This window comes from Haemaphysalis longicornis, unplaced genomic scaffold (genome assembly GCF_048455015.1).
Source record: "Haemaphysalis longicornis isolate Haplotype H1 unplaced genomic scaffold, Haemaphysalis longicornis Haplotype H1 scaffold_2, whole genome shotgun sequence".
Taxonomy (NCBI): Eukaryota; Metazoa; Arthropoda; class Arachnida; order Ixodida; family Ixodidae; genus Haemaphysalis; species Haemaphysalis longicornis.
In genome coordinates, this window is record NW_027526295.1 from 214786618 (window position 1) to 214918942 (window position 132325).

Here is a 132325-nt window from a genome sequence, read left to right on the forward strand (position 1 = left end):
CGGACGTGGAGGCGACGTATGCACGACGATGAGAGGCATGCCGCGCCCACGACCGTCTGACTCGACGCCGTGCCCTGGGACATTGTGTGGTGTGGCATCGGCGAACGCACACGCTGTACGCCTCCAAACTTCCGTAATTGAGCCCGCTGCCCACCGGCACAAGAGCCTTTGTATTTTATTTGGCGATCTACACGGCGGTTTGTTCACACGACAAAGACCATATCTCAATTATTAATCAAATCAGATTTTTACTTAACGTCCTGAGGGCCGCGAAAAAACAAAAAGAAGTTCAGTACGGGCTTGCTGGGGTCCACGGCTCCAACGCAAGCGAGAAGGGACTGGAATAGCCCTTCAATGTATAAAACCTTCAAGACCAGGCGCGATGGATTCCACAATTCACTTAAACGCGTAAGGGGTAAAATTTATATAAACACTGAAATTTGTTTTCAGACATTTGTATGAGTAGTCTCTAGATTGAAAAATAAATTCGACAAGTTTATGGGCCCAAGCGACATCGAAGATATTTTTAAAAAGGCCCATAAACGACACGGACATTTCGCGTCTGCGCCTTTTTAGGCATAAACATAAAGCAATCCGGCTAGTTTTCTGTTTTGATCGATGCAAGTTATCGAGGATAACGATCAACCCATTTACCCTTTTAAGGATGAAATTTCATAAAATCTAAAAGAAAAATTCGCACACATTTACACCGCAATTTTCTGACGCGAGAACCACTTCCGATAACTTCACCGGCATTCGAGATATATGGGTTATTTATGGAAACATGTTCAATCATTTTGCTCATAAAGTATTGAAAGTTAAAAAAATTGATGAAATTGGGTATTAAGTTCGAAGCGATAGCTTCACGGGCGTTGGAGATATTTGGGAATGGTAAAAACACCTTCCAGTCAAATGCTATTTCTTTAACGTTGTCAGGAGTAATATTTACAGATATTCTGGAATTTACTTTCGGGCATCTATAATCAAAAATCAATACATTATTTTAACGGCGTAGGAGGCACAAACGCGTGTAAGTCAGATTTTATTAATTTTACCCCACTAAGGGCGATATTTCTAAAAACTCTGAAATTTGTTTTTAGATATTTGTATACTTTGATATCTGCATGCACGAACTACACGGCAAACTTGCGCACCTAGAATGTAGTGGCAGGATAGTTTTGACGCACCTTTCCGCCAAGTGTTATGGGTTTAAACTCGGTAAAAGTGAAATGTACAAAAATCTTGAAACTTGTTTTTAGGAATTGGTATCAGTAATTCTAGACAAAAAATATATCTGATTGCTCTACGCAATACGAAGAAATTGCAAATTTGTGAAAACTCTCTCAATCAGTGGTTACTTTTAACTGAGAAATTTTTACGAATTTTGAAATTGTTTCTAGATGTTTGCACGAAATTCCGCTTCGACGCAAAAATTCCGCGATAACTTTAAGAACTAAGAAATATTGCGTGATCAGCAAAAAAAAAAAATAATAATCAAACAATTACTGAACCATAATGCGATTATACAACGCTGGCTTTCCCTCGCAACATCTGCCTCGCCCGTATTCATTCATTCATTCATTCATCCATCCATTCATTCATTCATTCATTCAGTTACCCTCAGGGCCCAAAGAGCGTTACAGATTGGGGGGGGGGGGGGGTTACATGGCTGTGCTACCGAAGAAGAAAAGCAGCAGCACAAATACAAGATGTAAATAACAACAAAAACAGTAACGTTCACAACAATAGGTTGCTTACAGCAGATCGAAAAGCGGTCTCATCTGTTATGACAGCAACAGACGGAGGAAGGCAGTTCCAACTAACGCAAGTACTGGGGATAAACGACTCGCGGAAATGCTTTTTATGCCAGAATAGGACGTTACTGGTGATCAATTCGTGCTGAAATTTAAGAAAACGAAGACAGTAACTGCTGCTTTAGAATAGAATTTTTGTGATATATGCAGTGAAAGAGACACAACCGAAATAATTTCCTCCGGTGCTAGAGCAGGGGTAAAGAAGGCCTAATCTCATGGCTGTAACACTGAATGTGCGGTGATCGTTATAAAGAATGAAGCGCGACGCACTATTTTGGACTGCTTCTATTTCCGAAATGAGTGATTCTTGACCTGGATCCCACACAGAAGCCGTATACTCTAATTTTGAACGAACTATACATTTACAAAGAAGAACTAGGGAACTAGGGAACTAGGGAAAATGGAACTAGGGAAAATGGAACTAGGAGCCATATAAATAGATTGCGACGGAGGCATCCCAACATACGGCTAGCGGTATTAACAACATAATCGATGTGAAGTTTCCATGACAGGTTAGATGTAAAGTGCACGCCAAGGTATTTATAAGAATACGGATGTTGTTAAGTAGTTGGGTGCTGCAGAGTTAGTTGGAGAAACGCGCATGCATTCACATTTATTAGTATTAACATTCATCTTCTACGACTTGCCCCATTCGGTAACTTGACTAATATTGGACTGAAGAGTGTTAATGCCCAATGTACTACTAGTTATTTCCCGATAAATTAGACAACGGCGGTGTACTGATGAGCGAATGTTAGTCGGTTAGTCATAGCTGCAGATAATAAAGTTAGGGCCCCACCACAAAGCCTTGGCGAACACCCAAGCAAAGGAAAGATAGAGCCTCAAATTATACAATTGCCTTAAATTACAGATAATTATAGTTACCCTAAATTATAATACAACCGCCAACGCAGTAATAATTTCAATCGCTCGTAACTATGTTTTGCTAGCTTCACCCCAACGTCAGTGTACTTCCTGTGGAGCCCACTTTAAAGGCGAGCCTCGTGATGGTCTGGAGACCGTACTTAGCGCAATGGAAATCACGAACAGCCGCTATTTTCCCTATAGCAACGAACGCAGTAAAACATGTTTAACCTTCTTAAGTGTTAATTTCCCTTAGGGCTCAAACATCGAAAAAGAAAGAGTTGAGAGCCTCCCCATCCTGGAAGGAAATTTCAACCCAGCGGTTTAGATTGGGTGATGATTCATTCATTCATTCATTCATTCATTCATTCATTCATTCATTCATTCGTTCATTCGTTCGTTCATTCATTCATTCATTCAGTCAGTCAGTCAGTCAGTCAGTCAGTCAGTCAGTCAGTCAGTCAGTCAGTCAGTCAGCAACCCCTGCCCCCCCCCTTCTCCCTCCCAACACACACACGCACTTGTCTGCATTAGTATCACGGAGCAGGAATAAGGCAGGAGGCGAAACTAGGCTTCCTAGCGTGGCCAGATAATGTCACAAGCGCTCGTCATACGTTAAGCTAGCGTCATCTGCCGCGGGTGGAGAAACTGCGCGGCCACCGCAATCGGCATTTCACTGCTCAGCCACGGAATAAGTGCGGCCGCTATCACTTTGTCCATCAGGTGCCGCTACCCTCTCCTTCACCGTCGCAGCTACGAAGCTTTGCAGTCCGCCTTGGTTTTCGTTGTGACATTATCTGGTCGCTTGTCGTAATGGTCCGTTTCGCCTCCTATATATTCTTGCTCCGTGATTAGTATATATAATGTAGATCCCTCAGGTTGCGTACTATCGGCGTCAAATGAAACGCGAACACCACGAAAATATGAACCTGAACACACAAATAGCGCGACTTCTTTCCATGCAAGCCAAAATAAAGCATGGCTTAGTTACAAAAACAAAGTTGGGAAATGTGGATTTACAAATACCCCAAGAGCATGCCGTTATATGAACTCCACGAACAGTATTTTTCAAGTTTGCACGTTCTGGTTTATATTTGCGTGTTCGCGTTTCATTTAACACCGATAGTACCTCGAAAATTCTAGTTTCTTTGAACTATATGCTTAACATACAAGACGATCCCGGTGCAATGCCTCCGCGTCATCCAGCCCCATGGCAGACTACAAGCCGTAGATGGTTTGCGTGTGCCTGTATGCGACTACGGCCTCCGATCAAGTGATTTGACCCCCGCTGCTTCAGCGGCTACCGATAGCCTAACGACAGAAGCGGGCCGCACTATCCAGCATTTTTTATTCTTTGAATAAATCTACCACTTGTTATTCAGATTTCAATCTGTACTGGGTGATATCGCCACCACCCACACACACTTTGTGCGTGCAATAAGTGATCATACACAAATTATGCGGCCACTTGACTCCTTGATTATCAATACCCCACTTTCAGTTGTCGATGAATTCACTCCAGACGTACACAAGCAGCTGGTCAGCCCACTTGATGAAACTGAAATAAATGGTGCAGCCTAATTTAACGTCGGATAAGAACAATGTTTTTTTATGTAAAACTGCTTGCACTGAGAAGTCCCCCGCAAGGCCGTGCTATCTTCCTTTGGAGTAGTGCGATCGCATGGGGGGGGGGGGAGGATTGGAATTCCACCTACTGGGAACACTAAGCTCTCTCTCTCTCTCTCTCTCTCTCTCTCTCTCTCTCTCTCTCTCTCTCTCTCTCTCTCTCTCTCTCTCTCTCTCTCTCTCTCTCTCTCTCTCTCTCTCTCTCTCATTGTTATGTTGTCTCAGACTAATATTATTGTGCATTGGTCTTAGGAGGTATACAGTGTTGCCAGGTCAACCAGCTCTCTGCTTTGTGGCCGTTAAAAATTTTATGATAGTGGTCAAGGTCGCGGGAGCGCTGTCAAGCTGCAACATGCAGATTTTCTTCGTATCCTTCTTCCCTAGGTATTTTATGAAATTTATTGATTGTTTTATATCGGCTCTACACCGATTTGCTAAGATGTAGTGATTCTGCCCCCCCCCCCCCCCCCCTATCTCTCTCTCAATCCCTAAACCTGATCTGCACTATAGTTTGATCTCCAATATCGTGTTCAAACTCAGCAACTCACTAGACGTAGTTATTTGGGAAATTATGGCCTTGCAGCACAACGCTTTCTTCTCACCTCATCGGCATTGGTAAGCCGCGGCGTCTTTGCACGTAACTCCGGAAGGCGGGGGAGTTGAGGGATGGAGACGAGTTCGGTGTGGGCGGTACACAAACCGGCGGCGGCTCCCACTGGGAAGCGGTTACCTCGCTTGCGCAATGCGTGGGGGGCCTTCACGGTGGTGTGCAAGCTTAAGCCAACAAGCCAACAGGCCGCGTTGGATCTGTCCTAAATACGGTATTTATTATGCACCGCCGCTTCATTCACTGCGTGCTGCGAGTTTTCGAATTTGCCACTTTTTTGACCCATACAGCTTCTAAGTGAAAGTTTTGAAGAAACTGCTCTTACGCTGATGTATGTATGGCAAGCCCTGTTTGTATGTAGGTCATGTCTCCGGTAAGCAGAGCGCCCCTCCCCCCACTTTCCGAGCAAGGATGCCTGCAGCGGCACTGTCTCAAATAGGTCAGAGAAAGCGTATAACCGGATGTCTGATTGCGATGCACCTAGGAACGCAGCAGAAACGCGGGATAAAGGACAACAGATTCGACCCCTGTATATACCGAGAGCGGCCCTGGGAAAGCAGCGAAAGCACTTGCGGCTCGCATGCCTTCCTCTTGCACAGGGGCGCATACAAGCTTGACTTAATAACTGGGACGTATGGAAAATGAAGCGTTTTATTTTAATAAAATTAGTTTGTCTTTTATGTACCTTTCTCTGCATTTGTCTCGGCGATGAACAACGCGTTGCCTTGAAACTTATCACGTAAGAGCAAGAAAATGTTCCCACAGGCTCCGCCAATCCGGTTTCCGCAATTTGTTGCATCCAAATTTGACGTCCGATGACCTCGGGTAGCAAGCAAGCACCACGATTTTAATTTAGATGCTTGCCATTTTTATAACAGCCCAAGAAACCCAACAGCCATGCCCCGTGTTGTGACTCCTCTTTCTAATCTCTAACTATATATATATATATATATATATATATATATATATATATATATTATAGACGGTTCGACCATCCGTTGTTGGTACTGCGCAGTCAATGCCATTATTCAAGTTTTTTTCTTTGACGTACCGACAACTTCGTACCCCTCAGCAGTTTTCCCTACAGACCAATCAAAATATTATCAACGCTCTCTAAGTGAATGCGCACCCACGTAGCAATAGTATGTTGCTGCTGGTAGCGCAAGCAGTGTGCAGGGCTAACCAAACAAAATATCATTCTCTGAAGCTCCCAAGCGACATGCAATGACTTTGTCCTTCCCTCGATGCTACTTTATAGGAACAATTAGGTTTCAAGAGTGCTCCACCCCGCAACGGCGAAGGCAGACAACCGAAGTGTGCAAATGTTTTTCATTTCATACTTTGTTTAAAAAGTTCGCCCACCTGGAAAGTGTAAATACTTGAAAAGTCTCATCCACAGCCATCGCTTAGTGGCTAAGCCATTTGCTGCTGACCACAAGGATGTGGGGGTCCGATCGCCGTCCACCGCGACCGCTTTTTTGATGTAGACGGAAAACGAGAACCTCCACGAGTTGAGATTTCAAGGCAAGTTGAACTTCCAGAAGCGGGTTAAATTACTGCCGCTTTACAACATAAGCTGCGCTTCAGAGCAAAGGTGAAGCGTCGGAGCATCAAACGCGGCAATGTTTTTAAAAAGTGTGTTTACACGAAAAGACACCTCATGTTGTTTAAATTTGCACGCGCAAAATGAGCAAAATGGAATAAGCAAAGCACCAAAAAATTGATATTTCTGTATACACATCCTTTCCTTTGTCGGACCTTTCACAACCAAACGTGTCACCGATGCAAAGGAAACGAGTGACGTGGTTCCTGCAGAATAATCGTCAGTTTTTCAGGACGGTAAAGCGGACAAGTTCGCGTTTCTTAACAGATACAAATATTAATAGATATAGCAGGGTACACTGTTAGCGTATGGTGCGCACTTATTCTTTTTTCAAGAAACTGCATCCCTCGACCTTTCAAGCACGTATTTCGTCTTGGTGTACTGCTGAGGACGAGGTCATGGGTTCGATTCCCGGCCGCGACGGCTTCTTTTCTGATGGAGGCAAAAAGCAAAAACGCCCGTGTGTACGAGATTTCGGCGCACATTAAAGATCGATCCCCAGGTGGTCAAAATTAATCCAGAGCCCTCCACTACGGCGCGCCTCATCGCCTGCGTTGCGTCGGCGCGTTAAACCCTACAATCAAACAAATCAATTTCGTCTTGGAAGGAAAAACAGCCCTAAATCAGAAAACACATGCAAGAAAGACAGGCCGATCCCACACTGTCCCATTCGTCCAGCGCTCGTCTTGTGCTTATTCTGCATTTGTTCTGCATCTTAGATTAGTTTTCGGGGAGCAATTTTGCTGACTGCCCAACTCCCTACTCTACTTCTACTGCTACTCGTTCAGGAGGGGTGTACTGCTGTCGACGAACTAAATAGCGTCTCCCCAAAAAAGCTCCATCTCGTGCTTCTCTCGTCAAGCTAGTCTTTCAGTTTGTAATGGCGTAAGTTTTATAATATGCCGCAATTTAGCGGGCGGAACGATTGTCGGGGGTCAGACGGAACGATCATTATATATATATATATATATATATATATATATATATATATATATATATATATATATATATATATATAATATATATATATATATATATATATATATATATATATATATATATATATATATATATATATATATATATATATATATATATATATATATATATATATATATATATATATATATATATATATATAAGACAGAAATAAGAAGTGGCAGTCAAGAAGACCTCGGAAAGCAAAAGGAAGGATCTAGTAGCTCAAGATAAAGAATTTGGAAAATAAGAAAGTGGATCCGAACCCACCACCTCCAGAATACCGGTCTGGTGCGATAACCACTACGCTACCGGCCGTGGGTTCGGTCGTGGGTTCGGATCCCACCTGGCGGGCATTTTTTCTCTACTTTCTTATTTTCCAAATTCTTTATCTTGAGCTACTACATCCTCCCCTTTGCTTTCCGAGGTCTTCTTGACTGCCACCTCATTTCCTATTGTGATTCGCTATATATTTTAACCAGAGTGCCCGCGCGAGTTTAAAACATTCGTAGTGGCAATTGCTCGAATTTAGACGCTTCTTTAGCCAAACAACGGAGACGGATTATGCAGCCGCGCGTTGTATGATCCTGGCACAACGCTGTTGCAGCAGCAACCTCCTTTCCCCCTCCCTACTTCGAACACAAATACTTGCTGCGAATTGGGCTCAAGGAGATATGTTTCACTTTTTCCTGGGAGGGAGGAGGGCTACGACGTACGAGTACTTAATGATACAGGGCTGCAGCCTCTTCCTCTCAACCGGCTGATGCTGTGTAACTTTCATCGACAGCCCACGGCAAGAGGTCATCCGAATCATCACCCAAAGTGGGCTAAAATCGGCGTTGGTTACGGGCGTAACGCAAGCTTGAGCTGCAGGCCGTAAAGACGGGCTGCGGCTAACCCGTTGTCGTTGGTAGGAATCCCAGCGCGTGCGCGCGCGTATGTGCGCCTGTTGGCAGCTTTTAATGGATACGGGACAGGTAACCGTACACGAATTAGGTTAATGGCGATTCCGGATGCGGGACCAATTACGGCCTGTCAGCACCGCGGTCTATTTGCGAACGGCTGGCGTAGGCCTGAAGGCCGATGACCTCGCGTTTTGCCTTTTCCTAATGAAGACGGCGCCTCGCTCTCCCTTTTCTTAAACCCCGGAGCCATAGGTTCGTTCTTGAAGCGATCAACAAGGCAGCACTGCCTGCGGGCGGATTTCATCGAGGAAGTTCTGTCCATGTGTGTGTGGCAATCGCACGCGCGCGATCAGGTTATGACAGATCACCGTCATAAATTTTGTCCGCGCTTTGTTTCCTCTGCATTCTACCGCATTCGAACGGATTCCGAGTGTCGAACCCCGGCTAAGTGCGCGAGCACTGTGATAACACACGTCGAAGACGTTTTTTTCTTGGGAACGCCCGTTCACCTGATTGCATGACAACCTTTACGGCAACTTGATAAGACTTTTCAGCTACAACACGTATATTTTATATTACCTCGGTTTTGTCATAAACCGGGTAACTTGCCACAAAAACTCAAGAGAATTTTTTTCAACTGTGCTTGTAGTTCACCTTTTTTTTATGTTGCTCGCCTTAAAAAACCAGACGTTTACAAGTGACAGTAACAAAGCCGATTACATACAAACGAATTTTTACACTAACACAGCTACATCCATGCGACCAGAGGTCCGTTCTGCAGAATATGTTGTCATTGTACCCCAACTGACATACATTGCCCACGTTGCTCGTACTTGTCAGCTCTATGCCATGCATGCGCGTTAACTCAAAACTTCGAAAAGCACTGCTGCTTTCGTGGGAAATATCTGGCGCGCATACTAGCGAGCGTCCGTGCTTCGGCCGGCGCTCCGTACCGGCGTTGAATGAAGGCACCACCGTGATTTAATTCACCATCCACCCGGCTCGTTCTACGTGATTTGTGATGAAGCATATCCACAGTGGAAACTCAGGCTTTAAATTTTTGATCCGACTCAGTCTTCATGCGCGCACATAGGCGTGATAGTTCTCCGATGGCTGCTAGACACCACTACTGATGCTCCTCGCGTTAACATCATATAGTCACGCTATTGCAGCTTCTTGAAGAACCCGATTTTGTTCGCCCTTGTTGTGCCTTCCACATAACTTTACATGCGCGCTTTGTGAATCGACTTGTGTCATACACGTTACGTCTTGCGGATTTTCAGGGAAAACGGAGAAATCCGTTCGACATCCAATTCGGTAATCAAATTTGGCGCGTAGCTCAAATGACGCTCGACATTCACTTGCGAGCCAGTTGCGTCTCAAACAACTCAACACCCCGCCTTTTTGCCCAGGACAAACCAGCCTTGTTTTCACCCAGCGAATCTACGCGCGGCGGAGAGGGTGTACACCGACTCCAGAATACAATGACGGCATTCAGCATACGCGCTGCGGCCGAGGTGCACGGGGCGGAAAACCGGCTCTTTCATCGCCGCCGCGCGCGCTTATCGTGCGTGAAATGGGGGCAACGAAAATAAATAATATGCAGGCGTGGCGTGCCCGCCGGAACGCGCCATCTCGGCTGGAGTGAATTCAGGAATTCCGGGATATTTGCGAGGCGCGCCGATTGCGGTCTATTGTGGGTGCTCCTGCAGCCGACGACGAGCGCCGAAGGTCCCGAAGAGGGGCGCGACCGATTCGGGGCTGATCGGGATAGCGGCACCGATTAGAGCGCGCATTCGATGAGCGATGAAATGCATATCCTATGGCCGGACTCACTAGCGCGCATCGTAAGTAGCGTGTTTTTTTTGTTTGTTTGTTTGTTTTAAACCCCTCCGTTTTATTGTCGAGATGTTTGAATATTGAAGCATTTCCATGTTAAAATGTCCTCTTTCTTGATTGATTGATTGATTCTAGTGTTTAACGCGCCGACGCAACGCAGGCGATGAGGCGCGCCGTAGTGGAGGGCTCCGGATTAATTTCGACCACCTGGGGATCTTTATCGTGCGCCGAAATCTCGAACACACGGGCGTCCTCTTTCTTGAAACGCACCCTTGGTTAAAGAGGGGGATCGTACCGATGGTAGAGGAAATAAATTATAAATGCATAGATGCAGTCAAGATTACGTTATCTCTACTCATTGGTTAAGCACAGCGCGTCAGACGGGGCGCAATGCGAAGAAAAAAAGAAAACAAGATGGGAGCTGGAAAGGAACACCACCAGATTCCAGACTCGCCGGACTTGGAAGAAAGAAATGTGGAACACGGCAAACAGCCCATTGAGGGAGGAGCAACGAGTTGAAGTAATGTGTCTAGCTGAGCAAGCTGGTATTCCCTTTTTGTTTTGCTCGCGTCTTGCAGAGTAAATAACCACGTTACAGCTGAACGTGTCGCTTATTCAGCTGAATATGACTGACAGCAGGGCTTTCTCACTGCGTAAGAAAGTACTGAGCTACGTTTGAACGAAGCTATAGTCACAAAAATAAATATACAATTTGCTTGGGATGGTAATAAGAGAACAGAATTCAGGGGAAGAGGAAACTCGGCTGATGCAAGATTTGGAGGATTGGAAATCATTGCGAGAGGAATTCGTCCTGCAGCGAACATACGCACGCTTATTATGATTATCGTTATGATGATGATGATGATGACTGTGATGACGATGACAATGGAAATGAGTATGATCGCCATTAACAAAATAACATTAACAACAACAGTGACCATGATGGCGAAGGCGGGAATGATACTCGGGCGGACGGGACGTAGTGCACGAGAAAGCGCACGGCGTATACCGGTGTTTCAGCCCTGCCCAAACGCCGGTTTTAGCGTCCTATGTTAGCCCGCAGAGAGAGGCACGGTTACGGCGCTTCCAGTTCACTGTGGTACGCGTGGACTTATCAGTCTATCTGCTAAATAATTATCCTTATGAGAGGCAAGTGGAGTCTGAAAGATGGCGCAGGACCACGCTGCAGAAATATAGTCAAGTCGCACGAACTTGCAGCTTCTAGGAACCTCACTAGTGCTGCGTGAAGCCCGCGCACTCTGAACTTCAGGGATGCATTATAGAATGAACCATAGAAAAGATTTTTTGAGAACGAACCGTTGGCGACTCCGCTACATCGTGCATACATCACAGCCACCGTTATTGCTCTAGCAAATTATGTACACTAATTCTAGCTATTGGTAGAAAACAAAACGCGAAATGCGTGTTCTACGTGGTGGCGAGCACCGTCACCACCACCTACCTGTGATCCCGAGTGGGTGTCGGAGGCGGCATGCTGCTTCCAGCTGCTGAAGACCGTCTGCTTTCCCTTGACGAACGCCGGCGCCGCGCGGTCCACGCTGGTGCGCTCGGGGCAGCGCTCGAAGAGCAGCACGCGTTCGGCCACCGAGCCCTTGGTGAGGAACGGCCGTACGGGCACGTGCATGTGCGTGCGCTCGGTGGGCGACAGCGAGCGCTCGCGTATGTGCTGCTTCTGCGACGACGTGAGCCGCGGGTGCGGAATGCTGGGCGGCGAGCTCGCCTCCAGGAACAGCGCCTCGGGAGAGTTGAGTCGCCGCGGCGATGTGGAGAGCGGCGAATCCAGGTCCGCGACGCCCAGTTCGTGGCCCGCGCTTCCCGGGATCGCGACCGGCGCGCTGCTCCTGCCTCCGCTGCCGACGACGATGTTGGGCCAGAGCTGTTCCGAGGACGGAGTGGGGGAGGTCAACGACTCCCACCGGCTCTTGGCATCATGCACGACGTGACCGTTCTTGCAGGGCTTCTGCTTGAAGAGTAGTTCCTCGAACTGCTTGGGCTCGGGGAGACCCTGGAAGCGGGACTTGGCGTAGTCCACGGCCGAAGACGTCGTCGTCGTCGAGTACCTGTTGCTGCTCACGGGTTTCACGGCGATCACGGGCCTGGACGTCGTCGAAGCCGACGGGGATGGCTGTGATGACTTCAGGCTTTGCTTGGTCGCCTCATCGCGGTCTGAGAGTGCAGCTGGCTGACTAGAAGCTTTGGTGGGAAGCTCTTTGGCGCTGCTCGTGAAATTGGAGATACGAGCCAGCTCTTTCTCGTTGTCTTTCGCGTTGGGAGCTTTGGGCGACGGCGAATCCTTGAGAGCGACATTATCGACAGGCGACGTGGTGGTGACTTTGGCGGTCGGCGCGGAAGGAACGTAAGTAGTACTGAACGTCGGCGATGGCGCCGAGGGCTTAGGAGTACCCGTGACTAGAGACACCTTGCTGGGCGGAGACACTTTGAACACGTGTCTTTGTCCAGGAGGCGTCGGGGAGCGTGATTTCTCGGCTTTGTCGCTTTCCGTCGATGCATCCGAAGACGGACTGTGTTCGTGGCCATCGACAGTGAGGGCGGACCGCGTTTTAGGCGATGGTTTGACGCTTTTCTTGCTGAGTGCTGCGTCATCTGAGTGCGAGTTGTACGTCGGGGTTGATTTTGGCGTTTTTATACTTGGGGCATCTCTCGCCGCTGACTGCGTTTCCTGGGCTTTTGTTACTGATGGCTTTCCGCTAGCGGTAGCATCTTTCTTAGCAGTCATTTTCGTTTCGGAAGGCCCCGTGACTGTTCCGACCTTCTTCGTCGCTGCTTCCCCACCGCCAGCTCTGTCGCTACCCACCTTGATTTCCGAACAACTGCCTTTCACCCTCTTCTTACTGACGTCGTCCGTGAGGGGAGACGTTTTTGTCTCTTGCTTACTGGCGTACGACTGCACAATGTTCGAAGAACCCGCTCCGCTTGAAGATTGGCTGGAAGCCAGCCTCTTCGTGCCTGAGGACGAAGTCATGGCGGCTGTCTTAGACTTCCTCGCGGCTGATCTCACTTTATCTTGCGCAACAAACGAGTTGACCAAGGCTTCGAGCTTGCCCTCGAGGTCGACGGCCAGGAGCTCCACGGGGTCGAGTCCGTCGATGCTCAAGTCGGACGCAGCCGACGCCGCCGACTGAGGCCTGGGAGGCTGCGGCGCCATAGTGGTGGCGGACGAGGCGGACCTCCCCACCGAGAAAGACGGCAATTTGAGCAGCGGCGAGCAAAAACCGTGATGAACCGCCTTGCAGTCGTGCGCCGATATGAACTGCGGGTCTGGGCAACAGGGCTCGTGTTCCACCGCGTGCACCGAGCGGCTTCGAGACAGGTCTACCAGGGCACTGTGGTACAGGGTCACTCTCGTCACCACGTATTTGCAGCACGCATAATTAAGCATAATCCTCCAACTTGTGAAGATCCGCGTTTATTTGCTGTAGTTTAAACCATCACGGAGCCCCGCAGTGGTGGCCGCGGAGCACGCCGGCGAAGGGCATGAGACATGCGGACAGCCCCGCGTCGAGTCGTGCGTAACAGCTTTCACTTTCGCAGGCGCTGACGCCGCGGGGCGGTGCGACTTCATGGGAGTTTGCCGCGAGCCGGAATAACTGCACTTGACACAGAAGAAACAAACAGCGGGCAAGCAGAGGAGAGAGGAGTCAGTCGCGAAAGCGCACCACTTTAAAAGAAGCAGGAAACACGGCACGACGAGGGTCGTCTGCCGCTTTGACACCGCGCTTCTCTCTTCCTCGCGCTTCTTGAAAGGAAGGAACGAGGGACACGAATAGAGGAGGCCAGCTGAGGCGACGCTGCTGTACACGGTGTTATTCCAGGCCCGTTGTCCGAGGTACACCAATCCACAGGCAGGCCGAAGATTGCACAAAAATAACGATGAAGAAAAAAAAAAGAAACGTGGACACACCGACGGACACGCACAAAACAAAACAAAACAAAAAGAAACTTAGCAGGGACGCGTTGACAGTATGAAGCGTCGGTGCAAGATGACTTGGCGTAAAAAAAATTAACTAAAATTACGAATTAGTCTTCGCGGTCACAGGTGGCCTTTGGGGAGGAGCACACGCCCACAAACCCCGAAGGTGTGTATTCCAGGGGCAATTCTGACGGGGCGCTGCGACGCAGTCGACACTGAGAGGCACGTCGGTTGCACACTTTCCCGACTCACTCACGCACTTCACACGGTTCACGAGTCTCAAAAGAAACTCCGCACGGATGTTCGGCGAGCCCTAGGCGACACCGAGCGAGGGCTGCTCCGGTTCAGTGAAATTCAGCCTCGGCACTGGAGTCACACGAGTCACATCGACGGCACCGCGAGGAGTGGGCAGCGGCCACTCCGCGAGGGAGGCTCAAGATGCGCACACGGCTGGATGGAAGAGGTTCGCACGCTCGCTCGTTGCGGCGACCGGCGCTGCGAGCGAGCAGATGACGACGACGGGATGATGCTGGCGAAACCGTCTTCCTCGCTCCGCCTAAAAAAAGCTCCGGCTGCGCCTGCGGGGTTGTCCTCCCGGGGCGGCGGCGACGGCGAGGAACCGCGGGCGAAGAAGGGACTCCCAGCAGCAGCAGCAGCAGCGCCTCGGGCAGCCGTGCGGCGAAGCGGCGGTACAGCAGCCGCGCAGCTACCGCTGGCTGCGGCCGCGCCGCGTGCTCCTGCTGCCGCCGCTGCTGCTATAAGTGTCGCCGAGTCCTTATAAGGGTCCCCTCGTTTGGCCCAACTGCAGCCTGCCCCTGGGGCTCGGTCGGCGGAACGCCAGCTGACGAGGCCCCGGCTTCTCCGCGAAGGACTCCGACTTCCCCGGGGTGGTGTTGTCTCTCGGGTGGCACCAATCAGCCGCACCGCTCGCTTCGCACCGGCGCCGTTATCGCCGCGAGATTCGTCCTTCCAGGGGAGCAGTACGACGCGGGACGAGGGTGCAGCGCCCAGAGGCGCCCTAGTCGTCGCTGGACGCCGGCGCAGCCGCATGTGGACGACGCCACGCGAGGGTGTGCGCGTGCTGCTGCCGGAGCGTCGGTGGCGTCGGCCTCGGACGCGCTGGTGCCGCGGAAGTGGGAAACGGCCTACTCCTCTTTGACGCCGGCAGCAGCCGAACGAGAGCGGCGGTGGGGGCGGGGCCCGTATATCAAATTGCCAGGGCACGCGCGCTGTGGGGAGGCCCGCGTCTGTCGGTGCGTGCGTGTTCGGCCCGGCGGTGCTTTCTTCCTTTCTCCTTGCTCGGTTCACTCACTGGCGCCGAGGCGTCAGAAAGCCGTTTTGTCGGCCGCTCGCGCGAACGAAGGCGCCGCGGCCAGGTGTCAGACGAGTCTGCGGGAGAAAGGGGGCGGCGGCGCGTTGCGCTTGGCGGCAGCGTTTGCGGCGTTATAGCGCCGGCCGGATTGTTCGAGAGGCGCCGCGGTAACGCCGGATGGTCCGCCCGGAAGGCACGCGACAGGGACACGAACCCCGAAAGCGAGGGCAAAAGCCGTGAGCGGCAATGTTGGCGCCTTGAAGGTTAGCCCGCCTGACGTTGCGCCCCTAGCTCATCGGAATGGGCGTGTGTGGCACCAGAACTCTCAGATAACGGTGCACCGGAATGCGAGGCACGAGCCAGCTTAGTCAGTGTTTGACAAATTTCGTGTAAGCTGTAGCCCGATGGCAACAATGTGGCATACATCGGTTAGCCTTTAGTTGCTGCAGAACTTTGTGCCAGAAGCGGATCCGGTCGTTTGAGTATCCGTGTGCAAAATCGGCTCATCAAAGCTATATCTAATGTCTTCAAGGGAAGTTAGTACCTAGCTTAGTACGAGGAGTGCCTTCAGACATAACTAGTACCGTCAACAAAGGCTTGTTTAGGGGCTGGTTTGTATAGTCTAGAATTCTATATAAGCGTCCGCTGCATACTTGGACGAGGGACAGGGACAGAGGAAAAAGACAAACCATGCGATGATGCGCGAACTAGCAACTGGTTTATTGAAAGTTTGATCGTCATTTATAAGCATGCGATGGTGAGCATGCATTCGTTTTGAAATGGATGCTCACGAAGATATGTTTAATCACTTCTAAGATGAAAGCACGCTCACCATCGCGTGCCCATAAATGGCGATCAAGCTTTCAATAAACCAGCTGCTCGTTCGTGCAGCATCGCATGGTTTGTCTTTTCCCACTGTCCCTCGTCCTAGTACGCGGCACACGCTAATATTGATTTCTAGTGCAGTCAGAATACGTATAAAGAAGGGCCGGTTTGTTGTGAGAGCTTCGCAAGAGGGACGTGAGGAGCGATCGCTTTTGCAGCCCCATCCAAACTGTACTCATCCGAGCTTCACCCATGACCTTTTAAATATGTATGCCACAAATTCCTCACAGCAGTGCACCTTATAGATGGAGTATGTCGCCGCAGCTGTGTTATAGCATCACAGTCGACCGCTCAGATATAAATTTCTCCCGCTTAGCCGGTAAGGCTTGTCAAAAACGTAATTAGACAATTTGTACCAATCAGTTTTAAAATTATTTCTAGTCTGATGGGAAGCTACTTACCTGCCAGTTCTTCGTGTGATCAGCTTAATAAGGCTGTATACAGTCGACTGACGAAACGTAGCGTATTCTTCGCAGGATCAATTCTCAAAGGATTTTTATTTTTTGAATACACAAATGCAGTTGCGAATTTATTTTTAGGCCAGCTTTCGTCGCGCAGGCAGGGGACATCTACAATTTCGCTTCGCGAAGAGATTTCGAAGCAGTCAAGGTACAAACGGCAATGCTTAAGGGGGGCTCACGTGATCACATTCCTGTGGGACCCACAAATTCATGACAAATGGGCTTAAAAGCATCGTGTAGCAATACAATTTTTTTTTTTACGGACACATGATAATGTTCCTAACGGCACTGTTTGCTTCTTTTGGAAATATATCAATTCTTTACTGAAATAAAAAGTAAACAAGAAACACACTTTGGATTATCTAGTTTACACTAGATGGCGCTAGCTGTCTAGCAATATCCACATGAAGGGAATATTGGGCTTCCCGAAGCCCTAGGATATAAGGGTAGCAGAGACGAAGTTAACTTCAAGGCTGTCGAGGGGACGAAAAGAAGATTAGAATGCTGGTGGACGAAAAGCAGAGAGGGGAATATTGCCTAGGACAGTTACCACCTGTAACAGGGAAAAGAAAGTATTTTGTGCCTAATAAGCTTGTTGTGCCTGCCCTAAGCAGCGCTAGTATTAAACCAAGAGTATAAAACATGTGTATATTAGTCCTTTTTGGTAAGATGACATGTCATCACCCCGCTACAAAGGGGGAACCAATAGCGATCATCAATCATCATCAGCGAGAGTTTTTTTTTTTTTTTCAGTAGAGAAGTGACATATTTATAAAATAAGCAAACTAGGCCGCTTGGAGCATCTTCGCGGATCTGCAATATTATTCGCATCGGTGCCCGATGGTTTTTAAGCCCGTGGGTGATGAAGTAGTCCGTCCCATAGGAATGTTAACAGAAGCGTTCCTGTGTTTGCAAATAAATAGAAGTTGCCATTAGATGCAAATATAGTGAATGCATGAATTCCAATCAATTCTTCTACGTCACAGTTCGTGAACGGTAACCTAAGCAATCGACACGCACACGTACATTTCTACGGTTCCAAATGGTATGTCATCGTCTGTTGCGAATAATAAGAAAGGCGCCCGTTTGACTAAAAAGGGCGACTGCCCGCTATATTAGGTGCTGAGTATACCTAGGACCGCACAATGTCCGTCCGCGTCCGTGCGCATAGCATTTACAATCGCAAAAAGTCACACAGGCACCGGCAGGATTCGAGCCCGTGACTGGTAGACAAGACAGAGTTAGTGTCAGATGTCTTACCCATTGGGCTACCACCATGACTTTCTTTTTTTCTTTAATGCATGGACTTAGTACCCGAGAGTCAAACGTCTTACCCCATCGCCTGTAATGGTGCGGAGTACCTTAGGACCTACCAATGTCCGTCCGCGTCCATCCGTGCACACACCACCATCAAGAGAAAATCAAGCGAAATTCGATTTGAGCCGTGAGTTGCAGTTTCATTTAGGGAATAATCAAAGTGCAATTCACGGTTAAAATCGAATGATGGTCGCGGCGCAAATCGGATGTCACTCGGGGCGCAACTTGGACGTCATTTAGAGTCCCCGTACTCCGCACTCTCGCCATCATCCACGGGGTGGAGATGCTGCCATTTTTATACTCTAATGCGTTGGCGTACGCCTTTACTATTGTCTGCTGGAATAATAATCGATTAATAAACGTAAGGTAAGTAAATAAGCTGCTTCAGCGAATATTCATTTTCGGAAAACAGTCTAATTACTTCCCCTGTGCTTCCCGGATAGTTCTAGACTGCTGGCTTGTATGTATGTGTGTGTGTATGTATGTATGTATGTATGTATGTATGTATGTATGTATGTATGTATGTATGTATGTATGTATGTATGTATGTATGTATGTATGTATGTATGTATGTATATGCATGCATGCATGTATGTATGTATGTATGTATGTATGTATGTATGTATGTCGACCACTCTCGACATACCGTAGACCCTCGAGTCACGGCGCGGGGGTTAAAAAGAAGGTCCCCTTCACTTCGAGCAGTCAGAGTGGCGCTGGCTACCACACCCAAGTGCAGGAAACAAAAATAACTTAACACAAATACCCGAGAAAATGGTGGGGAAACAGCCCCGCCGGTAGCGTAGTGGTCATCGCACCAGACGCGTATTCTGGAGGTCGTGGGTTCGGATCCCACCCGGCGGGCATTTTTTCACCACTTTCTTTCTGTCTCAAAAAATTCTTCAACTGTTTCTATAACGTACCACATTCTCCCCTTTGCTTTCCGAGGCTTGCTTGACTGCCAATGTGTATTTCTGTATGTATGTATGTATGTATGTATGTATGTATGTATGTATGTATGTATGTATGTATGTATGTATGTATGTATGTATGTATGTACACCCTTTGTGAAAATTTTCTAGGCCACAGTATGAAAGAAAGGTGTTTTCACAAGCTTTCCGTCGTAAACCGTTTCCTCGCTCGGGACGTTAACTTGTACACTGAAGTTTTTGCGGCCTGTGCACTTTCGGCTTCGCCTGGAAAATTTTGGCAGACTGTGTGTGCGTGTGTGTGTGTGCGTGCGCGCGTGCGCGCGTGCGCGCGTGTGCGTGTGTGTTTGTGTGTGTGAGAGAGAGAGAGAGTGAGAGTGAGCGAGTGAGTGAGGTATTTTAGTTTACTTATAACACAACTTGTGATACAATTCAGGCTAAAGTGTGATGCAGATGCACGTACACTTTTCGCGGCCGCTTGGTGCCTTAGCGGTCTCCAGAAAAATCGGCAACTGTAGCCACAGTAATTAACAAAAAAAAAATGCTATTCAAGAGAAGCTTTTATTGGCTGACTCGTGTCGCTGCCGGTGTTGCTGTTGGCATCGTGCGAAAAAACTTCCTCCTCACCACCTCCGCTCCCTCCTCAACCGCAGCTGGAGGCCGGAAACTCCCCGCTCCCGCAAATGGCAGGCCGGATTACGCCCCACTCCTAGCCAATCAAAGGTGCCCCATCCCTCTGGAGAAGCGAAAGGGAGATTACCTCGCTCCGCGCGCGCCGTTTCTCGCCAGTTCAAAACGCGCTGCGCCATGGGTAGGCCACGCTTGGTACGTTCCGCCGAAGAGCAGGCAGCCCCGAAAGAACAACGGGAGCGGGCGTGTATCCTCCTCCTCGTAAACGTGCGCGTGCTCGGCTAGCTGATCCTGAGTTTCGGCAGTTGGAAAGCCAGGCGAAACGACAACGGTGGGCCGCTGAGAGGGCTTGGCAAGTGTGGATGGTCATTTGGTTTGACACTGATTTCATGCGGTATTGGTTTACGGTCTCACAGGGTTGGGCAGGCTCCGCGTGAATCCCTGTCCCCGGGAGAGGAGGGGTTGTTTTTTCATCTTGTAATTTCAGATTTTAGGCACATGTCCAGATTTGGAAACTGCATCCAGGTAACAAATAATGCTCGCTCGCTTTATATAAATCCAGGGTCTCCCTTGGTGTCGGCGATGCGCGTTCCCCGAGTTCACATTACATAGGCGCTCTGGATGGTATCACGCGCCCAGTTCTTCTCTTTTAGACCCAGTCATGTCTCGTTAGTATGGACGCCTCCATTCCCGCAAAAATCGTTCTTTATATGAGTCGTCCATAATAACGCATCAAGTTCAAAAACACAAACATTAAAGAATAATTGTTGAAGGGCAGTGCTTCTTCATCCGGGTTTTTTGTACGTAGGTTTCGAAGAGCTTCACGAAGGGCCGCGAGTTGAAGGACATCCATTGCCCTCTTTCATAGCAGAGCTTTCACGTATTGAACAGATGCTGAAAGCGTCTCACTTTTGAATTGTCGTATTTCCTTTTTTTGCTGAGGGGAAATATCGGCCTGTTTGTGCTTAACATCAGCCACTACTTCCGCCGAACTAACCACAGAAGCGTGCAGCCATGCCTTTTATGCGCGACGAATATTGGCACGAGCTGTTATCGTCCTGTTTTCTCGTCCGGGGCCTCAGGATGCTGAACCTCAGTGCGCGGCGTGCTCTTTCCGGCGCATGCCGCGCCCGGTAACCTTGTTTGACAGGAAAAGGGCGTCACCCTGTCGTCACTACACTAGAGTGTTGTTCGATGACCACAAATGTTCTCTATCTGATTCGGTGGGGCTGGAAGGAACAGCGTTCCGAGATAAATCCGTGTTTCGGCTTTGTATGCTTCGCCCAACAGTGAATTGCTGGTAAGTGCAGGGAGCTCGGGGGGTCACCAATCATTCTTTCTATTTTTTGCTTTGTGGACCCATGTCCACAATAACGAGAGAAAAATAACTGTATTTACCCGTTTCGTCCCTAAAATGGCCATCCATAGTCCGGACTGCGGGTTTCTATGTTAACGGGACAAAATTGCACGGCGACAGACCGGTCGCCGAAAATATCGTCCGTACTGCGGGGTATAGATATTTACGGGGTCCGTATTAACGATATATGACCTTAAAAGAAGGAACTAAAAATTTGTTGAATGAATTTTTACAAATAACGCTTTTTATTACCATTGCGTTGTCTAGTGGCCGTCAATTAAAGCGACCGTGCAACACTTTTTTCGACATTTCTTTTTATATCCTAAATGCTTCCAGAACGTAGTCAACAAACACACTCAGTACTCCACATAGAATACGGGGTCATGAAGTACCTTGGCCAAAAATTACCATCAGGTAACTTAAAAACTTGCTCAGAAGAATTTTCTCTCTTTCCCTGTCTCAGCGTTCTTCTAGCGCTCGAGTTACGTCATTACAGCGGTGTATCGGCTTCGTTTCAGTTGCAACAATAAATGCATTCGATAGCCACTTCAAAATTCCATTTAAAAAAATGAAACGGAAGGCGCATATGCTGCGACTAGCAAATACGCGACAACTGTAGCTTTCACAGTGCTTCCAGACGCGAAGTAAAAGTGAAAGCGTTTATCGGAAGTGCTGCAGAGGCCCCTTAAGGCACATAAAAGCTCGCAAGAAGTCTGATTCATTCAACTTTCACCCCTTTTACTAAAAATGTGTAGCAACAAAAATTAAACACTATATGAGCTCATCAACGGTTTCCGGTTTCTTCCGTGCAAGGGAATGCTAGCGAAGCTAGGATTTAAAGTGACCGTGCATGTCCTACATGAACCGTGATCCTTAAGTGACGAGGAAAAAAGGTTTTATTTTAAAAAATTACGCGGGTTTAGCGCGCCGAATCAACACCCGGGCTATGAGGCACGCCGTAGTCGAGTGCTCCGGATTAATTTGGGCCGTGATCTTTAACGTGCGCGCAAATCTCGGCACACGGTGTTTTCGCTTTTCGCCTCCATTTGAAAAGAGGGGCTCAGCAGCACAACCGCTCAGGCCACCGCGGCCGGGACTTAAACCACGTTTTGGGGCTCAGCAGCACAACCGCTCAGCTATTGAGCCACCGTGGCCGGTGAAACGAGGTTTTGTTAGCCATTAAGTAACGTACCCAGAAAGCGCTTGCGCAGAGCTTCTGTCAACGGGAGGAAACTGTGTCCGGTTAGCCCTTCAAAGATTTGCGAAACAGCGCAATCCGAGTGCCCAAAGAGAACCGAATGCTCCTCGTTGGCTTGCGCCCAAGCGAACGCGTGTTTTCCGTCATGGCTTTCTCTTTTTATTTCAGCGGCTAAAGGAGGCCATGCAATGGTCCGGCAGCCTTCGAGCATGAGTCTACGAATCGCACCAAAAGTCCCCCTCTCGTACATTCTGAACTTCCCCCGGACTCCCTCATGTATAAGGGCTCACAACAAACTCCGTATGGAAGCCATGTATATACCTTTTACTTAGTACATGTACTGAGATGCTTCTTCCTTTGTTTTCTAGTTTTATGCGCGAATTATATAGTTTGTCCAACACCAGCATGTTTCCATTTTCGCGCCAGCACTTTGGTACCAATTTTTTGCTGTTTCTTTTCTGAAGCCACTTTGAGCATGCGGAGGCCGTGCAGTTTCGAAAAGGAAAAATTAAAAAAAAAAAAACAGCTGGAGCAACAAGTATAGCTCTGAATGGAAGGTTTATACGCACTACCAACACACCAGGGAAAAGGTTCCCACATATCATCATTCGGTTGAAAAATAAGGACAGTAGCGCGATCTCTGCGCCACGGACTGAGAATACACACGATTGGTGGGTAGAGACAACGACATCCTTAGAGCGCCGCACAGCTGGCCGCCGAAGAGCGCACGGCATTGCACAATGTCAGAGCGGAGGGGGAGAGACGCCGCGCGTGGCGAGGAGGGTACACGAATCGAGAAAGAGCAACACTATTCAATTGGTGTTAGAAAGAAGCGGCGTCGTTGGGATGAAGCGTGAAGTGGTGCTGCCGTTACCCCCCTTCCCCCTCTGTAGATGGTCATGCTTCACTGTATAACCGACAATGTGGAGAAGCCAGCTTAGAAATACCAAGCTTGTATCGATCACTTTGAAGTAGGCTTTACCTCTACACACAAATGCCCTGCTTGGAAGACACCTTTTAGGGGCAATATAAGTCGTCTTATGTCCAAATATGCATGCCTAAGGACCTCCTTTTATTTTATCGTGATTTTTTTTTAATACGTTGAAAATTGTTGGTCTACGCTTGGTTTGTCGCCGGAGACGCGTCGCCGTAAAAATTAACGCGTAGCGCGCTGCTGCCACTGCGCGTGGTCCGTTCCAACTAGCCGTTCGTTCTTTTTTTTTTTTTTTTTTTCACGGCGTCCTCGCTGCCTGCGGTGCTTCAGTTACCCAGGGCGCTTTTCCACCTAGTTTCTGGCGATAAGGATCCTTCTTTATTTCGCCTGTCGTCGACACAGAGGCGGGAAGGCCAGCGGCGACAGTCCGGAGAAAACATAGCAAGTGCTCACCATTCCAGGCTTGGGTCAGGGCACGGCATTTTGAGAAGAAAGAGCGGAGCGACTAGCGAACAGCCTTGTGATACCATCTCTGCTCAGCAGCATTTTTAAGGGTGTGTTTGGAAATAAACCCCGCGGTTTTTCGCTCCCTTGTCCCCTTCTTGCCTCGTTTCTGCCCTCGGCGCTGTTTCCTTCTTGATTAGGTATCAACTTGTCTAATAAAACGCCGTCATGATAAACAATGCGGAATTTAGAGAAAAGAAAGTCGTCATGTGTCAGAATGCGCTGACAGCGCGGGAACCATATCCGACGAAAAGAAGGCGGCACATAAGTGTCCGTACGTTGCCTCCCCTGCGCTGCGTCTGAAAAACTAACCTAGCCTCGTAACCTGTTAAGAACCGGGGAGAACGTGTTGAGAACGCGTTGAAATACTTGCCTGGCTTCAAATTAGCCCCTTTTTTATGCGAAAAAACGGAGGAAGACACGTTCTTCTGCCCGCTGAGGCGAAGCCGGAGACACATTGATAGACAATGATAATCGGTACACGCGGAAACGCAATAAAATAAATAAATCAATAACACTAGGAATTCGTCAATCTTCAGGCAAATAAAGCCCCGAAGGTATACAGTACTGACCTCTTTTCGGTTCTTGAGGGCTCACTCGTCCTTTGACTACACTTGTACCTGCAACCGGGCAAACACCAGTCCGCCGCAAATCCGCGTTGTACTGGCACAAATAGAACAGGCAACGTAAGCGTTTGTTTGTTTTTCAGTAACAAGATAAAAATAAACTTCACAAAAACACGATGTACCACTGCAAAAATCGGTGACAAAAATCGGCGATGTGCTGTCTTGGCGCACCGCCAACCAACTGTACGATTGGACGACGCCAGGCCAGTAACTTGGACTCTTGTGTGGGCTGAGAAGAGAACGGTGCCTGTGTACAAAAAAAAAAAAAAAAATCGCCATTACGGCCATGCGAAAGTGGATGACCAGCGAAGCACACGGCATAGAGGTGACACAAAATTAGGCGAAAGGTACCAAGAATTTTATTTCTCTTGGGCGTTTACGGCGTTCATCCCCAAGCCACGTACCCACATGCACACACATTTATACTGACTTTATGATATTGAAAATGGTGCATATTAACGATAACTAATCCACCCCAAATGAACACCTAAGTTAGGAGACGTGTTAACGTGAGGTCCAGTGATGCTTTGAACGGCTTTGGATGTTCTGAACACACTTCGACATTTATTTGCCAACGCCGCGCGCTTGGGCGCCTTATCGGGCGCACGCTCTACGACGCGCACTACGGCGCATACATTCACAAAGACACGTAGCTTCCATGCGAGCGGCGATATGCGTTTGCTTTGGCGATACTTGGTCTTTGTAAGCTCAGACTTTAAAAAAGGTTGTGGCGTTCACTAACGGAAAACTAACAAGGTACTCGTCCCAGTATACTCTAGGTACTTAGTAACTGAAGGTAGTAAATGCAGCACTAGTCGGGGTACAAACTGAAGCAGGCAGTAAGCACCACTACCTTCACTAGTAAATTTCTAGCGATAACACCCTTCTGAGCTATTTGCGCTTGCTAACTGGCCATGCATAACCTAGTCATAAGCCCGACCTTATTCTAGTGTAAACTACTTCCTATACCCAGTTAATTTCCTAACCCTGCAGTTCCTATACGTACCATACCGCGGTTAGTAAGGTTCGTGAAGAGTTAGTAAATACGACCGTTACTACCTTTCACGACCTTTTTTATTAAGAGTGCTGGTTTTCCTACATTGCGCTTTCCCGTGCACGCGCCAGGGCGCTACGGAATCCCGAATCCTAGGCACAGAATTATAAAAATTAAGCAAGAACCACGACTTGTTAGCTGGCATTGCTGGTTCTAGTTCAATGACGATGTAAAAAATGAGGAATTACTGCACAGCACGCGACAATGCGGGCCAAATGTGGGAGAAGACAAAAGGGTAAGCTACCAAACAACGACAATAACAACAGCCGCACCGGGCGGCGAGAGGAGAGCGTGTCGTAGCTCGTCCCGCGTCTCGAAATAGAGACCGGCTGCCACTGCCGTTTCCGGCGGCACCGTTGCGTGGCGCAGACTCTCCGCACGGGACCAGAACCACGGAGTCCTCTTTGGGTACGGTCTCCACGCGCCGAGCTCCCCTACGAGAAGTGGAGAGAGCAAGCGAACGATAGTGGCTTTCAGAAGCAACCTGAGGGCCCGACCTATAGTTGGGAACGACTTCCGTGAAGACGTCGCGGACGCTCCTCTGCGCCTCGGGTTCGTGAACCCCGGGCCCGAGATTCTCAGATTTTCTGATGACGGTAGCCCAGTGCGGCGACACTCCGCTCTTCCGTGTGCCGCACGTGACGCTCCGGAGAGAGTTGAGTGTGAGGAGGGCCCCTACGCGGCACCTGTTCGTCTGAGCAAGACGACGATCACTTTCGCCCCCGACGGCTTGCTGCTCCTACGCACAGTCGTGTGCTGCAGTGAAGTTATAGTGGCGAGAAAGAGATCCGATTCAGCGAGCACCAGATTTGCTCTGCTCAAGCTACTGAGTAACACAAAGAAAATATGAATAGAAATATAGAAATTCCCCACATAATGTACAATCGGTAACATTTAGGAAACAAAGAAAAGCCCACCTACGCCACCCGAACATGCTCACAAACATGAACGTGCATGTACTTAGGACATGAAGACAGAATACATTGTTTAATTTGAAAGAACGAGGCTCTGGTGACTCGCTCAACCCCATTTCAGGCACAAAGGAAGTTTTATTAAAGAGACCCTGCAACACTTTTTTCAACTTTTTTTTTTTATTTTTGAAATCTTAAATGCTTGCAGAACGTAGTCACCCAACACACCCAGTACTTAGATTAGGGGGTCGCAAAGTACCTTAGGCAAAAATTACTGCTCTCTGCCCATCAGATAACTTGGAAACTTGCTCAAAAGATTTTTCTCTCTTTCTCGGTCTTGTCGTTCTTCTACGGCCCGAATAACGTCACTGAGGCCATGTAGCGGCTGTTGGCCGGTTTTCCTTCAATTGCAACAATGAACGCTTTTCGATAGTAAATTCAAAAATAAAGCCACAAAAACGAAGCAGAAACGGAAGGGGTATCTGCTGCGACGAGCAAATCACGCATTTCCGCTCCATGCTGGTGATAACTGTAGCTTTCGCACTGGTTCCCGACGCAAAGGAAAGAATGAAAGCGTTTGTCGAAATTGTTGCAAGGTCCCTTTAACCGCAAAGAACGAAATAAATGTTTACAATTTTTCAAATTGTGCTCTACACGACATCAGCAGTGACGTAATAGCGGGAATACTATAAACAGAGTTACAGGTGTGTTAACTGCAGATAAGCATTCATGTGGTAAGGTCAAACGCCACTAGAGTTGTACAATCAGGTTTGTTAGCGGTGGCTTTGGTTGGCTCCCACCAATCACACAAACGTGTCACGGTGACGCCAAAAGGACACGACGAAAAGGTACCTGGTGAGTCACTACGGATTCATCTGCTTTCCTCAATACCTAACTTAATCCCTGAAAATGTGCGTTAAAATTGGGGTCTTCGTCGTTGCCACAAAGGAGTGCTTTCAATGAACCAAACGTGTTTTTGTCAGCTGGGAGAAAATAAGATTTAACGGACAAAAAATTGGCGGAGCTTGCACTAAGTCACGCAAGGCTTGAACCATAGCGCAGTTGGACTATTTATTTCTATGTAAGCACTGAAGGACACACCACCACGCATGGAATTAGGTTTGAAATTGTTTATTTACATGTTTCGTCATCGCTTTTCCCCGTGTAGTAGTACTCATCGTTATATTCATCTATATCGTCGTCTTCTTCATGCATAGCTGGCGAGCCGCATCGTTTTGTCCGCATGGTTTCACATTTTTTCCAAAGTGAAACGCGTCAGCACCCGCTAGAGCCGGTGCAACCGGCTTCGCGAACTGGGCGTCTGTAGCGCGAGCCGTCTTGTGCTTCCCCCTTGAGGCGCGGGCGCACGTGAACTGTTTTCTTGGAATTTTTTGTTAGCGCCACGTACAAGCTTGGACGACGTCGGGCACTCCTCGTGAAGCGCGTGTACACGGGCGCGGTAAACGGCGGGAGTAACTATGACATTGGGATTTATGATGACGCTGCACACCGCACACATTACCGCCAGCGCCAACAGCTTGGCTGTTAAAAGTCGTAGGTTGCTTTTTCTGCGTATGTGCGTGCCACTTATGCAAACATAACACCGTATATGTAGCGCTGGGTCGTCTTAGCTCCTGACAAGTAGCAAAAATCTCAATTTAATCCTTGATTTCACCACTTAGCGGTAGTGTGAGGCCATACTGTATTTGCAACTCCTGGGCACCCTACTGATCCTATAGGTGCCCCTAATGTGGAAGTAACAGGCAGTACACCCAACTTTTTTTGAAGCAAAGCTTTACTACTTTCGTCCAGCGGTTTCGCCGCGGATGTGCAAATTCACCTTTTGACCTCAGACACACTCCCTGCGACACGCCCCTCGAAGCGAATCGCTTGGTTCGCCGGGCCAGCTTTCGGCGCTGCGCACAAGGCCCCGTTTTAGTCGTTCTGCTCAACTGATCAGCTGAGCGGCGCGCGGTTGCGGGCCCTCAGCTGATCGGCAGCCGACCACCCCCGCAGCCTCTCATGCATGCGTCAATGAATCGTCTCGGGCTACATGACTCATCTTGCGCCCGGCGATGAGGAACAACGCGTTCGCCCCGAGTGAAAGCGAAGCGGACCTCCTTCTTTGAGCGTTGCACGGGACCGAACGGCGTTGAGCTGCGGTCGGCAATACAGCTACATCGAAGGTTAACCAAGCTAAACCAAGACTCAAACAGACTAAGCCAAGCTTTTGCTTTGCATACCCAAAATTAGCTGAGCTAAGCCGCAGCCGTTTTTTCGTATCGCGGCATGTTCAGCCTACTCAACAGGCCGCGACCAGTTCCTTACAACCACAATACACCCAGCCGCTTCTGCGCAAAACTTCCAACATGTCAGGGGTAATCCTTTATCTTTATAAAAAAATCTTTATAAAATAATTTAATTCTCCTTTTTAATGACCCCCTAGAGCACCCCACTCTGGCTTCGGACGGTTCCTAACCTCCAGAGTGTCTTCGACAACTACCAAACGTGTGTCTGGGTGTGTGGTATGCCCCGTAACTAGGCGGCAGGACCAGGTTTACTCAAATTATTTCTCCCTAATCTAGCTCGCCTTCCCCACAACGAGGCATTTCGGCATCCTATCTGGAATAAAGCCGTCCATTCTATTTCGGACCTCGCAATCCTGCGTGTGTGGAGAATATATCCCGTTTGTTACAACTAGAGACCGGATTTTAGGCAAATGCCTATTTTTTTTTTCCTTGCGTTCCTATCGCCCCATTTTGATTTATGAGCACGAATTGGAGGTCAGGGATGGCTTTTATGGTGGTTTTATAGTGCCTATAAATGCCTATTTTGGGTGTTGGTGCCTCAACTCCGATAAATGCCTATAAATGCCTTTTTTCTCAAATTGGCGCCTAAATCAGCACTATGTAGCGTCAAGTTTCGCTTTCGAGTGCAATTTGATACCTTTATTCATTCTACCTGGAAATATTTACTGTTCTGAATTCTATGGGTTTGAACCTGGTCCTCTTTTTAACACCCCCCCCCCCCCCCCCCCCCCACTCCCTTTGCGCCGGTGCAACCGGAGCGGCTGCTTCTGCATGCTTTACGGGTGGCTTTCCCGCCGGACTTGGCGGTGGACGCACAACTCTACTCCCCGGGGGAACTATGATACCGTCAGGGGCAAAGAAAGTGATGGGGAAAAATTACGCCCACCTCCCCTCGCGGGAACCCTGGTGTGATGCAACGCACCTGGGTGGTTCCATTGGTGTTTACGTTGGGTTGATTCTCTAAAGGAACCGTCGCATCAAGCAATCGTCGAGTACTGCGAGACAGTGCAAACGGAGCACGGACGACCGTCGACTGAGACCGCGTTCACTATCGGAGAGAGGAGAGGAAAAGAGTGGAGGAGAGACGCACCTTTGCCGACGCTTGCGCTTTTATAAATCAGTATTACCATATTTCAAGTATTGTTTCTCCTGCCTGTTTCACAATATGCGACGCTTGAGTGACTTTCGCATCTGAACATGTATGTAAGCAATGCGCTTGTGAAATTAAGCCAATTGATCGCCATTAGCCCAGAGGTATTACGGGGCAATTCCACGTCTAAGGTCAATGTATAGAACTTGTTATGAGAGAAAAATAAAGAACTGAATTGAATTGAATTGAACTGTTACTGCCATTGTGGCATCATAGCAATAACATTTTTAGGTTTCCTGTCGTGCTTACAGTTCGCTCACGTCTTCACTTGAAATTATTAGCATTTATCTAAAAATTTATTGCGCCTATTTTATTCTTTTTAGTGCCTAAAACGTTGTTTTTACCGCCTATTTTTGGCGCCTAAAACGTGCTTTTTTAGTGCCTAAAAATCCGGCCTCTAGTTACAACACTGTCCTTGCACAATCTACAAGGACATCACGTTTGCCAATGCCACGCAAAATGTCAATAGATAACAACATACTGGTGTGTATAGCAGTGTTGCTAATAACACAGCTTGACGCCTGCCTTCAAAGAATGATTTGCCGTGCTTTAAACCACGAAGACAAAACAGAGCTTGGTTCATTCAAAACACTGCTATGTCTCCATGCATATCAATCGCGCCAGTTTTGGGTAAGCCTATATAACAAGAACAACCGATTAAAAGAATGACGGCTCACGTGACCCTTTATCACGCAGTTCTTATGACGTCACAGGGACTTGGTTATACGATTGGCGGCCGCCGCCCAAAGCCACCGCCAAGATAAAAGATTGTGTGTTTATAGTAGTGCCTCCATTTGATCACTCCAGCTGAATGATAACATCGATTTAACGCAATGATAACAACGTTTTTATTATTTCCCCTATTACGCCACTGCTGACGTTTGTAGCGCGAAATTTGACAGTTTTTCAACGTTTCTATCTTTTTTGCTGAAAATAATTGCTTCGGAGCCGGAACGGAGGTGAGTGATTGACCAAAGGCTAGTGCTTTCAAATAAAACACGGTTGCATTTTGTATTCACAGTTCATTTAAATTCGTTTGTTTAAGTCTAGTGGCAATTACTTCAAAATATTTCAATTACTTCTCGGGCGTCCGCCGCGACTGTGGGAGGTGGTTGGTTCGAATCCCACCGCCGGACACCCACCGGTAAAATGGGTACAAGCGTCGTCCCGGCCCTGGCGTCCCGGCTCTCTCAGGGATGAGCGCTTGGGGGAGGCTCCGTGATACCCGCTATTCTGAAACGCAGTTTCAGCGAATTTTCGTAAACGAAGCAGTGAAAATTCCTGCTCCCACAGTGGAAGGGGTGCTGAAATGCAGCACTATCCCCCACACTCGCAGCCACCACCTCTTCTGGTTGGGTTGCACGCGGGAAAGAGGGCGCCCTTCCTTCTGTCTACGCCCCTGCGAGATGGAGCAATGCACTTAGCGACCTACGTTGCGAATGACTGACCTAATGCGACCCTACAAGGTGAAGAAGAAATCTGTCTTTCTTTTCGATTCCAAGCGTACATGGGAGAAGGCCCAGTTTAGCCGAGACACATGGCCGAAAAAGCTGCTTACGCTTTTGCCGGGTGAGGCATCCGACGTGATGGCCCGCTTGCCAAAAGAGGAGGCGGAGGTCTACGACAAAGTTATAAGTCGAGCCTCCTGCTTAAGTACAGGCTGTCTGCAGAAACGTTTTGCTAAAAATTTTGTGAAGCCGAGAAAGCTAATGGCGAGTCATACTCGGAGCTCGCATATAAGCTGAGGGCTAACATGGAAGAGTGGCTCAAAGAGGCAAAGGCTTTCGGAGAGCACGACAAGTTAGCTGAGTGCTTCGGTCTTGAGCAGTTTTACCGCCGTATACCAGAAAACCTGAGACTCTGGGTGCAAGATAGGCCAGGGGTAAATACTGTGGATCATGCAGCTCAACCCGCAGACGAGTTCGCCGCACGTCGAGGTGCGCAGGGGCCGAAAGACGGCCAAAAAGAGTTCAGGCTGAGGCCTGATAAGTCAGGCCCGAAAGGCAGAGCTCCCAAGCAGGACGGTGGAGCTCGCAAAGTCGTTTTCTCGGGTGGTGAAACGGGCCGGGAAAACGAGAAGAGCGCACACGCTGAGGAGCAGCGCCGAAAGAAAGCGTTTGAAGCGCGCACACAGGTTGTGTGTTACAACTGCTGCGAAACAGGGCATTTCGCTGCAAGTTACAAAAAGGGTACGCTTGTCTTTCACGTGCTAGATAAGAGTAATGACAGCAGGCAATTTCTGGAGCCGTACGTACTTGAGCTCGTGGTCAACGGTAAACCGTGCCGAGTTCTTCACGACTCCGCGGCGACGGTATACATGGTCCACCCTTTGTACGTTGAACCGGATTACTAACAGGACAAAGTTTTTGGGTGAGACAGGCCGTAGCAGCACGGAACGTACACCTTCCGATTGCTATGGTCAGCATCGGAGGTCCGTTTGGTGAACTTGTCACGCAAGCGGCGGTATCCCCACAACTTCTTCCGCAATAAAGGTACCTATTTTCGAACAGGTCCGATCAGCGCTTACGCGAACAGGGATACAATTCCGAAAAACTGCCGAGGAGAGAATCAGCTGAGCTCGCTGCGAAGGACTCCAGTAAGGATAGTGTCACCACCTCTGGGAAAAACGGGGAGACTGAGAAAGATAGCGAAGATAGTGCATATCCGGATGCTCACGACAGAGGGCAGCGTAAGTCCATTGAGGGTAAGGGTGGCAAGTCCTGTACTGGGAGCGGAGATGTGTCAGCGTCGAGTTCGTTGTGCTCAGGTTCACTGGAGGCCTTGAAAACGGTTGCCGACCCGAACGCGCGCAGCCCACGAACTAACGACGTTACGCAGGAAAGTGTAAACGGTGAGGCTATAGCGAAATGAGGCAACACGAGACCGTAGAAACGAAAAGTGTTTCTCCAGACGGGAGTACAGAACCGAGCAACGCTGTGGCAGAGCCGGGCGTCGAAACACTGAACGATTTTCACGGTGCAGCTCAGCGTAACGACGCCGCATCAACTGAGCGAGTCCTTAGCGTTCCACCTCCAACTCAGATACTCGATGTCCAGTAACGGCCAGCCGAGCTCGTAGCGATTCCGGTGTCGCGTCTGATTAAACCGTCATCTGGGACCGGGCCGCCCGTACCTATAGCCTTGACAGCCGGAAACGAGAACGAAAACACCCTTCCGTCTTCGCTTACTGACGGTGTCGCAGAAATGTGCGGCAAGAGTTCCAGTGCGCGCCTGCCGTATGGCAGCGCCGTACGCATGCTTTGCGCCGGGTCTCAACGGACCTCGGAGCGGCCGAGAACGAAACCGCACGCCTTGCTCGAGCGGTGGAAATTAGGGTAGTTTTCTCCGCGCGCTCGAGATACGTCTCGGAAAAAGGCCGATGTCCTCTCTAGCGGTCGCAGTCGCCTTCAGAGAACGGGCGGAAAGCTCAGACGGAAAGACGGAGAGACGGAAAGACGGAAAGCTCAGACGGAAAAGACGGAAAGCTCAGGGCAATGATGACAGCTCAAACCGCAGCTCTCAGTAGGAGGAATGGCCTGTAGACGCCTGATTTTCTCATTTGAATTGTTGTTCCTGAAGCAGGTTTTGCCCTTTACAGTTACATTTTTTTGTGTGTGGGGGGCATTTCCAATCACGCGAAATGTAACCTTTTCATGTTCGTGTGCTTGGCTAAAGTACTGCTGGGCTAAAATATAACTAGTTTAGTTAGTTATTTGCGTATTATATCGCAACTAAAAGCCTGGTAGACCTTCAGTGTGGGTTTGTCTTCGCACTTGCCGGCAATGCGGTTGTGTCTTGTTGTGTTGTTCTGTTGCTTGCCTGGTCAAAGCCAGAGACATTCTTGGCGGGCCACTACACGTCCAGTGACCGGCCGGTGAAGCTCTAGCACGGTGTCATACAGACAAGGCCTGGAGTCAAGCGTCTGCCGGGCACTTCGCTTCGAAAGCAACCCTCCGGATAACGGTTGAAGACCCTTATCAATCGGGATCTCGGGCCCCGGGCGGAGAAGTTGTTACGAATCAGCGCACCGCTTTGCTGTAAACTTCGTGCAGCCCTCTTGGGCTTTGTGGTGGAGCCTCCACTACGTGCGCCGTTCGAGTGGGCGCCTCTGTGTCTGTGACTCGGGCTTGCAGTGACAGCCAATGGATTCCAAGAGGCCGCAGCATGGCTGGGAAAGGCCGGATCAAAGGCGCCTCGCTGTCTGCGCGATTCAAACTTCGGCGGCGGCAAACGCGACGTACGTGTGGCTACATGCCCGAAGGACGCGGACACATTTGCGGAGCTTTGCGGAGACCTCCTCTCTCCCTTCTCTCGGACTCAGCGTGTGCCACTACTACCGACCCCTCACGAACTCTGGAAAGAGTGTTGTGTGTGTCTGTACCATGTCGCGTCGTGAGTAAAAACCAGAGGGAAGGCTTATTTGACCGTTAGCTCTTTGGGTATAAAATACGGCGAGCTCCAGGCGCAGAATTTCATTCCTGTTGGAGCAGCGAATCAATGCTGTCACTCTGCTCGAGTCCTGTACTGTAACCTCTCCCGGAAGGGCATCGTTCTTGTCTTGCTTCGGCTCATCTCTCGCCATGCAGTAACCCAGTTAAGTTTGCCTTCGGCTTCTGGTCGTCATCTTCAAGGCAGCAACATTTGCTGGCCGCCCGCTTCACCACGCTACCACTCGCTTGACGGAGGCGACGGAGCTCGGCTCGGGGACACCTTTTCGAATGCAACAGCCTCCACAGAAGCTGAAGGCCAACCAAGACTGCGCAGAAAATTTCTGACGTACGCTGTTTTTTTTTTTTTGTTGTTGTTATACTCGTGCTATGCGCCGCAAGCCAATTTTTAATTGCCCGCGCCGTGTGTTTCTTGTTTTAGGGCGCGTCCGTCTCTGGGCTGAGCCGCGTTTCCGTCGTAACCGAGTGAACGATGGCAAGACCGAATAGTGAAAGAAAGCAAAGGATGAGAGTGTCGCAAATTGTGAGGGGGGCGTTCGCCGTGGCGGCACGAGCGCTCTATGAAAATGTGCGGTGGAGGAGGTGGGGGGCAGTATGCTGTAGGGAGGAAAGTGTCGCGAAATTGTGAGGGGAGGGTGGGTCGCCGTGGTGGCGCGAGCCAACACCCTCTAGAAAGGTTCCAGTTGGTGTTGCGCGAGCGCTCTCCGAAAGTGTGCAGTGGCGCATGGGGGGGGGGGGGGGGAGGGCAGAATCTAGTGCCCGCACGCGCGACGTTGGCGAAATTGTAGGGGGCGTGCGCGTGACGATTGTGTGCGTTCCTTGCCTAAGACGCGCGTCGCGGTCCCTTCCTGAGACGCACTTCGCGCCGCCGACGCTGAGGCTCATCACCGCGGCCGTCGAGAGAACCCATGAATGAGTACTGCCTCAGCTGCTGCTGCGCCCAAATATCGCATTAGAGAGTATTGTAATCGCCAGCCTTTTTTTTTTTCTTTTTTCTTTTGATGCACTATATGAAACAGTGCCCGCAAAGAGCTTCTTCCTGTTCATTTTTTCTGATCCATGCTATAGAACAAAACGCGGTAAATGTTTTGGGGGTTTCGTTCTTTCGGATGTACGCGCGCGTTGAACGCCATGGAACGCGTTAGAAAAGGGTTAGCAGCTGTGGACGGTTTGCGGACAATACCGGTGTGGGTGTGCGTTCGGTGCAGGGATTTATACACACCCCCTCCAACACCCCCCTGGAGGACTTCGACACCCCTCCGCCCCCTCCGAAAAAAGATTCCACAACCATGAGCACCCCACCCAGACATTTATACACCCCACTCCCCAATATCCCCCCCTACCCCCCTCAGAAGAATTTTGATACCACCACCCCAAAATCGAAATTCTTGATAAACCCCTGGTTTGGTGGACGCCGGCCAGGTGCGTGCTTTCGCCAGCATAGCCAAGTAACAATTCCGCGCTATAAAAACTCTTATTCGAGTAAACTGTAGATCCCACAGAAGGTTTGTCCTCCCCCAGTGTGACTCGGCAGACTGAGCTCAAAAAGACCGAGAAAAGGACGAAATAACAACGATAGCAGGCCAAACGAACGCGTATAGAAGTGGGGATGAATTGCAGCACCAGCCGGTGGTAGCATCGGAAAGACCAAAAAAATTATGGCTGATTCCTCTGTCATAGAGAGAGAGAGAGAGAGAGAGAGAGAGAGAGAGAGAGAGAGAGAGAGAGAGAGAGAGAGAGAGAGAGAGAGAGAGAGAGAGAGAGAGAGAGATGGTGATTCGGGTGAAAAGGAAAGGAAGTGCACTGGGGATATTATTGAGACCATCTGGGGGCTCGGTGAAACACGAAAGCTAAATGTGCAGTGAAATCTGCAGCTGAGCATGATTTGCGGGTCGGCGGCTGTCTTGTGGGTGTGCTTGTCGAGCGACGTCCTGCTGGCGGGTCATTTGGCAAAGGTGTCATTTCCGTGACGGATATGGCGTCAGTGAAATCTGGGTGTATCTCGGCATAAAACACTTTCGCGTTGAAATATAAAACCCGAAAACGAACAACCCTAAGTATAACCAGAGTCCTTCAATGCTTTGTTGGTCACGAAACTTCGGCGCTCGTTTCATATAGGGAACGCGGGCGCCACTACAGGCGCCACCGCCGCACGAAGGGCATCCAGCCGCCGCGCGTGCGGCATATTGGCCAGCTCTTGGCGTGCGAACGCTCGCTGCTTTTGCTGTCTGCGAGCTGATTAAGTGTGTTTTTTTGTAGTAGTAGTTAGCGATGAATAGTCCAGTCATTGTGTATATCACCTGCCTTCAATGAGATTTTATTTTTCCAAGTAAATTACCGCAGACTTCGGCCGCGAACGGCAACGGCTTCTGCACCCTCTGGAACAAGCGCTGCGCCGTCGTGTTTACGGATTTTTAAGTCTCTATTGCTTCTTTTTTAAAGCAAAAGTTGTAAATACCACACATACGGTAGCTCCGTAGTCACGGACTGATGCGGGTCTGTTGATAATACTATAAAAAAAACTTAAAGAAACCAAGTACACGTCGTTCAGACTACGCCTAATGAATCCGTTGATTGTTCTGGAATGCACAGAACGCTAAAAGAGATAGCCCAATAGTATTGTCGTTTCAATGAGTGGGTACATATTTGACAACATCTAAAAACGCTGCAGAAACGCGAAGGATCAAAACACGAAGGGATATGTGTTGCACCGTGTGTCTTTCCGCTTCCACGCTTTGCAATCCTTGCAAAAAGAGGAAGGAAAAAAGAACAATAAAACTGATTTCATCACACGCAACAAAAAAAAATTCATTATTACGAAGGGAGCCAAAAGAGCGTGGTCCACCATACATTTTTTTTTTTTTTTTTTTTGCGCTGTGATGTGAAACACACGGAGGAAACAGAATATTGCCACGTAGCCAAGAACGACGAAAAGCATTTCTGAACGAAGTTTATTAAAGCGACCTCCTGCACTACGAAAGACTAGAATGAAACACAAACGTCGAAGAACCAGTCCGCAGCGTGACGTGCACAGATGAACGTCGATGAAGTGAGTCGCGCGGCGCTTGCTATGCATGCATTACTCTCGGAACGTTATTAATTTCAGATCCATGAAAATAGGATCGAGAACATTGTCGAAGAAACAAAAAATCAAGTTAGCGACAAGGTGACACCCTTTCTGTATCAAACAATATTGCCCGACGGGACGTACAGCAAAAACAGCAAACAGGCGCTCCGATTGAAACGCCAGATAAGAAAACCGGAAGCGGCCACGCGCGGTTGCAAAACAAACAAAACGAACCCTAAGGGATAATTCGTGAAAATATGAAGAGTAAAAGCACAAGGACGTCCTAAATCTTTTTTACATGAGAACCTGAGTGCAAGGTAACACGGCAGGCGCCTCGTAGGCGTTTTGAAATCCCCCCCTGCCCCGAGACGGCCGCAGCGAGAGCAGTCTGTCTTGATTTTGCCAGAGTCCTTCAATGCTTTACTGGTCACGAAACTGCTCTGTAACTCAATGGGAGAGCTTCATATGCTGCGTTTGGCCGCCACGCGGTGGCGCCACCATCTCACTGAGGTCACTCTTCGGGTGGCGTTGCATGGCTCGAACGGCGGAGACGCGGCGAGTTGTGTCTGTTTTGTGCGTAAAAAAAAAATGTAACGTGCATCTCGCGCTGTTGTGATGCGACTTAAGTAGTGCAACGACGATGTCGAACACGTGTTGCTTCCCGGGATGACGTTCCTTGTACAGCGATACAACAGAAAATGTTTTCTTTTTGTTTTGTTTACCGAGCGACGGGGAGCTGCGTGAGAAATGGAGGCGCGCTATTCCAAGGCAAGAAACCGGAGGTTTCAGCTTCGATTATGAGTGTCTGACAGTGTGTGGGAATGCACTGTGTGTGGGAATGCACTGTGTGTGAGAATGAAAAAGCAATGTACCCTTTTGAGAGCATCCCGGACCTAGAATTGTACAAGGCCAACTTAAAGCCGAATTTTCGTCAGATCAGTGAGGTAGTAGCGGTGGTTCATTACCTGTATGCACACTTGTATTCCTTGCGCTCAGGCTCGCATGTAAAAAAAGCTTTGGGGCGTCCTTGTGCTTTTACTTTTCATATTTCCACGAATTTTCCCTCAGGATCCGTTTTGTTTCTTTTGTAACCGCGCGTGGCCGCTTCCGGTTTTCTTATCTGGCGTTTCAACTGGAGCGCCCGTTTGCTCTTTTTGTCGTACGTCCCGTCGGGCAATATTGTTTGATATGGGAAGGGTGTCACCTTGTCGTTAACTTGATTTTTTGTTTCTTCGACAATGTTCTCGATCCTATTTCCGTGGATCTGAAATCAATTTCGTTCGGAGAGTAATGCTTAGCAAACGCCGTGCAACTCACTGTATCGACGTTCATCTGTTTACGTCACATTGCGGACTGCTTCTTCGACGTTTGTGTTTCATTCTAGTCTTTTGTAGAGCAGGAGGTAGCTTTAATAAACTTTGTTCAGAAAAGGTTTGCGTCGTTCTTGGCTACGTGGCAATATTCTGTTTCCTCCGTGTGCTGCACATCGCAGCGCAAAAAAATAAATTGTTGTACGCTGGACCGCGCTCTTTTGTCTCCCTTCGTAATATTGAAATTTTTTGTTGCGTGTCATAAAATCAGTTTTATTGTTCTTTTTTCGCATCCTTTTTTTTTTTTTTGCAAGGATCGCAAAGCGTGGAAGGGGAAAAACAGACAGTGCAACATATATCTCTTCGTGTTTTAAATCCTTCGCGTTTCTGCCGCGTTTTTAGATATTCTTAAGTATGTACCCACTCATCGAAACGACAATACTATTGGGCGATCTCTTTTAGCGTTCTGTGCATTCAAGAGCAATCAACGGATTCATTAAGCGTAGTCTGAACGACGCGGGTTTCTTTCAGTTTTTTTTATTGTATTATCGATAGGCCCGCAGCAGTCCGTGACAACGGAGCTACCGTGTGTGTGGTATTTACAACTTTTGCTTTAAGAAAAAAAGCAATACAGATTTAAAAATCTGTGAACACGACGGCGCAGCGCTTGTGCCAGATTACGCAGAAGGCGTTGCCGTTCGCGGTCGAAGTTTACGGTAATTTACTTGTAAAAATAAAACCCCATTTAAGGCGGGTGATATACACAATGACTTGACTATTCATCGCTAACTACTACCAGAGTCCTTCAATTCTTTACTGGTCACGAAACTTCGGCGCTCGTTTCATATAGGGTCCGCGGGTGCCACTACAGGCGCCCCCGCCGCACGAAGGGCATCCAGCCGCCGCGCATGCGGCATATTGGCCAGCTCTTGACGTGCAAACGCTCGCTGCTTTTGGTGTCTGCGCGCTGATTAAGTGTGTTTTTTTTCGTAGTAGCAGAGTCCTTCAATGCTTTACTGGTCACGTAACTGCTCCGTAACTCAATGGGAGAGCTTCATATGCTGCGTTTGGCCGCCGCGCGGTGGCGCCACCATCTCACTGAGGTCACTCGTCGGGCGGCATTGCGCTGGCTCGAACGGCGGATACGCGGCGAGTTGTGTTTGTTTTGTGCGGGGAAAAAAATGTAACGTGCATCTTGCGCTGTTCTGATGCGACTTAAGTTGTGCAACGACGATGCCGAACACGAGTTGCGTCCCGGGATGGCGTTTCTTGTACAACGCTACAACAGAAAATGTTTCCTTGTTCTGTTTACCGAGCGACAGGTAGCTGCGTGAGAAATGGAGGCGCGCCATTCCAATGCAAGAAACAGGAGATTTCAGCTTCGATTATAAGTGTGTGACAGTGTGCGGGAGTGCACTGTGTGTGAGAATGAAAAAAGCAATGTACCCTTTTGAGAGCATCCTGGACCTAGAATTGTACAAGGCTAACTTAACGACTGGTTGATGTACTGGTCGCCACAGCTGCCGAAGCCTGTCTGCTCCACCGAGTAAGAACAGACTCAGCCCGTACACCAGCTTGGCTACATAAAATCAACATTGTTTCATCCCCTTTGTGCCCCTCGTGCAGTGTGACTGGTGACATTGATCACTCCATTATGAACTGCTCCAAAACCAACCCTGAGCGGACGAACTTTTTCCGTGATCTCCAGAAGTTAGGAGTGCCCATGCTACATCGGAGGACATTATTTTTCCTAGGGACCACTGGATTGTGCGAAGAGATGTGTCTCATCTCCTACTCGGATTCTTGCAGTCCACAGGACTAAGTGAGGTGTGGTGACATTGCGTGTCTGTTATTTTAGGACTAAGTGAGTTGTTATGACCTTGAGAGATTTGATATGGTATTGGGGACGATTAGGCGGAGCAATTGCCGGCAGCTATGCAACAATACTTACTACTACTGCTAAAAGGCTAACTTAAAGCCGGATTTTTGTCAGATCAGTCAGGTAGTAGCGGTGCTTAATTACCTGTTCGCAAACTTGTATTACCGGCTGCCGCCTCGTAGGCGTTGTGAAATCTCCCCCCCTTATTGGATAATGGCCGCCGCGCGAGCAGTCTGTCTTGATTTCACCTAACCGGCCAAACCGCTTGCGCTCACTGACTAGCCAGAGTCACTGTTAATTATTGATAGTGACGCTGGCTAGTCAGTGAGCGGAAGCGGTTTGGCCAGTTAGGTAAAATCAAGACAGACTGCTCCCGTCCAGTACAGCAATCCTAGCTGGTGTCGTTTCGCAACTGCAAGTGATTAGTCTGTCTTGATTTTACCTAACCGGCCAAACCGCTTCCGCTCACTGACTATCCAGCGTCACTATCAATAATTAACAGTGACTCTGCAGCTAGTCAGTGAGCGGAAGCGGTTTGGCCGGTTAGATAAAATCAGACTCTGGTATAACGTACTCTTTGGTTCTAAAGGTTGCTTCCCCGCATTAAGACCCTGTGTGCAGGGGTGCACCCTTTACAGGCCGCTTGCTTCATTGTACTGGCGTCACTTCCGTGACGGATATGACGGCACTCAAATATTTGTGTATCCCGGAATAGAAAGCCGGTCGTGGCGAAATCTTGATTTTCATGGTTCCGAAACGAACCGCTAAGCCCCTGCCACGCTTGGCCGGTCGACGCTCACGCGATAACCTTCAAATCGTGCTCGACTGTACTTCATAGCTGATTAAAAAATTAGCCGTCCATTTCCTAAAGGAAAATGTAAAACACGCGAGTCTTGATAGAAAACACTCAATGTTGGCCTCCTCTTTCCGCCTGACGAACCTCGGAGTCTGCACGCCGTTCACGAGTAGGCTCACGAGCGTGCGCCTGCATAACCACCTGCTCTTCAGCCGAACGAATCACCCGTGGCCTGCCCATAGACCTGCGAGTGTGATTTTTTTTTACAGAATACTGCAGGCCTATTTAAGGGCCCTAGCAGGAGGGGCAAGAATATAACACTACACACAGCTGTAAATCAGCGAGAACAATAAGAAGATACAAAAAGATACATCATGGGTCATGGTTCAATGCGATCAAGAGATTCAACAGAGCCGGTTAACGAATTCAGGTATGATCATCATCATCTAAGCTCCTTAAGGTGGGTGGGCTTTACTAGTAAGCTAGCGTTTAGCATACGCACATCGCACGTTTAAGTCAGTTATTTCAAGCTTCGTTTGAAAAACAACGCGCAAGAAGACATGCCTTCCTAACTCCCCGCTTACATCTTTTGGTCCAGCGCGGGACACCTCCCCCCCCTTCAAAAAAAAAAAAAAAATCCTGGCTACCCCGCTGCCATTTCGACATGGTCGAAGCGAACGCCAAGCAGCAGGTACCGTGCATCCCAAACCCAAACGTTAGGCCTATAGAGTGCACACCCGAGAGTACTCTATAGCTGTGAGCATTCTAGAAAAGTGGCGCGTACCTCCAGAGCAGCACATACTTGCACTATGGGATTGGCCAACCAAATAATTCATTACGAGGAAGCTTCGTGTTCAACCATCGTCGTCGTTAGACGGAGGGGAGCATTATTTTTTAAATGCAGAGCATTTCTTTAACTCACATGTAGCGTCCGCCGTCCGTCCGCAACAGCTCAGCGCGCAGGTGCGCCCTCTCCCCCACTCCTCCTCTCCCGCTACCCTCCTCACTCTCAACAACAGGTCCGCACCCCTCCCCCTACACTATATAAGAAAATAATACTTACCGGCGCCTGGTTTCGATCCCACGACCCTGCGGGCGGAACGCAAGGTACATGGTGCTCTACCCACTGCGCCACAAAGCCGACACAGAATGAAATGCTACGAACGCGCCTTATATCCTTGACTCATTCAAACTACGTCAAGAAGCTGCTGATACAACGCATTCACTACCTGTGGGCGGAACGCGAGGTACATGGTGCTCTTCCCACTGCGCCACAAAACCGACACAGAATCAAAGGCTACGAACGCGCCTTATATCCTTGACTCATTCAAACTACGTCAAGAAGCTGCTGATACAACGCATTCACTACCACCAACTCCCCAAACACTAAACGTTAAAGGAGCACTGACACCAATTTTCGGCGTTAATATTATTGCACAGTTCGCTTCCTTCACTCAACATAATACCCTGGCTGAAATATGAGCGGCCTGCGACGCGAAGAACGTAGTTCAATTGGATCTCATTTATCGCGCCGACGGAGCAGCGCGCGGAGCGGCACTCAGCAAATGGACATCAGCGTGACGTCAATCCAAGAGCGGAAAAGAAGTGACGCGACAGCGCTCGTCAAAAACTCGTGACGTCCCTTCACGCGCGCGACCCCACGAGTGGCGAGCGGGCGCAACACCCTCTCAAGCGGGCGCCGGTGACGTCCGCACAAAGCGGTGACGTCTGTCCGGGAGTCTGTCATATGCGCCGTTCGGGATGAAAGCGCGGGAATTTGAAACAAACGATTTTCAGGCCCTTCAATGTAATTAACTATCGCGCGCTGAAGTATTTGAAGGGCTGTTTCGGGTTCGCCAGACCATTAAGCATCGATAAAAACAATAAAAGTGGAACATGAAATTTTCGTGTCAGTGCTCCTTTAACGCAATACACCCACCCCCTATGCGACGCGTTTACTCGAGTCCCCCTCGCGGGGAGATGGGCCTTTTTTTCTCTGCGCCTTAGGCGCCACGCGCGTTTTCCCTTTGGCGCCACGCGACAGAGGACGCGCCGGTGCCGTGCCCGGCGCCGTGACTTTATCACGCCGCCGGAGCAAGCCCTGTTGCGCCTCCTCAATAATTCTTGCTCCGTAGCCTACACTTAGTCCCCTTTCTCGCCCCAAGCGAAAAGATAACGACAATAAAAAAAGGAAAACTGCAGAGAAATAATTTAAAACTATAATAACGGCATCGAATTTAGGAAAAACTGTGGCAAAGTAACAGTGGTCAATCGTTTCTCGTTCCCTGCACAAATGACAATGGGACGAGGAATCCCTCCCGGGTAACCATTTACGAATCACCCCGCATTGTTCCAACTTCGTTTTCGTAAGCCCCAGGGAAACGCCCGCCACGAGAAATTGACCGCACTCCGGACATAATCTGTGGTCATTTCTCCCAAGCCTTGACGCGTCAAAAAAACAAAAATGAAAAAAAAGCCACATAAACAGCCGATCAAATTCGCGTACGACACTCTACACGGCATGAATACCATTTTTTTTCTCCAAGCAGAAAGACGGCCGGACACGTACACGTAGCACTGCCACACCAGTCGTGCTCAGTCAAAGACGACGACGAGGAGGAGACAGTATTCGGTTGGCTGCAGCGTGTAATGGACGCTTGTCGGGCTACGTTGCTACTGGCTTGCTGAGAGGGAGGCGAACACCGCTAAAGCCCAGAAAATGCACTCCGTCATTGGCAAGAGAATGTTCCTCCTGGCACTCGTACCTCTGACCAGCCTCGTCTCATCGGTCTCGGGAACCTGGGAGAGGCAACTGGAACCGAAGCTTTTCATCGAGGAGTACCCTCATCAGCTGGTTAGGGTATTCCCGGCCGAAAATGCGAGCGCCGGAAACGGAGAGTACCTAAGGCTGCTACTTTTGGATGGAGATCACGTGCTCGTCGGGGGACGAAACTACCTCTACAACCTCACCGTTCACACACTAGACCAGGTGAGAGACGGGAACCGGTCGAAGTGGCTGCCGCTGAAGCGGTGGCATATCAACCAGAAACCCTTCCGCAATCATTTACCATCAAGGAAACCTTTATCCTTTGTCCATGGTGAAAAGAATTTTAAAAAATGGGGGAGGAGTTGGGGAAACACGCAATTTCGATTACATTAACGGCCTTGGTGAAGTTGGTCCCTCAGAGAGCGAGACAGAGAGAGAGAGACAGAGGGGGGGGACGTTGATTTAGCTTGTTTATGCGTAGGAGTATCTTCTCAGTCCAGAAGTCCAAACGCAGTCTTTGCACGTTCCGCCCTCTCCGTCAGCATGCTAGGTGTGCGCGAGGAGTGCGCTAGACAGCGCAGTCTCCCACTGCTCGAGGTTGGGGTTACGGATAGGGGGTGGAAAGTCCGGGTTCTGACTACATCCCCGGCAATGTGGTGCAGTGACCCTGATTGTCCGCAGAACTTGCATTGCGGTGAGTGATGGTTAGGGTATGCATATGAAGCCGAACCGGATGAGGGAACGTGTTGGTTTTTAATAATCGAAGCGTGGATCCTCGGTGTTTGCTTAATTGGGGGTGTGGCGGTGAATGTATTCTTTGTTCTAGCCTGTAATGCTAGGTAACGACTTGGTAGGACAAAACAGGGGTGAGGTCAGGCCCTCCTCCCTTGGTCTCGTTGGCCAGTGCGCAGGCTGTCGCGTGGGCGAAATCGTTGCCACCGAGGGAGGTGTAATTCGGGGCCCAAACTATCATGAACTTCCGGTATGGGGGGGTTTGCGCTCAGGAGGCAGTGCGCTGCTGGAGTAACCATTCCAGCAATGAATCTTCCGCAGGCGTGCTGTGAGTCAGAGATGATCCTTGGTTTGAGTATAATAGCCAGCGCTATGGCCACTTCGATTCTTGACTCGTAGTTTTGGGAATGGTTGCGCTGGTGAGGCATTAGTCTCTCGTCACCACTTCCACCATTGATCTCTTCTGTGGTTTCCCAGTTCAGTCATCTATGGGACCATCAGTCGGGCTAGGTTCTGGATGCCCGAAGCCGGGCCTCTCCCACACCTCAAAGTCTGCCATTCGGGACATGCGAGCGATTCGGTGTAGCCACGCTGTTGTTGCCGACCAAGGAAAAATGATTGATTGGACTGAGCACCTGCCTCTTTTTAAGCTTTGCTGAAACAGCGCCCATAGAAGAGTATCCTACGCGCGCGAAATGTAGTGCCCGTTCACGGAGAAGCAAGAAGTGTGCATTGTCCCATCAGCGCGCTTGTACCCGTGCACAGTTTAAGCACAAATGCACCCACAAAATTTGTTTATATGCGCTATTTCTACAGTCAGGCCAATTCTGAGCGCACGAAACAGTGACACGAACGCAAGCTATAGCTTTACGAAATACGATGCATACTGCTAGTAAAACATTGCAGAAGCAAGAACTGTATACAGCCATAATATTGTCACGAAGCCAAGGACGACGCAATTGCCTTCAAGGACAACAAGTTTATTGGAGCGAACTTGTGCTCCCCTAACAACTCAAAGAATACACAGGCGGCGAAGCAGCAGCCAACAACGTGACGTGCGCTAGCGAGCGTCGGCGATCCGAATACCGCGGGGTCTGCTCTGCACGCTTTTATCTTTCGGTGCGAGTGTTTCTCGAACCGCCGTCGATTTACATCCAGAACATTGTAGATCAAAGATTATTCTAGGCTTTTGACGTTAGTTGGAAACGCTCTCCCTATCAAGAAAGATAACCCGTGCGGCATACAAATAAGGAATGGAACACGCGCTTCCCATGGCACACAGATAACACAGAACGGCGCAGCAGGGCGGTAAAAGCAAAACATAAATAAACAAACCCAATGCATGGTTCGCGGCAACATACATTGTTAGCATTTAACGGAACAAATGTGGAAATTAAACGCCCCTTCGTCTAACGACAACAATGTTTGAAGAGCTCAGCTTGCTCGTAAGGTATTCGTTCGCTGTCATTGGGGTTGTAGGGGTTCACAGAGTTTTGGTGACAGGACGGTCGTCATCAGAGAGAAAAAGAAAGTTTCACTTTAAATCCGAACTGCTCCGACTTTGTCAGAATGGTGCAATTGGATAGACGTTGGCTTCATAACGCAAGAGACCGAAGTTCGGTTGCGACCACAGGAGGCATTTTTTTTTTCTTGTGGTACTTGATGTGCAGCCATTTTGTGAACGACGTTGCATAAAGTTGGTTTTCCTGCAGTGCATTGTCGTGACGGTATGGTCGCCATCAGTGAGGTATAGACAACTACGCTTCAAAAGGGACATTTGTCGCATTATGCGAGAAACCTGTACAATCGCGATCGTGCTGAAAAATTCTTGCACCGAAACTCAAGCACGAACTTTCTTGCGTTTGCCTTTACTTTATAAGTTGTCAAAACCTTCATTTGTATCGACTGTAAGGTCAACAACCAGTTTACCGTGGAAGATAGATAGGGATTAATAAAAAAAAACTTTTCCCTGCCTCGATCCTGCCTAAGCCTTCCGGCGAGATGATGCATAAAATGGTCCTGAAAGTGCACTCTGGGATAAGAAAACACTCGTGAATCGACAAGACAGGACAGGAAAAGTGAACGAAGGGTTTTATCGCTGCAGGGCGCTCGAAGTTTTCAGAACACAGAAATAACCTGATATATCTTCTGTTGATTCAATACTGCGTCCGTTTGTACCTGCCTGGGAAGCAATTGAGATCAGCTCTGCAATTTCAGAAGGCACAGTAGGGGGAGCCAGGGACAGTGAAGATTGTGCGCACGCAGCTCTCAGTGCAACAATCAGAGCAACATTCAAGTACTAGAGGGAACTGAAAAAGGTAATGTTTTAATGCACTCCTACACCAAACCAAGGCTGTAGGTGAGAGCATGGTATGGAACACGATCTTGACAAGATGACTGCGCGTAACTTGCATCGCCTGCGCCGACACAAGGCTATAAGCTGTACTTACACTGTAGACACGAGCTTTGAAAACCTTATGTTGCTTGAGGCTGCGTCGTGGTACCTTTTGCTACAGCTTGAGTAGTAGCCATACGCGCTCCATCGTTTAGTTAGTCGCTGGAAGGATACAAGGCCATTCGTTTCAAAGAAAAGCTGCTGCCCTTGTGACGGTGTTACGTTCGGATGGCCAGCTGGCGGGACAGGTGACGGGAGGAGAGGATTGTAGTCAGTGAATCTGTGATCCCAGCAAAGCTGTTGCCAGGAGTGGATGATCCAACATCAAGCCCCATTCAGTTTCAGTTCCAAGCAATTAGAACTTGTCACATATTCATTCCGTTTAATTCCACGGAAAGCCAAAGCTTTGCCCATTCTCACTTCTGGAGTGGTTGGGCAGGTCAATACCATTGCGGAAATTCATCTACGTAAAAACTGCTTCTTGTGGCTGTATTGAGTTACCTACGAACGCTACATAAATATGACATTAACACGTCTTGAGACTGGTAGAAAGTAGAGGGACTGTGGCATCTTGCTGTCGTAGCTCATGCAGAACAACAATCTATCTAATTGGCAGGGGGGCACTATTCCCGAACCTATTTCACTATGGTCATGGTCAGCATGTTTTAATGGCTTACTCCTGCACGGTGCCAGCAGCAGCTACGAATCCGTTTCTGTCTGCTCGTTTTGCTTCCTTGGACGGCTTGTCACGCGTTTATCTTGCTGTGCGCTTCGCGTATCATCGCAGTGCTGCCGTACCTCGGGTTCGTGCGATAGCGCTTCCGCTGTTTCTGCCAATTTAGAGTGCATGTAGATGTCCGTAGTTCTGAATGGCGGAGGCGAGCGGCGTAGTGCAACGACCAAACGAATCGAGAGAGAACTTAGGAGTAACTGGAGCGCATTCACGTCCCATTCCTCCAAGTGTTGTCACCATTCCACTTCATTACAGGGTCACGAAAAGGTAGAATGATTCCGGAGTCATTTTAATTCAGGAGTGGCAACTCCGCAACACTGCGGCATGGGTCTGCCACTGGCAGTCGGTGTTTTGCAACATACAATATTTATGCTATAACAAAAACAGATAAAAACGGCGCACATCTCTGCTCAGTTAGCGCGAAACTCACTACTATGAACCTTGCAGGTAGGGAACATCAGCTGGTTGGCGTCTGGATCCAGCGCGCGCGAGTGTACCGACAAGCCAGCGGCTTCAGCGGATGACCCCAACTGCGCTAACTACATCCGCGTGGCCAGACACCTCTCGCCACAGAGCATCCTCGTGTGTGGCACCAACGCCTACTCGCCACGCTGCCGTGAGTACAAGTACGACGGTGCTCAGCGAAACTACTCCTGGAAGACCGACGTGGACGGTGCAGCTGTCTGCCCTCCCGATCGAAACAGCAGCAGCGCGCTGCTGATCGTCAACAACCGGCAGATCGCCGGTCTCTCGGCTCGCAACAGCCACCCCAAAAGGCCCGCAGAGTTGACATCGCGGCCACTGCGAACCAGGCCCGAGGACACTGCCCATCTCGGAGCGGACGCACAGTTTGTGGGCGCGTTCGCCTTCGATGAGCATGGCTACTTCTTTCTGACGGAGACCGCACCCGAAAAGGACCAGTGCGGCCCGAGAACTTCAGCCACGGTGGCTCGGGTGTGCATTAACGACCCCGGCGGTGTGCCGCCGCACGAGTGGATGTGGACCAGCCTCCAGAAGGTCCGGCTGCACTGCTCACTGAACGGCACCAGGCCGTTCGCCTTCACGGACGTGGCCGCCGTAAGCCCCGTCATGACGCGCTGGAACAAAGCGTTCGTGTTCTATGCGCTTTTCCAGGTGCAGGGCAGCCCCCTCAAAGGATCCGCCGTATGTGCGTTCAGCGTAGACGACCTCACGGCGGCCATGAAGGACGGCCGGGCAGAGCGCGAGCAGTGCCCCACACAGCAGCACGCGATTGGCAACGAGACAGAGTTCCTCGAGAAAAGTATTCCGCTGTCACACACTGAAGTGCACAACTACCTGAGTGAGCCTATGCTGGCTCATGTCGGCTTTGACTACCAGTACACCAGCCTCTGGATCGACCCACAGGTGCGAACCGTGAGTGGCAAGCGCTACGACGTCTTCTTCATCGGCACCAGCCATGGGCATGTCATCAAGGCGATCAATGTGGGTGAGAACTCAATCTCAACCGTTGTCATCGAGGACATAATTGTGTTCCCCGGGGAAGACCCTGTCCTGGATCTCCGAATCGTGCGGCGGCCCAACCTAGTCACGCTGCTTGTGACCACGTACCACGAGCTGGTCTCCGTGCCATTGGACAACTGCAACTGGACAGTGCGCACATGCACACAGTGCATTGGTCTCCAAGACCCGTACTGTGCGTGGAACAAGGACACAACCAAGTGCGAGTCCCTGGTGGACAACCCAGAACCCAAGAATGCTGTGCAGGAGGTGGTCACCGGCCATAGCCTGGAATGCCCGGACGAGTTCACAAAGCACATGAGCAACATGAAGTTCCCGCATGGCAACGACCCGTGGGCCCTTGACAACGCGGCAACCACTGGCCGCTCCATGTCACACCTGTACAGTGGCCACACGCTGGGCTTTGCCATTACCTTCTGCATTATGGGCTCCATTGTCATCGGCTTCGGAATTGGCTACTGGTATCGGCACAACCAGCGCAAGGACATGGCCTACTTCAACTACCACTGATGGCTTCCTCATTAAAGAACCAGAGACCAGTCATTTGTATGTGTGTGACTACCACTTTTATTTCTCGCTGTTTTGGAACAAGTCACATCCAATACAATGACAATAAAAACGCCCAAACTCGGGGCTAAACAATCCTCCCCACAGACGGTTACAAATAGGGAAAAAAAAAATTGCTTTTGCGACACCCAAAAGGCAAAGACGATTACAAAAAAAAATCTGGAGTAGAGAAGTGAGCCTTTTTTAAACGTGTGTACTTCGCGAAATCGCCAGGCCCGCCCGGCATGCCTTCGTCGTTTTGTATTTATTTGACCAGACTATCATTCATCAGGCCACAATTGGCAGGGTGTCAATTGGTTCTTTCCCCAATGTAGAAACCATGGAACATATACCACTGGCTTTCTAACTCCTGTTTAAACGTGCATTTCCTTATATCACGCACACGTGAACTCTCCCACTGAGGAATGCCGCATCCCCAATGAAACGAGAAAGCAATGATGGGCAACTTTTTTTTCCCTGTCGTAACGGTAAAAGTGCTGTGTGCTTTGGTCATTCGTTCTCAGGTGGACAGTTTGTTTAGGTGCTGTCATCGCCGAACTGCAGAGACCTCCGGCAAGAAAACAAAATCGTCGGCGTCTTCCTCGGTTAACGCCAAGATTGAGAGGGAGAGTTTGGCAATGGAAACTCCCAAGGCTGACGCATGTTACGTTCCGCAAGAAATGAACAGAACGGTGAGAAAAGCAAAGGAACGAAAAATTCTGAGGGAAGGCAGACGTTGCTAAAGAAAAACGTATCAGAGCCTACAACGCCCTTGTGTTGTTCTTGGCAGTGCTTTCCCTGTTCTAAAAACGCAGAGAAAACCCCACACAATTAAAAAAACCTACCCAACCCCACATTTGACTGCCCCACCCAATCTACTTGCCCACGCCACTCCATGGATTAAACCCCAGCATTGTACTAGTTGCGCATTTGGAAATTCACAAGTTGAACACTTCGCACCTTGCCGACAGAATTCCATGTTGGGGGTCGGGACAAAATCGAGAGCTCCCACTGCGACACTCGCACGCCTAGTTCCAACAGGGACAGGCTGCGTCCCTACCTTTGATTGAATGTACAGCGCCCATAGATGTTTCGAGATGACCAAAAGGAGCAAACCCAGTGTCAATCTATATAGCCTTGCATATGAATCAGCAATGTGACAAACCGCCTGCAATGAGACCGACTCGTGCACTCACCCCCGCTGATGGACCTATGTACAGGTGCCCAGAATTGAAGATGACAACAAAGTAAAACACTGCCGCTCCAACAGCGAAGACAAACCCTTCTTCAAGCACGCATCTGAGTTGTAGATAAGGCACATTCTTGGCATTGACGGGGCAGAAAAGAAAAACAGCTGCAATGCAGCACGACTGCCGGAAGCGTGTGCTCTCACTGGACGCCCAAAGAAACAAAGCAGCCGACGGCAAATCGTTCCACGGCTGAAGAATGCTAATTTGCAATTATAGAGAAAACTTCACCTGCTAGGTTATGTCAGCTGCACAAGAGTTAAATTCGTACAACAGAAAAAAAGAACAGCGGCAAGCCTGATTGTTGCAGAAGCAGATATGGTGCTCACAAGGCCCAGAAAGAGTAGAATTTCTATAAAGCAGGCTAACTAGAAGGGATGAAGACTAGATGGAGAGATTGGCTCAGATCTCCAAACGCCACTCTCCGACATGCAGCCACTACCAAGCCGAAACCGCTTCTACTGGCTGTTTGATACAGCTTCCCTGTCAAGACCTGGAATATCTTCCTCCCTGTGAGTAACAGACCTGAATGGCTTGTTCCTTGCGCAATCACAGATGGGGAGAAAAAAAGAGCGCCCAAAGGGGACCATAGAAATAATTGCTATTCGAGCCATATATACATACATACATACGCATGAAGCAGGCAGCGCAAGGCTACCTGTGCGAGCGAAAGTGCGACAACGTACATACATATATACAAGGAGGGATGGTTTCTTTACTCCATGAGATAGGCAATTAAAAACGGAAATTACGCGATTCCTAAGAACTCGTTTGCCTTGAACACTGGAGTCAAGTCAAACAAGCATGCAGCACATTAACCTAAGCAAGTGCACCAGCCAGGTGACAAAGACTACCTCCTGAAATACAAGAGGGCAAAAAGCTGCCCGCTTTGACTGTCAATCGTCACGCCAACGCTTTTGAAAGAGGCTGCACAGCCAAACAAGGCAACGGCAGCGGACCAACGCCAACCTCGGCCTTTGGCCAGATGCCGACAGCGGGAAGAACGCCAGCCGACGCTCCTGGCCACCAACTTCCCGAGACGAGGCGGAACGTGGGAAAAAACGCCCGCTGACCATCTCCAGTCACCCTACTTTTCCGAAACAGGGCACAGTTGACCAGTGTACCGTCAATGATAGCGGAAAGGCCACCGTCGTCAGCTCCACCTCCCCTCCTTTCCTTTCCCGCCAGGAGGAGAACACACAGAGGGAGAGAGGGGAAGAAACAAAAATTTGAGGAGAGTGGTGTGTACGTCAAGTCGCGCAGCCCCGGGAAAACTTCGCCACTGTCATGGTCCCTAGCCCCCTCTTGGCAGGAGAGAGGACACTGTGTCCTAGCCAGAAAAATGAAAGACGCCGCTCAGTGTAGATATTTTTTTCTACTCGTTTTTCTTGGGCCACGGAAGGTCTCTGCGCCGACGCGCTCGCGCGCATCCACGGACAGATAGACAGTTCTCCCACCCACTTATGCTCGAAAAACATTTTCGCTCGACCACCATGCCTCGCTAAATGAACTCAACCCCACCAACGCTCCTTGCCAGCAGAAGTTTGCCACCAAGCCACATCCTTTCCAAACAAATTAAAAAAAAAAAATCCCGCTTCCAACTTCTTGTAACCCTACCCTCGCCTTTCAACATTCAAACTCCCCACTTTGCGCACACAAAACAAAAGTACCTAATTGCAGCTGCTTCCAAGTTTACGTCACCCATATCATACTTCAAAAGGTTTGTTCTCTTTGCCCATCATTTCTTCTGTCCTTTACTGTACACCTAGCGGAACGAAATGCGAACCGCATCCTTACATAAGCAAACATTTTTGTTTATGCAACCCACCGTTCCAACCCATTTCTTAATGCAAGAAAAAAAATTGCAGCAGCAGATTCCAGGGAACATGCAGCTGCTTACACCTGCAGTTGCGATGACATTTTTTCCTCTCCAACGTACGCAGGCCCTTCCAAGTTTGTATTCCTGGCAGACAGGGCAGGCAAGGCAGGCGTGCCTGGCAGCGCACGGGGGGCACGTATCACGCGACGACACACGCACGCGCACACTTGCTGCAGTCTCTGCCTTTTAGGGCGCACAGGCCATCGCAGGCAGTGGGCTTGCAAGACGGCTCGAAAAACGACTGCACTCTGCAGAGTGCACAAGCGATCTGTTCCACCGCCACAGAGACCCGAACTCACATCGGCTACAGAAAAAGCCCCCAGAGGCGTTGGAACACTCGAGACACCAGCCCCCACAGCTGCAACGCAGCACAAGGAAGGCAATGCCCGTGAGCATCTGTATGCAGAATTTCACCTACATGTATACATACACGCACAAGAAAAGCAAAGAGGTTCGCGAGAACAAATGCCTCAACACTGCAAAGGCAAGCCCACACGCCTGCTAGCTAAACGCGTCTACATAGCATCGAAAATATATGTGCACCATACATCAAATGGGGAACAAGAGCCACTCTGCCCTCTCTGCCCATAGAGACGTAAGTGAAGCCAGCAGTCTGTCTCGTGCTACACCGTCTACAATTTCTTTAGAAAGTGCTCTATACAACACGGAGAAAAAAAAAAAAGCAGCAAAACCAATTTACGCAAAAGCAAGCAAGTACCAAGCACAAGCCTCATAGCCAACTCGGGTAAAGCGCAGCACATTTCACGGCATGCACTAGAGCCACAAGGGGGTTACCCGCGACTGTCTTCCAAGGAACTGTTGCCCCGACGACGCGCTTTCCTGACTAACGTTTTCTTGGCACACCGGGCAAATGGTTTAAAACGGCGCACGCCTTCTTTGTACCTCAACCACAAAAACCACTCAACAGGTCGTCGGCACACCACCCTGTGTCAGCTCTCATCCCTACGAGCGCCGACGTGCTCGATTCGACCTCCACACAACCAGCAAGCAGCCAGCCAGACAGGCACGCTACTTCTCTTTCGACAGCAGGGTTAGGACATTTACATTTGTGCAATCAGCGACGGTCAAAGCGCTGACAGTTCGCTTGGATAATCGGTGAACTGTAGCACAGGACTGTCAACGTCTTGCACCGTGTACGAGGTGACCAAAATGAGGGGAAAAAAAAAAAGGAACCACTAGAAATGGGTGCAGAACCGTACTAGGTTAATTGCACAGGTGCACGGCTACCCAGTGACAGTGAAGAACACAAGGCACACTACCTGTAAGGGACCAGCAATGTTAAAGCCATCGATGTCAAGATTAGCTGGCAACAGGGGGAAATACATTTGCGACACCAAATGCAAGAAGTTCCTCAAGTTTTTGGAAAGAAAAGTAATATAAGACCACCCTAAGAGCGATGGTCCTCTCCCAAAGACGCCAAGTTGAACGAAACAGACAGGTGACAAATGTGAAAGCAGCCAAGGCCTCACAACGAACGGAGTCTGCCATGCACACCTAGAACACACATACAGAATAAATAGACAAGAATGTAACCTTACATTTGAGAAACTTTAAATGAGTTCACAAGCTCACGGCAATAATTTTGAAAAAAAAAAAAAAAAAAAAGAAGGCCAATGATAGACCCAACCCTGAACACAATACTGCAGCTGCTGCCCTCAATTGTTGCAAAAGCTACCAAAACGCTAAAAAATAGTAACTTACAAAATGCATGTACATTTATGACTGAAAGGCGTGAAACTTTGCAAATATCCCGGAAAAAGATTTGGAAGCAACGATTTTATTCACCCCTGCTGTAAATCCAACGTGTCCAATTTTCTCCCAAGTGAAATTACGGGAGAGCTGCTACTTTGCTCTTGAAATTTTAAACGAACTCAGTGGGTTCGCAGCAACACAAGCTAGCAGTCTCTAGATGTAACACAGCAGAACTCGCAGTAACACTTCTGGCATTTGTGCCTGTTCCCACAGCCCCTTCTCCCCCCCTTCAAACAAAGTGGGAACAAGCAATAGGGATAGTGCTATATATATATAAAAAAAAGAACAATAAAAGCTTCCGCCTATCAAACACAAGGAAATAGAAAGGCGTACTAATTAAAAAGCAAACAAGGACACACCAATTAAAAAAAAAAAAAGGAGGGGCAGGAAGTTTTGTCGCAGAGCCTCTGCGGCTCACAGCACTCTGTGCGGGCCGGTAGGTAGGGTTGGGGCTATCTCACAAAAGTAGGAGTGAGCAGACGGTCTATGTATATGCATGCCTAGGTGCCAGCGTAGTGGTAGAAGGCGGTACGACCCAGCAACACTACAGCAGTCAAAGCAAAAGAAAAACACCGCAGCCTCCAGTTGCGCGGCCCAAAAGAGGGCAAAGTTTGTTTCTCCAGTGCCTAGGTAGGACAAACGGCTGCCGTGCGCACACTGCACGGGCAGCCGCAGAGGCCCCAGCTAGAGCGAGAGAGAGAGGAAGAGCCTTCCCAGAAAACGAGCCCGCCTTCTCTTTTCACTCCAACCAGCCCCGGCCCCGCAAAGGGGCGAGGGCCACACTGGCGGCGAACTCTGGCGACAAGAAGACGGCGGTCGCAGGCCAACACGGAGGAGACTTGCGCTGGCGGGGTGAGGAGGAGGAAGCAGCAGTGGGGAGGAAGAGGAGGGAGGGGCCGCTTCAGTTGCCCCACCAGTCGTTGGAGCCGCTGCTGTAGTTGCCCCCGTAGCTGTTGGGTCGGTATCCGCTGCCGCCCATGAACTGGTTGGAGGCCCCGTAGGCACCGTACTGCGGGGCGCCTCCGTATCCGCCGGGTCCTCCGCTGCGGCCACCCATGCCTCCGGAGGGGGCCCCGCCCATGGGGCGGTCCCGCGGCCCGCTGCTGCCTCCGCCGCCATACTGGCGGTAGTCGCGGCTGCCAAAGCCGCCCGCACCATACCGAGTGCTGCAAGGAACGACATGCGTCTCGTCACGCACAACTCTCTCCAACCAAGCCCTCCAGCGCACCACCCACAGTCGTGACACAGTTGAAGCCCTTGCCAACGCAGGATTTGAAATTACTTATCAGACCAGCAGAGCTTACCTCCACAACAGCTTTTTTCCCCCAACTGTTCTCCTTCAATATTTTCATAAAGGAACAAGCAGTAGTTGGCAACTACACCTCACCTACACTTTGTAATCAGACCGAGCCACAGTTGCACTAGCGTGGACTCTTTCTTTGATGGAAATGTGGTTATCAACTTGCAGTCAAGCACAGCCAAACCAAATCGAGAGAACTGCATCGTAGCAATGTTGCTTAAAATCGACATTTCTTAAAAGTAGAGCTATTTTTTTCCCGGCCAGCCAAATATCCAAACCCAGGAGTACATATTCAAGCCGTAATGTCAATTTATATCATCGCCGACTACTACAATCGACCAAGATGCAACGCGAATAGCATTTTTTCGACAGCAGCATTTGCCGCTCGGGTTTTCCATGTGCTACGAGTTGCTTCCACAAGAGATGGAACAGATGTTCCCGGTCGCTTAATTTTGATGGAAATTTTATATATATAGCTCCTTGAGCATAGGGAAAAACATGCTTGTGGAAAAAAAAAAATTCCCTATCTCAAAAAAATTTCCAGAGCTGGCTCAGGGAATTTTTTGTTTTTGTCAGTTTTCTAAACACTGTACTCGGCATAATTAGGCTAATTTTATTTAATCAACTATGTTTAAGGAAATATACAAAGCACCAGCACGCATGACAGGTTTCACGTCACAAATCCGTCACTTATTATCAAAACTAAACTAGAAAGCCCCTTACTGGCCCATAAGGAATTACCTAATTAGCATCAGTATTTTCTTTACACCTCAAGAAATAATTATGCCACTTGAAAACTAATTACATATTTGAAATGAGGAAGACAAGCACACATGCACAGTGATTTTCATTATTAAAGATGGCTTAGTAAAGGAAGTGCATTTTAGGACCAGTGTCTCCACAAAGGAGATGGCTTTGAAAAATACCGTACTTGCGCGATTGCAAGTAGACTCGAATTAAAGTCGACCCTCCCCCCATTGCATCTCTGTCCAAAAAAAAGGGAGAGAGAGAGAGAGAGAGAGAGAGAGAGAGAGAGAGAGAGAGAGAGAGAGAGAGAGAGAGAGAGAGAGAGCACTGAAAGCCCATTTGAACGCTGCTGTGAACGAGTGCCGAGAGAGTTCTTCGGGCCAAGGGCTCAGATCGGTTATGCCAACTTTCAAAGTCAACATCACCTTAAATGACGTGAGAATGCATGCAATCGTAAACGCTCTGCTTCGACCGTAACCATAGACACGAGAGTGTTACACTTTTCCCAGCTCGTTGCACCCCTTATTTCTCATTTCTCTTGCCGTTACAAGTGGCGCAAAGTTCGATTTCGACTCTTAAGTCGACCCCCCAACATTGGATTGTCAAACTTGAAAAAGAGGGTCGACCTACAATCGTGTCAATACGGCAACTATTGCATGGTGGATTGTGATGAAATTTGGTGGGTAAATGACAGGTTGCGACAGTCTGAGATCTTATTTTGAATCGCCACACTTTTTGTACAAAATATCCCAACCTACCACGATCTACAAAAACACTATCACGACACAAAATGCACTCTGAGGAATCCAGTGGAACCAACGGAACAGAAATTGGTTCACGCACTGTTTTGCTATGCTTGTCAAAAGTGAGCCGGTGAGCCAAAATCGCACTCTGAAGAAAATCAACTACAAAGTCTTGTCAACTCTTCATATGGCCTATAATGTGCCAGGGATGTTGTTTGGCTGCCTTGCTAGCAGGTGGCTGCTTTGGTCGTTTGCCCTTTGTTTGGTGCGCTCTGGACGTCTTCCGTGTTCGCAGGAAATCCTGTTCAGCTGCCCTTTGGAGGGCTCTCGCACCGGGCTCGAGTCCCAAGGTTGTGCACATTTCTGCACATGCGTGCAAGTTGCCAGCGTTGTACCTGCACACTGCCTTGTGCACTGCTGCCTTTACAGTGAACAAGGCGCGCTCATCCTTTATGAGCAGTGACCCCATCACTGAGTGCAGGCTTTCCGCGGCATTTTGTGTCTTGCCCCACTGACACTTGGCAAGCAGCTGGTGGTCTGACAGACGCTGACATACTGCCAACAGGGCTCTTGCAACATGCAGTGAGAGCCTGTACTTGAATCTCAGGGTTCGCACAGGCTTCAAAAGCAAAAATTCAAGGGTTTTCAAGGACTTTCAAGGACCAGAAAACACATTTTCAAGTCCCCATCTAATGTTTTATCTGGGATTATTTATACCTTTTTCAACACAATGCAACAGTCTTTTATTGCACAATACCTAAGCACAGATAGCCACTAACAGGTGCATGACTGCTCCTCCAGCTTTATTTTTTATTTCATGGTTGGTATTTAGAGGGGTTTTTTTTCGTGTTGTTTTGCTCAGGCTGTTTGATTTCAAAACTTCGTTAATGTTGCCTGCATCTCCTGCTTTTTCAGCAAGAGTATCAGTTGAAACTGAATCAGCAAAAGTTGCTGTAACGCAGGACGAACTATGTACACGTCCACCATTTGCACGTAAAAGCAAACACAGATGGAGCGTATGAGGCACGGCAAACATGCAATGAGCAAACGTTCACAGACTTGGAAGATGCAAGATAGAGACCAGAAGCTGGCTTTCCCTGGCTTGTATTGTGACATGGACTGGATTGTGAAAAGCCTGCTCCCAATGTTGCCTCGTAATATGGAAATCCACAAAACTTTTTGAAATTTCAAGCAATACACTGCAGCTTGATTGTTACGTTTCTTTAGATTTGTTAACACCTAAAATGCTTTAAATTCCACGACAAATGCTTTAAATTCTTGTGAAAAGGCAGGGCCATTGATTCTCTCTATAAAAATGAAGGATATTTAAGGACCATTAAAAAATACCAGGACTTTCCAGGCCTTGAAATTGACACTTTTGAATTCAAGGGTCTTCAAGGTTTTCAAGGACCTGTGCGAACCCTGTTGATTGATGCCTGCACCAGCTCGGGGAACCAGGGGGAACAGCTTTTGGTGCGGCTCATCATCAGTGGCCATCACTGCCCTCTACATTTCTGCTATAGTCGAACCCCACAGCAACGAATATGCCGGGGAAAGCCAAAAAAAATCACTTTTGCGGGAATTTCGTTGCCACGAGAATGAAACAAACACAAAAATCGCCCGCAAACCCAATATTTCCGAAAGTCGGCTATATTACTTTACAAGCCTTACCTTGCAGTAACTTTACAGCTCAGCTCTCACAATACAAGAAGTTCTTCAGTTCTTCACTAGCTGTGCACGCCTAAGTAAGACTGAATCCTGTCAGATGCAGCAACCAGAACGTCCCACAGGTTAGCCTTCTCTGCACCTTTTCTCACTGGCCCTCGGCACAGAGTATGTCCGAGCATGCAAGCGAAGTCCGTCTTCTCCTGTTGAACTTAGCCAGACAGTGGCACCTTGTTGTTCCAATGGCGTTTACAAAACCAACTGAGCACCGCTTCGCAGACGTTCAGAAAAGCCCCAGCCATCACTGTTTTGTTTGGAGCACGTGCGCCGTTGAAGAGTGGCATCCTTGCTTTTTAAAATGGTAGAGTGAGCTGCAGGCGGTTTTGAACGCGTGGGCTCAATCCCCCTTTCCCACTTGGGCCACTGACATGGGCAATGATGGCTGCCTTATCTTGTAACAATAAAAACTTCCGCTTTTGATTGACAGCAAACGTGCTGATTGCCGCACACACAACAAAAGCACACGTGCTGTTCAGTGGTAGTCGGCTAGCGTAGCCCAAGCCAAAGACGCACCACGAGTTACCATGTGTTGCCTGCTGGTGGTGTCGCTGCGAGGCTGCCTCCACGGCCGCTTGTTGCACTCTTTATGTACAGTATTTACTCGAATCTACTGAACGCCATCTTGCTCGAAGCCACTCAACTTTACTCGAAGCCACTCCACGCCATCTTGCAGTCATAGGCCCAAATTTTAAAACCTTCCTTACCTTACCCCATTTCCTCACCTTACTGAAGGAGCCCTTCATGCTCCCTTACAGTGAGGCGACCTTGCAGCTCCGATTCTCATTTTTAAAGCCTCCCTCAACCTTCCTTACCAAAGAGCGCCCTTACTCCCGTCAAGGAAGACATTCGTGCACATGGGTGCGAGGGTAAGCGCAATTTGTTCTTAAAATGTGCCTTCATTAGCCGTGATAGGCATGTAATTTGTCGTGTTTTACATTTATACGGGCATATATATTTAATGTTTGCTTATTGCGCAGTTCTTGAAACAAGTTGTACCGGTCGGTTACTGCAGTTGCTTGTAAGTCAAATCTAGTCTGGCAACAGTCTCACGTTGATTTTTGTCAACATCGCATTTAGCGTCGAAACGTGCGAGCCAACGTTTCGTGCGAGCGTAGCGCCAGTGTAACCATGCCCGGGAAAGTGTATTACACAGAAGAAAAAAAAAAAAAGAACTTCTCCAAGAACTGGTACGAAAATACAAAAACTTTGTAGAGTGCGACAAGAGCAACGCCATGTCGCTGCACGCGAAACCTAAAGTGTGGAAGCGACTTTGCGACGAATACAACAGCATGCCCAACGTGTGCCCGCGTGATGTAAAACAACTCCGCGTCATAAGCGTTTCCTCTTCGTTGCGTTTGGTAGCCGACGTATTTTGGGAACAGGCGCAAGCACACCGCCTGCGTAACTACCCAGAGCCCATTGCTGACTGTGGGCTGCGAAACGTTGACGAGGTTGCTTCTCAAAATCACGCGATTCCCAAATTGGATGCGCAAACCATACCCTCTAAACAACCGCTCACACACACACACGCGCAAAAAAAAAAAAAAAAAAAAAAAAAAACTCACCCCGCCGGGAATTGAACCCCCAACTTCAGCGCACGGGCGCGACGCGCGAGAGCACTGCGCCACTGCCCAAATAGTGCTTTGTGGCGAAATAACCTGGGTAATAGATGGAGGCCCATCCTTCCGTGTCATACGTCGGTGTTTACTAGCTGGTTTACACAATTCCTGGCTGGTAAACTGAAATTTCTTAAATAGCGCTTGCACAGCAACGTTCCCCGAAGCCCCCACAATAGCTTATCGCCATCAACTCCGCTGCTTCGCGAAAGCGCTCGCAATAATGTGTGTGCACGGCTGCCGGCTGCGACTGCGATTTCCCACTGCGGGGATAGTGCTTGCTGTACTTTGGTTTTACGTTTCACATGAAAAACCTTGGCCGATGTTGATGCCTTATTACCCAAATTACCCTACGTAACTCTTCTTCTGCACGAAACTGACCTTACATTTTCTACAGGCGAGCCGATCGCACACGCATTTGCAGGCTGCAGCTCCGGGGTAGCGGCGTCGCCGAAGAGCACGGCCGAAGCCTCGAACGCCAAAATACGGATTGCATTAGCGCTAGTGTTGAGTTGTATGGGCTTCGTGGACGTTACTGAGTTTATTACACTCCAGAAACTATCAAAATAGAGCCGCATTCATTGCGGCACGAATGTTGTCGGGGAGCAGTTTTCGCTTCTCGGTCGATTCCCGACGACGCGTCCGGCGATCGGTCGGACGACCCGTTTTGTTGGCGTCTTCGGTCGGCGAGTCAGTCACACTACGGCGACTTTCCATCGGCCGACGTGTTTGTGGCGCCGTCGGCGTAGTATGACAGCGCGGTCGGTCAACTCGGCAGTTGGCCGATGGTTTGGCGACTCGTCGGCGTCGGCGTCGCGTCGTCGTTGCCGTCGTGTCGGCCTAGTGGGAACGTGCCTTAACGAGGCGTGTGCCAAGTGCTGCGGAGAAGTGTGCGTCCAGTTGAAAGAGCGGGGTAAGGTCGCATCAAGGTAGCCCGCGAGCGACCTTGCAGTAAGGAGACATCAAGGGAGCGTTTCGTAAGGAAGCCTCAGTAGGGAACGTTCCAAAATTGAACTAAGGCCTCCTTGCGAGTTCTAAGGCGACCTTAGTAAGGTAAGGAAGGTTTTAAAATTTGGGCCATAGGCTTGCAGTTCGCATGTCTGCAGGTGCCATTTTGCTTGCGGAGTGATACTGTACATAAGCTATTGCCATTCTTAGCTTGTTCCTGAACATACCAGCCTGACATACCAGCCTGACAACGCCCCCAATCACCTACAACCAGTTTTTCACCACTTTTCGCAATCTGATTTCCGAGCTAACACTTTTTGCTATCTGGTCCCCTCAACTGCATTCCCAATCCCCAGCCACTTGCAAAAAGCACGTGCGCGACCCACCTGCGGCCTCCGCCGGAGCCGAAGCGGCGGTTGTTGGTGGCGCGCTGCTCCGCCTGCACTTCCTTGGCCAGGGAGGCCAGCCAGTCCGGCAGCTCCTGCTTTGTCTCTGTTATCAGCTCCACCAAGTCCAGGGCCATGTTGCGGTTCTTCTCGTTGAAGAACGACGTCGCCAAGCCTAATAAAAAGGGAAGGAAAGAGTACGGCATCGTTATGGCTCCCTTCAACGGCTCCCTGATAAGCGACGGCACTTGCTTGCTCGCTCACTCACCCAGATTGCCCACACGACCGGTACGGCCGATGCGGTGGACGTACTCCTCAACGTCACTGGGCAGGTCAAAGTTGATCACGTGCTTTACGTTTGGAATGTCCAGGCCTCTGGCAGCAACCTGCACACACACCAGCCACGATGTTCGTGAAGCGTGAAACACTGCTGCAGGTTCTCGAGATTGAAAACGGGGTAGAGAAGAAAGCCCTTAGCCCAATTCCACACAAATTTAGAAAGAGCGTGGTGTACTCACGGCGGTGGCCACCAGGATCGGGGTGCGCCCCGTGCGGAAGGACCAGAGGGCCTCCTCGCGCTCGCGCTGGGTGCGGTCCCCGTGGATGCTGGTCACTGGGTAGCCCTCCTTGAGCAGGAAGTGTTCGAGCGAGTCGGCGCCCTTCTTGGTCTCCACAAAGCTCAGGGTGAGGGAGTCCGAGGACCCGTGCGAACCCCCGCCTCCACGCAGGCCCGCCGCATTGAGCAGGTCCAGCAGGAAGGAGCGCTTGTCGTGCTCCTCCACCCACACCACCTTCTGGGTGATGTTCTCCGAGGTGCTGCCCACACGCCCCACGGCGAGGAAGATGTAGTTGTCGAGGAACTTGCGCGCCAGCTCCTGCACCTTCTTGGGGAAGGTGGCCGAGAACATGAGCGTCTGGCGCTGGCCCACGGGGGGCATGTTGTCCTCGAGCACGATGCGCCGGATCTGCGGCTCAAAACCCATGTCCAGCATGCGGTCCGCCTCGTCCAGAACCAGGTACCGCACCAGCTCCAGGCTCACCTGCGGAGCAGGCAGAGGAACAGTCGCTCGAGACCTCCCACCGCCGCAAACAAGGGAGACGGGCGACACCCACCTTGCCACGCTCCATCATATCGACCAGGCGGCCCGGCGTGGCCACCAGCAGGTGGCAGCCCCGGTCGAGGTCCTTCATCTGCTGCACGGGGTCGGCTCCGCCGTACACCACGCAGGGGCGCACGCGCGACCGGTACGCAAACTTGCAGGCCTCCTCATAGATCTGGCAGGCCAGCTCCCGAGTGGGGCTCAGGATCAGGGCCAGCGGGTATTGCTTGGGGCGGCTGGAGTAGCGGTGCGGCTGCATGCGTGTGCACGACAGGGAAACTTCCATCACTCAACCGCCTCTCCCCGTAAAGGGGCACCAGCAAGGAAGGTCAACACTGGTGTCACTGGCTTTGCACGGCTGCTACTAAACTGTGGTACAAGGTCAAAACGCCTCCGACAAGCACAATAATAAGGAAGTCGAGGCCGTTTTATACTGTACATGCCTGGCGCAGTAAAGGCACATTCCCACTTGCGACTAGGGCACGCGGTGAGGTGACACTCAAGCTTGCGACGAGCGGAGCTGTTACCCAACCTGTACCACTTCCTTGGTGCTTCCACCATTTGCACTCAAAGAAAGATATGTTACACTCGCGCGACACAAAACAGGTAGAAATCACTCTACAACACATTCTACTAGGACAAGTGCCGAAATCATTGCAGGTTGCTAGAGGAGCCGAAAATAACCAACTCAAGCAGACTCTCGTCAACACATTTCAGGAAGAAACACACAGGTTTGCTCAAAAGCACACTTGCATCCCAGCCCGCAAATTTCGCTTCTTTTCAGACGCAGAAGTTCTGCCGCCTCTTACCTCTGCGGTGTTTACTACTGGTTGATAACACGAAAATTGCTTATCCTATTCAAGCACGTTTCTCCACACTGATGAGTGCCACACTGTTCGTTGATTCATACATGCATACGCTGAAGCCACTGACAAAAACTGAAGCACACAGGATCTTGTTTGCCAGCCAGGCAGCAGCTCGCCTCTGTTTGAAATACCGGATGTAAACAAATGCTTCGTTTCCGACTACGTCAGCCTAGCGTCACTAAATAAGCTACGTTTAAGAGTACCGCCACTTCGTGCACCCGGAAGCATCTGGGGGCCATTTTGTTTCTGGCTTGCAGTGATGCTATCTCTCCCAACGAAACCGCCGCCGGTCGTGACGGGCAGCAAAGTTTCATACTAATATATACTAGAGGGAGATCTGTCGCTGCAGTCGCGGGCCGCTGTGGGCGGCGCTATTGCCGCTAGCGACATTCCTCGCCTACTTGGTTTACCTAGCCATATGGCTTTTTTTTTTGTCTCGAAGCCAAAATCAAGAAAAAACGACACCATTTTGTCTTGTTCATCATGCATAGAGCTTCTAAATAATCACTGACAAATTAATCGTTTTGGAGGTTCAATTTTATAATAACAAAGCAATTTTGATGAACTTTCTACAGTAATAGTCTCAGTTTTCGCAGCCAGAGCCACCTTTTCAGCCTGTTCATGAGCCATGCCAAGGACAAGTGGAACGTGCCTGCCCGGTACACGACGGAACGCTTGCTGAAGCGCGGCTCCCCTAGACAGTTCCAGATTTCCCTCTAGTGTATATTACAGTGATGTGATTGGGTCGAGTCATTTTGGAGCAGTGTTTGGAGCAGCAAAATCTGCTTTTAGAGCAGCCAGAACGAGCATTAAGATTTGAGAAATATTGCTAGAAGGGGAGTAAAACAACTGAGAGGAGCCCCAACAGCAGCATCCTGGGCACACAGAAATGTTTAAACAAGTAAAATGCCTTCGGTGCAGACGAGTTTCTGCTGCAAAGATGTCTTTTAGCAGAGACTATAAAATGCCTCAACAAGCACTGAAAGAGTTCGTGCGGGTGTGTGCATGCACTCACTGCATGAGCTAACAGATCATGAAAGAACTTGAAGTTTCATTTAAAAAATGACCATCGGGGTAGCATTCCAATCGGTAGGCTGCAGAAAGTTTCGAAAAACCACAATGAACGGAACACAGTGACACACAACAGAATGTACTGAGTGCATTTTATCTAAAAGCTTCTAGCGCCCAGCCCAAACGTCTGTTTCTCTCCGGGTTCCCAAGAAGAAATCGCATGCTACATGTCCTCTCCAACTTCTACACTCACTTTCCAATTTGCAGGGGACAGGTTTGCAACAACGGCGACTCTCTGGCTTTTTGAGCGGTAAGACTGTCTTCATGAAGCGACCACCCAGCTTGTGAAAGAGGGTCACCTATGATGATCATTGAGTAGGTGGACCAACGGCTAACTTATTTGAAACGAAGACAAAAAAATCAGTGAAAACGTCGACCACATTCTTCCCGAAGAGCAGCTTTGCAAAGAAAGATTTATCATAGAATGTTTTCCTGAAGCGCTCCTGTAGCGTTCCCCCTGAACGACATGTTGAGTCAGACAAGATCACTTTCTTCGAAGCTCAAAACTGTTCAATGAACCGGCTTACAGCCGGTCCCAAATTAGGCTATCTTGAACTTTCGTCCCTTTTCTGCTAGCTACCCTTGCAATGCCCTTTCCATCTCGACCCCTCGGAGTTAGTCACGTGAACTCCCGACAAGCTTTCATCATCATCACCACCACCACCAGCAGCCTATCTACGCCCACTGCAGGGCTAAGGCCTCTCCCATTAATCTCCAATTATCCAGGTCCTGTGCTAACTCGCCAAGCTTTATTGCAAAGCAAACAGTAAAGCGTGAACCGCATGGCGCGTTTTTATTCGCGATTTGTGCGCGTCGGCGTTGCGAGCGCGATATTTTCACACCCATATAGAAGCTTGCAGACTTCCCCCAATGGGGAGGCGCGCGCCTCATGGTGGAAGTTTCAAAGAGCTCGAGACAGCCAGCTGGCTCAGACAGATATGTTTAGGCTTACCACTCCGGCAGATATCGCATGGGCGCTTTCACTAGCGGCGCGGACGATGGTTTATATAGTACCATTTTCGCCCCCATTATAACCTCCTTCACCGCTCAAGCAACTTTGTTTGTGCCATGAGCAGCATTTTAGGGAGCTGTTGGACACAGTCGCTCGAGATCCCCACACCACTTCGCGGCCGAAGCTGCCGCCGGCGCGCCACGCGCAGCGTGGCGTGCGCAGCGCATTTTCGCGAGCAGAAAACACTCCAAGATTCCCTCCTCTTCATCGCTCGTGGCGTAAAAAGCACGCCACATCGAGGAAGCCCGGCGAAACAAAGCTTCGGCGCAAGATTGGCGCAGATTGCTTGAAATCAGTCCTCGTAGCAGGATGTAGCAAGATTGACCACTCGGCACAGTTAGGCGCAATTGGCGCAGCTATCACATCACTGATATTAGTATGAAACTCTATGACGGGCAGAGTGCAACCGGCCGCTCTAGCGCCCGCGCAGGAGAGAGACAGAGAGAAGAGATGCCTAAAAACAAAATGGCTGCTCCCACATGTAAACAAATATCACGTGGTGCCGACCGACCAATGAAAATCCTGGCGGCACATAAAGCGCTATTCACACGACGGAGCTTTTCAGCGGAGAAATCCGAGGGAGATCGTGACCTCTTCGAGAGGGCTTCCGCTTGGCCAGCTCCTTCGCTCGCACAGAGGATGCGACTATCGGACAGATATCAATGTTTGCAGTCGCCCATCTCTAAAGCAGAGCTGCCGTAGCACCGTCGATCCTGCGACAGTGGCAATTCTGCGAAAGCCACTACGTACTGAGCTTGTCAGCCACCAAAAGTTGGCTGTGGACGCGATGCAGGCGCTGTCGCGCTTACAGAATGGTGTGCGACACGCAAGGCAGTCGGTGGGGAGACTCGCACTGGGAGCAGCCGGCGGGTCCGCCCACAGGCCCACATACAGATGTTAGGCTTAACACTGCTGCGAATATTTGATTGCCGTCCTTGCAAGCGGTGCAAATGACCACTTTTAATGCAATTTGCCATCACATCGCAGGTGCAGCTTTGTTTGCACTTTGGGGAACGATAAGCTATCGTTCGGGTTACCTGCGCGGGCCTGCGCCACCTCGCGGCCGCCGTTTGGCCAGCGACCAGGCTGGTGGTATACCCGGCTCCCGCAGTGCACCTGTCGTGTGCACGGCGCATTTTTGTGTCCAGTGTATGAAAAACCAATAAAAATAGAGTGCCTGTAACCGCCATAGAATTTGAGTCAATGAAATCAGACGAAATCCCGCCGCCTCCCCCGCCAAGCGTCGGATCGTTTGTAGCTCGCGAGTAGCTCCGACTTCCGATCAGAGCGGTGCGCCGGAGAGAAAACGCGACGTAGGGGTGATGTGGCACGCAGTCCTAGGAGCCGCACGGCGGAATTTTTCCATTTTGTGAATACCCCTTAACAATGAGAGAAAGGAGTGCAGATACTTTAAAAGCCTTTATTTAGTGATGCTACGTCAGCCCACGCTTGCCATGATTCGCTATCCGGTTTTGCGATGCCATTGCACAACGAGAGAATTCGGTCCGAGGCCGATTGGCCCTGCCGTCTCAAAGCAACAGCCGTCTCATCGTTTTGAGACGTCGCACGACGTGCCAAGTCGTGTGCCTATAGGTGTACAGCCAGGGATGAATATTTGACTACAATCAAAATAAATTTAATTACTGACAACCACCCATTCAAACACTCACCTACTCGCTGTGGGGGGAGCAAGTACGACAGTAGAGACCCGCACTGAGCAACAAAGCACCACTGGCGCAGCTACAAATACAGTGCAAGCCGGATTATGTGTTCACCAGCATTACAACAACCCACTTCTTACAATAAATCACCGCGGTCCAGGCAAACTCACCATAAAACAATGCTAAATAACCCCAATTACACAATGCTGGGGTGCACATGGTCCACTTTATACGACAAATGCTGGTAGGGATAAACCAGTGTTTTTACCACCTTTTACGGCGTTTCACTGCCTCGCCCCGATCTGTACCGTATTTACTCGCGTAATCCTCGCACCCCTAATGTGAGCCAGCAAAACTTGGATTTTTTGGTTCCTCGCATAATCCTCGCACCACCAACTTTGCAGCGGCGAAAGTTGCCTGCTCGCGAAACCCGCATGGTGCATGCGCTCTCCAACACGCGCCCTCCCCCGCCGCCTCTCCGTTCGGCGGAGAGCGCTGTGTATTCAAGGCCATCCAGGCGCCCTAACAACCTGCATGGCTACACCCTAACAGGCGCTCTAACACGCTACTCACACTGTCCTTGAGCCGGTTTCGCGTGCGCGCAACTAGACGGCGTTCGCGCAGCCCGCTGTCGTGTCGTCGTGTCGCCGTCGTGGTCCCGTCGTTGAGCAGCAGCAGTCAGTGAGTCACTCGCATCAGTGGTGGATAGCTCGCTGCCATTATGAGAACTTTTTGATCGCTTTGTTTTATGCTTGGTGCCGATCTGTTTGTTTTGTGCTTGGTGCCGTTTCGCCATGGGGAAGAACGCCAGCTACACTGCCGCTTTAAAGCGATAGAGTATGCGATCAAACACAGCAACCGCGCCGCCGGCAGGCACTTCGGCGTGCCTGGCGGCAATTTCATGATTGCTGATCAACGGGAGACTGTTTACGATAAGATAAAAAGAAATAGCTGCTGTTGGCAACACTGAGCTTACATATACAAAAAACGACCGCTACATTTAGCGGGATTGGCAGAAGGCAAATTGGCAACACTGTGCACCGAATTTTGTTCCCCCCGCATAATTCTCGCACCCCTAACTTCACATTGACTTTTCCGAAAAAAAAAAGTGCGAGGATTATGCGAGTAAATACGGTATTTCTGAATCCCCACTTGACGTTGCTTGATGTGCAAAGGCAAACAGTCTGTGCCAGGCCCAACCACTTGCTGAACAGGCTCAAGCAAGCAGGCGGGCACTAGCAGGCGGGAGCTTAACATTCGATGGCCCCACGTGGCAGCAGAGCGGCAACGCACCAACTGCAAGAACTCCAGGTGGCCGGCGGACCGCCAATTTGAAGCTCCTATTTAACTGACAAACGCGAACACATAGGCGATACCTCAGGGCAATTGTCACTTCGCTCCTTCCTTTCTCACCTTTTCTCCAATCGGCATTTACACTACCGTCTGTTTTGCTTCCCCTTTCGTTGCAACTAGGTACGGCCTTATCAGTTTCACACACTCACTTTTTCCCCTCAATGTGATCAGCCACGTCGGCCTTCCCATCTCATCTCACCTGGCGCGCGTTAGGGGTTCACAAATTACACGAGAACGTGCTAAATATAGCAATTTAAATAAGTTCTAAGCATCCCCCCCCCCCCCCCCCCCCCCCCCCCCCCGTCCACGAGACAGCCTACTGGGGCGGCATTTACCCGTGCCCTGACCATACGGCGCTTTCGCCTGGTCCCTTGAAAATGCTATTATCAGGGTTCCACTGTACTTTCTCATTCTGCTTATTGTGTCTCTATCATCTGGAAAACAAACTACAAACGCAAAGGACACTAGAACAGGAGGGACGAGTCGGCAGCTTACCGCAGGCACATTCTTGGGGGGCCCCTCTTCAAACACCTGGTTTAAAATAGGCACCAGGAAAGCCGCAGTCTTGCCGGAGCCTGCACAAGTAGGAGTGAACACACTTGGCAGCATACCACCATAAAAAACAAAAGCCACATTACAAAAGAAAAAAATAGAAAAACCTACACAACCTACAGCAAAAACTGCCACAAGCAAGAAAGAAATCACATAGCCCCCAACCTCACCAGCTAGTAGGGTTGTCATTTATTCTTTCCTCATCGTTAGCTGAGAGATAAATGCACAGATGTAGACTGGACAAACTCAAATGCTGCTCTACACCGGTCTTCAAGAAAACAGCCAACCGTACCATACAACACTATAAGTACAAGTAACTGACGTGCTAAATGTTGTGTTCTACTTCTGAAAAGTTTAGAAAAAAAAATCCTGGAATTATATCAACAGCTTGTCCAAACCAGATAGCTTTAAAGTGTTCTCCATGGAACTCACAATTACTGGGCAGCAGTGGTGAAACCACTACAATCAGTGAAATTGGGACCGAAATTGACAGCATTTGCCCGACTGCAAGTTAATTTTGACTGCATTCACACAAGACACCAGTGATCATTTTACCATAAAAACTAAAAGCCAACTTGTGCAGCATCGGAGCGCATAACCTAACAGGCAAAGTAAAAGCTTCCGACAAAAGTGATCAGTTTTGTAGTTGTGCCGTATTGTACGTTTTTCTTTGGCTGCACTTCTTTCCGCATTAGTCTCTTTCCGTGCAGGTAAAAAGAAGGCTTGATAAACGCTACAGTATTCGCTATCCAAATAAACGCGACATAACTGCGCAGCGCTACTACGCAGTAAATGGCATGGAACGGGTATTTTGTGGGGACATTTCTTTTTCCTTTCTGGAGTTTTGGGGAAGATTTCTCCACAAATAAATTTTTCATGCCTCTCTCTAATCAATTTTGTTGTTGTTCCCTGAAGATGCCACCACAGCTTGTGTTGTGCTTCGGGTGACCCCGCCATCACAAGGACCCCTTGTTCCCCTCAACCTGGTCCCGAGCCCTGTTATGTGGCTCACCAGTCTGGGCGCAGGCCATGAGGTCACGCTTGGCCAGGATGATGGGGATGGCGTGCTTCTGCACGGGCGTGGGCGAGGTGTAGTGGGCCAGCTCAATGTTCATGCGGATCAACTCGGTCATGGAGCACTCGTCGAAGGAGTTGATGTGCTTGGGTGCGTCCTCGCCCGTCGCCTCCACCGGGATGTCCTCGTACTTCTCAAAGTTGATGCCTGTGTGGCCCTGAGAGAACAGTTCCCGCTCTACCCGTTCGTCCCTAGGTAGCGGTCGGGTCCAGTCTTCGTCGTAGTCGTTGTTGCGCCGCCCCCCATTGCGGCGGTCCCAGTTGCCGCCACCTCCGCCGCCGCCACTGCCACCGCCACGCTCATCACGGCCCCAGCCGCCGCCGCCGCCGCTGCCGCCGCCGCCACCTCCTCCTCCGCCGCCGCCGCCTCCGTCGCGTGCAATCTCTTCCGGGTTGCGCCAGTTCGACCCTCCGCCCCTGCAAGTGGAAAGGAGACAGCGGCGTCAGGCATTGCTCTCGCCAGCCACGCAAGGTTGCAACGAAGTTTTTACGCTGTTTAGTTTGTTTACACATTCAAAGCCACCAAGCATGTGGGACTGAACCACAAAGAAATTTGTATGATGATGATTTTGGGTTTAATGGCACAAGGTCAGCAAAGGCAAAGAGCGCCACGGCAATGGTGAACAAACAAATTTGTAGAATGAACTTGCAGCTTTATAATGAGTGAACAGCAATTTCTCAGTCAGCTGACAACGGAACAATGCCCTGTCTAGCACCAACCTTGTGGTCGGTTGATTCTTAAGAGCTATGCATTTCTGCAGATAGGAGGGCCCTTCAGGTTAGGCAAATGCAACTGATTTGGAAATGTCTTTTCAGCTTTTTCAACCAAATTAGATCCTGTAGGTCCCCGGAGGCAACCAGCAAGCCATTAAGACAGCGTAAAAATGACATCGGCAGCATGCAGTACCAGAATATTCAACAACTGTGAGGGTCTTTGTCTAAAGCAGAGGCCTATCTTCACACTAAAAGGGCAAGTCCAAAACTGAGAAGATACAATGAAGTGAGCAGCAAAGTTGTTTCTTGACGACTAAGCCAAAAGGATAAAAAAAAAAAAGCTTGCAATAAGATCATCACGATGCATTGCAATCACTAACATTGTGCTCACACAACACGTTTATTGTACGCCACCAGCTAAGCCATGGAATTTAAACACAACCCTAAAACATTTTCCCCGGAAAAAGCAGATGCAACAAGCCATGGGCCATGACCTGCTTTGACCTGGCCAGCATCGAGAAATGCCATGCTGCAACGCAAAAAGCAAGCACGCACAATCCTGTTCGGCAACAAGGAGGGAAACGCTAATAAAAAGGGGGACTCACTGGCGTGGAGGGAAAGCATTGTTGCGCATGGGCGGCCCATCGTTCCTCTTGTTGCGGCCACCGAAATTTGAGAAGTCAGCACGGCCACCTCCCCGATCTGTAGCGAAGCAGGACAGAAAACTTAACTACAACCCTTCCCTGCTACTGCTGCCCCACCATCTACACCCACACTCCCCCTTAACCTCCCCCCCGATCCTGCTTCTGCCTCTTCAGCAAAGAAGGTGCAGGGCTTGGTTTCTCCCACAAGCTCTTGTCAGAAGAGTTACGGTTTCCAGATTACTCAGAAGTTTGAACGTGGCCTTGAAACGCCTATTCTGACCTAAAATTAGCTTGCCCCGATAGGGGGCAGCCAACAGGCTACCATATGTGCAACACAACAATGGCGTGGCGGACATGAGAGATCAAGATAAGGCATTGAAATGATGAACAGTGCCGGGGAGCTGTGACAGCAGTTCTGCTATGCTAGCTCAATCATCATTTGTCCCATCCTAGCTTGCCTCTATAAGAGCTACCTCAGGCCCTATTACTTGAGGGAGCTACCTTCATTTCTTAGACGGATGCCTCACTTTTAGCAGAGTATAAATTTGGCTTCAAAAATGGGAACATCACCCAGAGGATGCCTTAAGTGCTCACTGACGCGGGAGGAGTTACCTTTCCCGCAAAACCTATCTGCGCAGTACGAAAGTCTAGAGCTGAAATCTGTAAATCGCAATGACCATTTCTGTGCTTTGCGCTACTCAACAGGTTGCTGCTAAGCCTGGTGGGAAAGTCAAGCAGCAGCAGGCCTGTTCCCAAGATTCAGTCTTTCTCGAATGGCCTTATGACGACTCGCGAGTGTGACGTAGCATCTCAGCTCTTGGAAAAAAGCACTGCCTTGCCACATGCTAAGAGAATGGGGCAGTGCTAACAGAGCCCTCCTGTTCTCTGCAACGCCACGGCAAGACACTAGAGATTAGAGAGGTATGCTTTCTTTCCGGAGGATATAAACCGTACTGTCACACTCTACTGACAAAGGGCTGATGCAGGTCCTATACTGTCGTATTCCAGTACATTGTAGACAACGGCCAACACGAATGATCAATGTTGCATTCACTTAGAACAAAGAAGGGGCATTTTCTTTCTAGAGAAATAAAAAGGAAAAAATCCCACGCATTATAAAGCTCAAAATAAGACAATGGCAGAGCCCCCAAAAGTTATCAGACTCGACAGCTTACTGATGTTATTTTCAAGGACACGTGCTTATATATTGGGGAGTGGGTTTGGCGTGCCTGAGGCCCACCAAGTCCACAATGTACACTTTATTAGAACTCAAGAACAGGCAAAGTTTAGGACAACTTGTTCACGGACTGTTCTGTTATTGAATTTTCCAAAAGCTGTGAACTTTGCCTGCTCCCCCAACTGCCGTGATAACAAATTATGGCGATACTCCGTTAGTATACACAATGCCTTTAAGACAATCATCTTCAAACTTATCAGCATCAGGTGCATGCTCCACAATAACTAACGCTCTAGAGTCAACACTAAAATAGGCTTTGAAAGACCTGTCTCCCAGAAGTGCCAGCTCTCTAAACGTTTCTTGCACGCTCCACAACAACTAACTAATGCTCTAGAGTCAACACTAAAACAGGCTTTGAAAGACCTGTCCTGTCTCCCAGAAGTGCAGCTTTCTAAACGTTTCTGTACCCAAGGTGCTCCGACGGCAACAACTGAAATGCCGCGAAGCAAACCCAGACAAACTTGTGCCCCGACTCACCGCCACCGCGGGAGCCGTCCCGAGAGCCCCAGTCGTCACCGCCCTGCGGCTCAGCGTAAGGCGGCTTCTGGCTCCACTGGGCGTTACCCTGGGCAGGGGGAGGTCCAGGAAGCACCGACCGGTTGTTGCGCAGGTGCGGGGGAACGTAGCGACTCGCACCACCTGTCGGCCAAGGGAGGGAAGGGGCAACCACCCGTCAGTCGTCCGGTCTCGTAACCACATCCTCACCCCTATCTGCCCCCACTCAATAAATGCTTTACAAATTAAGGTGACCACGATAAAGGAAGTACTGACACCAAAATTTTGTTGCTTTTTCATTGATTTCATAATGCTTAACGGCCGTACAAACCCGAAACAGAACTTTAAATATTGAGCGTGCGATGATTACATTAAACAGCCTGAAAATCATCCATTTTGGTTTCACACGCTTCCAGCCAGAAGGGCGCGTGACAATCACGGCCTCAGCTCACTGTATTGTGTGGACGTCAAAACACCGCAAAGGCTGGAGGAGGCGTTGTTTCGACCGCGCCGCCACCAGAGCTGAGCGGATGAGCTACCCGAAGGCGCTAGGCCTAGCACTGCGGCAGAAATTTGATGACAGCTTGCAATAAAAGACCCGACGGCGGCTTCTGCTGCGATTCTGGGCTTTATGATCAGCTCCTTTCCCGCGTGTGGAGCTTTATTTTCGGCAAGAGTGCCTTTCTGGGCAGCAGTTATGCCTGTAGCTCTGGCTACATGCATCGCTTCGTGAACACGCCGGTGCCCAATCGCCACTCGCCGAGCCGTGCGTGTCATATGATGTCCCGAGTTTCTGACGAGTGCTGTCGGCAGACGGTTGCATCACTCCTTTTCCCTCTCACAGAATGATGTCACGCTGACGTTCACTTGCTGCGCAGCGCTCCGCGCGCTGTTCTGTCGGCGCGATGAATTAGATCAAAGTGGAGCATGTTCCACACGTCGCAGGCCGCTCATATTTCAGCCAAGGTATTCGGTTTAGTAAAGGAAGCGAACTGCATAACAATATTAACACCAAAAACTGGTGTCAGTACCCCTTTAACTACAGGTCACAGAGAGATTCGCTGCCGATTCCCCAGTTGGTCTCAAAAAATTCCCAAACGTAAAATATTGCGCCTTTTGCAGTTTTGCTTCGAGTGACAGCTTTCAGTCAAACTAATGCTTAGCTGAACGCCCATGGCTACGTGGTGTGGCCTCTTGAGACAAACATCTTTTAGACGTCTACCCACGATGGCCCTCCATCAGAAGTCTGACAGGATCGACGAGACGTTTCTCGTGCTCATTCTCAGACTTTTGGGAAAGCAGCATCTGATTTTAGCACATCCGAGTGACCTCTCGTTCCACTCCTACCGAAAAACAGCGCACAACGTGGAAGTGGAATAGGTAATCCCAATTTTGCAGTTTTAGGGTGCGGCAAAACATTGTTCACACATCCAATTCGGGCCAAGAATAGGAAGCTCAGTGAGAAACCGCACCTTCATTTACATGCTGGAACGCCTCACCAGCAAGGTCTGCATTTTCTGCAACGACAGAGAAACAAAGGGGAGGCCCCAGGTAGACGCTTTTTTTCACTGCACATACATTTGGTGTAAAATGAGGCCTGTTGTGCACCACCTAGGTGAGCGCCTTCAAAAACACCGCACACTGCAAAAGATTTCGTTGCCCGAAATCCAATGAGTAGGAGGAAACCCACAGAGGAATGCCTACACAGTTAAATCTAGTCACAACGGAGCGCAACTGGATATAGCAAAGTAGGCTTAACTTCACTTTTTATTACTCCGCAGTTTGTAGGCAATGGGCATGACAACTAAATCCAGCGCCCCTTCCAGCTTTGTTGTAACAAGGTTTACTGCAATAGATAACACCTGAAGGCACTATTATGACCACAAACAATGCTAGCAGATGCAATACGGGTAACCGTCCTTGACCAGAAAGAGTAAAGATAAGGGCATATTGCAATGCGACATATCCAGCCCTTTCAGTGAATCAGCAGTTACACGAAGTGTTCAGTACATGAAGTCTTATTTTTGTACTGTACTATGTTGTATGTATTACATACCTTACTAGACTCAGAATCCCAAAGCAAGAAAACCCCCACCCTTAAATGAACCTCTATGTAACGAATTCCTGGATTCAACTAAATTTTTCAATTCCCCATTGCCAGCCCCATTGAAACCCACGTGTGCGTGACCTCTATATTGCGAAGGGGTCAGAACGGTTAGCTTTGATGTAACGAATTCGCTACGCTGATGATCCACTGTTTCTTGCACTTTGTCTGAAAAATTGGCTGGATAAATGCACTAATTTAACGAACTTCTCCCGCACAGCAAACTACCATGCGTTTCAGTTTCGAACGTTTACCAATGCCCCTCCGCAGCACTTGTTATATGCCCTCTTAAGGAACCGTTTCTGCAGCCGTACACAAATTCTGAGCTCATACATACATCCCAAGCTGACACGGCAGATAGAAACTGGTTCATGGAATGGTGGGGATGGTTCAACCGCTTGTTAGAGCTTCAAGGGGGCCACCAAAGCACCTAAACAGGGGATGCCAGTAATGAATAAGTGGACACCTCTGGAATGAACGCCCTCAGTTCACCCAGCCTGACCCAATCCCCTGAAAACACCTTCCATGCTGCCCGACATACATTTGGCGAGGTATAGAAAAGCTTCACATTAAGGAATGTGCATTCTTCTGATATGAATGCATGCTGCACCCCCAGAAATCTCAATGGCTTCTTTCAAGCTGCAATCGATAAGAAAGGACTGAATAAACCAGCTCAGCAGATCACCACCGGAGGAAATTTGCTCTCTTTGCACAGAGGCTTCAAGACCACTGCTAGGTATTACCATTTTCAATATTTTACGGTTGAAGCGCATAATGAGAGTACTTTGGCCCCACTACACTGGTAGCCGAGTGCAAGGCTTTGAGAAAAAAGAAACCATTTACGGCAAAGCTAGTATTCCAGCCGAGATGATCTGTTCTACTCAGACAATGCGGCGGCATAGGTAGCAACCGCCCACCCTCCCCCACTCGCCCCACCTATGAATGTGTACAATGCACTGTTACTTACACTACACTACCTGTAAACATTGAACGGCCAGCCTGCACTACAGGAGTTGCATCAACCAACCTAGTGGTGGCCCCCTAGAGCATGCCAACAGAACAGGAGACAAGAGTGGCCCCAGTTCAACATGCTTGATTAATGCAACCATTTAAGGCCGCTCTTAATTAGAATTTAAATTTTGACAGTACCAGACAGCATCATACTAACAATATACTAGATGGAAATCTAGCGCTAGCATCTAGACATGTCAACTTCAAGAAGGCATGTTGCAAGCCATGCCAGCTAAGAGAGGAATGGTTGTAGCGTCTATGGTGGCTCTCACTATGGCACGCGATTCCTGGGACAGATTTCCCTCTAGCATTGCACATGACGTCCCCACCACACTTTCCGATGCACTGCTCTCAGCTTTCCTAGTGCTGCTAGAGGTAAGAGCCCCAGATAAGTTCACGGCCTCTCACCGTGCCCGCTGTTCCCCAACATGGCACCTATAGTTCATATCACAAGCTAGCTGCAGCACTGTGGAGGCTACATTGTTGTCCCCCTCAGGGCGCCTAACTCACCGCGAAGGAAGCGACAAAAGGCGCCGGGGCCGTGCGGTGCCACTTGCCAAGAGGGGAGAAGGGAGTGTCCTTTCAGGAACCCCTTCACGGCGGATTAGGCGCCCTCAGTGGGCGCACTATTGAAAACAATGTAGCCTTCACAGTGCTGCAGCTAGCTTGTGATATGAATTATAGTGACGCCAGTGCAAGCTATGTACGAGTATGAAAACCTATGATACTATGTACACTAACTAGCCGTGCCAGTGCCTATACTTTGCCACACAGCTTTGGTAAATTGAATAAGGCCTATTCCCCAGGTGAGCAGACCACAACATATGTGGGTTTCCACCAGGCTATAAGGGACACAGCAAATGCATTCACATACGCTGGTCGCTCTCACACTCAGCTATGGCAAATAATGAGAGAAAGGCACAGTGGAAGGGTCAACAATAAGTAGCTGTGCTAGGTCCACAGACTACGTCTGTGTGGAAAGTGTAAAGAGAAAGCGACTCACCGGCCTTGTTTCCTTGAGGAGCGGCGTTCAAGTCTAGACCAGCAAACTAAACGGAGAAAAAAAAGAGAAACGACGAGACGCCAAAATTCGCTGCATGCACAGTGAACAGAAATGAGAGGTCAATTTTTAAAGGGTGCATAGTACCGCAAAGAAACGGTGACCATAAACGGCATGCAAACTGAAACCTCCAGCGACAATAAATAATACAACAGAACTAAGGAGGGGATCTTATCTTTAAGCAACAAGAATTTAGAGTCCCGTCCATATAAGGAAGTGACAGCACAAGTCAATATGGCGGCTATTGCACATTTGGCTGCAGTTTAGTCGGGCACTCGATTTCGTAGACAACAACGCTTTTTAAAGGTTTCAGGTACACTGCAACAGAAAAAAAGAGTCAGAAACAAAACAAAACAAAACAAAAAACGAAACCAAATGATAAACGAGAGGCCATGCAACTTTGGCAAGATGCCGGCAGGCACGGAAGGCGCCTGCCGTTCTTGGGCCTCAAAAAAGAAAAATTCAGAACAAGGCAACGTTTTACAGAGGAACCAAGAGCAAACTAATCAAGGCACTGGTCGCAAAGGCTCGGGCGAGAAGCAACTCGCGAGCTGCCACGCGATCCAAGTCTAGGCGCTACGGGAAAAACGAACAATAAGGCAAGCAAACTGCAGGTATTCGGCGGCGGCTAAGCTAGGCACGGGAACTAGATTTTCAAGCGGGGTTAAACAGCGGCTAACCGACACCTTTCCCCCACCCCGCGGCTCGCAATTTGATGGCAGGCGGCGACTACCTGGGTCTTGGCGGCTCGAAATTTCAGCCCGAGACCTTGAACGCGAGCTAAACGGGGGTAAATACGGCTAAAACACACGCGCACCCGGTGTGCGGTCCAATGGCTCTCCTTAAGGACAGGGTTAGCCGTGACAAACCACCAGCCGGGATAGCGAGGCGCACGAGGCGACGCTTGAGAGCTCTGAATGAAACGGGGCTAGGCCTGAAACCGGCGAGCAGCCGGCGTCGCTAGGCGAGGGCTCACGGTGAGTCACGGAGGCGCCCGCAGGGAGAAACCGAGCCGTGTCAACGTTACCGATCGCTTGGGCAGCCACCGGGGGTTCGGGCGGTCAGTCGAGGGCGGCGAGCGGCTGGTTAGTCGGCCGTGGGCGACTTCCCGACGAGTGCGGACAAAGGTGAATCGAGGGCACAGGCCGGGCTTCTCGCTAAGACTAGTTTGCTGTCGTCCTCATCCAAAGAGAATGGGCTCTGATCACAAACAGTGGGTGTCACTCGTGAAAGAGAAAGGTTATTACATTGTTGCAGAGGACCCAACACGATGCAAAATCCAGAGGCATGGAAGGATTCCACAACGGTAAGCTTTTATCCCAATGCGCCATCTTCTTGACAGTACCACCGTGCTACGCGCTAACCCTAACTTGGAATCCTGCAGTTTGTTTTAAGCCGAAATAAAAAAAAACCTGCTCAGTACAAAAGGCCAAATTGACTGAAATTTACCTGCTGCTCTAGACCCTTCCCATTTTGGTTGGATTCATTAATCATATTACACAAAACAAATGGATAGTTCACGAATAATACGTGCGACTCAAACCACAGTAATAATCAGTTCCTCTTGCAACAAAGCAGAGGCCGCAGTGACGTCATGTCCTCCACTCGCAGTTGTCTTGGCCATATCCGTCTTGGAAAAGTACCGACAATGCGTGGCGCTAGCCGCCGACACCTTTAACACGAGTAATTGTAAATAGTATACAAACTGATTATAACAACACGCCTGTTATAAAATAAAGTTTTAGTTTATACTTAGTGCTTGAAACAAAATTATTATTGCTTTACGTGAGTAAAGAGTATTCCAGCGCGCTTTGGCGCTGCAGTCGCTTTCGGTCGATGCTTTGTTCGTTTTCTTTGCCACTCAAAGTGCCCGCTATCCTCCATGGCCCGCGTAGATTTGGTTTGTTATATGCGGCGCACTTTTGCGCGTGGCTCATCAGAAAGTCTTTTCAAGAACTATGTAGAGGCGGTTTTAGCCAAGGCTTGGTTAGTTAAAAAATCAATAAAAAGGTAAAGTGTACTTGCCTTCGCATTGGCATAACCAAGCAAGCAGTCTTTCTTTCTGGTGGGCGCTGTTTCAGTCGCAGCAATATAGAAGAAATAAGACGTCTCCATAAAAAGAAAGAAAGTCTGATACGCAATTTTGGATATTGTTTTCATTAATCCAGTCGATAGCTGTTCCAAGGATTCAATTTATGAACAAATTTATTTCATAGAAATGGTGCTTTGGGAAAAAGAGTTGGAAACGAAAAATATTTGTGTTTTTACTTTTAGGTCCTCCCACAATGTGTGCCCACATCGTGAGCAGCAACTCTTCAATTAGCACGATCCTTCCACCAGCCCACTAGGGCTCCTGCTTGCTACTAATATTTTCCAGTATATTTTCCAGTACCAATGTTTTCCAGTACTCTGTATACTCGATATTTGATGGTCCCCTGTGACACCATGGGCAAAACAGCTGGTACGGCGGCACTTGCAGATTCCTGCGTTGCGTTTGGTGCGTCCAACGTAGCGCAATATCATGCGAATTATGGCGCAGCCACGTGAGTGAGCAAGTGAAACGTTTACTGGAGCAGAGTATAAATAAACGAGAAAAAAAAACGTAAATGGGGGTAAACGTAAAAGCCGCGAGCTTTCGCGGCGTCTCGGGCCCGTGAGATCAAATTTTCTTGAACTTCAGGCCACGAGCTGGTCAGTTCGCGCGTCCGCTGCTCCTGATCCGGGGGCGCGTTCCTTCTTCTTCTTCTTTTTTTTTTTTTTTTTTCGAGGAGTATTTGAGCCGCTCTTGAAGTTGTTCTAGGTACCGGATGCTCCCGTGAGGAATTCATATTCCTCGACCTTTACTTACCACCAACACAACCTACACCCACAAGCCATTTGCAGAGGAGTTGCACGCAACTTTCCACCATCTCACATTAAATTGTTCTGATTTCGCTTTTACCAAGTCCACCTGGCGCACTAACAAAAATAATTAAAAAATCATTCCCACCTATGCCCCCACCAACAGTATCTCATAAAATATCCATTTCTTCACTTAAAAGCAGCCTAGCACGAGTGCTGTGTATGCTGGCTCTACACTGTATCAGTCGGTATACGACTTCTACGACTGAAACAATAGTTAATCACTGTGCGCATGAAGAACTCCCTCCGAAGAATCCCAGACTGGCTTCCCTGATTTATCCGCATCCCCATTTCCTGGTCACCCATCCGCATACTTGAACCACGGCTCTTCCTTTTCCGCATTAAAGGTACTACTGTCTCTGTGTCACTCTTTTAGCTTCCTGTTACTACTCGTATCTGAAGTGAGGGAACGGTGAATCCGAGAGGCGGGAGACGAGGGCCTCCGTCATGAGTCCTTCGTTGCCCGTGTTGCCTCCGTGTACGTGATCCGCCTGACTTGTGTGCTGCGGTTGTTGCGAAAAAAATATTTATTGTTTTATCTAATGGGTGGGCCGGTGCGCTCAGGGCTTTTAAGCCTTCCTGAAATGCCGATGTCATCAATGTTTGCATACGAGAAACAAGGCCTGTTATTCGAGTTCGATTGTATAGGGAGAGCCTCGGGAGAGCCCCGGCTTCGGAAGTGCTTTGGATGTTGGGTACTAAAGTCAGCCGCTGATAACGACGACAACGATGGTGATTATAATTAAGATGATTTTTAATGCCTTGTTTTTCCGTAAATAAATTAGTATTTTGAGGTCTTTACGAATTTCAATAAGAGAGCTAGCCCTGGCCAATCCCCCTTGTGGGTACGTTCGAAAACCTTTGAGGGCATCATCATCATCATCATTGATGCTTAAGGACATCTTTTGCTTTATCACCATTTTTCTGCTACACACCAGCCTTTCGCTTTTTTTAGTTTCCTGGGTTCAAAAACCGGAGTGCGTTCTCTTTTGGAATTTGCGGCGTTTTCTTTATTTTTATAGAGTCCGGCCACTTCTTCCAGCAGGAAATTTGAAGCTTTTCCAACTGAATCTTTAATTCGAGACCATCCTCTTATCGATTTTAAACACCATAAAAAAACGAATAAGGCTATCATTTGTTTGGTTACAGAAGAGCAATCGCACATTTTTCCCGGCACTCGCGATGCATTTGCAAGCGCCTTCTCGCGTTATACAATCGGTATAACAAATACAATTATACTAGAAAAAAAATCATTTACTGCCCCCTACACAAGCACCAAAAATCTAATAGTAATGTGTCAGTAACAAGTTATAAAAAAATAAACAAGACGAGCGAGGAATTAGCCTTACCCGACGTCACATGTGTTCCGCAAAATGACTATTGAGCCCCGTGCTCCGGACCACTGCAGCAAGTCTTGTTTGTTTGTTTGTTTTGGAACCATGACTTGCATAATCGTGACAAGACCAGAAAAGCTGAGCTTTTTCTTTTGACAGCAGGCCCCATACCCGCATGACCGGGTGCATCCCGCCGCTAGCTAATTTCATTACGTGGCAGAAAAGAACGTTGGTAATTATAAAATAGTCTCCTTACAACAGCCAGGATCGGTTCTATAGAAGTGCTTGCACCCGAAGCAAAGATTACTCGACCTATAGTTCATTCCACAAGCTAGGTCCAGCACTGTGGAGGCTACATTGTTGTCAACAGCCCACCCCCTCAGGGCACCTAACTCACCGCGAAGGAAGCGCCAAAAGGCGCCGAAGCCTTGCCGAGAGGGGAGAAGGGAATGTCCTTTCAGGACCCCCTTCACGGCGGGTTAGGCGCCCTCAGTGGGCGCATTGTTGACGACAATGTAGCCAGCCTCCACAGTGCTGGACCTAGCTTGTGGTATGAACGGCAACGATCGTTTATTTCTTATCGCTTCGTCATCAAACGCCTGGTCATGTTTGTTTCGCACGGCAGACGAGTCGAACGCGTCGTGAAAAAGTTTGGAAATATCGGGTTTGACGTATCCCACGGTGCACATTGGAACGTTTGGGAATAGCATGTGAACCCTGCCATTTATACCGCGCGTTGAGCCTTCGGTCGCTGCGAACCAATAAGTGACGACTATTATTAGCGAGAAATTGGTGAAATAGCGATCTCAAGAGCCAATGGTGACTGAATACAGAAATCGCTCTAGTTTTGCACGGCGACGTCGCTTATCTGCACTTATCTCGACTGGTTAACGGGATGCCGAAACAATATTTCACCCTCCCCTCCGCGTACTTTTTTCTTGCCTAAAAAGCCATTTTAAGAAGTACGCCGCGTATTTTTGTTTCGAAATTATGGAGTAAAATAACCATTTACTATCTCTTTAGATTGTCTTACGGCATCGTGCACCTGCCGGCGCACTTCTGTCGGTGTCGAGTTTTAGGCGATCGTCAGAGACCCACTGCGGCGCGCCTCATAACCCAAGCGTAGCTTCGGCGCGGTAAACATCGCACTCACAATAAACTATTAACTCTATGCAATAAACTTAGAGATACAATAAATCAGCACTTCTGACTGGGACGCCATGACGGCCATGACTTTCCTGTGCAGTGCCGGTGAGAGTGCTGAGTGCAATTTTTCTTTTTTTAATGCAGAGCATTTCAGTAACTCACGATGTCACCCGCGTTGACGTCCGTAGTCCGCACGCTCACTGCGCATGCGCGTCGAGTCGAGGCGATAGCGAACACTCTCTCGCGAGGGGCATTGGATTGGATTCGAACACTCTCTCGCGAGGGGCATTGGATTGGCTTGAATTGGATTGAATTGGATTAAAGTGGATTGTGTTGGATTGTGTTGCGTCATAGCCGCGGCACGTTGCGTCATAGCCGCGGCAGACGCGCTGGGGCCGGCGCATGTGCAGTACTCTCTCTTCCGCGGTTTCCTATCCTTCGGGCGCGCTGCGCATATAACCGGTGTGCCGTTCTCCGGCGAAGCAACATCCGCGCTTGGCTCAAACACCTAGAGTCCACGCCGCTTTACAAGTACGCCAACGTCGTCGACTGGGACCGGCTTACGCAGTCCCCTCAACGTATATAAGCGGCGGAGCGCGCGTTCGGAATTCAGTCAAGGGCGTCTTTGCTTGGCTTTCGCTTGACGTGACGCTTTGCTTGACTCGAGTAGATGCGACGCATTTACTCGAGTTCTCCCCGTGGGAAGATGCGGGCGGCTTTTTTGTCAGCGTCCTCATCGTTCATGCCTGGCCTTCCCTTGATAGCAGCTAACCAACGACGACGAGTAACGCCGTTAGATTAAACACCGTTCGGTGAAATGGCGTTCGGTGAAATTAGCTATCCCAGGGGCCCTATTCTCGACTGCACAAATTGCCGGCAATTCTGGTAATTTGCCAGAAGTCTTTTTTGATTGGCTTTCAATTTTGGTCACGTGCTTCCGGTTGACAAAGCGGTTATGTGTGCTGTCGTCATTTTGACGTTTCATATCGTTTACGGACACCAGTTCTAAAGTTTGCCTTATTTTTCGTTACTAAAGGCGCATAATTCTTGGCCGGCAATGAAAAACCAGACTAAATGCAGCGGACATGACAACGTAAGCCTGTCTTTGCTATTCAACAACAATACTGCTTGTAATACACACCCCCTCTGTGATTGGCTGAGAAGGCGTGACGTATTTAAACAGTTTGCGGGAACGATTACGTCATGCATTGGCAACTTCAGCCTGCGTAAAAGTGACGTAATGCTACGTAACAGCTTGAAAATGGCGGCTGTTTTTGTCGCAAAATACAAGCAAAAGAGGGCGAAAAATTGCCCCGCAAAATTTGCGGCAATTTGCAGCAGGCGCAGTTTCGCATGCGCGCTGTTTAAAGCATGTTTCCTACCGAAACAAATTATACTTTAAACTGCTTCCAAGTCAGCAATCATGGAGCATACAAATAAGATGCAGTATTTTGCTTTTATGTTTGGCAATAAAACAAAAAAAAAAATTTGCGTAACCGTAACATAAGAGGGCAGTGCAAGCCTCTGCATGACAAAGAGAACCAAATGCATGGCATTTGTCCGCACTCCTCCTAGTAAGCTGCCGGGTCACATGATCGAACTCAAGAGAAAAATAACAAAGAAAAGTGATTCTTTTGGCCATTTCAGCGCTGATTGAAGTTGAGTTGATTAATGAGTTAATCGGCGATATCGGTACGCTCCGCGGTTATCAGGAGAAGCGCTTCGCTGCTCTTATGTGTCATACAAGCGATGGTCGCGGCCGCCTTTTCATGTGATCACGCCAAACTTGTAGCATAGCAGCAGACGATGGCGTGGAGGCGGTGGCAGCCGGGAAGGTAATAAACCGCGGTGATAACGCAACAAAGATTGCAATGAAGCAGAGAACCCAACTATGTCACTCAAAGCGATTGAAAGAAATAAATAGATACTGTAAAAAAATTGTGTGATGTTCTTTAGCGCAACATCCGCCATTCGCTCGCTTTTGGATCATTGTTACTCGATCGCCTTGCGGTGTTACGCCAATTTTGACCTGCAGAAAAGTGTTTCTCTTTCCAGCCTCAGCTACCGTCTTAATTTTTATAGTACATATGCCAAGTCTTTTTTATATTTTTATGCGCAATATTTGATGCTTTGGTTGGGATCTTTGTGAGTGAAGCGTCAAATTACACTGCATGTCGTCATAGCCTCATAGCTATACGTGCATCACGTCACTGATTGCTTACGTCATGCTTACGCAAAAAAAAAATCCCATGGCGAATTCATTGCAAATTTGTGCACTCGAGAATGGGGTCATAGCTGACGGTCGGTGCACCGGTTTACTATACGAAGACGACGTTTTCGTAGGCACGCTCGTAGTTTAGCTTTCGTAGTTGTAGCTGACGGGGGAAAAAACATTCAACGTATTTTGACGAAGACACGATACGACATATACGGGCGCCTGTATCCATCCTATCTTTTCTTCGTCCACGACTGTTTAACGCCACGTTTTCTTTTTTCTTCAAGTATGAACCAACTCGTTCAGCAACAAGTTTTGTTAAACTGTGGCTGACGGTCGGTGCACCGGTTCACCACGAAGGCGATGTTTTCGTAGGCACGCTCAAAACATTTCCAAGCTCTTCAAACAAGTTATTATTTGAAATAACGATAAAACTAATAAAGTAAGAGTCTCTAATGAGTTTCGCCCAAAATATTAACGTTGTTGTTAACAACCAGCTTGGCCTGCAGAATGGTAGGCACAACCGTCCAAGCAAAAATACTCTTTACATCCTTTTTCCTTAGCTTTAAACAGCCTGTTTTATTTTCCACTTATATAATAGCACACCATTCTTTTTTTGTGAAACTATGATCGAATATACGTCCACTACAACGTTTCAATCCAAGCCACTGATGAAACTAAGGCGAGCGCACGGTATTATGGCGGTCCATATTCTAGTTTACTGTAACAGACGTCCTTGATATGAGCCGCATAGACGCTATAGCGCCAGTTTCCTCTCTAGTGTATACAGTAAGAAACTCTGTGGTTTACTGGCACCAATTCTGAAGTTTGTCTATATTCTCTCTACTGAAAGCGGATAATTTTTGTCCGGCAATGAAAAACTAGACGAAATGCGGCATGCATGAAAAGGTAGGCCTGTCTTTGCTATTAAACAACAATATGGCACCTAGCATGATCTAGGTCACATCATCTCTGGGATTGGCTCAGAAGACGTGACGTAATATAAACAGTTGGCGGGAACATTGGGAGCTTCAGCCTGCGTAAAAGTGACGTGATGTTACGCAACAGCGTGAAAATGGCGGCTGCCGTCGCCGTAAAATAAACATGTAGGAAGAAAAAAGTTCGGAGACAGCGCCACTGGAGCAGCGTGAAGCCTGGTCATGAAAATTAAATTCGAAGCCGGCGCAGGCGTCGCTGTGCAACGTAACCCCGCCGTGTGATAGCGCACCGGCTCCAACCGAACAAACGCCGGCATGAAGCTACAAAAAATTAGCAGTGGCTTAGCTCGGCTATGCCAGGATATACGTAGCGTGAGCTAAGGTTCAGCTGGTTATTCTTAGGTTTCCTGGTTGTCTAGGATTAGTTGATTATCATGCTTACTGCTGCTAAAACGATTTCCAATCCAGTCCAGTCCAGTCACTGCTCCACCCGCATTAGCAGCACGGCTCTCCAGGAGCCACGCGAAACGGATATCAAGGGGCTCCGGCGCAGTGACAGACTTGGCTACTGCGCAACGGAGCCGACAGCTGGGCACGCGCCGGCGCCAGGGCGTCTGCCGCGGCTATGACGTCACTCTTCTGGAATGCGCAGACTGGCGAATGTGGAGACCCAATTATCTACACACCCGTACTACAAGTGGATTGGATTTCCAATACAATCCAATTTAATCCAATCCAAATCAAACCCAATCCAAGCCAAGCCAAGCCAAATCCAATCCAATCGCATGCTCTTCGCCAAGTATTCTAGTTGAAACTGCTCAATCTCGACCAGTGTAGCTACACTACAAAAAGTATCGTGGGTCACGTGCATGACCACATACTGGGCCGACTCCGGCGGCTCGGGAAAGAGAAACAGCGAGGGAGCGCTGTCAACGGAGGTGGGTTTGCGAAGGATGATGATGATGATGATGATGATGATGGCCCATAAAAAAGGAGCATACCCACTCAGGGCGATTGGCCAAGAAGAGCTTCTTTGTTCCCTCATGAAAAAGAATAAGATAAGGCGATAGTAAAGCCGAAGAACGGATTTAATATACTGCATGACACCATGCCGTCTCCTAACTTTTTTTCCCTCCATGGGGCAAAAAATTGCACTGACCTTCGGCGCCGTGAAATCTCCGTGAATTTTCAGCATGCGCAGTTTCGCAAGTACGCGCGTTTTAAAATTGTTTTCTAGCGAAATAAATAATAGTTTTTGCTCTTTACAAGTCAGCAATAACGGGATATAAAAATAAGGTGTTGTATTTTGTTTTTGTTTTGTTTGGGAATAAAATAGCAATTATTTGATTGGCGTAACAGCAACATAAGAGGGCAGTACAAGCCATAGAGTTAATACTAGCCTCTCAATTACAAAGAACCCGAAGTGTTATTACACTCTATGCCCAACGTATAGTATTTGTACACACTCCTCCTGGTAAGCTGGTGGGTCACATGATCGAATTCAATAGAAAAATAACAAGAAAAACTAGCCGTTTTAACTTTTATTCATTACTGAGCTGATTGTAACAGCATAAACTTGTAACAGCAGCAGGCGACAACGTGGTGGTGGTACGCAACAAACGTTGCATCGAAGCAGGCTCAACCATGTTACTAAAAGCGATTGAAAGAAATAAATATATTGGGCAAGAAAGATCGTGTGATTGTGATGTTGTACACACGCCTTCGCTCGCTTTCGTAGCTTTGGATCAACGTTACTTGATCGCTTTGTGGTCACAGTTGACGTCAATTCTTACCCTAAAAAACGTGTTTCTCTTGGTAGCCTCAGCTGCCGCCGTAATTTTTATAATACATGTTAAGTGTTTTTATATGTTTTATGCGCAATATTTCATAGCTTGTTTGTGATATTTATAAGCTACGCGTCAAATCCCATATAATGTCGTAATAGCTATACGTTCACACGCCACTGATTGCTTACGTTTTGCTTACGCAAAAACATGGCGAATCTACGGTGAATTTATGTAGTCGAGAATAGGTCCCCAATACGCGATAGATAGCGCCTCGCCTCGCCTCCTCCTTCAAATTCGTAAAGAAATGTAGAAGTTGGCTTCGTTTTGAAAAAGCCACCCAGTATACAGTATACATTCTAAAATAGACTGTGATTTGGCTACGACGACTATGAAGATGATGCCTTCGAAGTTTTTGGCACGTGTTCACACGGAGGATTGGCCGGGACTAATATGTTGACTGTGCCTCTGTTTGAGCTTATAGATTGAATTTAAATGAAATCGTGTTCAAGTGACCTGTCGTAGAAACATAAGGTTGTACATAGTTATGAATCTCTCATTTTAGGTTTTACGTAACCTACATTTGCAACCTCAAAAGACAGAGTGAGTAGGCGCAGAAAGCGTCAGTACCATATACGGTTAGTCGTACCCCCCAAAAAGACCGTTTGCCGGGCGGCACCCTGGGCACGGCCATGTTGAACCGGTGACGCCATTCGCCATTGTTTGCCTTTTAGAACGCGTTTCTCGCCGACGCGTAACCTTCTTGGTGTCCGTTCGTGTATATATATATATATATATATATATATATATATATATATATATATATATATATAGCGAATCAGAATAGGAAATGAGGGACTCGAAGAAATAACACAGAAATAAGGATTGGCAGTCCAGAAGACCTCGGAAAGCAAAGGGGAGGTTGTGGTAGGCCATTGAAACAGATCAAGAATTTGGAAAGAAAGAAAGAAAGCGAAGAAAAAATGCCCGCCAGGTGGGATCCGAACCCACGACCTCCAGAATACCGGTCTGGTGCGATAACCTTTTTTCTTCGCTTTCTTTCTTTCTTTCCAAATTCTTGATCTGTTTCAATGGCCTACCACAACCTCCCCTTTGCTTTCCGAGGTCTTCTTGACTGCCAATCCTTATTTCTATATATATATATATATATATATATATATATATATATATATATATATATATATATTGTCACGTGGCGGCAGCTGACATGAACCATGAGGCGATGAAGCGATGTATTTACAAGACTATTTACAGGCAGCCATAACCAGCACAGCTTGGCTGCGCCGCGCACACAGCTCTTTGTCGTCATCATCCTTGGTGGTGGGCCATGGCGCCACGGGGATTGCCCGCCACGTCCCGTGACATCACCCCGCCGGTCGAGGACGACCGTCCCGGTCGACGCCGACACAGGTTGGCGACTGAATGCGGATGAGTGTGCGATGAGAAATGCAGACGAATTGCTTGCCGCCACGGATGACGATGATGGTGTTGATGACGCCTGGCCCAGCAACAGCAACGGCTTCAGCCGCGACGAAGCGCCAAAGGTCCTGAGGCCACGTCGGACGGAAGGGCGGGGGGATCCATCTTCGGCTTATCTGGGCACTGCTGATCTCGGCTGGTCGTCACTTGGGTCTTTCGGGCTGGGGATACGAGGCGGGGGACATCGTCGTTTGGTGGTCTCGATCGGCTGGGCTGGGGCTGCCCGGCGCGGCTTCGTTATCCCTGGAGGCAACGTCCATGCCGATGCGGTGCGATGCTAGGACCAGGATGGGGATGACGAACCCGCACTCTCCACCAAATGTTACGTGGCGGCAGATGACATGAACCATGAGGCGATGAAGCGATGTATTTACAAGACTATTTACAGGCAGCCATAACCAGCACAGCTTGGCTGCGCCGCCCACACAGCTCTTTGTCGTCATCATCCTTGGTGGTGGGCCATGGCGCCACGGGGATTGTCCGCCACGTCCCGTGACAATATATATATATATATATATATATATATATATATATATATATATATATATATATATATATATATATCGGCGAGCGCCGGTGTGGCTTGAAGTCGAATTTAACTATTTTTTAAAGTATTGCTGTGGATGGGGACTTAACGTCCGACCCGACTAGGTATGTGTGTGCATACTGTTGCAACCGTGTCATCCCAGCGCTGACACCAGTAGTTGCGACCGAGTGGGGGCACCGATCCGAGCTCCGTGGCCTCCGACATACGAGTGGTAGCGTGTATGATGCGAGCGGCCAGCCGCTGTTGCAGCCGTGAAGAAGCCGTAGGCTAACGTAACTGTTTACGTCATAGCGAGAGGTGAGCCGAAGCCAAAAAAAAAAAAAAACAATGCCCCGACGGGCGAGGTTACAATACTGGACTCGAGCAGAGCGACAGCATGAATTCGCTGCTCTAACAGGAAATGGATTACAGCGCTTGGGCAGCTCTATTTATACCCAAAAGCGGTAACGGTCAAAACAGCCTTCCCTCTACATTATGCGCACGCTACGCAGTTCACAGACACATACAACGCTCTTTCCAGAGTTCGTGACAGTCGGTAGCCTCGGCGCACGTTGAGTCCGGGAGAGGGGAGAGAGGAGGACTCCGCTGCGATCGACGGGGCCCCTGTGTCCTTGAAACGCGTTGAGACGTGCCTCGCCGGGCCGGCAACCGTCGAAGTTTGAAACGCGTTAAAAGCGAGGCGTCTGGCCCGGGCTTGTCGAGACGTGAAAGTATTATTTACCGACATGGTGGCGCCTGATGGCTGAAAAGCGCACGCAGTGGCTTCGCCGCAAAGCCGAGGAGTGATGCTGGAAAGTACGGCGGCGCGGGCCGATTCGTAACACTACCTTCAGTGATTACTTATTCAGGGAAAATCGCGCTAAAATGGTTCACGCGCTATTTTGATTGCCTCGCCTAGTTTCCTGTTCGCGCTTTTCGTCCAACTTGAAACTGTCCGACGGCTTTAGTTTTTCCTATTTCTACGTACTTTCTTACAGCATAAAAACGTAATGGCTGTGGCATAATGAAATATGACACAATTTTGTATGTAGTTACTATGCGTCTACAATTGTTTTGAAAGCTTTCCTTTCCAGCTACATTAAAGGGACACTGAAGTGATATGTAAACATTGCGGGATTACTCGCGCAAATTGTAGTCCGGAGTCCCCAGGCCATGTTTCGACCACTCTAGGCGCGTTTACGCGATTTTATTTAGTAGAAAAACTAATTCGAAAACGCTGTCCTCCTCTCTTTACGCTCGCCCATTTTCTGTGGCGTTTTCGTGTGACGTCAGGAGGGGATGAGCTGGCAATTGGCTGCGCCACGGCTGCGCTACTGCACGGCTCCCCGGCCGACAGAGTCAGTCGGCCCAGCGTTTCGTCCGCCGGCCGCCGGCGGGTCGTCGCAATCAAGGAGGTTAAAAAAAAAATTGCTTGGTCGCAATTCGTTCGCTTAGTTGAAACGAAGCCAGGACACGTTTGTGAATGGAAGAATGTGCCTTTCTTTACTTGGTTTGTTTGTACACTGTATCTAGCTCCAAGTCAAGGTCGCTTCACACAAGCGCTGCACATGCGACGCTTCGCTGACTGGTACGCCAGTAGGAAAATATAAGGCCTCTTGAAGGCGGGAGAAGAGTCAGCGAAGTCAATATAGGTACTAAGCAAATAAAATCAACTGATATTTTTACCGTACAGCGTAAAACTAGGGCGCGGGAAGCACTTTTTTGCGCTGGGCGAACAAGCACAGCGGTCAGCAGCACGACTACGCATCTGCGAACGCTTTTCCGTCTACGAAATGCAATTGCTAGACGTGAGCTACTATGGAAACTCGGGCGACGCTTACTGCACGATCGCAGTACAACAAATAGTCACCTAAGCGGCTTGAAATGCCAAAACTAAATAAAAGTGTAAACCGGTTGTACAATATATACCCTATATTAGAAAAACATTCGCGTCCCGCTCCGTGGCCTAGCGGTCTGGGGCGCTCGGAATTCACCGCAAATGTTTTGCGAGTCACGAGTTCGAATCCCCGCAGGTACGTGCTTTTTTTTTTGTAAGTTAACTTTTTTGTTTTCCGCCGATGTTTTCTATATTGAGTTCACCTTTTTTGGCGCCGCAACGTTCATGGCTACACGAACTAGTTCACAAAACGCGCGCAGGCTGGCACTGGCGCGCTAGCGAGTTCTCGTTGGCGTGCTGTTGCCATAAGCACCGACTGCTTGCAGGCAGTGGGCACAGGCCAGAATGAACAGACCCTTGGCCTGGTGCGAACACGCTTTTTACGATACAGGCATGAGGGAGGCAAGCTCCAAATATGGGGGAAAAGCGCATGACATTTGGGCGTCTGCGGGTACGCGGAGGGCGTTCATGCACTGCGTAGGTCTCGGCTAGTGAATGCTACGACTACAAGCCGTCCTGGGAGGCTTATCTTGTGCATTTTACAGCCGACAACATGGCAGAAGCGCGGTACGATGATTACTGAGATATTGAGAATGCCCATCCAACAAAGCCATTGGTTATGTTTTACAGAACCGAAACCGAAACTTGTGTGATTGCTAACCTTGGGCATCGTCCAATCACGGCGCCCCTCCTCTCAACGTCACAGCCTTAGTTGGTGCGGCCGCCGCAAACCGCGCATGGTAGTTTTTCTTCTTTCGCGCTTTGTAAAATAATTACCGATTTGTCAACCGGATAAACGATGAAAAGTGTGCTAATTTGAGCCAGTCTACGCAGTGCAAGCAAAAACGGGAGCTTGACAAATTCACTTCAGTGTCCCTTTAAAACGGTTGGCTGTGGACGCACTATTTTATGAATATGGACAGTTGTGATAGCACTGCATGGGTGCCCTTTGACTGCTTCTACATGCATTGACGTGTGATGAAAAAGCTGCTGCTTAGCGTTGTCAGCTGACAGTCTTGCCCTTCCTGTTCCGCCTTATCAGCTGTCGCCTGTTCGGGGGGGTGCTGACTTGCGCACATGTTAAAACTGCCATAGGGCGCGTGAAGTGGATGGAAAATCGTATGTGCGTGGCAATTAACCCGAAACATGCTCATGTGTAAATAGCGAAATAATGCTTATCGTGTACAGTGAAGTTCCTAAAGGCTCGAATACAGTGCACAATCTCGTTAACACATGAATTTTTTTTTGACCGGAGCTGCCAAATAAGGATGTTGACACGAGCATTTTTCTTTTCCATTTTTGTATTATGCTTTACAGAATTCGTTCGGCAGCATATGTGGCAATAACTTTTGGTCGTCTTTACTTTTTACTTTTACTCATCTCTCCGTGTAATTAATTTCTCCTAGATTTTCTGAGAAATGTTTCATTTAGTCCTGTCTTGGTGGCTTAACTGAGATAACCACGCATGTTGAAGTGATAAACATGTTAATGACAGATAATGCCACCACGTCCGCTTCAACAGAGATAGCTTGTGCCACTGAAACCGCATTTAGCGACCAAGCAAATCCCGCGACTGATTCCCCCCCGGATAATGATGGATTGTTTGTGCCAGTAGCGTACGCATGGATTCATTCAGGGAAAAAACGAGGCGAAAGTGGGAAGGGGGTACAACATGAAAGGACGAACAAGTAAAAACAACAAAAAAATAAAAAAATACGAAAAAAAGCAATTTTTTTTAAATTACAAAAAAAGAAACTTCGGGATGATGACATACTCTACACAATTTTCCGCTTGTTTTGTCAATTTTTTACCTCAGGGAAATTGCAAAATGGCTAATTGTCGTATTGAGGGCCTACATTGAAGCTGTACATGATTAATTCACAACATGAGGCACAAAAATCATTATTCGATGATAGGCAAAGTTAGTGGCCTTGTCTGCTTCCATGCCTCCCCCCAGAAAATGAATTTCAAAAGTTTTGAGATGTTTTCAGACTTCAGATTTTTACATTTTAAAATTTTGAGATTTTAGAATTTTCAGATCAGGAATTTCGGGGGAGGCCCCTGCGTACGCCAATGGTTTGCGCACTCAGACTGGCTGAGGCAGGAGAGCGGGGAATAGTGACATTGATTTTCACCAGTCGAGATTCTTCAATCAACGTTGTACGGTGAGTTCCTATAAAGTGAAAATACAAACCCGGGTGACGTCTGTGTGGTGTCGTAACGCGGGGGGTTTCTAACACTATGCAGACAAACGCGCCGATGCACGAACGCCGACGTGGACGATTTCGTTCTGTTTTTTGCACACTGCACTGGTATGGATCACGTCACCGATAGCAGCGCCATCTCGCATGGAGTTACAGAACTAATATTAATTTATATTGAAAAAGAAGTACCGCATCGACTGATTGAGTTAATCAACAACGCTCAGCCGAAACTGCTGGAGATAGACTTGAAATTTCGGGAGTATATTTCTATCATGACGTAGAGCACCCTAAGGCTGGATTTTTGGTAGTTAAGCATTTAGAGGGGTATAAGGAAGAATTTGTATTTTCACAAATTCCTAATTATCTTGCTTGCCCGTTGAGATTTCTAAGTGTTTTTGTAACGTAGAAATGTCTAAAATGTGAAAATGTCTATAGAGTTGGTTTAGGATTTCAACCTTTATGGGGTGACGGTGGATCTGGAGGAAGTTGGGTGTTTTTGTGGAGTCCTCAATATATATTCGGCTTGTGGTTACACCGGATCGGTTTCTGCTGACAAATGTTAGCCATCCAAGTGCACAAGCAAACAGTCAAAGGATTATGCGCTATAGAGATTTCAAAAAGTGAGCAGGACTTTAGAAATTAAATCCCTCCAATAACTTGGAGGAGAAGAAGGAAAATGGGCGGAAAAGCCGGGAGGCTAACCACGTGTAGACGCCGGTTGAATACCCTGCACTTTGGGAGTGGGGTTCAGGGGGTAAAGGAGAGGGCAAGCGAAAAGGAAGCGAGACAAGAATTTCCACTGTGCACTGGGCGCCGCCATTTTTTGAAGACCGGTGCGCCATCTGGCGGGCCTTTCTTGGGGACTGCGTTGCGAGCAGACGACGCCGCAGTCACACGCTGTTGTTCCGTGCCGTGCGTGCATGTCAGACGTCCCAGCGACATCAAAAATCGGTAAGTGTCATTTATTCGATATGTCAGCAGCGAGAAGTTCAACAGTGCTTAAAGGAGAACGCTCAAAGCGTCCGAGAGCTGTGAAGTTTGCCCATAAATTCCGTTCTCGACCCGCTGAGGCGCGCATGTCACCCTACGCACGCTTTGTCCTCACGGGGGTTGCGTGTGAGGCTACGTTTCGCCGCGGCAGCAGGGAATTCCCTGTTCATTTTATTGACGGGAATCCAACAAAAATGAACCCGACACGTATATGCTGCAGCATGGGTACGCGAAAAAGGCGAGCCGAAAGCGAAATAGTAGCGTCGCGGTGGCGGAGCACGCCCGGTCGAGTCGGTAATTAAATTGCTGTTGGCGGTTCCCACCCACCGCTGAAACGCAAAAGTTCTTTTGAGCAAGCAAACGGCCGTGAAATCTTGGTGTACCTTATATTTTGCTCCTGTGTTTGTATAGCGGGAAAGAGTGTTATGCGGCGGCAAATAGGCCTCCTGCGAAGCTGCGAATGTCATGCCACGCACGCTCAGAAGTCAGTATTTTGGTACATTCAACTAATGCCTCTGATCGCACGGTAGGGCAAATTTATAAGCATGGCATCCTGCTGCCAGTGCGCGAATGTCAGTCGGTTCTTCAACCAGGCCATGATATATTCGATTTGCCTGTGCAGGTCGTAGACGTTGCATGCTCATAAAAATAAAATGTTTTAACAATATCTGCCGCCGCATAACATGCTTATAAACATGTGTAACATGCATAACATGTTCCAAAGAACTTTTGCGTTTCAGCGGCGGGTGGGAACCGCCAACAGCAATTTAATTGCCGGCACGACCGGGCGTGCTCCGCCACCGCGACGCTATTTCGCTTTCGGCTCGCCTTTTTCGCGTACCCGTGCTGCAGCATATATGTGTTGGGTTGATTATTGTTGGCTCGCCGTCAATAAAATGAACAGAGAATGCCTCCAGAGCACAGAAATGTGCGATAAGGATTGAGCATGAGGGTGAATAAACAGCGCTTCGAAAATCAGCGCACGACCGTATACTTGCCCTCTCAAATTTGCTAGGTTCGAAATCTTTCCGATTCAGCGCGACAACTCATTCGCGGCGGCACTCAAGCGACGCAGGAAATTTGTGCACCGAATAGACTCCGCACATGCAGACACTTCTTTTGTCGTGGTGCACTTCGCACGTTTCTTGTATGAGCACTTTGCGCTTACGGTGATTGTTGTTGCAGCCAACAACGGCGTAGTGACGGCCGGACGAGTAGATTCTTTACATCGAAAGTAAAGGCAATTACTTCAACCTGCCCAGAATTAAGAAAACAAACATCGATTGGTGATAAAAAGGCGCGTTCGTAGCCTTTCATTCTGTGTCGGCTTTGTGGCGCAATGGGTAGAGCACCATGTACCTTGCGTTCCTCCCGCAGGGTCGTGGGATCGAAACCAGGCGTCGATAAGTATTATTTTTTTATATAGTGTAGGGGGAGTGGTGCGGACCTGTTGTTGAGAGCGAGGAGGGTAGCGTGATGCGGGAGAGGAGGAGTGGGCGAGAGGGCGCGCCTGCGCGCTGAGCTGTTGCGGACGCACGGCGGACGCTACATGTGAGTTAAAGAAATGCTCTGCATTTAAAAGTCGGGAGTCTTGCTGGCGCGGCGAAACGTAGCCTCACAGGCAACCCCCGTGAGGACAAAGCGTGCGTAGGGTGGCACGCCGCCTTAGCGGGTTGAGAACGGAATTCATGGGCGAACGTGACAGCTCTCGGATGTTTTGAACGTTCTCCTTTAAGCACTGTTGAACTTCGCGCTGCTGAGATACCGAATAAATGACACTTGCCGATTTTTGATGTCGCTGGGACGTCTGACATGCACGCGCGGCACGGAACAACACTGCAGCGTGTGACTGCGGCGTCGTCTGCTCGCGACGCAGTCCACAAGAAATGCCCGCCAGATGGCGCACCGGTCGTCAAAAAATGGCCGACTCGGCAAAATTCTGGTATGTACTCGAAAACAAGTTAAGAACGGCAATAGATCATGTGCGGCATCACTCCGCCTAAGCGACGGACCCAGACGTCAACAAGCGCGCGAGTTTTGAAAGGAGATTGCTATGAATGCGTGATACCGCCTGCCTTTTCTCACCTGCGCGCATCACAAATCGGAGTTTTTCTTGGTTCAAAAACGCCACCGGGATCCCACCACAGACATTCACGTCGTGTTGGATGGCATCAAGATTTCTCCCACTCGAAACATCAAAGTTTTTGGAATGACCTGCCAGGAAAATTGTAAGAAGACGCAACTAATCCGGAAATTGGACTCGTCGACCGCTCAGATCGTCAGGATGCTCCGTCGCATTGCCAGTCAAAAACACGGAATGAAGGAACAGGACATGATGAGTCTTGTTCAAGCTTTCGTCATTTCACGAATTACGTACGTCGCCCCCTACGCCACCCTTCTGGCCGCAGAAATGCGGGAGATCAACACCATTACACGAAAGGCCTTTAAACAAGCCCTCGGACTTTCAACAAGCACTTCTACGTCTCGTTTGATGTGCACCATAACATAGACAAGCTTACAGAGACGCACCTGAACGCCCAGAAAGCGCGACTAAGCACCACCCCGACAGGCCGGAAAGTACTCAGGAACCCGGGATACGCCCCTTTAATGGAAATGGAGACTGCCAAAGATATAGCACTGGAAATTAGATCGAAGCTAAAAATTGCTGCCCTGCCAAGAAATATGACACCTCAGCACCATGAAGGCAGAAGAACAGCCAGGGCACAAACCCTTGAAAGGCTGTACTGTCACTCAAAAACAACAGTATTCACATACGCAGCGGACTGCGCACGTGCAAATACCAAAACAGCGGATGTCGCTACCCCCACTGGTCTTATTACTGGTATCACCCTTCGCCATGGGCTACCATCCTCGAAGCGGAAGAAGCGGCGCTCGCATTAGCCATAACCCAGACTCAAGCCAAGATCATTATCACAGACTCGAAAGCGGCGTGTCGAAAGTACATAACCGGAAGGATTTCCACGAAAGCTCTACGCATCCTAGCCCAAAACCCTCCTGAAAGAGCAATGAAAATCATTTGGACGCCTGCCCACTCATCCCTTCGCGGCAATGCAGCGGCTCACGCTCACGCCCGAGATCTTGCTCGCCGGGCATCGCAAGAGGACGTCGAGAGGACCAGACACTCACTTATTACATACAATGACATTACCCAACACTACATGCTCACACGACGACCTTCCCGCCACCGGAAGAAAAATTAACGAAGGAACAACAAGCCACCCTTCAACGGCTTCAAACTAACACATTTCCACACCCCACGCGGCTACACACCATTCACCCCACATTAAACTACCCTGTGCAGGCACTGCGGCCGCCCGGCGACGCTCTTCCATATGGTTTGGGCATTACCCATTGTTTTGATTGCATAGTATACTGCATTGTATGGGCGTGTGCATTCTTTTTTGTCTTGCCCGTCCTGCTGGGACCATTTACTTGGCCTGCAGTATTGTGTAAATAAATAAATAAATGAATAAATGAATAAATAAATGAAACTTTATTGACACAAGGATGGCGACTCGGCCTATGTGGGGGTGGGTGGGGAGGGTGGTGTCAATTCGGGAAAACTTTACATTCTGAGATGAACGCCAGTAGCGAGAGCGAAGTCCCACAAGGAGGCAAACACCTGCTTGGCTGAATAAATAAATAAATAAATAAATAAATAAATAAATAAATAAATAAATAAATAAATAAATAAATAAATAAATCCAGACGTTGCACCAATACCCAATCCTACATACGGGCAGTGGGAGAGTGAACTTGCCAGCTCGGATCTAAGTAAGCAGCTTTGGCTCGCTGAAATGGCGAAGACGGCAGGCCGCACCAACGGAGTCCTGGACTGAGGACCCCGCCCACTTGCCAGCTCGATCTCACTGTTCAATAAAGTTTTCTCCTCCTCCTCCTCCTGCCCAAAGAGCAGCGCTAGTATTAAACGAAGAGTGTAAAACATAGGTATATTAGTTTATTTTTTGTAAGATGACACGTCATCACCCCCCTACAAAGGGGATACCACTATCAATCATCAATCATCATCGTCGCAGTCGTTGCCGTTCTTAAGTTGTAATCGAGTATAGTCCCGTTTAGGCGCAGTGGTTCGTGTAAACTCGTTCCCTTCAAAAACGTATAAGGGCTTTTGTGGCCTGCAAAGTCGATGGTAGGGACTGATGACCTAAGATTGTGAAGGGTGGACGGGGAAAATAATAAAAGGTGATATGTTGAACCGCTGAACCTTGAAATTTGCCATCATGCCATAGGAACTGGCTTTAAAATGGCTGGCTTTAAAAGAATACACCCCTTAAGGGTTTGAGGAGGGTTAAAACGTTTTTTTTTTTTTCAGAAACTCTTTAGTATGTCGCGGTTCATTCAGACATCGAACTAATCTTTGGTAAAATAGATAAGCCATACGAACGTCTAAAAACTGTTCCACAAGATTTCTAGTAATCAACACCTAAAGGGGCGAATCTGGATTGTGGTAAATTACGTGTTTGTACGGTGTTCTCAATATGTGCGAGGCCCGTCTTTGCCGGGTACCAGCGCTAGCATACTAATAGTACACAACAGTTTGGTTTCGAATTTGCTTTCGAAAAAAGTGGCAGTGAGGGATTTCGAAAGAAGCGATGCATTCCCGCCATAGTTGCTGAAAGAAAAACCTAGCGGCAAAAACGGGCCCCAAAGAAAGGGGTTGAGTAAAAGGTAGCTCCCCGGCCGAATTCGGCTTTTCGTCTGTATAGCCGGTTTTTGGGAGTACGGAAACCCTTCATTTTCTTCAAAAGCATGGAGAGATAAAAATAAGAGCTGAAGGGCCTTCACTCTTCAGTTGTCTGGGTGGCTGCTGGATGCGTTCGACGACACTTGAACCCTCGCACGCCGAACGCGGACAAAGTGCTCGGTGGAGCTCCGAATCTACCGGATACTTGGGCAATGCCGTTATCGGTAGACATGTATCGTTTTCGGCACTACCGGAGGGTAGACCAGACCTGCAGGGCCGGAGCTATCCCGGAATAGTTTTATGGTGACGCCGTCCTCGAGTCTTCCTTGTGTTGGCGCATAACTGATCTTGCCCCTGCGCATTAATTCGCAGTTAGCTCCACGCCGTGTTAACCCACAAATGTGCATACGCCGCCTTGTGAGTTACGGAGGCTGTGTGTAACAGTGCCACGAACTGGCTAAATACTTGATTAACACGCTGGGCTTTGGCTCTGGCTGCTGGCTATCGCGCTCTGACGACGTGCATGTCGATTCTGGCGGCTGTGGCTTTCGCATTCGACCGTTTTATCCGCAATGAACGGCCCGGGGATTTGTATTTTCGTGCGGCGTTGCTGAAACTGTGAGCTATGCTCAGCTTTTCAGTTACAAAATGAACGTATTAGTTACTAGATGTGTCTCCTGGTCTCTGTTCAGATGATTTCGGGGCTCGAAGGAAAGAAACAGGGTGTGCATGCACGGCCGCTCTGCTCATATCCTGACACCGGTGCCTCTTGTTTCTTTATTGGTTGATAAAAGCTGCACTTTCGCGAACCATTGTCGAATGGAGTTGGGGAAGTAGCCGTCGAGATGAGGCGTGCAGCGGGAAAAAATAGGGAGCTCGCCTAGATAAGCTGGAACGAGTGCCCGTTCCAATCACCTGAAAAGGGACACACATGCTTGTAGAAGAAGATAATGATTGGCGCATTGACGACGTATTCGGCAAATACAAGTACCCATGCTCTGGGATTATACGAGAATGTCGTCATCACACCACTCGAGGTCACCAAGTGAGCCGGTAGAATGGCGAAAATTGGAGGAAAAAATTCAAAGCGGAAACAGCAAGTATGGGACTTAAATCTCTTTAATAACCTTCTCGGAAATCGTGTAGACGCTTCAGGCAAAAAATGAAACGTTCGTAAGGTCTGCAGCCCTCAGCAGTAAACAGAGGACGAGGTTGTGGCTCAAAGTAACACAACATAGGCTACCCTCATGCGACAAAGAAACAACCGAACAGTTGGAACGACAATGCACACAGCATGCATAGCGCTCCGAGTTCATTCTACGAGGGCTCGTTTTGTGTGCTTATAGAATCGCTGTGGTGTGACGATACATTTCAGGGCCCTCGGAGTTGGTGGTTTCTGACATCAAAAGGCATCCTTCGGTGGGGATTTCAACCGTGTCACATGCCCGCTATCACGCAACCAGGACCTTCCATGCAACCGGAGCGGCGACGAAAACCGTATTTTGTCTTTAGAGTTTTTATAATTCAGGAAACTCACTTTCTGCTCGACAGTAGATCTTTAAAGAGGTTTTGAAAAGTTTTTCGTCATGAGCTGAATAATATAGTTCACTATTTCTTGCAATATGGCAACATTATTTAGTTACAGCATTGTTATACCAACAGCACAGGCTTACGATTGCTCAGTTCACGCTTCTACATGGGCACGTTTAAGTGTGAACGGTTGACAATGGACCTTTTTCCAGTAGCGTAGCCCTCTTGCGGCGGCCGCCCGAACCACACTTGGGGGATTATAGAGAATCACGCCCCTTCTTTTTCCGCCTGATCTGCGCAGTTGAGGAAGCCGTCCCACGCGCCACGCATGGCTTTGGTGGCAAATAAATTTTTCGATGGCAGCCGTAGCGCCTACCTGTCGGCCGCTTTCACGGCTCAGAAGTCGGAGCAGCACTTAGCTGGCTCGGCGTTCGCAATTGGCTAATCCAATATGGCGTCGTTTTGTTTACATTTTGCCCCCACGAATGGCGAATCGGTCGCTGGGAGCGAGAGTAGCGCGTGCGCAGAGCGCTGCTGGAAAAAGGTCCAATAGGGAAAAATGTTAGCTAAGGAGACACTTTTATGTCTGACAAACTGCACTTTGACAACGCATGCTCATGCCCACAAAAGACGACAGAAGGACAGACAGCATCTATCTTACAAAGTCGGAATGGCCTGTCCGCTTGAAGCGATATTGCGTTATAAGATTGGTACAAGCACGGCATTTTCTTTGTGGTGTAAACGTTAACTAAACGTGTTGATATGCAGTGCCCCACCTCTAAACTGACCTAAGAGATACCAAACCACTTATATTTACGAAAACAATGCGCAGAATTGAGCTAAGAGAACATTTAACACTAAAAAAAATCGCAGCTGCATAAAAGAATAAAAGGAGTGTTACAAGCGAAGCAGCAGATGGCGCTGGGTTCGCACAGAAAAGGCCGGGTTTGTACCCACGAGGGAACGGAATCTCGCCCGCTTAAAACACAAGTCCGCGTAGGCCCATTCACACGCTCTATCATTCGAACGCCAATCGATTTTCAAGGAAGTGTATTTTTCCTTCGTATTGTTGGACAAAAAGTATCGAGAAATAGCCTCGAATTTTGTAAAACACTTGCACCGAATCTGAAGAAAGGAAACGACTGCGCAAAACACGTATCAGGTGTGTATCCGCTTGCCTTGCGAATCGGCCTCAAACTCAAAGGGAACATGTTACGAACGAGTTTCTGTTCAGACTATCTGGAATAGGTTTGTCGATCTTACTCAGAGTCCAGTTGCACAGCGCTTTACGCGCATGGTGAGCAGCCAGATGTGAAACAGCCCATTTGTTGCCACCCGGTTCTCGTTTTTTGCCGAACAACATTAATTTGAGCGCCCTGCTCTGCTTCAAACTGCTTGGCTTTTGCGAGCGCGTGTATATATGTCTATGGCGCCTATTTCTTTCCCCTTCGTTATTTCGGGTGCTTTTTCAGTTTAAAACGCATGTTGGCTAACAGAGCTATGTGTAATGTTAGTCTTGTCTATTACTCCCTTGCATCCACACCGGCTTCATCCGTGAGAGACGACCACTCATATCAGCAAAAAGAAGAAGAAGAAGAAGAATACCGCGAAGCGGTTGTCATGCCGGAAACCATGCCGGTATATACGAGCATACCATACTACACGCAGAAAGAAGCAGGATCTTAAAAGTTTGCATGCCATAAAGTAGTCCCGAAAATCTCACGCCAACCAATAAGGAAGAAGAAAACATGGACAAGTGGCTGCTCGAGATTTGGTGAAGATTCTTAGACTAGAGCAAAAGGGCTCTCGCACTGCGATCTTCTTCTCGGCTACAATCTAGACTCTAGCCTCTCAATCCCTCTAGGGTGACAGAAGGTAAAGTGAACACGCGCTTCAATCAATCAATCAATCACTGGTTATTCGCATTAGAAAGTCCCCGGCTACAGCAATTATGCCTTGAGAAAAAGGTTGACTTTCGGGACGTCCCAGCTGAAATTAAATAAATAATGGGGATAAACAAAGCACATACGTGTAAGTCAGTCATGCCTGTTAATACATAATGCAATAGAACGACCTTTCTTGGCTTATTTATAAAGAGGACACGCCGACATGGCACTCGATCATGTCTTTGCCCAACCTATCAACGTCGCGGACAGGCTTTCATGTCACTCGCATAGATTGCAAGCAATCCTTGATACAGTCATGAAGCTGCAGCAGCCACAGCGTGAATGCCACGGGAGCGCGACCGTCTTTCAGTTCGAAACAAACACACGCACAGCCGACCGAACAAAACCTCCAGAACTCGCCGGTGCTGGCGTCGGCTGGCTTGACGCGCTTGAGGTCCCGGTTTCGGAAATGTCCATTGCATGTATTGGGTTGACGCAGTCCTGATGCCTGATGATTAAACAATTAAGAGGCACAAAAACGACACGAGGAAGACATTCAGCTGCGTGTTTTGACTTCACGTCACTAGAAGCGAAACTCAAATGTGTTCTTCACCCATCACATATACAGGGTAAAAAAAACAAAACAAGACGCACACGCCATGTCGCACAAATGCAGACCCCCAAAGTTTTGGAAGACGCAGCCACACAGTTTGCCAGGGACTATGCCGGAATTCCGCAGTCTTGCCAGTCACTTGTGAATGCACTTTGGCCCACGGCACGGCAATGGTGTAGGAGACGCTAATAGGGACGGTTGTTCTGAGGATGACTCACGACCTCGGAAGTTTAGAAGGAAAAAAGCGCCTGCACAAACCAGCCGTTTACTTCCGGTTTCCCTTCTTCGCATCAGTAGTAACGTCAATGCCTTTACAGCACTAAGATTACAAACCGGTTTTCACGACTTGCTATTTAGCAATTTCAGAAGCAATTGCGTTCGCGTCTCCGACGCTCAACATGCTATGAATGGTGAACCCGGGAAACTGCCACCACGTTCCGTGGTGCTGCACAGGCCCGAACAGTATTGCCACCGGCATGCTTATCGGCGTCCAAAGGCGAACACGTATCGCGTCTGTGGGGTATCTGCAAGGCACAAATAGCAACTGTCAAGATAAATAAACCACTTGCAATGGTCGCAACCACCAAAGGAACTTACAACAGTCACAACGCTGTGAACCTTTTCTCGGTACTATAAATCTTTCAGGGATAAAGTAGCAAGTTTGGTACTCTGAGTTCGCGGAGCACTCGGCACCTCTGCACTTCCTGAACACGGGCTCATGATTGTCCACCGCACGGATCCCCGCGAGTCTGAACAGCGGCAACTCTTATATTTCAATGTCTCGCAGCCGTTGCTCAGACGAATGGGTTCTGGACGCGTAACTGCCTTCGGTAAATTGTCCAACAACCCGATGCACAGTAGACAGCTTTCGCGAGAGGGCCGTTTCCTTCCTGAGATTGTTCAGTGGCTTTCGTTTAACGTCACCACGTGTGCTCCCGCAACAAAGCGGGCGTATACGTAAGGCGAGGTCTCAGTGTTTCATCTTCCTGTTTCTGTACGTGGACATAAACCTTCGGAGGATGAACGACTGCTTCGACTTGGCCTCGTACGTCCGCAGCACGTAGTACAGGTAGGCCGCTATGCACGTGATGCAGAGGATGAGCAGCACGAAGACGCCCAGGCTGGCGGCCAAGCCCGTTGCCGGCAGGCAGACGCCGTATATGATCTCTTCATAGCGACCGGTGAAGATGGCCGCGTTGTCCCGGGTCACGTTGGGTAGGAAGGCCAAGTCGACGCCGGCGATGACCCTCAGCGTGCCGCGGACGCCCAGCTGATCGGACGGTCCGACGGCGTTACGCTTCGTCTTGAGCGAGCGCGGACCACTCGGGAAACGACCGCTAGTGAGCACTATGGAGGCCTGGATTGGAACCTTGTGGACGTGCGTTGGATCTGTGGTCGTTGTGGTCGCAGGCACCTCGGCGGTATTTGTCTCCGCAGTGGTCGGATGAGGTTCGGTCGTGGTAGCGGGAGGCGCCGATTCCGTTTCGGTGACATGGTCCACTCTGTCTTGCAGGAAGTCCGGGGTGGCGGTGCCAGGGCCGAATGGGGGCATCGGGTAAGGGTAGTATGGTCTCGGAGGCTGGTACTGCTCAGCGGATGCGCCGGACTGTGCCGGAGGGCGTGGTCTGATGGCGCTGAACTTGCCTCCACCGGACGCATTGCCGTCTGCCTCGCCAGCACCTTCCGGCACCTGGGGTGGAGCTCTGGAAGGATTGGGGGCGTAGGAGAAAAACACAGGATTAGCGAAAACTGGGCCCATTGGTGCGTGAATGCGGTTCCCCTCAGCGACGTCACCGTTCTGAGCTGGGTATCTATCCCGGTTCAGGTAAGGATGCGCTGGCGGTTGCGTGTTGATTCCATCTCGAGACGCGATCGATGACGGATACGTTTGTGCAGCGGGCGTCGTCGTCGTCACCGTAACTGTTGTATCTGGAGCCGTTTTGGTTTCATCATAGTCGTTATTTTCTTCACCATGTGTACGTTTGGTAGTGGGAACGTGCTGCTCGGTGCGAGAAGGCTGTGCGCCCGAGGACTTGGGTGCCTCGTAGTAGAGCGGCCGAGCGGTGGCTCTGTCCTTTGGCGGTGAGCTAGACGTGGGCTGCTCTGAAGGCCTCTCCGATGATTCGTGTTGGACGCTCTGCTCAGCCCCCTTTTCTGTGTTACCGTGCATAGTTTCTTGCCGCATTGAAAGCGTCGTGAAGAACTGCGGTGGGTCCGTGATGGCGTCCGTAACCGGGTTTTCCGGTAGTACCGGCTCGTTGGCCGCCTCGTAGGATGGTCGCCGAGGCATGGCGTGCAAGTTGGGGTCCAAGGGCGGAAACGAAAGCTGCGGTGGTGGCCGGTGCAGTGAGGCGACGTTTTGTGGTTGCAACTCAGCCACGTGAACGCCAGGTGGTGCCGGTGGAACTGGGAAGGGGAAGAGAAAAAAACGAGAATGTAGTATTTGTGAGATGAGTGAGAGAATTTTTGCGTGCACGCTTCCGGGGTTCGCACTGCTTTAGGAATTTACCATAGGCAATCTACTGAGTCATATACGCAAGAAGCGTTCGTTATTGACCGATGTCTGGTCACAGAAACCCACGTTATGAGCAGTACCTGCCAATCACATCGCTTTCACGAGCAAATAGCTGTGCAATTGGTAGTCAATATTTTAGTGTTTGAAGACGCTATCGCCTGTTCGGGCCTGTGCCGGTCATCAGTGCAATGTCAGCGGCACATGCTGAGCATCGACTTTTAATGGTTAGCTTGGAGATTTAAAAAAAAGTCTAATTAATACAATGTAAAATGAGATGTTTTGTACGGTCGCAGGCGACATTTTACCCTCTAGAGTACACAAAATGGCTCCTAGCCACGCGTATCTCATGCCGCAAATCATTTCTATCAGCAGCCTATAAACATTCCGCGTTACCGAACCTAAAACGAAAAAAAAAAAAAAACCCAGTGCATCAGTTAGATGTTAACCGAAGAGAAATATCATGCCAACTCACAGGGCTAATTTCCTGACAGACGTATAAATGCAAGTTTTTATGGACATTCAATTCTTTACACTAAACCCCGCAGTTCGGTATTACTGCCCCCGTGCCCAAGGGATGCTGAGAACTTTTTAAAACTATGAAGAAAGCCAGGTTGGACGTTCTGCTCATCTGCTGTTGAACATTGCGCGGCCAGTCCCGTCACCACTTGACCAGCCGACTGAACAGGACCCTCCAAAGCCCGTTCCACTCGCTCGCCATCGCCAAGAGGCAGTGGCGCAGCCAGAAATATATTTCTCGGGGCGTTATGCGCCACCGTGAAAATAAAATAAAATGCGGAGAGGCTGCACCGGAGACTCAAATAATAAGTCATTATTCTGCATGCATAAGTTTCGGGGGGTGCCATGACACCGAACACCCCCCCCCCCCCCCCCCGGTGTATACGCCCTTGCCGGGAGCCACCTAATTGCTTTCGTCGGTGTACATTCCCCCCTCAAGACGGCTCGTATTGCACTCCTTTGCCGTTGGTGTTCCCCAGATTTCCCGGCGCGTCACCCCTTCTCAGATCCACCCTTCGAACTCGTCTGTCAGCTCTGTTCCCCTTTCCCGGCGCGCTCCTCGCGCTCCACTTTTCTGTCCTATTATGTGTTCTTCAAGACAACTTCTTCATACATCACGCGTTCCATGAAACATTGATAACGCCTTAAAGGCTTCCCTATATACCTCTCTCGTTCTCCCCGCATTTTTCGTTCTGCCTTAGAGAGCAAAGGCTGGTTCTCACAGTAGTGGTCAGGCAGGATGTTAACCGAGAGAAGCGGCAGGCCGAACGGAATGGTCTGGCGCTGAGGAGGAGGCGGCTGGGTGACGCTGTTCTGCTGCTGCCCTTTCGGGTACTGCTGCTTGACAGAGTGCAGCGCGCTTCCGGCGGCCACCCCGGCCTCCCGCTGGGGTTCACGCTGCTGGTGCGGAGTCGGAGGATGCTCCACCTTCCCCTCCTGCTGGGACGGCGAGGCGGCGTAGTGTGGCCCCTGGTGGGGTCGCTCGGCCTGCCGGTGGAGGTCGTCGGGAGCCGGCACGTCACCTCCGCCGCCACCACTCTGCACACGTGCGATTAATCGGCTGAGTTATGCGTGCGGTCAAAACAATTGGTCACATCGTTGTTGTGGAACGTCGTTGTTAACTCTGAATTTCAGATGCTCAATTGGCTTGCGGGTGGCGGAAAGAAGGAGTGGGGTTTTACGGTGGCTGCGGGGCTACTGGAATTCGATGCGAGAAAAAGAAATTTTGTCGTTGAAGGCGGTTAAACCAAGTATGTTGAGCGATAGCCCGGTTATCGCGCCGAGAGTGCACAGTGAACGCGCACACAACTGCATCGCAGCGCTGCTGTGCGCAGCCGCCGGTCTATGCCCGATTGTGCAGTGACCTTGGCCCGTCATTTGTGGACGGCCAATAAGATGAAGGTGCGCTGCCTAGCAGGCAAGCCTTGCCGTCGCATCACCGAGAGCGTTGCGAAACTACAAGCAACACCAAAGAAATTCTGGGCCATTATGAGTGATTGCATGGTTACTGAACATTTCTAGGCTATTTATGAAAATGTGACTCAAAGCATTTAAAACAAAGTAAAAGGGAAGGAAATGCTATACTTTTTTTAGGCTTACTGGAAGGTTTTGCATATATCCATGATAATTACTCTATAGTGCTGGTCTGGAATTCAGGTATCGAAGTTATGAGTTTACTAAACATTAGAATTTTCTAAAACATAAAGGGACAGTATTCAAATACAATATCGTCGTAATCAATTAAACTGCCCGCAGTTGCATTCTGTCAATTTAGCATATATACTCAAGCAGTCACGTCTGGCAATCACTACACTTCTTGGAACCGAAAATGTCCTCCTGATGCATTTATTAATCCAACCGATATTGTTTTAATGTTCTTTCTAACAGATGTGGTAAACTAACTCATTGCTGAGACCCCGAGCGACCGCTCCGCCTAAACGCGAGTTGTCTTGGCAAGGAAGGCCCTGCAGGACCTTTTCGCCAACATGCCCCGCAATTGCCACAAACCCTTGAAGGACGTGGAAGGCGTGGAGAAGGACAAAGAGAAGGCAGTTTGAGGGATGTGAGGAAGCTTTTCCCGGGTATTGGGATCAAAGGCTGCTTTACAAAATTGAAGTTTTCTTGTGCTTTTTGTACCTTGTTCTAATAATTTATGGAAGGTCTATAGCTGCATATATCAAACCACTGGTTGTGTTTAAGTGGGTTCAAGTACAGGACGGGTGTGCTAGGCGTTATGATTGTCGATATGGCACCCAAATCTCTACTGCGCCACTGTGTCCTGTATGGGTAGTGCCCAGTATGGGCTAGTAACTACTATGGCTAGTAGTGTACGGCGTGGCTAGTATACAGTACGACTAGTGCCCGGTGTGGCTAGTATGAAGTATGGCTAGTAGACAGTATGGCCAGTGAACAGTAAATCCTATACTCGGGGACAACTTAAGAACGGCAACGCCAGTTTCCCCTGAGCCTCATCTTCACAGTCGGCTGTTACTCCGCGCGGCGCAAAAAGTGCATTACTGCGAGCATTCCGAACGTAATACGAGTCGTTTCCATGATTTCTTGCACTTAATCTGCTTATAAATTCCTGCAGCGATGACATAAGAACTATGCGTGAAAAGGAAGACGATGTTACGCATTAAGCTCAATCTCGTTTCAAAACGCGCGCGCACGCGCGTTGACATCTCGGTCCGTCGCCTCGGCGGAGTGATACACTACATGAGCTGTTGCGATTCTTAACTTGTACCCGGTTATAGTGTGTAACACTGGTCCCATTACACAATATGTACTGAGGTAGCGCCACTGGCTCTTACACCAGGGTAGATGAGTAGTAATGCGAATTCAATTAGGTATACACTGTCGCCACAATACTTATTTGTGGCTAGAATACGTGCCTGCGCCGTCAGGTGGTTCTCGTGTGCGGGACAGTCGTCGGGGCATCCGTGCCGGCAGATCTCGACCACGCACTGGATCTGCACCTCGATTGTGTCGGGGAACTTGAAGGCGTAGAAGTGCGAGAAGGCCACGACGCTGGCGCGGCCGCTGAAGTCGCGCACCTTCATGAAGGCCGTGAGCATCTTGGGCCGCAGAACGCAGCCCCGGTCGTCCGTCAGCTGGATCGGGCCGCGCAGGCCGTCGTGGGCCACGCACGACTTGACGCGCATGTCGAACTGCTTGTCGCGGTCGTTGATGGCGATCACCATGGTCAGTGGGCTGCCCAGAGGCACGATGCTCGACACCTGCTTCGCCCACGGGCCCTTGCCTGCGGCACGCGTTGCGGAGTTAGGGGGATGATGTTAAGAGTGGATTTAGCTTAAAACTAGCGTGCAAGCACTGTATTATCGCTAGGAAAAGAAGAAAATAAGGAACATGGTTAGCTGTGTTTGAGCATGTTTATGTGCGCAATACAGAACCTGATCTGAAAATTCCCGAATAAGCACGAAAACTTACGTTCAGCCACCCCAGGCAGCAACACCTAAACGGTTCTTTAGTATTAACAAACTGCGCTTCAGTTCCAAACGACGTATTTCTGAGAAATTCAAATGCAATCGAAATGCACTGTTGGTTATAAACTCCAGCTTGCGACCACACGCAATCACGCACACACTCACACGCGCACACACGTACAAGCACGCAAACTCTGTCAGCGATGTTTCACTGTTCATAGGGTAATACTCTACAGGCATCTGCAAGGTATTATTCGCCACCAGAGAACAAAAATGTAGGTTAGTGGAATTATCCTCCAGTTCAACACATGTTAAGTTGATGCACATGTTATGTTGCGTTGAAATCTGCATTCTACGAAACAAAAACTATTTGGTTCAGAATGCTGCAAGTTTAGTGCTTTTTCTCAATTCTCAAACAAATGCGCCGCCTTTCAAGCTGTGTAGTTCTAGCGCTATCCGTAAGTCGAGCCATCAGGGCAAGGCAAATGCGGCATCTAGGGTACTCGCCTTCTTGTATCTCCATCCAGCACCCGACGCTGTCGCCCTGGAAGTTGAGCTCCTGGACGTCCAGGTCCGCCAGCTGGATGGATGGAGTGCGCAGTGCGGACTTCTCGTAGGCGTCATGCCACTCGCAGCGGAGCCTTTTGGCCTCGTCCCACGCCTCGATGATGTCCACCCCATACTGGACCACAATTGTGTTCTCGTAGAAGCTGCCGTGGTGGTCCGGCTGCGAGAGATGAGCAAGGTCGCGCGACACGAGAAAGGAATCGGTGTGTGCTCAATATTCGCCAAGCGCGAGTTTTCACGAAATAAGTTTTACAACGGCACTGCAACGAAAACGCATCCAAGCGCGTTCGCAATAAAAAAATGCGGAAAATCAAGTATGTGGTGGGTTTTAGGGGCGAAGCCCCGTAGGCGCTGGGACTGTTGGCGTCTCCTGTCGTCGTCGTCATCGTAATCGTCGTCATAATCGCCGTCTCATGTAGTCAAGGTACTAAAACACCGGGAAACTCGTTTACGCCTCGCGCCAGAACGTAACGCGGGCTAAAAAAAAAAAAAAACATCGGGACACTCGTTGACGCCTCGCGCTAGAGAGCTTCGTGCTCAAAAGACAAGAAACTTTTACAGCAAAGCTGTATACCTCTACCACCCAACGGTTTCATCTCCGTTGGAAAAAACGCCAAGGCGCCAAGCGTATACACTTCTACACTGCATGCTTCGCCCCTCCCCAGCTTTCACGTTAGTGGAGATGGTCCTGGATTTTTTTATATCTGTTCCACGACGACACTTAATAGCATTAACTATGATTACATTATGATGGTATCAACGAATGGTAACATGAGAGAATGATGAGCGCCGGTAGCTGTTAACTACCAGGACAGGAAGACCAAGTCTGTGATCGGATTGTGTATGACTGCCATATCCCGTGTGGTACCCTATAAAAAGCTGTCATGGACTGGAAATGTGGTAACGGTGAGAACTTATGCACCGTGCACTTTGTGCGTACCTTGGTGCCGCATCGATCGTAGAAGACGTCGAAGTTGGCCGCCTGGATGCCCGATTTGGGCCCGACGTAGACGCAGTCCGGCTGTCCGTGGTGTCCCTTGGAGAAGACGATGCCGTGGAAGGGCGCGCTGAACTGTAGCTGGACGCGCATGTGGCGCTTGCCGCAGGCCACTTCGACGCCCACCAGGCGAGGCAGGTCGCTCGGGGGCTCCGGCAGGGACATGCCCTTGCCTTCCCACGGCGGTTCCGTCCCGCACGAAGCCTGGGCACAGTTTCGGGGCATGGTCAGTGAGGGGCAACCAAACCCACATGTGGCGTTGTTGCGAGCGGTGTAAAAAAAAAAAAAAAAACCGAAACTCAAACGAAGAGCTTAGTCCTGCCAGCCGAGTACACGCCACAGGAAAAATCCAAGCCAAGAAAAGAGGAGAAAAGACAGAGAGAAAAAGAAAGAAGGCATCAACGGAAGAGTAACAAGACGCACGGTTTACTTGGTTCACTGTAGCTCGTTATAATCTTGAAATAAGGGTTTATGTCAAAACGACGCCTCGTACATTTAACGATTCCCACAAGCGGTGTTCTTGCAGTGTTTTACTATCCTGGGGTTCATGTTTTGCGTTTTCATAAAAATGTTTTTGTATCAATTGCTTCCATACTTGCCTATTTGTTGTTTATCACGCGCGTATTTATACTGCGTAGGAAACAATAAACTTTCAGTTGCGACTGAGTGCCGTGTTTGTTTTTTCTATTATATTTGTCAGCCTACGCTGTTTTCCAGCTACTACCATTGCGTTAGGTTAAACGAGTCCTGATGCACCCTCCGCCGACGCTATGGAGCCTGAGAGGTCTCGCAAAGCACAGCCCGACTCATCTCCTCCCGGTCGAATCTAGTTGGTTCTCTAAGTTAATTTAAGCGAGTTACTGCACACCAAAAGAGAGCACATTTATATTCTTCTCTCGCGCGCCATTCGCAACACTTGTGGAAGCTACCGCCACGCTGGCTCAGGGGGGGGGGGGGGGGGGGGGGGGCAGACTGGTACCGCGCACGTCAGCGAAAAACTTCCTGTTAGACGCGTTGATGCAGAGTATGGCAGTGCATTTATTGCGAACCTCTTCTGTAATTATTCCGTCAGGGTGTCCTTTGTCAATTCGTTCAGAACTTGTTAACGCGGTCCGAGAGAATGTATGCTACGTCAAGCATGTGGATTGAATTACGACGTTCGTGCTTCGCTCCAGTTTCATGTGATACGAGTGTAGCAATCGACGTATTCCTCCCGGAAATCTGTCGCGGGCGTGCAGAAAGAAAATGGGTACTGCTGCCAGTTCGTTTTTAACAGCGGAGTTGTTGTAGCTGGCCGTAATGTGTAACGCATTAAAAATACCAAGAGAATGCCGAGAGTTCACGAGCGCGTGCCTCACGGTGACCGCCCGGCGTCCCCGGCTCGAGCAATGGTAATGTATCCTCCACTGCTCATGTATAGCAGTCCTGCAGGTTCGCCAGTTCTCGACACTGGGCGGTGGTGGAAGTCTACAATGGCGAGGATGAGCTTGTAGACCACTCCGTTTAATGGCTCCCGTGAGGAACACGACAATATCAATGAATATGACGTTGACGACTGCTAATACAGTGCAAAGCGACGGCGGAACATGTAAATAAAAAATTTCAAACTTGTACAAATGCGTGGTGATGTGACCTTCAGCGCTCACTTAGAAAGAAATCCTGCAGCTCCGCAACGGTTCAAGCCTTGCGCGACTTAGTGCAAGCTTCCACTTTTTTTTATTTTTGTAGATCTGTACGCATACAAATCTGTCCTTTTGCGTTCACGAGAAGCTTGGCTCCATATGACGCCTCGTTACACGCAGTGTTCAAAATTATTTTCGGACATTGCCTTTCTGGTTTCGACGTGCGCCGCTGCATTCAGTACCGGAGCTGGAGACGATACGGACTTACACATCTCGTTTTCACAGTGTGCGTGTCGGCCTTGCTACAACGTGCATAACATGCTTAATAAAGGGGTAAGCATAGGCAAACGAGGTATCGCTGAAGCATGCTACAAGCAACAGTAATTGACGAAAGCTTTTAGTGTTGATGGAGAGCAGACGATGCCAAGACGACGCTTGGCGTTACTTGGAGTGCACGAAATACAAAGTTGGCCGATAGGAGGAATCTCTCCTTCATAACGCGTAAAGATCGGCGTGAAGGATGGCGGAAAATTTTAAATCAGTATAGGGAAATGTTGACAAACTTTGCATTGTGATTGCGAACTCCCTCGTGTTGTAACGCCATGACTGCGTGAGTTAAGGGACCATGTTCAAAACGCCTTCCAGGGTCGCTTTGAATTCCTCGAGGAGTGCCGCGTTAGCGTGGTTTTTTAAATGCGGTATGTTCCATTTCGTAAATCCGACATATAATATCGGGTCATGCCGTCTGGTATGAGATTTACAAGCTGCTACGAGATTTCCAAAGGGTTGTGCAAGTATATGAGTAAGGTTTCTTATTTTTGTTTTCTACTTTTCTGTCTCAAATTGTAGCAAGCTAAACCGCAATGACGCTGAGTTGTGCAGAAAAGAAAAACCTTTCCGCTCTACTTCGAAGCTTCAAACTAACGACATTCAGAGAACAAAATGGAACAGTTCACGCGTTGTCCACCGATGTTGCGAATTGCCGCTAAAGCATGAAAAGGGACCACATCAAGAATTTGGTTTTGCGTACCTGCGGGGAAATTCCCAAATTTACCCGTATCCTTACTGTAGAATAAATCTCTCTCAGCTACACACGATGCTCATTTTCATCTGGCTGCCTTTCTGGCGTTTCCAGCAACGGCAAGAAGTGAATACTAAAAATGCTAGTTACTAGATGTTACTGAATTTAAATGAAAAGCGACCACGACGTTTAAACTTCAGGGTTAGATTCGGGGACGCAGAAATACAGTGGTTCATGAAAAATCACGGTGCGGTCGTATTTTAAGCTAATCCCTCTCCCCTCATTTCACGTATACGTGCGTGGATGTGGTGAGGTCTAAAACTGCACCGTAAGGACTCTTTTTATTCGGACCGAAATTGCAAAAAGTAGGGCTTCAGTTACGCGCGCGTTGTGTCCCGGTGTGCATCATGAGCCAGGGACCAGAAAAACGGGATTTAAAATTTGGCCACCAACATGAAAGTTTAGCTAATAAACGAATAAGGCTGACTAAATGACTTCGACAGAAGCGCTTTTAGCCGCTTCTTTGAAAGAAGAAAAGGGAGGAGGTGTGAAAGGGGGGACAGTCACACGGGCCCGGGGATGAACAAGGTCTGAAAGCACGTCTGCCGCTACCGTGCGGGCATTTGTACCAGACAGATATGGCAAGCGTAGTTCCAAACTTCTCCGCTGCTGTAAGAGCAGTGAATATCATCATCATGAAGAGACTGCCGCCAAAGCAGTGGAGATGCGTGAGCGGCAAAAGCTCTTTCCTGTAAAGAGACTCCGTATACGTTGTTCTCATTCGTGTGAATGATGCAAATCCCTTGTCCCACATCTTTCCCAGCGGTACCAGATGAAGGCAAATTATTGTAGTCGGCTAACAATGCAGGCACCGGGACGTCTTCAATGTGTCTCGCGCGTTGCGACGTGTGGTGCTTTTCAGCTCACGCATGAGCGCGTACGGGGGTTATTTCCGCTGCGGAGTTGGCACTGCGTTAGGAGCAATACTTCAATCAAATCTTTACGAGGAAAAAAAAATTTTTTTGCAGGAATTCTAAAGTGGAAATTATCGAACATTATCTAACATGTGCTTATTAAGCCACTTTGCTATACACTTAGCGCATTTAAAGCCATCTTCACTACTACACTTATGTGTGCTGGTCGGAAGGCATTTTTTCTTGGGCCGTATAAACGGTCGGATAGCAGAGTAGGAGGGTCATTGGGACTTTAAATAATTAAATACCTCCGTAAGATTGATGTCTACCTATGATACTCTTATACTTAGCCCCTCTAAAATATGACTCACTACAATACATAAATGCTGAGATAAGAAGACATTTTTCGGGGCCATATAAACATAGGAAGCCCCTATGGCATTATATTAAGTACGTCCATATAACCCATTGCAACTCTACAAAGCTCTACAAAGTGCGCTACAAAGTGCGCAATTCTACAAAGTGCGCTACAAAGCTATACGGCTTCACTGCTATACAGAGTGCACTGCCGGGAATACATTTTTTCGGTGGAGATATGAAAGTATTATGGCACAAGGGCCTTTGTAATATACTTCCACACGATCCCATGTATACATGATGTACTTTAGACCAAGCCTATTTAACATCGGCTTCACTACTATACACGAAAGTTTGGTGGGAAGACTATTTAGCGGTGGTATCCAACTAATACGATATCAAAGTACGATAGCCCCAGCGCGTTTTGTTAGTTGGATTTTCGTATTTTCCGAAAATGTGGCACTGCAACCGTTAGAGACGGACAGACGGCTTCCCTCGTTCATTTTACACGGAAATGTTTCAACATTTAATAACTGGGACACTACATTGTTTCCCGCGAAGAAACCACAATCCTTGTTATCGTCGCGACGTCTCCTTAAGCAACGGCATCGTGAGAAGAATGGGGGAAGAGGGTGGGAGGTTATGACGAGGTGCGAGCGCGTGCATGAACTCGTGTTATTACAAACATGAATTTAGCGCCACCGCAACTGCGGATGAGGGAGAAACGCTGCCACCAATTATCCGTGTTGTAGTGGCGTCGCGGGGGCATGTTCTCTTGTCCCCTTGAACCCGCACCTTTGGCCGTGTCTCCGCGAGCTTGCCGCTTTTCAAGGTCGCCGCACGGCACGGGATCCAGGTCGACCACGTTCCGGGCTTTTCTTTTTCTCTCGTCCTTTTTCTCGCAGTGCGTGCCCGCAAAACTGTGTCGGAGCGTGCGACTGCATGCGAGGTATGCGCGGTTACTGATAGTGTGGAACGTGCCGCCTGCTGTGTTCTCGAGCTGCCGGTCTGGCCGCCGTGCACACTCGTCTGAATGCGTAACACGATGAATGTATAGCTGTAAATAACCTCTGTATATTGCCAATGTGCTGACAGAATAAGTCGGTGCCTACGTTACAGAATAGGATAAGTTATAGAATAGGTTTCGTTATATCGAACACCTCGCGAGCGCTGTTATACGTTTGAATTAAAACCAGCTAATAATGGCAAGCAAGAATGGGAGTCTGTTCGCGGCGCATCCGATGGCGATGTCTAGGGTCAATTACATTGTCTAGCATTCACGTGTGGAACGGGCGGGGGCTGAAAAACGCGACAGAGAATGAGTTTGATTGAAGCATTCTGATCCGATAGACTGCACACACGCGAAAAGACGTAATACACGGTCAGTGGGCAGCGAATTTAACAACAAAAGCGTCTCCGCTTTTCGGCTTTGTACAGACAGACTCAGCTAACACAGGTGGCACAAGAAATTAACGAGAAAAAGTAAAAAAAGGACGTTGTTCATTCTGTTGGCTCGAACGCCAGAGTCTCGAGGGTACTACTTTATTTGCTTAAAACCAGCTCACCAAGTCCATTCGTCCCCCTCTGCCGCAGAAGCTAAAATTCCTTATTTGATCTTTAAATATTGCACACGCCCAAGATGCACGGACGCCGAGGTGTTTGTGTAACGTGGGCTGTATGCAGATCAATTCACACGAGCTGGGGTGGAATCTTGCACACACGAGAGTATATTTGTGTTTGTCTAGCCTCCGTCAGATACTTGTCGTTGTATCTCCCTTACACACGTCCTTTTGGTAGTTAAAGTATGCCGCCGATTCAGAGAGCCTGGATTCGACGCGTGTTGCGAACAAAAATTAGCGTGAGCAGCCGTCCCGTGGACCATTGCACTAACGCGTAGATCTCACGCGTTAGTGCAGTTACTTTTCAAATGTTTGCAACGAATACGCCACCGATGGCTGGCTGCCGAATGGCACAAAATAGGCAGCCACAACCGTGACGTGAACAATACTATGGGCGCCCAAACCGAAATGATACTTTTTTTACTCGAAATAGAACGCTGCGCCGAAAGGCGCGGGTTCGTTTCTTGGCCGCGGTGGCCGCTTTCCTGATGGAAGCGAAAAGCGAAAACGCCTGCGCGTCGAGATTTTAGAGCACGTTAAATCACCAGGTGGTCAAAATTCATCCGAAGCCCTCCACTACGGGGCGCCTCATAGCCTGTATAGCTTCGGCGCGTTAAACCCTATATAAGTTACTCGAAATAGAAACGACACATAAGTTTCCGTCCCTGAACAGAACTGTTACAACTGAGAGTGTTGCGAATACGGTGTTTTTGCGATGTCAATTGTACGTTATCATTAAATAAATTGTATTATGAACCTTCACAGGATACAGGTTCTAATGGTTTGGGAGGAGGGCTACCGTAATAGCGCGTTAAGAAAAAAAAGGCGAACAAATGGTAGGGGCAAGGCGTTCGGCCACAGGTTTCCTGTATGAAAATTTTCTTTGTTTCACGCTGTTAAGATATGCAGACCTTCTCGATTGTGGCGCGCATGCTTAGTTAGATGAGACCACCGGATGCACCGGCCCATGACGTCCGCCGCGGCAGTATACTCAGAAATTAAAGTGGCTGAGCCTACAAAGAAAAGAAAAAAACAACAACAAAAGCTTGAAACGGCACGGGTTTGAGAGGGGAGTCAGGTTACGTGAGCAGGCGGTTTTCAGAAATGCAAACAACGTTTACAATATTGCTCGTAAGTTATATAAGTGTTCGCATACGCAAGACGCACAAAGAAACGAAGGCTTTAGTACTCGACCAGCCACAACGTGCTCTCGGAGAAAACAACTCAACACTGGCCGTTTATTCTGCCCCAACGAGCAAAGAAGTCGACGGGTGAGTTGTTCAAACAGAAGGGCTCATTACGGAGAGTAGCCCTCGCCACACGCGCGTAGGATTTCCCTCGTTTACGGGCACTTATGAAAAGGGCACGGCAGCACGCTGTTTACGGTATAGACCTCGCTCGCCTTGCGTCCAACGCGTGGCACCGTGCACTGGCCCGGCGCAGGTCTATTAAGGACGCAGGGAAATGCAAAAACGTTGTCGGAATACCGTGGCCACCTACGTCGACACATGTGTGGTCAGTCGTGCGTGCTTAGCGGAAGCGGTTTGCGGAAACCAATAACTGCAGTCAAATTATTATTACGTTTGTAAATAGAGAACGAGGGGAAAATGGAGGAAGAAATAGCCATTCGTTGGGATGTAAACTCGCATGCACAGAGATGCATGCGAGGGCGAATTTCGGAGACTCATATCTCAAGCAAACAAGACAATTTGCTTGAGATACGCGCCAAGACAAGAGCGTTAGAGGCGAAACAGGGAGAATCGTTAATTTTTTGCCATCCCCAGCTTTTTCTTTTTTGCTCAAAATTCCGACCGCTCAAGAACCTAGTGAAATCATTGCAGGGAAGCGATATTTCGAATAGAGCAAGCAGTCGACTTCTATACGAACACCGTAAAAAGGTTTAGCAAAACTCTGAATAGTTTTTGTGCGGTTCGTTGTGAAAGTTGCTGCCCGTGGCTCTGGGACTTGGTAGATAACAAGGTTTTAAACTTGAAATTATGTACACAGCAAGCTTTCGCCCTCAATATTAGCTGTGCGAAGGAACTGCTATGGGAAGGAGTGCCCCTGATCGCCTCTCTAGCGATCGTCTTTCTGCACTATGCTAAACGACGTATTTCACGTGTTATCAACTCACTCTGCAACCACGTTGCAATTTCAAGTTTTTGTTCGTCAGGTTGGCTGAGTTCACGCAGGAGCCGCTCCACCAACATGCCGCTTAAAACGAGTACTTAATTAGGGCTAATAAGGAAATTTAAAGTGAGTATATACTATTACCACCGCAGCAGTTCTGAAAGCACTGAAAGACCAGAGGATAGAGGAAAGCTATACACGGCTCCTAGACGACACATAAAGGATGTACGGGCAGGATAGTCCTACGCAAGCCAAGTGACTAATTTCCGATCCTTAAGGGCGTACGACAGGATAATACCATTTCGCCAAAAACTATTCACAGCATGTCCCGAGGGATATTCAGGACGCTTGGCAGGGAAAACACGGGATTATGGATAATGGAAAATACTTGAGCCATTTGAGGTTTGCAGACGACATAGTCTTGCTGAGCGATTCTGCTGCAACAATTGCAACAAATGCTTGACGAACTAAATTCAGAAAGCAAGGCTGTGGGGCTAAAAATAAATATGAATAAATTTAATGTAATGAGAAGTAATCATGCTGAAATCGCCCTGTTTAGCATGTGTAATGCAACGCTAGAACACGTAGAAGATTATGACTGCATCGGTCAGGTCGTCTGTGCTGATCCCTACCACGAGAAAGAATTCCTTCGCGGAATTTGTATCAGCGGGGTGCACTCTGCAAACACTCCCAAATAATGGGAAGTAAGCTACCTCTATCCCTTAAAAGAAGAATATATAACCAATGTGTCCTTCCGATGATGACATATAGAGTGTAAACTTGGCGCCTTACTAAACAACTTGAAAGCAAACTTAGGTCGGCTTAGCGGGCCATGAACAGGAGCAACGGTAGGAGGAACGTTGAGGGAGACGAAACGAGCTCCTTGGATCAGAGAACAAATTAGGGCAGACGATATCATTGTTCAAATAAAGATAAAGAAATAGACTTGGTCTGGACACGTAGTTAGGCGAAATGACAACCGGTGGACTACCAGGGTGACAGAGTGGGCAGTGAGAAATGGATCTAGAAGAAGGGGAAGGCAGATTACTTGTTGGACAGAAGAAGTAAGCAATTTTGCAGGCGAAGAATGAACTCTAGCGGCGCGAGACAGGAGTGGTTGGAGGCCGATGGGAGAGGCGTTTGTCCTGCAGTGGACCTAAGTAGGCTGTTGTTGTTGTTGGTGTTGTTGTTGATGATGATGATATACTTTATGATTGTTCACAACGGCAGTTACATGTTTTCTTACGCTTAATTTATGCTTGCCCTCATAAATTGTTCTAAAAAAAGCGGTACAACTGTTTCTTCTTGATAGAACGAAAGTCTGGGTCATGCAACGTTGAACGCGGAATTCCGTTTCCAAGTCACTGCAGGGCGGACACTTTCTGATACACCTAGCGCCGTCTAGTGGTTAGCTTTGGACGCTGCTGCAATATTTTTGATCAACTGTAAAAAAGGCTGGCTTTTCAGTCTGTGTGGTCTTGCAGGTAGCGTGGCGGCTTCTGACGCTTAATCGCGGTTTGATCCCCAGCCATTCTACCTCTTATTTATGAGGTTTTTTTTTTTCATTGTAAAAATGCTCCCTTAGATCAGTTATGCACATTTTGTTCGTAAAAAAGGGTGGGCTAGTATCGTCTAGGTCAGTTTAGGTGCGGAGAGGAGCCTATAATTTCATTTAATTAAATTTCTGCATCGTACCAATAGTGCCCAGCCTACACTCCATGACTTGGAAACCGAATGTCGCACGCAGAACAGCTCGCCAAAAGCTAAATACGTAAGGTATGTACACAGCTATCGCAAAACACTGTACACAAATTGCATTGCATCGTGAAGTTTGAAAACTAAAAAAAAAGGAACTACGTACCGTACTTTCAACTCTATGGAAGCAAAAACCCAAAAATTCGAAGCGCTGCCACTCTGTTGAGAGGGAAGTCCACAGAAGCTGGCGCTATGGTGGGATTCGCCTTGTTGGGATTCAGTAACAAAATCTCAGTATGGATTTCGAATAAAAAGCTTTTCTACCAAACTTGCGCTTCTGGGCCAAAAAAAAAAAAATCCATTCTTGAAGCTATTGAAAACAAAAAAAAAAATAGTTCTTGGAATTCCTGTGGATTTCTCGAAGACTTTCGACTCCCTTAATAGAAAGTATTGTTGCAAAAATTGAAATTATATGGTTTACGTGGCACTGAGCACGATATTATCGAATCATATCTAAGTGATCGTACCCAGTCTGTTTCATTAAATAATCACAGTTCCTCGAAAAAAAAGAGAGGCTATTAGGGGTCCCCCAGGGGAGTATATTAGGACCTTAACTATTCAACATCTATATAAATGATATTGTTCAAGTCGATTGCTCAGCTACATTTGTAATTCACGCAGATGATAACAGTCTATTCATTTCGGATACTAACTTTGAAGTTTTAGTTAAACGGGGAAATTATATTTTTCCTAGACTTGGTGAGTGGGCATCGTGTAGCGGACTAGCTATAAACACTGAACAGAACGTATTACGAGCAAAAAGCAAAAAATAAACAGTTGCACCAAAGTCAAACTCTTTTTCTGAACGGCTTTCCCATTCAAATAGTAAGTAGTTTCAAGACGCTAGGAGTAACCTTTTCTGAAAATGCTTTGGGACTTCCATACAGAAAAACTCGTTACTAAACTATCGCGTGTCACAGGTACATTTTACCGTCACCGGGACTTGCTTCCAATAAAAACTAGAGCCTTAATATATAAATCACTGTTCTTTTTTTACATTGAATAATGCTTTCTTGTATGGGGTACCACTACATCTACAAATATACATGAACTTGCTACACTTCAGAATAGAATAATTAGGAATATCTGAAACACCGTCCCTGACCACCCTGTGCACCCTTTGATGGAAAATCGTAACCTGATTAGCGTCCCAAACTTCTGTGATTACCGCCTCTGCGAGACTATGAAGATTAAAATCTCTGCAAGGGATAATTACAGGAAGAAATAAAGGTACGAATAGCCTAGTTGTTATGTCCAAATTGAGTAAAAATGTCCATGCACGTGTTACAAGACATCCGGAATTCCGGTCAGTCCCTCTCAATAGAACCATTTAAGGAGACAATATGCTACAAAGCAGAATACCTGTATTCCTGGACAATCTTTACAGACTGGAGAAGGGTGTAGATACACTATCAGTTAAACACGCGTTTGCACTATTCCTTAGCAGTTATTCATTTTGAACTTTTTTATTCCCTTGTGTCCTACTCTTGATGTCATCAAATAAATATGGTGTTTGCTGGATGGTGGATATACTAATGTAAAGGCGTGAAGAAATGTATTGGTGCGTTATGTATGTGCATGTAGGTGTGTATACTTGATACACTTCTGATGCCCAATACTCTTTTTCTTGCTTACGTTAGGATACATGTGAATTTTAAAATGTGTACATAGTTGCTTTTACCATCGCATACGTGTGTGTTTGACATATCCGTGCGTGCAACTGTGTGTTCTACTCTACGCAATGTTGAAAAATTGACAACGCATTCTTTTCTCTGTGGTTTACAACAAAAGTTCGTTGTATGTGCTGTGCTCAGTGTTGCCCATGCGTCAGTGGGCGGAGGCATCGTCAAACTGTCGTTGGGTGGCTTTTTCTCCCGCCTCCTCACGTACCAAGAATCATGAAATGGAATGAAATGAAATAGCGGCAGCTGCAGAAGTGTAGGCGTTCCGCTGATGGTGCCGCTAGCGACTGCCGTCGGAATTGCGAGCCGTTATGAAGTCGGCACTATCTGAATGGCTGTGAATACTTGCAGATTCCCTCTTTTGTTTGCGATAACTAAGTGGGCACACAAACTACAGCAACTGCTGACTAGATCGAGTAATATGCCAGCATTATTGTTCCGAAAAGGCTTACCTGCCATAGGCAAAGTTGAACGGCGAGCGCCAGGCGGAAGCCTCTCCACCACATCGCGTGGCCTCCGAGCTCCTGCAGGATGAGAAAAGAACCGAGCCTCGGTTAAGCTTGGAATAAACCATGTTACATTTTAACACGGACGTGTTTTATTGCGGGATTCACGAAGATTTCACTTACGTCATATCCGTCACGGAAATGACGCCAGTGCAACGAAGCAAGCGGCCAGTAAAGGGTGCACACCGGCACATAGGGTCTCCTTGCGGGGAAGCAACCTTTAGTACTAAAGAGTACGTTATACTTAGGGTTGTTCGTTTTCGTGTTTTATATTTTAACATGGAAGTGTTTTATGCCGGGACACACCAAGATTTCATTGACGTCATATCCGTCACGGAAATGACGCCAGTACACCTTTTCCGAAGCGACCCGCCAGCAGGACGTCGCTCGCCAAGTACACCCACACGACAGCCGCCGACCCGCAAATCATGCTCAGCTGCAGATTTCGCTGCACGTTTCACTTACGTGTTTTAACGATTCCTATGACAAAGGAATCAACCACAGTTTTTTCTTCTTCCAGCTCGACTTTATAACCAACCACAAAACTTGTGTAGGAAATGCCGCACTTTTATTTATTCTCATGAGCCATTACTAGTAGACGTGACGCTATTCAGTAAGCAGCACTGCCTTTTCAAACGACTCTTTTGCGACGCTTTGAAGTGAATTCTTAGGAAAAGAGATTTAAAAAAATGGCACAATGTGGATTTGAAAGAAATCCCTCATTTTAGAGCGCGAGACTTGCAACAAAAAGAGGCTAAACTCTCGCTGGCACACACGCACGTACGCAAACGCTTATATTTGGCCCCCGATTATGAATCGTAGGAGGAACTAAATAAAGTTATCGGAGCCCGGCTGTGCAGTCAGACCATCAGCCACGTCCGTTAAACGTGCGCCGTCCACAATTCGAATACCGGACGCTGTCAGCAGTTGCAAGCGGCGGCAGATCAAAGCCACCGCAGCGACCCTACGTGCGGTGCGGGGTCAGGTATTCCGGGGTCGCACGCGAGCGCGTAGCGGCCACGCTGAGGCGAGCGTCTCACGTCTATCCGCGGCAGCGGTCAGCAACGAAAGACGACAGGCGATCCTCCGGCTTGACGACTTGATGCCTCGCCCGTCGTCATCGGTGTAATCGGCCCCCTTCCAGAGAGACGTCAAGAAATAGCGACATGAAGATTATATACTGCATTCTTAATCGCGCGCGCTGGGCCTTTGAGTTTATCCACTGGTCCCGGCGAGAGAGAGAGAGAGAGAAAAAAAGTATTGAATTGTTCCGCGTTTTTGCATGACCGCGTAATAGCATAATGGTAACCCCCATGAAGCTTTTTTTGTTCCTGGTGGAACTTAAGAGCTCACGATGCTGACCAACGTCGTAGCCTGGGGAGACGAAGGGCGCTTGTGCGCTAACATTTCCGTAATGCCAGCGGCGTGAACTACGCCCAGGACACGTCGAGTCCTCGGCGGTTTGCGCGAATACGAAAGTGTGGCTGAGCCCGACGTGCGCCTTGCAAGACTGCGATAGCTCGCTCACGCCATTGGCTATGCAGATCACCGCCATGAAAATAAGAAGTGCCCCGTGCGGAGTACTAGTTTCCGTCATGCGATGGCTCAAAATACAACTGTTCGATCCCGCAAGTGTCACTTCGAACTTCGCCAGTCACCTGACAAGAGCGGGCGTAATTACAAAGCCAATGAGCCTTGTGGTCGAAGCAGCAATGGGCCACAAACCTCTCGCGTTCCTATAGTAGAAGTGTTAGTCACAGTGACAAAACTAACGAGCATTGTGATCAAGTTGGAGATGCGTTCCACTCCTCTCACGTTCATATACTGGAAATGGCGAAAAGCAAAAACGCGGGTGTGTACGAGATTTCGGCGCACGTTAAAGATCCCCAGGTGGTCAAAATTAATCCGGAACCCTCCACTACGGCGCGCCTCATCGCCTGCGTTGCGTCGGATCGTTAAACCCCACAATCACAATCACGCCATATAGTGGTAATGGAAATCTCTCGGCAGTGTAGTATCAATACTATCGATCGTCAAACCAACTATCAACAATAGGACACTGTCGATACTTTACTGTCAGTAGAGTAGCGTTAGCCGGCTGTCTTGTAGGTATGAATACACTAATTACGGTTGACCACCGCAAAACTGTCGATGGGAAATCGTAAACCGGCTATCACAGAAGGTTTCTGCCCCTGTCGGTAGTCAATAGCCAGTTCCTAATCAATGTGGAATTCGCGCAGCGTAGAAAACAGGAAGAGGAGGGCGCAGCCACAAAGCTCTCAACACCGTATTAGCGCTGCCGCTGCCACTTCGCTGGACTATTCGCAACGGACCGATGGCGTGTCTCGAATAAACATAACCGCAGCGGCTGTCTCGGAAACGCTCGCGCGAGGCACGTCAACGAGGTATGCAGTACTTGGGACGAGGGGGGAGTGGTACGAAGAAGGATTAAAGAAGACCGTAAATGCTCGGAGCGGAAATGCCGTTCAACATGTGGGCGTGTATAGGCGTGCGTATAACTGCACGCACGAAACTCCCAAGAGGATGAACGCTCGGAGTGCGCGCCTGACAGCAGAAGAGCGCTGGGTGCGTCTGCAAACTGTGCAGACGCGCGGTGCGTCAAGCAGCGAAGCCTTCGCATCCCTACAGGCTGGCTCTACATGCCTGGTCAGGAAACGCTTTAGTGTACTTGTTTGTAGGCGTAGACGCGAACGGCGCAGACAGAGCGGCATCATCGGGGCGTGCAGTCGCGCCCCACCAAAACGGATTGCACACCGTACCTGTCGACTCAAGACAACATGAATAGTACGCAAAGCACTACGTCACCTGTATAAGTAGTCAGGCGTACTTTTGCAACCATTGCCAAACGCGGGAGTTTTAAGCATTTCAAGAATTTTTTCGCGTGGCAAGGCTGATTTTAGGTGCGGAGTACTTTAGGACCGCACAACGTCCGTCCGCGTCCGTGCGCATAGCATTTAAAATCGCAAAAAATCACACAGGCACCTGCAGGATTTGAGTCTGTGTCTGGTAGACCAGATAGAGTTAGTGTCAGTCGTCTTACCCATTGGGCTACGACCGTGAGTTACTACCCGATAGTCAAACGGCTTACTCACTCGCCTGTAACGGTGCGGAGTACCCTAGGACCTCCCAATGTCCGTCCGCGTCCATCCGTGCGCACACCGCCATCAAGCGAAAATCAAGCGAAATTTGATTTGAGCCGTGAGTTGCAGTTTCATTTAGGGAATAATCAAGGTACAACTCACGGCTCAAATCGAATGACGGTCGGGGCGCAAATAGGATGTCATTCGGGACGCAACTTTGATGTCATTTCGAGTCCCCGTACTCCGCACCCTCGCCATCATCCACGGAGTGGAGATGCTGCCATTTATTTTGTTTTGCTCGTCAGCCGCAACGAGTCATTCGCAACCCCTGACACACTTGGTATGAACGAGCTTATAGTTAAACATTTACTCTGGTCAAAGATGCAGTGGTGCATTTAATGAGACTGATAGAAATCATACTAAGCTCATTCTGACGTAAAACGTCTTCAGCTTTTCCTTAAGTGGAGCTCAATATCAGTGTTGACGCAGAGATGACGGAGTTTACGAAAGCTTTCTGGATTGACATGAGATTTAAACCCTCGAGGTCCTATGACGCTAGTAGTCACGCTACCCACACGTGCATGTGGAAAACCACTTCATGAACAAGAGTGTCTTGTTCATGAAGCGGTTTTCAATGAAGTCCGCCTCAGCAAGGAGCTTAACTTCACTCACTCACTCACTCACTCACTCACTCACTCACTCACTCACTCACTCACTCACTCACTCACTCACTCACTCACTCACTCACTCACTCACTCACTCACTCACTCACTCACTCACTCACTCACTCACTCACTCACTCACTCCAATCACTCAGTAAACTCAGTGCCACGCTTGGCGATATCCAACATAATATATTTCAAACAAATGCCCTGTAAATGTGCGTCGGAGGGCTTATAATACACACAAAGGATATTTTAATGGACCGTTCACATCCTGGATGCCGCAATTTCGCCTACCTTTTTATGCCTTCCCCTACCATTGTTCTTTCATCTAGAACTCGACGGCTGCCATTGACCTCTCTTCATATCCCACGCAGTTGCGTATCGCAATGCCACCGTTGACGCTGCAGCCAGTTTCGCTTGACTCGTTTCAATAACAAACAATCTTTATAATTCGCTTATGTCTATCTACTTCCGCATACGTAAACCGGCAACGCCTCCTATAATCAAGGCATATGCACTTCTCAGCATCAGGAGTGCTGATCTAGAAGCTTGCAATACGATCGCCGACGTCAAGAAGCGTCACCACAAGAAGCCTGAGTGATCGCAGTCTTAACTCAAACAATTCATATGAGGTGACAGAACTACACGGTCACATTATCTAAGGGGTGTTGTGGCCCTGACTCCTGCGCTGTCTGATGTCACCACGAAGCACACGTCGTCCCGACGCGCATAAGAAATGAGCCGGAGAAGGCAGACGCTGTAGGAGACGAGCAAGTGGAACACCATGTAGATAAGTAAGCCCTTCACAACGTCTTTTAAATTAAACAGATTGGATGAGCACTTCTAATTTTACTGACAGAGATAGAAATGTGCCACTAAGAGGGTGATCTAAGACAGTCATCTTGTGCAACATATTTTACCGGGAAGACAGGAAAATGCGGGAGCTTTCTGCCGCCTAGAAAGTGATGAAATGGAAGCTCTCGTCTCTCTATCGTCGTGCTCATGTGTCTAGCGCGTACGCTCCGGCAATTTCGGCTGGCACGACTCTTGGAGACTGTATGCGCGTGCATATGTTCCGGGTGCGGAAGTTTCAGCGCGCATCACCGTTCCGACTGCCTCGTGTCGCCCACAGAGTCTCTCTTTCTTCTGCCGCTTTCTTTTGCTTTCCCTCGTTGCACCAGACGTTCCGTCATGGACGCCGTGCCGATGCGCCGCACTTGTGGCTCTTCTCAGGTGTTTTCATTCAAGGTGCAACTACAGAGAAGGTCTTCTTCTGCAGCTCTTCCGGTGCCGATATGTACCGGCTGCAAGGATTCGGCGAGCAGCAATTTAAGTTGCTGCATCGAATGCTTAAATTTCAGTGGGGGCCGGATCAAACTAGATTTCTGCTCACCTGAAGGGCGAAACAGTGGTGTATGGTATGCCACGGCTGCTTGTTAAACGATTTTGGTGCTACTCGGCGCCGAGAGGTTTATTTAGATTACCTGCGAGTCCGGAATGATAAAACTTGATGAGTTAGGGATGGCGCCGCTTAGAGGCTTCGTCCCAGGCCTGATGTGCATATAAAAAAAAAAAACATTGCTGTTACTGAATTGTGCCTCCTATATAGCTTAGAAACAGCCCACTCGGACCATCTAGCTTGAAACTTAACGGAGCCCACGGGTCTCACAATTGAATGGTCAAAATTTACGCCCGTGATGGCGGTGTATACGCTCTTTTGTAAAAAAAGGATCAAGAAAAATGGCAAACGGGTTGCTGGCGCCGACCACAGAATATCGCGCGAAAAGCACATGTTATTGCACCAAATTAGCCATTTTCTTGCCCCAAGTTAAGCATCGCAAGACTGTTGCTTTAGCGGTTGCTACTTAAAAGTTCTGCAGTCGCAATCTTTATGTTAAACAGTTCCATTTCCCATATGCGATCATGTCTTATTTCTAATAGGTAGGCTTTACTTCAATTGAAAATGCGAGAAAGCCAGCTTACAAAAAAATAAAATAAAAACCTTTTTCTAAAGAGAACGGTAGCTAACCGCGAAGCTTTCTCTCATGCAACATCAGCCAAAGTCCAACTGCTTCGACCTTGTCGGAATGGCGCAATTTGATTGACGTCGGCTTCATAACGCGAGGGACGCAGGTTCTATTTCGACAACGGGAAGGGCTTTTTTTTTCTTGAGGCGCTTTATGTGGCTACGTTGATCATCATCATCGCTTTGTGAAACCCATTGTGTAAAGTTATCTTTCCTGCAGTGCGTCGTATTTTATTCACGGATGCATAGATGAAAACACATTTACAGGGCAATATAAGCAGTCATACCAACACTCGTAAGCCATAGGACCTGATAATAACCTAGCATGGCTTGTTTTAGTTGAAATAATAACTCATACCTTGCTGTGTAGAATCATGATTCTTAAGATACAATTGCTTTCGCGCTAAAGCCTTTCCATGCACATTCCCGGGTTCGACAGATGACATTCGCCGCCTCGGCGCAGTCGATCAGACGTAGCTGATAGGGCACAGAAGCGCGGGTGAGCTGGTCCCTTCAGGCTTGGAGTGCTGGGTAGAGCGAAGGGGGGCGTTTGTAGCCAGGGGTACCACGTGAGGTTGAATAGAATATATCTGAGCAGAAGGGGCGTCCATGAAGTCGGGGAAAGCGATGGACGAGAAAATATTGCGAAAGTAAGAAGTACACCTCGAATACATCATGCTTAAAATTATTACTGCCTGAGCAATAGATGGGACATGTTGGCCACTGTATCGCGTTGTTTCGCGTCGATCCGCTTCGCACTATAACGGAGCGAGAAACAGACAGCACAGACCGACAGAGTTTAGAGAGAGAGAGAGAAACATCTTTAATAGGCAAGTGAGGTCATCCAGGCTGGGCGCCCGACTTGCTACACCAAATGGGGGTGAAGGTGGGATGAAAATGTATGAAAAGAACTCGCACTCACCCATCAATACTCAAACACACAGACGCACACGAAAAGCACACACACACACATTCAGGCGATATAGTCATTCGTCCGAGAGTTCATAGCTCACTCTCAAGTCCAGTGCTCCGGGGAATGTTAATAGCGCTTTTGTTGCGCGACTTGCCATGCCGGTTGAAAGCCAGGGCCCAAGGAGGTGCCTCGAAGAGATCTGGGCGGACGCGGGCAGGCCCACATAGAGAGCTTAGCCGTGGTAGGCTCAAGTTCGTAGCGAGGACACGTGCAGAGAACGTGTTTCAGGTCCTCGCGAACTGTACAGGTTGGGCGCAAAGGTAAGGAAGCCTGGCGAAGTTTAAAAAGGAAATGCCTAGTGTAAGCCACATTGAGTCGGATGCGATGCAGGACAGCTTCATCTCGCTTGCACAGACCACTCACAGCGTGCGTGGAGAGTGCTGTCTTCGAGAGTGGCGAGAGCTGCGTTCGAAGTGCGGTTCTCCAGCTGCCTCTGCCTCGATGAATCACGTGACGTACGGTGAAGTGTGAAGAAGTCTACGTTGCGAAATTCTGCAGGGGTAAGCATCGGGCCGAGCCTCACGTTCGTGAGGGAGAGGGACGAAATGCTCACGCATTTTTAAATTCCCTCCATTTAAATTATTTTCTGTGTTCCATTTTTTTCATGAATGCATTCTAAGTTTCCAAGTTCTCTGTGCTGCTGCGGAAGTACTGGTACCCTGCTTAATTAAGTACGAATACGCATACAAAGCAACAGCTGGGAAATACGTTGAAACAACACCACAACGACGTTTACTTACTTGCAAGTGGACGGGACATCATATACATTGAATGGATTCGGCTCTACCTCAGGCCACATTCACGCGGAACACTGGTCAACGGAAGGTTAACAAGCAATTGGTGCGGAAAGCTGGCAGATTGCGCATGGCAAATGCAAAGACGGGAAAACTCGGCGGATTTGGTTCCGCTTCCGCAACGCTGTATTTTACCGTAATAAATATTGCGCTAATTTCGCGAATAACTTTTTTCTGCGCTCTTCGCTGCAATTAATCATGAAGGAGGAAGAACGGAAACGCACGCAACACCGTCATTAGGCTCACAAGCGGACTTCTACGGAAGCAGTAAGAAAGGGAATGAGAAGAAGGAGGATAAAAAGAAGTCCGTCTTGCCCGACAAGATCCGGATCATAAGGTCGCAACCACGCGTGCACACACAACGCGTAGGTCACACAGGGATGATTTATCGAAAAGACACATCGCGAATGACCCGCGCAAGGACCTGTTGCTTTCATACCGACTACGCTGGCGCACCGGCTTCCCGTTTTCCTGCTCAAGGGGACGACGAAAAAAAAGGAAACAACATTGCTGGGGTCGGCTGCACGCTCGCGGAAGCCGGCGTGCGAACGGATCAAACGGAACCGCTGACTGACTATACTTATACCTCAGTTTTGTTGCGCTTCATTTTCTTTTTGTTTTCTTCGGACATTTTCAAGCGATGGTGTGCGCACAAAACGCGCTTCATACAGCACTCC

The 132325-nt window shown here is 48.8% G+C and overlaps 4 protein-coding genes and 1 non-coding gene across 8 annotated transcripts in view; 2 read left to right on the forward strand and 3 right to left on the reverse strand.

The window, feature by feature from the left end:
- LOC144169881 (uncharacterized) overlaps positions 1–15354 on the reverse strand; it is a 109711-nt gene extending 94357 nt beyond the window's left edge. The window contains exon 1 of the mRNA XM_077699289.1: positions 11699–15354. Within this exon, the coding sequence (XP_077555415.1) occupies positions 11699–13657 (1959 nt within the window). The 5' untranslated portion in view covers positions 13658–15354. The remainder of the gene's footprint in view (positions 1–11698) is intronic.
- A 3600-nt stretch (positions 15355–18954) lies between these two features.
- On the forward strand, positions 18955–19027 carry Trnat-cgu (transfer RNA threonine (anticodon CGU)). Its single transcript has one exon. It is a non-coding gene; the product is annotated as a tRNA-Thr (tRNA).
- Positions 19028–43983: 24956 nt separating this feature from the next.
- On the forward strand, positions 43984–50216 carry LOC144168497 (semaphorin-1A-like). Its single transcript, XM_077697467.1, has 2 exons — positions 43984–44253; positions 48339–50216. Exons 1-2 carry the CDS (start codon positions 43984–43986, stop codon positions 49899–49901), a joined length of 1833 nt encoding a protein of 610 aa, XP_077553593.1. The 3' UTR covers positions 49902–50216.
- A 199-nt stretch (positions 50217–50415) lies between these two features.
- On the reverse strand, positions 50416–79860 carry Bel (ATP-dependent RNA helicase bel). Of its 4 annotated transcripts, none has more exons than XM_077699291.1 (12): positions 79705–79860; positions 78199–78244; positions 75553–75597; positions 74063–74224; positions 72310–72406; positions 70929–71407; positions 69860–69939; positions 63415–63654; positions 62820–63341; positions 62570–62687; positions 62302–62476; positions 50416–56002 (listed from the first exon to the last, which is right to left on the reverse strand). In XM_077699291.1, exons 1-12 carry the CDS (start codon positions 79747–79749, stop codon positions 55738–55740), a joined length of 2274 nt encoding a protein of 757 aa, XP_077555417.1. In that variant the 5' UTR covers positions 79750–79860; the 3' UTR covers positions 50416–55737. The 4 variants fall into 4 exon arrangements, with proteins under 4 accessions (XP_077555417.1, XP_077555416.1, XP_077555419.1 ...); XM_077699290.1 differs by lacking the exon at positions 79705–79860 and adding an exon at positions 79503–79691; XM_077699293.1 differs by lacking the exon at positions 75553–75597.
- A 21657-nt stretch (positions 79861–101517) lies between these two features.
- On the reverse strand, positions 101518–112759 carry LOC144168498 (uncharacterized). Its single transcript, XM_077697468.1, has 5 exons — positions 112427–112759; positions 111427–111646; positions 110345–110735; positions 108199–108536; positions 101518–106851 (listed from the first exon to the last, which is right to left on the reverse strand). Exons 1-5 carry the CDS (start codon positions 112706–112708, stop codon positions 105416–105418), a joined length of 2667 nt encoding a protein of 888 aa, XP_077553594.1. The 5' UTR covers positions 112709–112759; the 3' UTR covers positions 101518–105415.
- Positions 112760–132325: the final 19566 nt, after the last annotated feature.

Bases quoted from the DNA above. Each gene is read 5' to 3' on its own strand.
- LOC144168497 (XM_077697467.1), top strand. From the start codon at position 43,984: ATGCACTCCGTCATTGGCAAGAGAATGTTCCTCCTGGCACTCGTACCT. The intron at 44,254-48,338 runs GTGAGAGACGGG...TGAACCTTGCAG, and splicing joins CCGTTCACACACTAGACCAG to GTAGGGAACATCAGCTGGTT.
- Bel (XM_077699290.1), bottom strand. From the start codon at position 79,586: ATGGCGCATTGGGATAAAAGCTTACCGTTGTGGAATCCTTCCATGCCT. The intron at 63,342-63,414 runs GTGGGTGTCGCC...CCTGCTCCGCAG, and splicing joins ATATGATGGAGCGTGGCAAG to GTGAGCCTGGAGCTGGTGCG. The intron at 56,003-62,301 runs GTGGGTCGCGCA...CGTTCCTTGCAG, and splicing joins GGCTCCGGCGGAGGCCGCAG to CACTCGGTATGGTGCGGGCG.
- LOC144168498 (XM_077697468.1), bottom strand. From the start codon at position 112,708: ATGCCCCGAAACTGTGCCCAGGCTTCGTGCGGGACGGAACCGCCGTGG. The intron at 111,647-112,426 runs GTACGCACAAAG...CATCTCTCGCAG, and splicing joins ACGATCGATGCGGCACCAAG to CCGGACCACCACGGCAGCTT. The intron at 108,537-110,344 runs GTATTGTGGCGA...CGCATAACTCAG, and splicing joins CGTATTCTAGCCACAAATAA to CCGATTAATCGCACGTGTGC.